This window comes from Rattus norvegicus, chromosome 7, assembly GCF_021556685.1.
Source record: "Rattus norvegicus strain SHRSP/BbbUtx chromosome 7, alternate assembly SHRSP_T2T, whole genome shotgun sequence".
In the NCBI taxonomy this organism is placed as follows: domain Eukaryota; kingdom Metazoa; phylum Chordata; class Mammalia; order Rodentia; family Muridae; genus Rattus; species Rattus norvegicus.
Window position 1 is genome coordinate 116769515 of NC_141540.1, and position 141426 is coordinate 116910940.

Here is a 141426-nt window from a genome sequence, read left to right on the forward strand (position 1 = left end):
CTAACCATCCCAGCACTCAGGAGGCACAGACAGGCAGATCTCTGAGAGTTCAAGGACAACCTGGTCTATAGAGTGACTTCCAGGACAGTGAGAGCTACACAAAGAAGCCAGGTCTCAGAAAAAAAGGTGGATGGGGTTTGGAGAACCCCATTTGGAGGCAGTCACTACTGAGCTCTCATATGTACCCAATAAAAAGGAAACTTGTTTCAAATTTGGCTCCAAATTGCCATAGTGGTCTTCTCACCACAGTACCTAACAGTGTAGCCAGTCTGAGGTTCAGCAGTCATGGGTAAGCGTCTTTGCCGGGGCCTTTTATATGAATAATGGGTTGGTGCTTCATGCTGGTTTGTGCCCAAACATAAGCACTAAATTCTTACCTTCACAACTATGTGGCTATTTTCATATACCTTTTTTTCTTGTTATTCTTGTGAGTTAGAGCTTGACAAAAGTCAGTCCATTTTGATTCTGAAAGCACTTGCTCTGTATCCCTATCCATCAGTGTGATGGGGCAAGACAGTCCTGAGGGCCCTCCATCTTGTACTCTTGCTAAGGACATTTCCAGCTTTGACTAGAATCTGATCTCCATGAGGGAGAATCCATTGAAAACCACCCCTCTCTATTCTAGGATGTCCTAGCTAACTGAGCTTTCATTAAAACTGCCTGTCTGTGTGAAACAAGCTCCCCACTGCCTACCTCCTGCCCCATGCTGGCTAACTAATCATCTTAGCTTCTGTTAAAATGGCCTGCTTTAAACTGCCGACTTCCTCAGAGCTTCTTGTGCCCGAGATGCCAGGATGTGGTTTCAGCCTTTACACTCTCTATTCTAGACACTGGGGGCCACAACTAGGTAACCACCACTTCGATGTAGTCCCAGATGTCTGGAATAAAGACTTGCAATTGGCTTTTCACTCGGTGTGAATGTGTGAGTGGCCATCTCTGGTGATCTCCCAGTAATATCTGTTACAGTGGCCTAGAAGACTACAGAAGCTTTGGACCTGCTGACATAAAAATTTAGCTCTCACCTCAAAGGGGATCGAAAGTAGTTCATTCTGAAGCCAAATATGAATGAGGGTGGTCTGGGGGAAAGCCTGAGTTTAAATTTGCTAAGTTATTTCTCTGATAGTAAAATGAGCCAATTCAAGTCAGATTTTTTTTAAAAAGTATATATATATATATATATATATATATATATATATATATATAATATTATTATATATTGACCCCCAACGACCAAGGCCAGAGATATCACTGGGAGGAAAGAAAGTCATAGAGAGAGAGAGAGAGAGAGAGAGAGAGAGAGAGAGAGAGAGGAGAGAGGAGAGAAGGAAGGGGAGCAGAGACCAAAATGTCTGGATTCTATAGGGAACAGCCTTTGGGGAAGGGCAACCAGCCTCTGGGCTAGAAAGTTCAGGGTTGAGGGCAGGGTAGGCCAGGTAAGGACTGAGGGATGCTGGGAGAATTTAGAGGCCAGGTCTGCTTTGGTATGTAAAAATATGCACCTCAGTTCCTTGTACCCTGGGTCTGAAAACAAACAACCCCAAGTTCCATGGATCAATACGATGAAGTTTTTATATTAAGGACAAAAGAAAAGCCCTAAATCGAGGTACTTCTCAACACGAGTTAAAACATCAGGTGAAGAGGTAACAGTGAATTCAGGACGCCTCTGCTATAGACTCCAGGTGGTGTCTGATGACTCCTGGTTGGAGGAAGCTGGGGTTTTATTAATGCATTCCTAAAGCTTCTGTTAGTCACAGGATGTTAGATTAGAGGAGCAGTGGCCATGGAATGACTGTTTAGGGTGGTAAAGATAAACAGCACTAACCTTGAGCCTGCAGCACTCTCACCTCTGCAGTCTCAGAAGTTCTGTTCTGTTACCAGCTTTGTAGATGATTCAGTGCAAGGTGCAGATCCTTTATTGAAACTTCCCTTCCAAGTCCTCACCCCCCCACTTCCTGGTACACATCTGGTTTGCCACCACTTAAGGCCTAGTAGAAAGAATATAATACCTGTGGCCTTGGTAAGAGATAGGACATTCTGGGTTGCTCCAAAGATTAGAACATTTTGTATCAGTGTCCTCCCTTCCGCCCTTGAAGAGAGTTACTCAGTTAATCACCTGGCCAAGAGACAGCCTTCATTCACTTAGACCTGTTAATCACCTGTCCAAGAGTCCACTGTTTCCCCCCAACCCAACCCCCCCCCCCACCGAGGGAAGGCTGATTCACCTAGAGTCATGCTACAATGGGATATGGTTCTGTTATAAAAAGGAACAGAGTACTGAATGGTGGGAACTGGGGGTGCGCCCTAGAATATGTGAAAGAAGCCAGGCACAGAAGGTGTGCACTGCTTGGCTCTGTTTACACAAAGTATTCAGAACAGATGAATTTATAAAGGTGGAGAGAAGATTGTCAGGGGTTGGGGGAGGGGGTGAAGAGTGGAGTGGCATTTCCTGTGGAGCAATGGAAAGGTGGGGTTACAGTCAGCACAGACACAGGAGGCTTTTTACCTGGGCACCGGAATTATGAACACATGTCCTGTTTGTACAGTAAGTGCCATTTCTTAAGAGCCATTTCTGCAGGCCAGGCTGGGCTCAGACTCATGCTCTTCCTGCTTGCATGACCCCAGTGCTGGGATTTCACGTTGTTGCACAACTACTACCTTAAGCTTAAGGTTTTTTCTCATGTCCAGGGACTCTGTTCCTTCTTGTAGTCTGGTTTAAGACACCATCACCAAATCTAGGTTGAAGGAGTTTTCCTGTTTGGTAACGACGACTGTAGTTTTGTTACTGAACGCAGTGGGTTTGTCCCAAAGAAACGGCTCAGGAAAGACAGGAAGAGAGGAAATGAGAGTCCCAACGCTCATCTTTCTAAACAAAGCAGGAGAGTAAGGGAGACTTTGCAGGCTGAGCTCCTATGTCAGGGCAGAAAAGGGCTCAGACTCAACCCCATTCATCTACAGAGAGGAGCTCCCTTAGAGGCAGAATTTAGCATGGCAGTCAGTAAGCTTAGGGTCTGGTGAGGAAGATAGGAGATTTGGGCTGGGTCTATGTGGCTTTCTTTGAAGGGCATTATCTGAAACAAACAAGCAACCTGAGGGAGGTGCAGCTTTCCTCCTTAAAAGCCAAAGAACTTGTTATTGAGTTACTGCTAAGCTCTTGGGGTGAAACTGTGGATGTACTTGGGTTTATTTTATTTTATTTCATTGGTATGATGTGTGAGGGAAGCATCACTCGATTCTGAATTTACCCAGCTACCCCAGCCCCAGCTGTGCAAACACTGTTCTCACCACAGACAGACAAGCCACGACCCTTACAAATCACCTGAGCATGTACAGGAGTATGAGCTTCGGGACTCTGCTCGCTCCCGTGCGGCTGTTTGTATTGTACTAGTTTTTGTTTTGTATTTTTGTTTCCCTTGAGACAGGATCTCAAGTAAATCAGGAACTTGCTAAGAACTTGAGGGTGCCCTGGAACTTCTGACCCTCCTGCCCCTGCCTTCAGACTCCTGGGATTACAGTCTTGTCCCACAAAATCCTGTGAATTTTGTGAATTTTAGTAGGAGCTGACCCTTGCCTTATTCCTTCCCTCCCTCTCTTCCCTGTCCTCCCTTCCTCCCTTCCTTCTCCTCTGTCTCTCCACCCTCCACCCTCCACCTCCACCCTCCACCCTCCACCCTCCACCCTCCACCCTCCACCCTCCACCCTCCACCCTCCACCCTCCACCTGACAATCTAAGTTGGAGCCCTGGGATTCACACAAGAGAAGGAGAATTCCTGTAAGTTGCCTTCTGACTTCCACACATGCACCTCTTACACGCACGTGTGCACATAAACATACAATTAATAAATAATAAATTATCAATTAATTAATAAATGAAATAAAAAAAACCCTCCTATTTTTAAGTCTAGAGTACCCTTCCATTTATTCAGGCCCACTTCATTTTTTTTCATGGCTTTTAATGTCCCTCTTGTGCCACTCTGTTTAAACTTATTCTGAGGTGTCCACTTCTTCTTTAGGTTACTTGTAAAAAGAAGTGTTCCCTTCACTTGGTCTTGCTCTTCATCAGTAATCTATAAATACCACACTGCCTTTGTGTGTTGACCTCATGTCCAGACTTTTGGCTGATTTTCCCCCCTTAGCTCTTCCTACTTTTTCCAGAACCTTACTGATGGTTCTGATTTTTCCAGGTAAACCCTTTAATAGAGGCTGTGGAGAGCAGGGCATGGAGAACACACACATGATCCCAGCATGGAAGGATCTCAAGTTCAAGGCCAGACTGGGTATAAGAGGGTTGGAGGCAAGAGCCAGGGAGCCTTGGGGGCAGAGTTAGTTCCTCTCGTTGACCAGCAGGTGGCGTTTCACCCCATGCGTTCAGTTGGTTGTCTCTGTACACCTCCATGCCCTGATCTCTTCTTATAGGAAATCATTCCAGTTGGGTAAGATCTGCTCTAATGGTCCCACTTTGTCTTAGGTGAACTTCATTAATAGCCCTGTGGCAATACGGCCGAGACATTAGGGACCCTAGGGACTCAGGACTTCAGCACATGAAGCTGCAAAATTTGAAGATTGAAAAGCTGCTTTGAATTTTCTTCCATTGCTTGTTCATGTTTGTGATGGTTTGTATGTGTGCAGTCCAGGGAGTGGCACTATTAGGAGTTTTGTCCTTGACTGAGGAGGTGTGTCACTGTGGGTGTGGGCTTTAAGACCCTCATCCTAGCTGCCTGGAAGTCAGTCTTCTCCTGTCTGCCTTTGGAATAACAGGTGGAACTTTAAACTCCTGGAGCCCCACGTCTGCTTGAATGCTACAACACTCCTGCCTTGATGATAATGGACTGAACCTCTGAACCTGTAAGCCAGCCCAAATAAATCTTGTCCTTCTAAGAGTTGCCTTGGTCATGGTGTTTGTTCACAGCAGTAAAACCCTAAGACATTGTTTCTGCTGTGTGGCCCAGAATGACCTTAAACTTATGTTTAGCTGTCTCAGCCTCCCGAGTGCTGGAATCACAGGCATACCCCACCTGGTTGAGCTATGTCATTTGAAATAAGGCTTCACGTTGGATAATATAACATATTGGTTTTTACTTTACAATGTAAGTAAACAGAACTGGCTGGATTCTGACAGTGTTTCCTTTCACCCAGAGATGGAGCCTTTATTGATCCACTTTGGTGGGGAAAGGCAAGACACTTGTTTTCTTTGTGAATAAAGAATCGGATAGTGAAGGAAAGGCAGTGTGGATGTTGGAAGTTGAGTAAGATGGGTACCAGGCAGACTAAGTAAGAAGATTCAGGTGAACACTGCAGCCTGGACCACCAGGGGGAGCCTCGGCCATGTGTAGTCCTGAATGAGTTATGGGGCAGGAAGCCTTTGAGGAGGGAATGCAGATTCCAGCAAGTGCTGCAGCTCCTCCCTCAAAAACCACAGTCTGGGCGCACTGGGCTGTTGCTGGGCACGGCCCCTGGCTGTGTGGGATCCAGGCACAATTGCCACTCCCAGGAGTCATGACCGGCCCGCTCCTGGTGCTCTGGGCATCTCTGGTGTCTGTGGAGCTCACCCGAGGCTTGATGGCCACTGTAGTGCCAGGTAAGGGCTGGACAGGGGTGGAGGAGGATGGGGAAGGGTGGGAGGGGCTTCTGGCCTGTGCTCCCCACCCACTGTCCCACGTTGTTGTCCACAGCACGAAATCTGAGCTGCTTCCAGTGCTTCAAGGTTCGCAGGGCCAGCCTGTGTCATCCCATGGAGTGCCAGCCTAGCGAAAAAGTCTGCGTGAGCAATGAGGTTCTTCTTTACACGAGTGAGTCTTTTCTCCGGCCTGGATATCTTCAGGCCGGTTGGCAAGGCAGGGTCCTGGTTCCACACTGCATCCTGTAGGTGCTGGACAATACGGGAAGGTGTTGTTTGAATGTGGCTGCTCTTTTTCTCGTCCAATTTCCGTGTCAATTCATATGTCACTGCCTCTAGAGCTCTCTCCTCAGGACAAAAGGTGTGATGTGACATAGAATTCCCAAATGATACAGGCAGGGAGGGATGGGTGTGGCAAGGCCACCCCCACATGTAGGGCATAACTCGGACTTGTAGAGGCAGTGGGACCTGAGGTAATATCAGCCTGAGGATACTGGAACAAAAGCCAACACTTTACTTGTCCCTTCTCCCTGGAAAGGAAAAAATATGAAAATGAGCACACCCATGGTGGAGGTAGTCACTTGGACCTGGATCTAGTTCCCTGGGGCCCTGCAGAGGCCTCAGAGTTACCTCCTCTCTGAGGTAAAAGTCCTGAGCCTTGTTACAGAGTAATTTTTAAACTTGAGGCATCTCCTGTTTCCTCAAGCCTATTGCTGAGAATAAAGGCTCGAGCTGGCCTAGGACAAACCCCTGGAAGGTGCAGTAGAGTTTGAGCCCCAGCAGGGCTGTCCTTCGCAGTAATATCCACAGGTACTTCAGGCTGCCTCTTAAGTGTTTCCTCCTTTTGTAGTTATGTTATGTCAGGTTAAAGCCACCATTTCCCAAGTGGAATTCTCCCAAGGAGAGCAGCTGGTTCTCACCAGTGGCAGTCCTGCCCTAGGGTCTCTTTTTCTTATTACTGAGAAGGGATTTGTTGTAGTTGAAGATTTGGAGACTTTCTGTAAGTTTTCTTAGCCTTTCACCTTTGTCCCTCCCCCCACCAACCCCAGATCAAAGATTTTAGTCAGTCGATCTTGAGCTGGGGAGTAACGACTGGTAGCCCTGTGCAGGGGTTGGGCTCTCAGGACTCCTTTGGGGCTAAGTGTTCTGGAAGATTCTGACACACTCACTAGGGGAGGACTGTTCTGGGCTTCCAAGGAGGCCACAAGCTCTGCTAGAACATCTTTAGCCATCCCAAGTTCTAGACCACCAAGTAATGTACTCTTTGGTAACCAGGTCTTTTCTGTTTTTGCCTACTCCACCTCCTGGGTCAGCAGGGGCTGTGCAGAGACCCCTCAGCTCTTTGCCAGGTTAGTGGTGACTCTGAGGAGCAGAGCTTCAGATACTCTGTGGGTCTGGGCTGTGAAAGGGCAGCAGCAGGGCCAGATCCAGCCATCCACACTGCATGCCCCCCTCCCATCCGCTCTAGCTTCAGGGTTCGAGGATCACACGCTGTCTCTGTTCTTCTGCAGGTACAAAGAGCAGGACTCAGATCAGCAAGCGCTGTGCCATCACTTGTCCCAACTCCAACGATCTCTTTGAGTGGTCAGTGAAAAATATTCAGGCCAGGATCACCAGACGATGCTGTTCGTGGGATCACTGCAACAGAGCACCTGACAGCTGGGAGGGGTTCAGAGCCTTACCAGGGAGGCTCCTGCTGCCAATGGGTCTGGGCCTCTTCTGCATCCTGTTGTGAGAAACATTGTCCTGGGATACCCTTCCCTGACACACACAGCCTCAAACCCCACCTTCATCCATTCCAGGACTTACAAGGCAAAGCACAGTCCCTGAGCTAGAAGGGAGGACACCATACCCTTTGCTTAGGACCCAGGAGCCTGCTCCTACCTAACATCCTGGCCCACAAAGAATAAAACCCTTCTGCTCCTCATGGAGATGGACAAGGAATTTTTCCAAAGCAGGCCACAGGCTTCTTCAAGAAAGCCCTGGACCTTTAGCACACGGTCAAGCACTATGAGAGGCAGATGGACTTGAAGAAGCCAGAGGTGCAGGACATTCTGACACTGCTCTTCCTGTGTCCCCTGTTCATGCACGGGAACTGGGACATCTCACTCCTCAGAGACAGTAAACTGCTGCTTCCCCACAGCCTGGCTCCTGATCCTTCAATGCCTCACTGCCCCAGGGACCCAGCTTTCAGTACAGCCTTCTATGGCTAGAGCAGCCAGGATCTGCAAGGAACCATCCAGACAGTTACACTCAACACAGAGCTGTCCCTGAAGCCTGAGGTCCAGCATAGGGAGAGAGGGTGAGCTTGCAATCCAAACTCAGATGTGGAGTCCAGGGAGGGCTGACTCACCACTGTATGAGGAAGGGGTGGGAACAGAATCTGGAGTGCCACAACACAGGAGAGAATGCCAAGGTGGTCTAAAAACACATCTGGTTGTGGCTTCACTGCAGAAAGTGAAGCCTGGTGGACATGACTAGTACCTGGCCTTGGAAGGGTTCCTGGGTAAGGGCAAAGGTAAGAAGCACAGAGAGCGGTGAGGAGACTGATTAAGGCTGGTCAGGCCGAGTGGGCTCTACTGGCCATGAAGTGCCTGCCCAAGAAAACAGGGAGGTTGCTGGGAGGCCCATGGTATGGGACAGATGTATTATTCTATCCCTGCTGTGACCACATGGCTAGTCAGCAACAACTTAAGGAAAAAGTATTTGGCCCATGGTTTGCCCCATCATGATAGGGAAGGCACTATGGAGCCCAGCCCCCTGCAGTGAGAGTGCAGGGTGTTGACTTTAGAATGGACTAGAAAGCTGAGAGGGGGAGTTGGGACCAGGGTCCAGGTGAAAACTTCAAGCCCGCACCCCCAACCTCCTGAAAGTTCCACAGCCTCCCAAAACACTCCTACCAGCTGGTGGAAAAGGTTTAAAACCTGACCCTGTAGGGGACATTTCTGATTCAGTCCCAGCCTTTGGGTGTGTGTGGGTTCTTAGTCCCAGATCCTTACATCTGACCACTCTGGTCCACACACACCTGCCTGCTTCCCTGACCCTGCTCTCCAGGTTCATGTACTACACTCTCAGCTGAGGTGGCTGGGGGTGGGGAGTACATTATAACCTCCACCCAGGACCCTGCAGTTTCTTCCTAACCAGTGATTGATATATCCCATAGCCCTTCAGTGGTCCGGCATCTGTGTTCCCAGGGTCCCCGACTAAAGCAAGACCTTCTCTGCAGTTCTGGGTTTTCACACAGAGTTTAGTCCCACTCACTCCCCACACTGACCACAGTAGTGCCAAATCCACTGCTTAGTGACCCAGGGGAGGGGTCATGGATGCTGGGAGTCTCTGGGTACCAGGCCTCGGATATCCTCCTTGGTTTATGCTAAGGAAGCAGGTACTAAGAGGACCATCTTGCCATGATAGCATGGGCTGGGTACCTCCTTGGAGCCAAATTGTCTTGAAAAATATTACATACAAGTGTCACCAGGGTCCGTTGCAGGCGAAGCGGGTATTTGAGATCAACAAGGCCTTTCTCAGCCTAGATGTGCTTGATCGAGGTTCTAAGGTGCCCAGCCAATCAATAGTCATCAATATTCAAACTGAGACAGATGCCTTGGAGTTCTTGGTCTCATACATCTATGTCTCACATAAGTGGGCGAAGAGAGAATGCAAAATTTACCAAGAAAAGAGCAAGTAAGACTCCCAGCATGGAGAGGAGCCAGGGAAGACACTGTGAGTAGCCTTGTGGAGAGGCTCTTTTCAAAATAAGAATTGTAGATAGAAGTAGGCAAAGATTAGGGTAGTTTTAGTGAAATGGATTAATTCTCCAGACACAGCCTAGGCCAAGACAATGCCTCCCCAGTGCAGCCAGGAGAGAATCTCGCACCATTTGCCCAACTTAGAATAATCGCATGGCAAACCCTCCTCCGGTCCATAGCTGACTCGCTTCTTTATCTACTCACTTCGATGCACGAGCTTGTCACAATAATCTTGACAGGTGCTGCCAGTCACAGCACTGCAGGTAATGCTGGTCCCCGACTTTGGCTTTTGTTTTCTCCTCCCTGGTAAATTATTCTCTCTATGTGCCATGATCAGATTGTAGTTTTACCATAGAACTTTTGCCTGTAGTGCCTATGGACAGCTGACTGCAATATCACTGGTGAGTTGATCCCTAGGGGAGCTCATCCACCCAACCTCCGTATCATTTACTCTACACCCTTTGGAGTTGTGCCTAAGTTCCTCTTCTGGACAGAGCCAGCAGCTACTTGGTGGTAGTAAAAATGGATTTGTAGTCATGTGCCACATGTTAGACAAGAGGTTAAACTAAAGGTCAAACAACCATGACCATACAAATGGCAGAGGAAGCCATACACAAAGCACCTAATAGCCTGAGTGTGGCAGGAAGCTTTCAAGGCTTTAACTCAAAACTCAGTTGCAAGCCTTTCATTTCAGCCACTCAGGAGGCAGAGGCCCATGGATAGGAAAAGTTCAGACAGCAGTGGCCACCACCAAACCAAACAACAAATGCCTAAGGTCTGAGGGAAGGGAACTCACATCTCCAAGTGGATGGGCTGAGGTCTGCCCACCCAGACTGCAGTCAACTCTGGGCTGCCTTCGCTCTTTTTCCTGTGAACCCGATTTGACTTCTTCATGGGTGGAAAGTGTCCTTGCATGCTGTCTACAGCTCCAGGTCTCCAGCCAAAAGGAGAGAGTTGAGATAACAGCAAAATGGCTGAAGCAATCAAGGGATGGGTCTTTGGGAAGCAATCCCATCACAGGGCTTCAGGCCAGCAGTGGGTCCAAACATTACCGAGGCTTAGGAAATTGAGTTGATCGGTGCCATCATCCATAGCAGGTGGATTAGTACCTGCAACACAGACCACAGTGTCTGCTGAAGCAAAGGCACTGGTCCATCACAGTCAAAAATGTTCAGCTTCACAGCACCAAATTCACTTCTTAGACTAAATAAAGACTGTGCAAACCTCAATAACAAGGACAAGAATGCTTGTCTTAGTCAGGGTTTCTACTCCTGCACAAAACATCATGACCAAGAAACAAGTTGGGGGGAAAGGGTTTATTCAGTTTCCACTTCCACATTTCTATTCATCACCAAAGGAAGTCAGGACTGGAACACAAGCAGGGCAGGAAGCAGGAGCTGAAGCAGAGGCCATGGAGGGATGTTACTCACTGGCTTGCTTCCCCTGGCTTGCTCAACTTGCTCTCTTATAGAACCCAAGACACCAGCCCAGGAATGGTACCACCCATGATGGGCCCTCCCACCCTTGATCACTAATTGAGAAAATGCCTTACAGCTGGATCTCATGGAGGCATTTCTTCAAGGGAGGCCCCTTTCTCCGTGATAACTCCAGCTTGGGTCAAGTTGACACACAAATCCAGCCAGTACAGTGCGCAATAGATGTGAGGTGGTTTGAGAGAGAGACATCCCCCATAGGCTCAGGAATTGTGAGCTTGGTTCCCGGTTGGCAGTGATGCCAGAGATGGAACACTTAGGCAGTGCAACCTTGCTGGAGGAAGTATGTCCTTTGGGGGACAGGTTTTCAGAGTTCATGGTCTAATTCCACTTCCAAACCATCCCTGCCCCTCCCTCTCCTCCTTCCCACCCCCTGCATTGTGTTTGCTATTGACTGTGTGACCGCTCTGCTCCCTGTTCCAGATGCCTGCTGCCATGGCTCTCCTGCCATTCTAGACTCTTCTTCTGGAATTGTTAACCCAAATAAAGTCTTTTTGCTGTAAGTTGCTTTTGCCCAGGATGGTTTATCACAGAAACAAAAAGAGACTGATAACATATGCCAGGGCTGAGATGACATGGAAGATGGGATGCTAAGAAAACATAGCATCTTCACACACACACACACACACACACACACACACATGTATATGGGAAATGTGTATATATATATATTTTTGTATACATATACACATACATATACTATATAGACACATATAGATACATATGCACACACATACACACATACACACACACACGCACACACATGTATATGGGAAATGTGTATATACATATATACATATACACATATATATATACTATATATAGACACATGTAGACACATTCGTGCACACACATATTTATATACATATATGTATATGGGAAGTGCATATATATATAAGTGTATATATACACATACACACATATATACACTACGTATAGACACATATAGACACATATGCACACACACACACACACACACACACATTTACATGATTTAGGTATGCATGGGAAATCGTAAAGCTTACCAAGGTAATAGGACATAAAATAATGTCTAGATGTAAGCAAATTATGTAAAGATACCACTGCCATTAAAGGAAAAAAGGGAAAAAAGGGTCCAACATCAGTTCGGAAGTGACAGCTGACTTGAACACAGACAGAAGAAACAGGGAAGACATGAGCAGCTTAACACCTGAAATCCTGATGAGTGTGTAGCAGGTCTGGGGGAGGTAGTGGAGAAATAGCATGGGCAGAAAGAAACATTAGAGGAAATGACAGCTGGGGGTGCGGGTGGAGGTGGGGGTAGCTCAGTGGTGGAATGGCTCACCCAGCCTGTGAGACTCTGAGGTGGATCCCTGACCCAAGGAAGAAAGACAGGCAAGAAAGTAGGAAATTTTTCTCATCTCAGAGAAAGGCATAAGTAAATGCTTGAGAGGTCCAGAATCCATGAACTCTAAACAGATTAAATCCACATGTGTTAAAGAAACACATACATGATGTACCACATATCATAGTCACAAGCTACAGGTTTTAATGGAGAGAAGTTGAGACATAAGGGAAGGTCATGGCCATGCTAGCCCTGGACAGAGCGGTGGTGGGAGTATGGGATGGCATTCAGAGGGCAGGCACAGAGACGAGACCTCACATTCCTAAAGGGTGGAGGTCATCGAAAAAGTCAAGTCTGAGGTCCTGCTCTGAATTTAAGAGGCATGGGTAGGACAAGCTAGTGAGGTGAAGCCTAGAGGAGGTGTGGGGAGCAGGTGTCAAAGAATGGGGAGAAGCCGAGAAGGTTCTGCAAACAAGGATTGGGGTTGTGTTAGGTTTTAATTTTGTGAGTTTGATAATTCCTCTGTAGTTATGTGAAATGTCAGTGTTTGGGAAATGAACATAAAGAGTACAGAATAATTCTTACACTTCTCTCGTTTTCTTTTGTTTTTTCAACTTTTTTGCTTTGTTTTTAGAGTCAGGGTCTCATATAGCCAAGGCTGGACTTGAACTTCTGATCCTCTGCCTCCGCCCAAATACAAGGGTTATGGGTGTGGGGACTAGGCATCGAGCTTTCTTGCAATTATTTTTTAAAAAAATAATAAATCTAAGGTTATTTCAAAATAAAAAATGAACCCCTTAACTGAATATTAACCTTTATAGTTCCCAATAAACATGCTGCTCAGGCTTCCAGATAGAAGTCAGATTTTTCTCAATCATCCCTTCAAGCTACTTTACAAATGTTCTCAAGGGAAATGTGTTGAATCTGAGAAACTGGAGCTGCATTTTTTTACTATTAATTTCCAATTTAAAGCTCTGGGGCGATAAGATCTGGACACTTTGAATGGAAGCAGTGAACTGGAAGGTCACCACTGAGCTTCCTCTTCACAGACCTGACTGAGCCACCCAGGGGCATTTGGTCACCTGCACTGTGAGGACCTGAGGGGCCCACCTGACCAGTTTGTGTTGTTGATAAAACAAACTGCCCTCAGGGTCCTCAGTACTTGATCCCACCCCCTCAGGGCTGGGCTGGGAACACTGCTCATCCCAGCCAAGCACATCCTTAGGTGTCGTTAAGAACCCAAGCTCAGGCTAAAGCTGAGTGGAAAAGCGGGCTGGTGCTAGTTCTAGGTGCTGTGTAACTCAGCTGTCCCTCCTGCCAGGCCCCAGGGGGTGCAGCTTAAGAAATCTGGGAAGGTGCCTCCTGGTACCTTCTTTTCTCTCCCAGGGCCCAGCCAGGTTGGGAAAGGGGTTGTGGTTGTCTTTTGGTACAGTGACTCAGGCAGAGAACAAGGATCCATTGAAAACACCCAAATGACCTGAGGCAGGGATGGGGTGGGGGATGTTCATGGGAGGAGCATCCCATGTTGCATCCAAGGAATATCCAAGGAGAAGAATGTTGGCTTCACCACATACCTCATAAAAGGGCCTGTGTGGTCCATTAGCCTTAGAGGGAGAGTAAAGGTACAGGCAGGTTAGGGTAGAGGGTTGTGCGAAACCAAAAGAGCTACATTGTTATTAAAGGAGCAACATTGTTATACATTGTTACTAAGTTTCTTGCCTTACAAGGTAAGTTTGTTTCCTTAACTTAATGAATTCTGCAGAGTATTTTAACCGATGTTGAACTTGTACCCTGTGAAGAATATCCACCCCCCAACAGCCCCCCACCCCATAGCCTTGTTAAACTCCCAAACGCTGTGATGTCGCCCCTTCCACCAGATATACTTTTGCACTTATCTAACCCACAGGCTGCCTTGAACCCTGAGTTGCCTTCTCTTCTGTCCAGATGCTAACAGCCAATTATCTTAACATCTGTTTTCTGTCAACCCTAACCCTTCATCAGTAAAAGGGATCTCAAGGCCTATGAAAGACCGCTCTCTGGAATACCCAGGAGGGGCAGCTGTCTGGCCAATCTAAATAAGGCTTGCTTAGTCAGACAATTGTACAAATGTTTGTTTCTCAGGTCAAACAGTTGGTTTCTTTAGAATGTGAGGCAAAGTCATTTCATAGAGGAACAGTTACTTTAAGAACCATCTAGGCAGACATTCATTGTTCAAGTACATTTGGTGGCATTGTCCCAAGGGGAGATAAGCTTGTAGCCTTAGTCCACAGGGATAGATGTCAGCTTCTGGACTAAGATGCTCAGGGCTCAGGGTAGAATGCCCATGGGAGAGCTGTGACTGCAGCCCGCCCTCCCAGACAATAGCCTTCAGTGCCACAGTTTGCCACACTAACTCTCATAGCCTGCAGACCCATCTTCAGAGCATAAACCACCCAAGCAACATCATCATTAGTGAACTCCCAGAGTGCCTTACCTAGGCAACTCTGGAGAGGGTAGGCTGGCTTTTGAGCCAGAGGCTCCTCTGAGCTCCTTCCTGGTATCCTGTCTCTTCTTGGATACAAGGACACCAGCTTGGGTAGACTTCCTCTTTGCACACCCAACTGTAGACCCACAAGTTCCTTTCTGCTACCTCTATCTGAGGCCTGGTTGTTTTCTTTTTCTTTTCTTACTTGTTTTCTGCCAACAAGTTCTTACCCTATAGCTTAAGTTGGCCTGGAAGTTGGAATACTTCTGCCTCAGCCTCTTGGGCATTGGGATTACACTCCTGTTTCCCCATGCCCAATTAGCAAACCCCAATTATTTAGACTGCTGCTTATAAGGACCACCCATGGGACAGAGAGGTCAGAACAGCAGTGATAGGCTTTTTAGGATGGAGTCAGCATGGGGGCTTTCCCGGATCCAGAGGGCTCAGATAAAAAGAGAATTCATGTTCATGGTCTTGGTTCTATGGAAGGAGTCCGGGTATCAATAACCTCCGAGCTGTTAATCCAGAGGTTGAGGGTTACTTAGGTCCTAAGGCTTCTGGCTACTGTTCAGGGTTGACACTCAGGTCTAGAGGGCCCATGCTGTGTTTGAAGGTTCCTCTCCCCTGGCTCTGATTCTTTCAAGACCAGCAGAGGCAGAGATGGCCTCTCTGTACCACCCACAGGTTCCAAGTCCACCTAGTTAGGCTGTGCCTCTAATTCATTAAGTCAGGGCCAGTAGGATGGCACCCACTTCCTGACTCCCCCAAAGCCTGTGGCACTGCCTGAGGCATTTCTGCATACTGGTGGCTAGGCTAGTTTAAAAACCATTTTGAAATGTGACTATCTAGTCCAAGCATGTGCCAACAGCCATGTGGATACCCCATATACAAATGGTGCTAAGTCTTTCTACACCGGAGGGTGCTGGCTCCTGCTGTGGACAAGACAGCAGCAGCCCCCTTGACTGCCACTGCCAGTGGGCCTGTTTCCCTGCAGTTTTCAAGGAAGGCTGGAGGACAGGAACCACATGGTTTCTTTTCCCATTCTGATGTGCCCCTGTCACCTTGCTTTGCCCAGCCACCCTCTCAGTGCCAGCATTCTCCTGTCTCTAGCAAGGATGTTGCTCTCACTGGCATTGGGATGACTGGGTGTGAAAGCTGGTGAGAGCCAGATTCATCCAGTTCATCCTTCTGTCCCCAGGACCTGCAGCAGCAAAGTCCTCAGGTGAGCTCTGACAGGCTCAGCCCTGGGGACTTGGACACACTGAGCTCCTGTCTCACCACAGTTGCCATTGTTCCTGAGGAACCACAGCCTCTTTTATTTACAAGACACACTCCTTGGAGTTCATGGTGGTGTTGAGATCCTTCCACAGTTCTGACCTCCCCTTATGCCACCAGCCAAGTGAGTTCCTTGTCTCACTGTGAACAAAATTCCTGGAAATATAGCACGCCTGCTTGACCACGGGCTAATAAAACTTCAGTGATTGTAGAGAGGTTGGAGTGTTGCAGGTCCAGGCCCAAATTACAAATTTTCTTGGGCTTTTGGGACCCCTTAATAGCCATTTATTATTGGCCTCTTGTATGTGACTTAGCTTCTTTATGACTATTAGGAAAATCATTTGGGATATACACAGATCAACTAAGAGACTAAACATGTCATCCAAGCCTGTTGGAGGCCAAAACCTGAGATTTATCACAGGTTTGCTTTGGTATGTCTGCTCAACGTGTCCACTGATGTATTTGAGGAGTTTTGGGGGGTGGAGTTTTTGGGGGTGGGGAGCACCACAGAAGAGAATGTTTTGACCCAAGGTTTCTCTGTGTAATCCTGGCTGTCCTGGAACTCACTCTGTAGACCAGGCTGGCCTCGAACTCTGAGATCTGCTTGCCTCTGCCTCCTGAGTGCTGGGATTAAAGATGTGTGTCACCACTGCCAGACTTTGAAGAGTCTTGATTTAAGATTCTCTTGATTTGGGGCTGGAGAGGTGGCTCAGCGGTTAAGAACACTCACTGCTCTTCCAGAGATCCTGAGTTCAATTCCCAGCAACCACATGGTGGCTTACAGCCACCCTTAATGGGATCTGTGGCCCTCTTCTGGCACACAGGTGTATATGCAGATAGAGCACTCATACACATAAAAGAAAGATTCTCTTGATTGGCTATTATAAAATCCCATGAAACTGTTACCACATTGACCATGGGTGGTGCTTAGGGTAACTGGCAACTGCTCCTTGGCCATGGTCACTCACATTTGATTCCAGAATAAGCTAGGTAAGAGCTGCCCTTTGGCACTGATATCCTGGAGAATGGAAATAAAGTGCAGACTAATTACAAAATAAACTGGCCCCTGTTTATAGTCCAAGGGTGTGCCAACAGTTCATGTGGTCACCTCTAACACAACACTGGATAGAGGAGATAGACTATGCCACCACTGACCCAACAGCTTGCACTAGATGCCTGTGAAGAACAGCTGCGTGGCCAGAGGGTGAGCAGACCCTGGGGCCAGGGTCTGGGCTCCTTCCTGTACTGTCTCTGTCTTGCCCTCACCAATAGTAGCACTTGTAAGGCTGAGGCTGTTTTGCTGCAATGATAAAAACAAAGTTTAATCTCAGACAGACTAAGCCCCAGCACCCATCCCTCAGTTTGTGAAATGGGCACATATTTGTGAAGAAGACTCTGTTAGCTCCTGTGGGTGCACACAAGCCAGGGAGGGACCAACCTGGGGCCAGGCACTGAGGCTGGGGAAGTCACTGCCCTCTGCAGACACACACAGGACCCAGAACTAGCCAGGCTTCTGGAGTGCTCACTCCCAGGACACCTGCAGAGTTTGAATGACTGGCCACCCTGCCCCACCCTGCAACTTCAGACCTATGGCCTCAATGTTGGCCTTCTTGTCTCCTTCCAGAAAGACTTGTTCCTTTTCAAAGCCCCGAGTCTCTAGACTATAGAGACCTGCTCCCTCTTGTGTCCAGGTCTGGAAAGAACGACGAATACCAACAGGACCTGTATCTATAACTATGCCAGAGACTCTCCCTTCTAGGTCATTAGCACTGAGGTCCTGTGCTGCTCCAAGAACCTGTGACACTGGGTCCCCAGCACCAGAGCATCTAGAACCCTGAGTTGACCTCAGCTTGGGTCTGGGCCTCCTTCATTAATGTCCCTTCCCCTCTCTGATTGAACTGGGTGGTGGGATCTGTCCTCTATGGGAAAGATCCCTGGTGAGAGGATGTCTGGTCCTTTTCATTGGTCCCATAGTCCTGAAAGTGTCTGGAGCCTTAAAGTGTGTTTTCTTCCCCTAGTTAGAAATTCTTCTTGTTGATTGGACACAAGCCAGGGTCATCTGGGAAACAGGCAACTTCTGTTGAGAAAATGCCTTCATTAGATTTGCCCATAAACAAGTATGTGAGGTATTTTCTTGTTTAATGGCTGACATGGGAGGACCCAGCCCACATGGGTGGTGCCACCCAAGGTGGGGGGTCCTTAGTAGTATAAGAAAATAGTCTGAGCAAGCCCTGAGGAGCAAGTCAGTAAGCAGCATTCGTCCATGGTCTCTGCTTCAGTTATTGCCTTCAGGTTCCTGCCTTGGCTTCCCCTGAGGACTGTAATCTGTAAGCCAAGTAAACCCTTTCCTCGCCAGGACGATTTCGGTCTTGGTGTTTTACCTCAGCAATAGAAAACTGACTAAGACACTCCCTGTGGAGGAGCCTTATCTAACAAAGCTGTCATCTTATCAACCAGGGGGGTCTCGGTGCCTGTCCATGGGACCAGGTTTTACACATGCACATGCATGTTCACACACACACACACACACACGCACACATGGCCCAGCTGAGGAAACATTGGTACAGCAGTCAGGAACCTGCCTCACAGTAAGCACTGTGTGCAATCTGAGGGTGAGTGCTCAGTTATTGGGCATCGAGGAGCCCTCTGTCCCAGGGACTGACACACTACACTGCATGGAAACCATGATAGTCCAGGAAGGGGATAGGGATGGGAGGCAGAGGCTTGGCTTCTTCAGAGCATGCCCAGATCATGGCAAGTTCATATAGACAAGTTTATATGCCCTGGCCCTAAGCAAGCTAACATTCCTGCCCAGAAGACAGTAGCTCTCATCTGAGGGGCTACCTGAGGCACCTCCGCCCCCTCAAACACCCTGTAGACATGTAAATCCTTACCGTGTGAGGAGATGGCTCAGCATCCCTAGATTGCATAAGAAAGACTGTACCCAAATTGCATGTGTGGCGGTGGCACCATCAGGACATCATTTCCCCAGGGTTGAAGCAGCAAGGGTAGCCTGAAGGAGCAATATGGGATCCCAGGGGAGAGAGGTTTCTCTCTAGGGTCAGCTGTGCCCTCTTGGACTCCTACTGAGAATGCCCAGAGGTTCATTCACATCCATCACAGGGCTCTGGAACTCCAACCCCCAGCTGGTCCAAGATTCAGATGCCTAGGCTGAGTCCATAGCAGTAGAAATGTCGGTCCCCACTTTCACTGCAGCTGGGGGTCCCCGAAGCAGTGTGCACGCTTCATGTTGCTGCCCACATTTCTACCGCACTGTGAGGCCCTTCTCCAATAACGCCTCACTGGTTTCCAGGTCACCCTGGGATCTGGATTCCTCCAACACTTCCCTGTGTCTGACCAGGCAGACAAAGAGCAGCTCTGCACTGAGTCTTTGCCTGAAACCCTACAACCCTTGATGATGTTGGTCAGCTCCCTGCCTCTTCCCAATTTGTAATGTGTTCCATGTTCCTCGAGGTGTCTTGTCTCAATTTCAGTAAGATGCACATATCAAAACACTCCCCCGGAGCCATTTTGAAGTGTCTAGTTCACTGGCATGAGCGCTCTGGCACTGCTGTGACACCATTGCTACTGACTGCCTCCAGGGCTCTCCCGCCCTTCTGAATGAAAACTGCTTCCCGCCCTTGGCAATCACATTCCAGGAATGTAGCTTCTCTAAGGCCCTCCTATGGCTGGCATCACACAGGGCTGTCATTTTGTGACTCACCATAACGTTTTCAAGGTCCCTCCCTTTCCATGTATCATATTTTCCTTCCTTCTTATGACTGGGTAGTATCCTGATCCATTTTGTGCTGCTATGACAGAGTACCTGAGGCTGAGGCTCTGAAAAGAAAAGAGGCTTTTTTTTCTTTTTTTTTAGCTTACAATTCTGCAGGTTCAGGAGTGAGATGGCTGTGTCTGCCAGACATTAACAGACTGGTTTCAGGAGAGGTAATCAAGAATCAATCCTCCAGAAAGACCTGCCTTCCTACCAGGCTTCATGACTTACTGGTCCCACTGCCTGGCAGCATCTAAAACCAAGCTTCTAGCATTCAGACCTTTGAAGGACAGCCTCACCAACCACAGCATAAGCGTGTACCTTATGCATACACATCCTATATATGCATTCCTCCAGTGATGGGCATTTGGCTTACCTCCACCTTTTGTTGTGGCCACTACATACAAAGGTATGTACTGACTGTATACACAGGCAAATGCCTAGCCAATGCCCTGCTTTCAATTCTTTCCGGGCATGGAAGCAGTTTGAATGATATAATAATTGTTAATTCCCCACCCCCTACGCAGCTGCCCCATTTTCCTTTCCCTCCAACAGCACAAAGCTTCCAATTTTTTCACCTCCTCACTTACACCATCAGTTTTCACAGTGGCTATTCTAATGGGTGTTATTTGAGAGTCACATTTTCCAATTATATTACTTTCTGCATCACTGGGAGCCAAGAGTCCCAATCAAGGCAGCTGAAGAGAGGAAAGGCCAGCTTTATTCACTTACAGGGGCTCAACCATCATGGTGGGAAAGGGCGTTGTGTAGTTGTGGTTGGTCAAGAAGCAAAGAAATGGGAACACACACTGCTAGTTTACCCCCTTTTCTCTTATTCCATCAGAGTCCGTATCCCATGAGACGATGTGTAGACTTAGATTTTTCAAAACCTACTTTAATAAGGCTTTTTAAATGCTTTAACCTCCCTTCTAGCCCACCACCCACCACAGGTAGTGGAGAGAAAAGGTTAACAGCAAAGGAGGATGAGGACCTGCTATTTCTTTGGGGCGATTCTAATCTGCCTTGTCAGGATATCAGCAATTCAGTTCAGGAGTCAGCAGCAGTAGCTTAAGCCACTCTCAAACACCACTCAGGAATCAGCAACTGTCGTTAGATACAACAGAAACCAAGAGGCTCAGCCAATCAGCCCAAGTCTGAGAAGCATCAAGAAGCTGCCCCAGTATCCAGAGATGTCCTTTGAAGTGTGTCCCTCTACAAAGTCACAACAAACGATGATCAGTGAAGAAGGCAAGGTGAGTCAATGCCACACTGTGTCACCCACTGTCTGTTGGGTTACACTTATACCTGTTCCCAACATCCCGTGTCCTCTCAAGCGTCTGCTCTAGCAAAACATCTCATGCCCTTTTCCAGGTAGCTTCCAGAAAAATACCACATGTCTGCTCTCAGCAAAACACAATGTGTCTGCCTTAACAAAACTTCCTCTGATAGGACAGTTTCCAGGTCATCACATGAAACAATTGAATCTCTAAAGAACCCAAGCATTTGCACTTCAATGGTGCCCCCCCCACACACACACACACACATTCAGGGCAGCTCTTGCAGACACATCCAGACATGTACCTTCTGGGCAACTTTAGATCCAGTCAAGCTGACAATGGAGATGAACCATCATGCTAACTACAAGCAATGCTAGGTGTCTTCTGTCTGCTTATTTGGTTACTCCTGCATGTTTCTTTGTTTCTTTATTGTTGAGGGATGGCAGCTCTTTACATTGTATCAGTACAAACCTCCATTCAGACACGTGGTTTAGAAGGATCCCTTCCATTCCTTACCTCTGGGTAAGCAGAGAAAGGAAGATGCTGATGCTGTACCGGGCTAGCACTGAGACAAATGACCTCAATCTTCAGGCATGCATCTGGGCCTCCTTACAGAAGATCAACCGACTAGGCTGCTGACTGCTGATGTTCCCTCATAAAGGGAGAAGGAAAGCCATCACCATGCTGGGTACAAACTCTCCACTGCTTTTACAGTCCTTGCTCACACTCTTGAACTAAGCCCAATAAATTCATTGGCTCTTCAGGGGAAGTTTGGTGGACTCAAACTTTGGTTTGTAACAGAGACCTTAGAAGGTGGGTGGTAGATATTTCTAAACTTTTCCTACCCCTGGGGCAAAAATTGTGGAGCCAGCAGGGAATGTTGTCTCTTTAAGATGCCTTTAAGTTAGTTATGTTTATTTTTTAGTATGTATGTATGTATATGCATATATGCATGTATGTGTATATATAGAGAGAAGAGAGAATTAGATCACACTATAAATGGTTATGAGCCACTGTATGGTTGCTAGGATTGAACTCAGGACCTCTGGAAGAGTAGACAGTATTCTTAACCAGTAAGCCATCTCTCCGGCCCCCAGCGATGTTAGTTTTTATATTAATGAGTTTATCAGGTTTCATCAACCTTTTATGAGAAGTACTCTGGGTCATTTGCTTTCTTAGTGTTCAGGATGCTTCAAACTATGTCATGAACTTCTGACCTTGAAAGAATTTTTATTTCTTTCATATATGAACTATGACCTTGAACTTCTGATCCTTCTGCCGCAAATTTCCAATTGCTGGAATTATGGGCATGTGGGTTCTGGAGATGGCGCTCAAGGCTTTGAACATGCTAGGTGAGACTTCCACTTGCCATCCACCTGCCCAACCCCTCCAAGTTTTAGTTAATGTTTTTCCCTCTTGAGCAGAGCAATAACTATTATATATAACTATCATACTCTTACATGATCTAATATTTTTAAAGGCTTGTTTTATTTTAATGACTGATCCACGTGAGGCCACAGCCTGCCCACTAAGTACAGACATGAAGGAAGCTTCACTTCTTGGTCTCTTCCTCCTCGGACAGAGTCTTGATGCTCTCCTCCTTGGCTTGGAGGCGCTCCTCCCGGCGCTTTCGTGCTTCCTTGGTCTTAGACCTGCGAGCCTCAGCCTGGTCAGCCAGGAGCTTCTTGCGGGCCTTGTCTGCCTTCAGTTTGTGGATGTACTCCATGAGAATCCCCGCTTGTTTTTGAACACATTCCCTTTGACCTTTAGGTACAGGCTATAATACATATGGCGGTCGATCTTCTTAGATTCCCGGTATCTCCTGAGAGGCCGGCACAGTATCCTGATCCTTCTCATCCAGGTCACCTTCTCCGGCATCCGAGAGTTGCAGTGCCCTTCCACTTCCCTATGTCCGTATGCCTGCCCTTCCGTCAGCCATGGTGTTCTAGTATCGAGCCCGGGAATGGACAGTCACAGGCTTCCGGATGATCAGGCCATCTTTGATCAGCTTCCTGGTCTGCTGACAGGAGTTCACATTGGCAACTTTGTAGGTTTCTTCGGGGTTCAACCAGACCTTCTTTCTACCACAGCAGAGGACACTAGAGGCAAGCCTCTTCTGTAGCCTGAGCATGCTCATGGCTGGAGACACAGCAGCGAAAGGAAAGAGCTCATGATCTAATATTCTATTTTCGCATTTAAGTTCCTGGCGTAACATGGTAGGTAGCATCTTTTCTTTGGTAGGGCTTTTTGTTTTTGTTTGTTTGTGTTTAGTTTTACTTAGTTTTATAAAGGATCTCTTAATCTAACTCTAGGCTCTTCCAGAAGTGAATCTATAGACCAGGCTGGACCAACTTAAGGGAAGGTCTTGCAGTCATTGGTTTTCCTGCTTGCTTGTGTTTTGAGACAGGAGTTCATGTAATCCACTCTGGCCTTTGACAGTCAATGCACCCAACACTGAGCCTTGAATCCCCAATCTTCTGACCTATCTCCCAAAAGCCGGAAAGAGTTACTACGCTAATTCTCACTTGTAAGAAGTTTTTGTATACGTTAATGTTATCCTGCCTATTTGTTTTTAATGTGCACGATAGCGCTACTGTTAATGTTTAGATGATTTTTATTTCTTTTGCATATGAGCATTCTTGTGGACGCAGATGCACACTGCGGCACACATGGGGAGGTCAGAGGAAAACTTCATGGACTCCATTCTCTTTCATTGTGTGGATCCAAGGACTGAACCCAGGTCATCAGGCTTGGCAGAAGCTGAGCCCTTTTGTTTAGTCTTTGATTTTACTAGATTAGCCTGGTATTCTCTATATACCCCAGGCTAGACTCAAGCTCATGGTGACCCTCCTGCCTCAGCCTCCCAAATGCTAAGATTACAGGGATGTACTAATCAACTGAGCTTGGTGTTAGCTCAGCGGTGCTTTTTCCTCAAGGGCCCCCAGGGATGTTTCTCTCCTAATCTATTGCCGGGGTGTCACTCACCCCTCCTCTTCTTCATTCACATACCTCTTGTGTTTCTGGATTAGGCCTCTCTTGGTCACCTGCTATCTTAAAAGTTGGTTTATCTGCAGCTGTTCTTGTGTGAGAGCCGCCCCTCTCATGCCCATGAGCCAGAGCAGGGCCAGTGTCCTGTGAACCAGAATGCGTCAGGGTCCCTAAAGAGGAGACAGCGTTGGGATGCAGCAGCGTTGGGATGCAGAGACTCAATTAATTGTTACCTGTGATAAATATCCTCCAACATCACTCACTGTCTCATTGTCTGAATTTCTATTTCCAGCCAATAGCCAGCAACAATGGGTCTCAGCATGCACCTCAGTGGCCAAGGTGACAGGGTCAAAGCCAGACTTAACTCTGGGTAATGGACTGAGTTCAGTCCTTCTTTTTTGTCCACACTACAGAGATTAGATCTAGGACCTCATGCATGCTAGTTAAGTGGCACCACTGAGTCACATCCCCCAATACTGAACTCAGTTGTTTGAGCCAGTGACCATTGTGACCACATCCCACATCAAGAGAAGCAGTGCACGAGTGTATACATACCCTCTTATACACCTTCACATACGTGTATATAAATATATACCACCATCGCATGCACACACTAGCACACACACGGAGGGGCAGAGGTTACTAGCTGACTGCTCTCCTTCCTCTCCTGTTGATCCTCTTGAAGAGAGGCTTAGAATGAAGGAGAAATCCTGGCAACCTGCCAGCCACAGCTCCTGCTGGTGCACTCTGGTGGGGAGAGGTCAGAGAGTCCTTATCCCAACAGGGTGGGCAGTCCATAAACAATGCTGACTTTACAAGGCGTGGCTTATCCTGTCAGGACCTCCTACATAATAATGGGAAATTAAAGAGAAAATCATCTCTCTGTGTCAGGGTGTTTTGTGGAAAGAGGGGCTGGGTCCAGGTTTCTGCATCTCACATGTGACCTTGGTAGTTCACAGGCTCATGCTGTGATTAGGGTTATTTTATTACCATCCAAGAGCCCTTTTCTTTCTGAGTCACATTTTAGTTTAGTTCAGAGTTAATACCACCACGTGTATACAAATGGTACAAAACACCACCGCATGTATACAAATGGTGTATAATAGCACCATGTGCATACAAACGGTGGGTAAAAAGTAGAGTGGCTTCTACAATATGAGGCAAACATCTGCTTATTATGTAGTTACACAGGTAGCTCGTTTCTCCCAATGGTAGGAACAATTAAGATTAACCACTCAAACCAGCCAAATAGTGCAGTAGATGAAGCCACCTCTGCCAAGCCTGACGACCTGGGTTCGATCCCTGGGACTCACAGGATGAAGGAAGAGAACTGGTCTCTGAATGCCCCTCCCTTACCTAGCACACCCGCAAAATTCACATAGTAAAGCTTATCTAGCCTTTAAAATTATTTATGTGTGCCTGCCTGTCTACCTACACACCACGTGTATCCAGGCGTCCTCAGAGACCAGAAGAGGCCATCGAAGTCCCTGAACATGTGGTTATAGGTGGCATTAAGCTGCCAGATGTGGGGTCTGGGAATTGAACTCAGGTCCTCTGCAAGAGCAGTCAGTGATCTTGACCTCTGAGCATCTCTCCAATCCCAAACAACGAGTATCCTAGGCTGGCCTTAGACTTGTGGTCCTCCTGGCGACACCTCTTCATATCCCGCTGACACACACCACCATGACTGGCAGCAACAACAGTAACAAATAATCTGCAAAATCGGGGGTTGGGGATTTAGCTCAGTGGTAGAGCGCTTGCCTAACAAGCGCAAGGCCCTGGGTTCGGTCCCCAGCTCCGGAAAAAAAAGAAAAAAAATAATCTGCAAAATCTCTGAAACAGAAAAACCATTGTAGTTTAGCACTTCAAGGGGAATGGGCTGTAAAAGAGGTTAACTGAAGGGTGTGTGTCTGTGCTCCACATGTATGCCGCCCCTGTGGATGGACTAGCACTGGAATTATGGAAGGTAGTGAGCTGCTGTGTGGGTTCTGGGACTAGAACTTAGGTCCTCTGGAAGAGCAGCCAGGGCTCTTAACCACTGAGCTACCTCTCCGGCCCTGGCCCTCGTTTTTTGTTTACTTGTTTTATTGTTTTGTTTTGTTTTTGATACAGGGTCTTGTCGTGTAGCCAAATTGGCCTCAGACCCCAAATCTTCCTGCTTCTGACTTCCATGTGTAGTCAGTAAAGATGCCCACCACCATGACAGCTGACCAAGTTGTTTAAACAATCCTGACTTTATAGAGGAAGAGACAAGTTCATTTGGAAGGTTTCATGGGTGTGGAGACCTCTGACTTTACACTTGTCCCATCAGCCAACACGGCCTATGTGGCCAGGTGGTGATGCTGGGACCCCATGCTCATTATTAAAGGTGTTTTTTTTCAAAGGGTGGGGCTGGAGAGATGGCTCAGTGGTTAAGAGCATGGGCTGCTCTTCCAGAGGTCCTGAGTTCAATTCCCAGTAACCACATGGTGGTTCACAACCAGACATGGGATCCAATGCCCTCTTCTGATGTGTCTGATGACAGCGACAGTGTACTCACTTACATAAAATAAATAATTTTTAAAAGGCCCCTGAAAAGCTATTCTAGTCTGAGACTTGACTCTGAGACTAGGGCAAGGTTACTTGAAATGCAGCTGTCACCAGGCAGCAGGACCACTCGTGTGTCTTTCCTGGGAGCCCTGTGATGGGGGTGGTATAATAGGGGAGAGTAGGAATGGATGTCCTGGGCCCTTTAGAGATCCAAGTCAGACAGGGCCCGAGAGGAACTGTGCCAACAGAAGGGATGCTTCAGGGCCCTGAGTTCTTTCGCTGAGATCCCCGAGGACTAGACTCTAACCCTCAGCCCTCCTTCCCTGATCTGAGGCTTCCCACAGACCAACGGAGGAGAAACTGTAGACCTGTCTTCCCAGTCAAGAGGGGCTTACCTGGATCGTTTCAGAATGGGGGGAATCACATCCCAGCAGCGCTCCTCACTGAGCACCTGGAGCCACTGCTCAGAGTGTTACGATGCTCTCTATCACTTCATTGTTTCTCAAGAGAAGTGCTGCTTCAGTACTGAAGAGTGTGTGAGGGGAGTGCCATGGTCTAGCTCTGGCTCAAGGATCAGCCTGTGCTAATGCCCATAGGTGATGGGGAACTTGCAGCCTGCTCCAGGGCAGATGGGATCCAACAAAAATGCCAAGAGCCATGCAGGTAACATGGATGGAGGGAACTCTAGCACAGCCTCACATAAGTGGACACAACTTAGTGGCGTGGTGGCCATAATGAGGCACCTGGAGTACACCCAGCACATTCACAGCAGCCATCAGACAGACATGGGAGATTGTAGGGGTGGAGCTTATGCAGATGAGTCTCCACTCCACCACCACCACCACCTCCCCTTTCTGGGACAGTGGTCTTATCTTTCCTAATGTTGTGCAGACACTGCTCACAGCCATGCAGTGGCTCAAGATCGAGTGCCATCCCTCATGTGAACATCAGAGGGTGCACTCCTCCAGCAGATGTCTCAGCAGGCTTAGGGGACCCCCCACCACCAGTAAAATAGGTCACCTTCAACCTCTTCCTCCAGGAGAGGGCTGCTGTCCTCCCTTCTCCCAGTTTACTGGACATTCTGGTTTTCTTAAAAGCCAATGATAAGGGTGGGATTAAGAAATTATTTATGTGTTTTGCCATGTGTGTTTCAGCACACACGTGTGGTCAATGTGACTCCCAGCTGGTTTCTAACAGTGCAAGTCTCAAAGCAAAAAAGGAAACCTGACTTTGCCACCTCAGCCAGCTGTGCAGAGCACGCTCTCCCAGGGGATGGGTAGGCGTGAGTGTCCAGGGCAGCCATAACATCACATGGGAGGTGCCTACACAGTGCCACCTGAAAGTCATCTGCACACCCAAGAAGCAACCCAGATACAACTGAACAAAAGCCCCTCAACACACTGGCTACCAGGAAGAGGGAGCCCAGGGAAAGCCAACCCTGCCAGAAAACAGCAACATCTTGGTGAGTGTCTCCAGGGAAACCAGTGTGGAAATTCAGTGCCAAGCAGCACCTGAAACAAACACGTGCAACAAAAATGAATGTCTAGAAATGGGCAGAATGCCTTGCCTTGTGGGGGCTTTAACCAGCATCCCTCTCCCTGGCTCTATCACTCAGCCATCCCACAGCTAGTTGAGGTCCTGTGGGTCAAGAAAATGACTAGGTCTAGCCCATTGCCAGGGTACCTTCCAAGCTTCCCCAGAGCCCACCCTCCCAGGAAGCTGACATCTACATCCAAGAACCTCTGTTGCCTACACGTCCCCTCCAATAGAGGCTTAGTGGCCTTGAACACAAGGGTCTAAGTGGCTCCACTGCCTCAGCCCCTCACCTAGTTTTGTTTCTGTTGCTGTGATAAAAACAAAACAACAGACAACAGAGCAATTTAAGGGAGAATGAGTTGCTGTGATAAAACACAGCAGAAGAAAGAGAAACTTAGGGATGAAAGAGTTTATTTTGGGTTTAGGGGTCCAGAAGAATAAGAACCCCAAAAGGCATGGGAGCAAGGAACCAGCATTCTGACAGAAGGAGGAAACATCCCACCTCCAAACACATGCAGAAAGCAGAGAGCAAACTGGAAGACAGGCAAGACTAAAACCTCTCAAAACCACCCACCCCCATGACACACCTCCTTCTGCCAGGCTGCACCTCCCCACGACCACCTCAAGTGTTCTGATACCTGAACCTGAAAGGGACAGCTCTCATTCAAACCATGACAAATAAATAATGGATACATAGATGACAGATGGTCAGTAGGTATGAAGATGGGTGGGTAGATGCCAGATAAAGATAGATAGATATTAGATAGATAGATAGATAGATAGATAGATAGATAGATAGATAGATATTAGATAGATAGATGGATAGATAGATAGATAGATAGATAGATAGATAGATGATAGGTAGATAGATAGATAGATATTAGATAGATAGATAGATAGATAGATAGATAGATAGATAGATAGATAATAGATGGATAGATAGGTAGATGGATAGATAGGTAGATAGATAATAGGTAGATACGGAGATAGGGAGATGATAGACAGGTAGATAGAGAGATAGATAGGGTGGTAGATGAGAGACAGGAGATAATTGATAGATGATACATAATATATACAGAGATAATGATATGTAATTGGCAGAAAGGTAGATAATTGCGATGTAATGACAGATGGTGATATCAATTAATTGATACTGAACAGATGCTAGATGGAAGAAAGAAACTTTATTCGGTCTAGTCAGGCATAGTAAGCTACATTTAATCTCAGTTACACTGGAGCTGAACAGCAAAACAAGAAGATCCCACCTCCAAAATGATTTAAAAGCTGGGGATGTGACTCGGTTGCTAGATTACTTCCTTACCATGCATGAAGTCCTGTGTTTAACCAGATGCAGTGATGTAGGTTTGTGATCCCAGCACTTGGGAGCTGAAGCAGAAGGATCAGGAGTTCATTCAGTCAACCCTCAGTTCTAGGGCAACTTAGTGGACAATTCAGCCTGCAATTCCTGCTACATTGTCTCAAGAATACTGTGAGTAGAAAACAGAACCAGACCCCCGTTTTGTCAAGTCCGCATAGATTTATTTCCCTACCACACACTTATAAAGCATTGTGGAGTAACTTCTGAGTGGCAGGCTTGTGAATCGTCTGAGCCTTGTGTCCCCATTTTTGTTTTGCTGACAGTTGTCTCTGCTGGGCACTGTCCTTTGCACCTGGTGTGTAGTATTCCACTGTGTGATGACATCACTATTAACACTTTTCTCCTATTGATGGGCCGTTTCTGGATATTTATTTTTCTTATGATCAGTGAAGTTACAAGCATCAAATACAAGTCTCTGGTATGTTTGGGACCCCTGGGACATTTTTATTGGATGATATGCTGGCATGGGATGTCTTGGTCGTGGGGGACATAACCACTTAGCTTTCCAGAAGGTACTGTGTGTCCCCCAGGTGGCTGTACAATTTGTCTCTGACCTGAAAAGTCGAGGCAGGGCTGCAAAGCAGGTCTTCAACACATGGCACTGTCAGCTCTCCCAGGTGTGTTAATCCAACAGGGACAGCTCATGTCTGCGGTTGTTTCCCTGGCAACTAGTGAAACTGGAGACCTCCGTACTGGAGACCTGTTCTGTGGCTTGCCCCTGTCTGCAAGCCTCTGCCATTTCCAACAGATCTCTGGTCCTCATCTTCCAGGGGCTTCCCTTATTTACCAATGTCAATCACTTACTCTGTTGCCAGTGTCTTTTCTCCAATTGGAATTCATCCTCTTGCTTTAAGATTTCCACAAGTGAAAGCTTTCAGCTTGTGATTGTCACTAGTAGCCTTTTGTTATAATTCGCTCTTTTTGTATCTTATTTTGGAAGTTCTCCCTGTGCACAGGTCATAGGAAAGCCCTTCTCCAGGCTTCCCTCTTGACATTTCCCTCCGTCCCTTGATCCTAGAGTGTGGTGAGGAAGGGATCCAATATCTGGTTCCCTGCTCCAGTTCACTCTAGAAGGGACTCTCATTTTTCCTTCCTGTCACATGGTGTGATGGTTTGTACATGCTTGGCCCAAGGAGTGACGCTATGTGGAGGTGTGACCTCGTTGGAGTAGGTGTGTCACTGTGGGTATGGGCTTAAGACCCTCATCCTAGCTGCCTGAAAGCCAGTCTTCTGTTTGTCTTCAGATGAAGATTTAGAACTCAGTTCCTCCTACACCATGTCTGCCTGGACACTGCCATGTTCCCGCCTTCTTGATAATGGACTGAACTTCTGAACCTATAAGTCAGCCCCAATTAAAGGTTGTCTTTTATAAGACTTGCTTTGGTCACAGTATCTGTTCACAGCAATAAACCCTAACTAAGACACATGGGCTCTGCATACTGCTAGGTCTGTCTCTGGGTTCCTGGTCCTGTTTTGAAGGACAGTTTTGTCACCTGTAACCATGTCTGCCTCTCACTGCCACTGTGACATCGTGAGGATTCTTGACACCCCACAAAATGTGCCCTGCCCCTATTCCTGTACTCTGCCAGTTCCCCCACTGTAAATGAGGGCAGTGGTGGCCTCCAAGATAGGGGATGAAAACCATAGAAAGTAACGACCCCAAGCATGCAGTGAGCCAGTATTCTTGCTCCCATAAGTGGCACCGCCTGCACTGGGGTTTTGACATGTTTGGATATACGTTAAATTCATTCAGTAAAATTTGGGCTTCGGCTCCCTGCAGGCCTAAAAACCTAGACTTTGTCTGTCCTCCAACAAGGTGCAATGAGCAGAGCTGGCAGGGCCCACATGTAGCCTGCATGGATGGAAAGGGAAAGTTTAAACAGTGCCACTTTCCAAGAAGCCTCAGTTGCAAAGGCACGGGTAACCATGGTGATTACCGGATCGCACACCCGCCTCAGACATATTCTGCAGACAGACTGAATCCCCCAGATTCTCTGGGTCAGCATCACAGTCAGTGCCACCTCAAGCTTCTGAGCTCCTATTACCCAGATGCGGTCATGTGTGGCCTGGGCACCGCAAGTCTAGAAAGAGACAGTCTGGGGAGGGTTTGAACAGGAACCTTCCAACCTCCCCCTGGTGGAAGCTTTACAGAAAGTGAGTGTTTGGGAGCAAGGTCAAAAGAAGAGGGTTGGCCCTGGGACTCTTAAACAAGCCACACTCCTTACTCCAGGCTATCTGTTCTTCAAAGCTCCTCACAGGAATCTCCTTCTGTGTCCAGCCCAGCCTGGGTGTCACTAGGCACTTGATTCCTGGCTTATGGTAAATGCAACGTTTTTTATCCCACTCCACTCCTTTCTGTTTTATTCATCATTCTTTCCAGTCATTCATTCAGTAAATTTGGAATACCAATGGTCTTCGGAGAGGCTGTCCTGTCAGGCCCACTTGTCTATACCCACCCATGTGGGGTTGGGGGGAGTAGCTCAGTAGCCTGAAGAGGATAGAGTAGGCCCAAGCCAGCCACACAGCCAGGCATCCCAGTCCTAATGAAAGGGAAAGAAAGCCCTGAGACCAGCCTTTGCCCTGCTCTAACCAACACCTCATTGCTGACTCCAAATGTCCCCAGAGACACCGTATATACCAGACACTTCACAAAGTTTCCCGGTACCCCTTGTCTGTGTTCACCCTGCAGAGCTGAGAGAAGGAGCTGCGTGCAGTTAGTGGGATGTGGGAAACTGGTGACAGAGATGGCGGTTTCACGGTAGCCTGGGAATTCAGGAAGTCCATACAGGAGAAGAACAGCAGAGATCCAACCCTTCCTCCAGAATGTTCCTCAAGGCCTCAAGGCACTGGTTAGCCTGGTCAGGACCAAGCTCTGCCTCAGCCCAAAGCTCACTTGGGAAGTTCTTCCCCAGGGATTCTGAGGCAGTCTGCATGCCTTGGGCAATCCCTGGCATTCACTTGCCCTTCTCTACCTTCATCTGCCTACATGTTTGAAGTCCTTCCCTTCAGATGTCCCTCCCAGATACTATCATCCTCCTAAATTTCCTACCAAAAAAAAAGGGTGGACACAGGGTCTTCCTGGCAAATGCCCAACTCAGTCAATGATCTGTTACCTCCCAAGGTGTCTCCCCTTAACTCAGACAGAGGGCTATTACAATCCAGAGAAAACACTTTACCACGCTCTTACAGCCCCACAGAACAATAGGAACTCTGCTTTCTTGGCCTGGCATGCTACCTCAGGGTCTATATACCTAATCATAGACCCATTGTCAAAGCTCTAAGGCCTTGTGGGACTAGGATGTAAACCACTACGTGGCTCTTTCCTTTGTCATCGCCTTCCAGACCCAATGACCCTCACTGAGGCCCCAGCTACAGCTCTTCCCAACCTTCAAAAGAATTACCTCCTGCACATAGCACATAAGGGATGGATGGCCCTAGGCTTCCTGGGGCAAATGCATGGTGGCACTTCAGACATGGTTGGTTTTCCTTTCTAAACAACTTGATAGCACCTGCTGAAGGCTGGCCTCGGTGCCTTGGGGCAGTGACCGCCTGCTATTGACCAGTAGCCTTAAAAGCTTGCATAAAAACAAAAGACTGACAGTCAAATTGATGCCTATCAGAACCTCACCAGCTCCTGCCTTACCCAAGTCCAGCTCTATTGGGAAATCAAAACATTAGATTTAGTCACAAATAAAATCCCCTAAATGTCACAACCCTCCTCTCTACAACAGGACACATTACACATCAGCGCTCATAAATTTTAGGGCACGCTTGGGCGGTTCACGTAGATTCAACAGACTCCAGATTCCCAAACTTGGAACAGCAAGTGGCCCAGGGTACAAAGAGTTCGCCCTGACCCTCAAACACATTTGCACAAAAAACAGAGCTTACTATTTTAACAAAGCGCCCCCATCCTGGGAAGACGTCAAAAACTTGGCATATACACAGACTCCAGGTATGCCTTTTGCACTGTGGTAATCGGAATGAGGAATGACCTCCATAGATTCAGGAGTTAACTTTTGGTCCGAAGTTGGTAGTGCTGGTAGGGGAGGTGGTGAAGCTTCCTGGAGGAAGTGCATCACTGAGGGCGGGCTTTGAGAGTTCATTGCCCTACACTGGTATCCAGTTGGCTCTCTGCTTCTGTGTCTTTGGTTAAAGATGTGGTCTCTTAACTTCCTGCTCTGTCTCCCTGCTGCCCTGCCTTCCCTGCTATTATGAATCCCCCCAGTGGAGCTGCAAACTGAGGTAAACTCTTTCTTCTAGAAGTTGCCTTCATCACACCCTGAACTTGTGGGTTGCAAGTGGAAAGAATAGAGGACTTTTGGCACCCCAGGGCCACTCATAACACTTCTCCCCATTAACAGCTGACAGAAGCTGCTGTATTAGCTATGCCTCTTCTTCTGACCAAATACCTGACAAGACCTGGCTTCAGAGGCGAGTGTTCGTTCTGGCTTGCACTTTGAAGGGATACATTCCATCATGGTAGGGAATGTATGGCAGCCAGAGTGTGAGACTAATGGTCTACAAAAAAGGAGTGGACAGGAAGAGGGACTAAGCTATAAAGCTTCGAGTCCAGTGACCCACTTCCTCCAGCAAGGCTCTACCTCCTAAAGGTCCCAAAACCTTCTGAGACAGTACCACCAACTGGGGGACCAAGTGTTCAGATACAGGGGTGTATGGGGGACACTTCATATTCAAATCATACAACTGCCTAACTCCTGACCCAGACTGTAGTTATCTACTGAAAGAGTCACCAAAAGACCAAGTATTAGAGATACTGGGGAACAATGAGACAATCAGAAAGCCCTCCCCTACTCTCCAGCCCCAGAAGCCCTGGTTAGTCCCCAATCATTTGATGGAAGGAGAACGCATAACAGAAGATGGAGCTGATACATAGAGACCACAGTTTTGCTTATCTGGCAGGTTTGTCCTTCCTGCTAGTCACAAAAGGAAAATCCACACCAGATTGCAGGATTCTTCACACATAAAATAAGCCGCCACAAAGTCTCCTGCCTTCCTTCTCCACTGCCCAAATCTGGGAGTTAGAGTAGAAATCCTCAACAACAAGAACAACAACAACAGCAACAGCAACAGCAGCAACAGCAACAGCAACGACAACGACAGCAACGACAACGACAGCAACAACAGCAGCAACAACAACAGCAGCAGCAACAACAACAGCAACAACAGCAGCAACAATAACAGCAGCAACAACAACAGCAGCAACAACAACAACAGCAACAGCAACAGCAGCAACAACAACAACAGCAGTAACAACAACAACAACAATAACAGCAGCAACAACAACAGCAACAACAACAGCAACAACAGCAGCAACAGCAGCAACAGCAGCAACAGCAGCAACAGCAGCAACAACAATAACAGCAACAACAACAACAGCAGTAACAACAACAACAACAATAACAGCAGCAACAACAACAGCAGCAACAACAGCAGCAACAGCAGCAACAACAACAGCAACAGCAACAACAACAGCAACAGCAACAACAATAACAGTAGCAACAACAGCAACAGCAACAACAACAGCAACAAAAACAACCACCACCACCATATTCTCACTCCTGCCTCATACAGGGAGAGTTTCAACATTATGCCTCTGAGGGCTCGTTCATAAATAGAAATTCCTTCTTGTTATTGACTCCAGGATTCTCAGACATCCTTTCTTTGGGCTTTTCTTGCTCTGCTCCACAGAACTGATGTCCACTGCAGCTGGTGGAATCGTTTTATCTGCTCTGACAATTTTAACCAAGTCCACCCTCTGGCTTGACCCTTTCCTTTTCCACGGTCTCCTGGAATTCTCTCTCCTTTGTTACCCTAACCTGCTCCGCCCCTTCCATAAAACCACTCAAAACTACATCCAAGTACCAAGTAAATGATAGCTTCACAGGTTGTTGGAACAGAGTCTTGCATCCCTTACTGAAGGCTCCTATTATCTAGGGCATTTCATTTAACACACACAACAACCCTTTCCTGGTTAATCTGCTGGACTGGATTGCCACCAGTCCATCTTCCCCATCCAAGACTGGGGAGACAGAAGCAGGTGTATCTCTGCAATTTTGAGATCAGCTTGGTGTACTTAGCAAGTTCCTGAAAAGCTAGGGCTATATAGTGCATCATTGGTTAGAATTTTTAAATTAATTAATTTAATTTAATTAACGAACAATTTTAAAAACTAAAAAAAAAAATTACAGAAAACAGCTGCCACAAACACATACAACACATAGTGTGCCTTCTGGAGTGACAGAGTAAGAAGCTTCCATTTTTATATTCCCTAGTTGTAAGGAGGGCTTAGCAATAGGGAAAGATCAATTCTGTGTTACACAGAATCAAACAGCCATCTTTCTCTGTTTACCAATTAATCAGCAGACATGGCCACCTTCCCAATTGGACTTTTCTTTTCTTTTTCCTTTCTTTTCTTTCTCTCTTCCTTCCTTTCTTTCTTTTTCCCTTTCCTTTTAGGAAATGTGTTTCGTCCCTCACAAAAAGCCACAACAGTCACTTCTTTTTGATACTGAACAATCTGCTTAGAGAAGAGAGGTAAGGTCAGGTTAGTTGGACAAGTACCAAGACCACATCAGAATTTTCAGAATCCATCTTTAGTTCTCAAAATTCTCTTGTTAATTTCAACATCTCCCTTTAACTTAGAATTGTTATTATTGCTGTTAGTAATTTGTGAATTACCAGTTTTCTCATCTTTTCTTCTTTAGATGTATTTAAAATCCAGCTAAGGCAGGCTGCCCGTTTATGATCTATAATCCTATTATCTAGGGCATTTCATTTAACACACACAACAATTTAGAGGTATTAAATGCTCCCCATAGGGAGAAGCACAAAGTCAAGTTATCTTTAGTTAGATTCCCCTCTTTTTCTTTTGAAACCCATGCAATTTGAATTAGCAGTTTTCAAGCATAAAACCCAGCTGGAATACCAAATAATGCTCTTTTGTCCAAAGGTTCCCTGTCCTTTAAATTAGATATCAGAGGAGCAACCAGAGACCAGGCTGACTGCTAACAAATTAACAAACCAAAATGCCTTTTGGGGGTCTGACAACAACAAACCAAATCCTGGGGAGCCAAGATGCCCCTAAACCGAAGGGACAAATGGAACACCTTAAAACAAATGCTTTGGAAAGCAAACCCCGAAAAGTATCCAATAAGCAGGATCCTAACAATCAGTTTCCAGAAATAATGCATTGACCTTCCCCCAAACCAAGCGAGTTAGGAGCCCCAGAAAGAACTCAGCAGCGTCCATCTGAAGAGGTCATGCTGGATGGTAGACACTAAGGCTCCTCGCTGGTACCTGGTGCAGATTCGGGTGACAAATGGGTTGTGCTTGGGGCCTTAAGTTTGAGAACCATGACAGCCAATGCAAAAACACAGCTCTCATCTGAAAAAAAAATGATAGTTTATTCTGGCGCCAAGAACACGAATGTCCATGGTTTAGGAACACAGATTCAGGTTTCTCCATGCTCCATGAAGTTTTATAGTAACTGAGGTGGTTTGAATATGCTTGGCCCCTGGGAAGTGGCGCTAATTAGGATATGTGGTCTTGAAGAGGAAGTGTGTTAGTGTTGGGGAGAGAGACCCTCCTGCTGGCTGCCTGCAGATGGAGATGTACGACTCTCAGCTCCTTATCCAGCACCATGTCTACCTACAGGCTGCCATGTTCCCCTCCATGATGATAAGGGACTGAACCTCTGAAACGATAAGCCAGCCCAAATTAAATGCTGTCTTTTTTATCAGTTGCCTTGGTCACGGTGTCTCTTCATAGCAATGGAAACCCTAACAAAGACAGTAACAGATCAAAGAAAGCTATAAATCAAAATACTTTTAAATATATTGGTCAAGGGGCTGGGGCGATGGGTCAGTAGTTAAAGTGCTTGCCACTCACGTCATAGTCACCAGGATTGTAGTTTCCATTCCCAGAACCCAGGTAATCATCTGGTGAGTGTATCAGCCAGCCCTCCTGTAACTCCAGTGCTGTGAAAGTAGAGATGGATTCCCCAGAGCAAGCTGCCTAGATGGCCGAGCCGTACAAGTGAACTTTGGGGTTCAGCAAGAGACCTTACCTCAGTGAATAGGTGGAGGGTCACCAGGAAATACTCTGACCCTCAGCTTTGGCCTCCACAAGCTGATACATATGCACATAGAGACCCACACCCATGTGCACATGCATGTGAACATTCATACTTACATGTACACATACACCACAGATACATGAGAAGGGAAAAAATAAACATTTGGAGACAGTGGTAGTCACACCGTAGCAAAGCGAAGTAGGGAGTTCTCTAATGGATTCTCGGATGCTCTCTGGTGATCGGCTTAGCTTTTGGATTGGTCAAAGCTAGTAGCTTGCTAAGAATACATTGTAAAGGCTGGTGGTTTTGTTTTTTTAGTATTGTCACAAAGCTGTTAGGTTAGACAGAGGAATGAGCAATGAATGACTTTCAAAGAGACTAAAAATAGCCTAAGATCATTTGGCTCTGGTCTGCAGCACTTTGACTCTCCATAATCATCAAGTTCCATCTTCCAGCCTTGTAGAATCTGAAACAAAGGTGTGCCTCCCACCTGAGAACTTCCGCTGTAAATGAAGACCCACATACCCTAGCTACCCATATACCCTGAATGCACACGCCCATGCACACAAGAATTCATGAGAGAACCCACCCTTCTATCTTGTCTGCTTCTCCATCCTAGAAGTAGAGCCTAGCACTCAGCACCCAACAAGTAATAAAATGGTTAATAAACAGCACATCTCCCAGTGTTTCCCATCTCTTCTGATGTACCCACCCTGCTTATTATGAGGTATGGCTGGTACAGAGTCCTGGAGGGAATTGAGTGGGAAACCTCCCTTCAGCCCATAGTTTCTAGTGCTTTCCAGCTGCTGCTCCTGGACCAGCATTCTGCCAGCCTGAAACAGAAGCAGCAGAGCCAACGGCTAGACTCAGCCTTAATTCCACATTCACAAAAGCCCATCACCCAGATGTCCCACCTCACAGCTCAGGACCAGACTGGGAGGGTGCAACTCTCAGAGAGGGAGCAGAAATCTGCATGGAAGCAGTCTAGCATTTCCTGCAACTCAGGAAGACGTCTATCTCAACACCTACTCTCTCTCTCTCTCTCTCTCTCTCTCTCTCTCTCTCTCTCTCTCTCTCCTCTTTGTTTCCTTAAGATTTCTTTTATGTGTGTTCATATCTTACTTGCATGTATGCATGGGTGCCTGGTGCCCACAGAGGTGAGGAGAGGAGTTTGGAACTGAACTTATCAATGGTTTTGAGCCACTATGTGGGTGCTGGGAACTGAACTCAGGTTCTCTGCAACCGAAGTCCTTAACGGATGAGCCACCTGCCTAGCCTCACGCTTCTGTTTTTAAGGGAAGCTGAGTATTGAACCCCAGGACTATATATGTTGGACAAGTGCTCTACCATCGATCCATGTCTTATCCTTGATAGCCTATCTCTTTCAAATCTACTCCTCATATATGGGGTGGGAGCAATAAGGTGAACTGAGCACAGAAGATGGATGTGTGCTCAGCTCCATGTAAGGGACTCCCTGTACCCACGGGGAAAGGAGAGAGCTGGGAGGGCACAGGGTACCCACTGCTGCTGACAGACAGCTGCCCATGGTGTTAGAGGACTCCATTGGTTTCCAAGCAGAGCATGGAAGGAAGGGGACGCTTGTGGCCCCGGCTGCCACAGTGCTAAACTTGCCTCTGATGAAGATGTCAGGGCACCGTGGGCGAATCTGTGACACAAACATGCGGACTAAACACTGCCTGTTTAAATGTGGTGGCGTTTGAAAATATGTCACCAGGGCCTAGGTGGCTTGCCATCAGGAAACCTGACAACGCAACTCATTACATTATCTGCTCATTAAGCTGGGGACATACATGGTTGTGTCAACAGATGGGAAAGAGCCTCTCATAAATTCATCAGCCATCCTTTACTTGTAAAATCTAATTGAAATATGAATGAATAATGTGAGCAAAGGTGAGTATAGTTCCTAAGGTAGTGGAAAGGCCTTCTGGGAAGAGACTTCAGGGCCTCTGTCACTACTCAGCCACCCTTTGCAAAGGCTCTGTGCCAGGAACATAGAAACTGAACAAAAGAGCAGGAAAACTGGAGTCAAGGTTGGGCGTCGTCATTCGGAGATCACGTGGTTCGACCCCTCAGTGAGGCCAGAAATGAATTTAGAAACAGGGAGGGGGTTTCCTCTCCTGCTAATGGTAGTGTGGTTTGCATCTGTTTCACTGCTGTAAGCTCTTCTGTGTATCAGGCCAGCTTCAGTGCCGTGGATACCACCTTCCCACTGCAGAGTTTTAAAACCACACCTCTTGGCTCCAACTCCCGTGGGCAGCTCAGAGGCTGTGAGCAGGTTTGACTTTGGGAGAGGTGACTCGGGTCTGCTATCCCAGGGTTAGGGCTGCATAGCTGGTACAGCAAGTATCCCTGCTGGACTCCACCTTCAACTCACCAGCCCCGTCCTATTAAGCCCTCTCTGCCTGAGCATCAGGCATACGCTGGGGTCTGCATTAGAGCATGCTGACAGTGTGTGTGCAGGGACACCACTCAGCTAAACGAGAAATATGGCGGTGGGATTCCTGCTGTTTTATTTCCAGACCTAGCTATTCACCAAGGCAGACTACACCAAGGTTGTCTTCCCAGGGTGGTGGCTAGAGGGTAGGGAGAGCAGACCATCATGTCTGTCACTTAGGTATCTGTGGAAACCTGTAGGAGCCCAATGGTCATCAGCCAAAAGAATCTTCATCCTTGTTGTATCTGTCAACTCCTCCAACCTGCCCTTCTGGGGCTGCCTGAGGGCCACCATCATAGCATCACCTCCCTCTGATCTGGGACCTTGGGATGTACCATTAACAGGAATGTCCCTGCTCAGTGTACCCCCTCCACTTGGCTACATGCTCCCTATTTTGAAATTTCTAAGCAACTCCTCTTAGAGGAGCAAAGGGAAGTTAGGTTTCTGGAGGCACAAAAGCTGGGGGACTCAGGGCCTATCCCTGATTGGTCAGTAGATCTCATTTGCTCGCTCCTACCGAATGAACCAACCACCCACGGGGGGAAAAACCCAGAAAGCCAAAAACATCAGCCTCTCACATAAATATAACAAACTGGATTTCAAAGGAAAGGGCCTATCGTTATACTACCACAGAAGCTATGGAGAGCCCATCAATTCACACCTAGGGAGGCAAGCAGCCCATGTGGAGAAAGCTACATAGTCCTTTGGAGGCCCTGATAGGTCTGAATGAGGATTGCACCTGCACTCCAGTTTCAGACCCCAGAGAGCAAACTCTAAAACAGATTCTAACAGGAGACTCTGGATATGGGAGACTTCACCTATATTAGAATCAAGGGCAGAAGTGGCAATGTTTCCAGAGGAATAACAAAGGTCATTTGCCTCAGGAGCCATTAAAATGTTTCCCCCAACTGAAAAGGCATGGCCAAGACCAGTGCCAGAACCAGAGACATGGTAACTCTTGGGCATCCTGTCTAGGTAAAAAATGCATCGTGTTGTAAAGGTCATGGTTTAAGTCAGTGTGGAGATTGGGTTGTTTCATAAATGACACTGAAAGACAGTGGCCGCTTAGAACAACCCTCTCCCTCCTGCTACAGTGAAGCTCGGGTGGATGATGTCTGGGTGCAGCTACCAAGCCTGTCAACATTGAAGAACACACAGCACAGATTCACAAGAAGACAGAGGAGCTTCTGAGGCAGGAAGCCCCAGGCTGTACAAGAATTTGATAGACCTCAATGCCTCCAGCCTCAGTATAGCACACATGTGGTACCACAGAGCAAGACAAGGAAGTGGCCACCTAACTGCCAGACCTACATAGAGTCATGGATGCTAGGAAGAGGCCAATGCTGGCACGGAAGGTCAGCAGGAAGAAACCGGGACTCCTCAAGGGACATGGACTAAGGGCCTCAAGGACATTCAGCCATTGCCGACATATTGTCAGATGGGATGTCGGCAAGGTTCTATCCTTTATCCAGAAACCCCTGACAGTACACAGCTAAACAAGACAGATTCATCACCTTGTTAGAGAACCTAAAGCCTCCTGAAATTTCCTCTCTGCTTGCCTCCCCATTCCTCAAACCAACCCTTCATAGCTGATCACCTCAGCCCCTCACTGGAGGACAAGGATAGACCCTCCAAAGCCAGTGACAGAAATCTGAAGACAACTCTGAGTCTAAGGGCTGGCTAAATAAACCAGAGCCGCCCATCCCCAGGACAAGTTGGAACTTGAAAACCCACAGGACACCAAGTCTAACTCCCTGGAAGGAGGTTGCTAAGTGGATTCCTAGCAAAAAGGGCCAGGAGGGGAGATGAGATGGCTCAGTCCATAAAGGCCCTGTCAACCAATCCCGATGCTGAATTTCATCCTCAGAGCCCACATGATGGAAGGAGAAAGAACTAACTCCCCCCATGTCCTCTGTCCTTCATGTGTGTGCCATGACACACATTCACAATACAGCAAATAAAAACTATAATTAAAAAAAGAAAGCACGGCAAGGGACACGGAAGCACTTATGTCCAGAAAGCCTGTACCTGTCACCAACGAGGAAGGCACCCCAATACCATACCAAAGCTGGCCATGGACCTCTCCTTGAGATTAGAACATTGGTAACTCAAATAAGGTTGCTGAGGGGGCCCAGCCTTCTATGCCTGTTACCCCTCCCTCCGAATCCCCTCAAGGGTACGTCAAGAGAGTTCCTCTTCTCTTCATGTATTTCTTCAGTGAGGCCAGAGAATCTTGCTCCTGTTCGTTTTTTAAACACCGTTAAGACAACACATTTGGCGCATACAGTCTCCTCATCTCCTGTGGGCGGCTTGGCTTTCCAGAAGCTCCTCGGACTTCTCCCAGGCATCCACTACTCCCAGCCTTCCTGTTCCCTCCACATACATCTTTGCCCTGCACCAACTGTGCTCCGTGTCCCTAGTCACCAGGCACAAGGAGTGCTTTAGAAGGAGGGACGGGGCAGAAGGGTCAATTGAGGCAAAGTGCAAATGCAAAAGGAACCAAGCATCTAGGGACAAGTCCTTGGCTGTGTCCAACAGATTGCAGACATCAGCAACTAGTGGTGACAGGGACTGCCCCTTCCCAGTCACCCGCCTGAGCCTTACTCCAGTCACTCAAGCACAGTTCCCAGGAATAATGTCAAGGCTAGATCCTACAGGAACTAGTTCTCTTTCTGGGGGGTCCAGGAACCATCGGTGACCATGGGTTTGGGTCAGCCACAGGTGACATGGGGGAAGCACTGGCCAAAATTCAGGCCCCAGAGAATGCCTGGGGTTTTCCTGGAGCATCACGGGGTGAGCATCTGGCAAGCAGCGAAGCAGGGTGGACTCAGGGATGAAACTGAGGACCACCAGCTGGGATGGAAAGACCAGTATAGCTCACCTCCCCATACAAGTCTTCCCCATCTCTCCCACCTTTGCCACTTTGCATGGGAAACAGCATCTTCAGGCCTTAGGACTCCATCCACGCTGAACCCCAACTCATAGTGGGGCAGACGGTGCAGATATCCAGTGAAGGAACAGAGTCCAGGAAATGAGACCTCGACTTCCACCTTAAGCAACCCCAGGACCCTTAGCCACCCATAGAGAGCTGAGCAGGAGCAGCGGTGTCCGCCGTTGGGCCAATGTGCGTCCTAGGAAGGGTGGGAATGTGCATCTGGACCCTGGACACATCACGCTGGCGCTGGGGACACTGGTGAGAATGTTTTGGTGCCTGTGTGTGCAGGCACCTGTGACTGTGAACAGAAGAGCAGACACTGACTGTGTTCTGCGGGGAGGCGCATACCCAGACTGGCCATGTGCATTGGGGAATGCATCGAGGAGCAATCTTACACTGGTGGTGAGCTTGAAAACTTCTCACGACTCCCCCCCCCCCCTCCGCCAGCCCCACATTGTCATCCTGTCCATCTCAACTCTCACCCCACCTTCCTTAACTGTCCCCTCCCAAGCTCCCAGCCCCAAGCAACCCCAATCAGAGCATCTTCAGGTGTCTTACCATACACTCCCACAACCCTGAACCCCTGACCACACCCCTATCTGTCAGATCTCTCAGTGCCTAGATTGGCCATTGCTCTCTACCAAGACCATGCCCCACCTCCAACACCCAGGCTCAGACCCGGGCACAAGACTCAGAAGTGACTTTATTTCTCTGTAGTTAATGCCCCTCAGGCCAGGCTGTTGGGCTGTCCCTGGCTTGACCTCCCTCCCCTCAGGAACCTGGAGAGTCCCAGAGTCCCTCGCCCTCCCCCTCCCCCCCACCCCAGCTTCCTGCCAGGATGTCTGGACTCCTGGAGATATCCAGCGGCCTGGGATATGGACCTGGTGGAGAAACGGAGAAGGTTCACTCACATCTAGGGAGGTTGAGAGCCTCAGACCTTGATGCCAAGCCCTTGCTGTCTCTGCCCCAGCCAGGCTAGGCTGGGAAGGGACAGCAACAGGCTCAGGGGACAAGCTCCAAAGCCCAGCAGGAGGGAGGGAGGGGTCTTAGGGCCCAGCCCAGAGGAGAGCAGGCCCCAGGCTGAGCAGGAGCCCCCCAGCCAGGGCCCAGGGGCTGCGTCCCGCTGCTGATGCCCCGTTGCACAAATCTTTCTCGCAGCAGTCCACGTCGACTTTTAAGATCCCAGAGTTAATGAACCCCATCAGATAGTCTGAGAAAAAGTGGCGCTTAACGAAGTCGCAGGAGGAAGCACACATCTTGTTCACAGAATGATCCTTCCTGCCTGGGGGAAAGAAGGAAAGCACAGGGGCTAAGGTCCACTTCCACCTGAGCTCTGTCCCTTCCCTAGAACCCAGGACCCTCCAGATCAATTTGAGCCTTGGAGCCAGGAAGGAAGAAGCCATTGTTGTCTTGCCTCAAAGTCATGCTCTTGTCCCAGGTAAGAGGAACTCAGAGGACACTTCTGACCTCTCCCCTAGATCTAGCTTTCAGTAGCCCCGCCCCCTCACCAGACTTACTGCTGCTGGGGTCCGTGATCCGCACGCTGGCACAAACGGTATCAGTGGGCTGGCACTGCTTCGGGGCGCAATGGCTGGAATTGGCCAGGGTGCAGTCCTGGCACCACAGGCCATGGGCTAGGCAGGGCACGGAAAGAGGGATGACCAGGGGGAACCCAGTTCTGGACAGCGAGACCCTACACCCCTTCTTCCCCAATCTGCTGCAGTCATCGTGGCAGAACCATGCCCATAGAAGAGTTCCGCTCCCACAAGACTCGATTGAGCCTCCAGGTTGACCCTGACGCTGTACCTACACATCCTGCCTCCCCCACCCCCGTCCTCTTACTCCTGAATACAGCACCCCCAAAGATAGGTAGGTTTCAACACAGGAAAGGTTCACCGACTTAATAGGAAGCTCGGTGGATCTCTGAGATTGAGGGACATCTGCGCAGTACTAGAAGCAAGGTGGAAAGGCACTGGATGCCCTCGGGTGTGTAGAGAGCCCCGGATGGCTGGATCTGACATATAAAAGTGGTGCTCCCCGCGACATGACCCCTCCCCGCAGGCCCCCGACTCACCGGGCGAGGGGCAGAGAAGCAAGGCCAGCAGCGCCAGGCCGAGGCTCTTCATGGCTGCAGGCAGCATGCTCCGATAGGGCCTGAGAGAGGCGCGGGGGCTGCAGGCGGGGGTCCTCTGGGGCGCAGGCCTGGAGGGAAATAGCCTCGGTCAGAGGATCCAACCCCAAGGACCCTTCCTTTTCTGGCCTGAGGATATAACCACCCCCCAGGAATCAAAAGCGCGCGGGGTGTCTGGGGGGGGTGGGAGGTCCAGGAGCTCGCAATGCCCCACCCCCAACCCATCACCGGGAGCATCCACCATCATTGCCTCCCCTCCAGGGAGGAGAGGTCTGCCCTCTCCCGTGAGGTGGCCAGGTCCCCGCAGCCTTCGCCCTGCACCTGCGTGGGGAGGGTGTCGTCTCTCCCCAAGGAGCAGTAGGTGCGTCCGGACAGGAAAAGCGGGAGGAGGGAGCGCACCTTACCTGCCGACGGGGGAGGGGTGCGCGCCGCGTCCCCGTCCTCGTCCCCACCCCTGGGCTGGGGGGCCGGGAACCCCGCGCCGAGTCCCCTCCCCTGGTCCCCGCGCGCGCGCCTCGGCGCTCACCGCGAATCGGGGCGTGGAGTGCGGGCCTCGGGGTGGGGGGCGCACTCACATCCCTGGGGTGTCCGCACTCGGGGCTCAGCGGCGGGCGCGGCGCGGGGAGCGATGCCCTTCGGTCTCCCTGCGGACCGGAACCGGGGCGCAGCTTCGTCTTTCGGGGAACGCAGCCGCAGACGCGGACCCCGCGCGAGGGGCGGGGCGGAGCCGGGGCGGGGGCCGCGCGCGGCGGGGAGACGCGCGGGGCGGGGGGCGCCCAGGGCTGGAGGCCACGCAGCAGGTCGCCCTACCCGGCCTTGGCGCCCTTCGTCCGCGCGCAACTCCCCTTCTAGGTCTCCCGCTCCCGCTGCAGCAGCCCCCCACCCTTGTCCACCTCCCTACCCGGCGTGGGAGGATCCTCCCCCTCTGCTTGGCCGAGGTCCCTTAGCAGATTCTCGGAAGAGCTTTGGCTGCTAAAGGAAGCAAAATGCACAAAGACACAGCGAAAGAGGGAAGTGGAGGGGTAGGGGCCGTGGGGTTCAGACGTCCAGCCTTGGGGCTCCTCCCTCCCCAACCTCCACCTCGCGTCCTGTAGTTTCAGCCAATTCTACTCCTAAGAGTGCCCATGACGACGCCCACCGGCAACTCAGCCCTAGGGACTTTTGTCACCAACCACACCCACACACAGAGATGACAATCCTGGTCCGGGGTATAGGATGATTGGCCAGGTTCACACCTTGCACTCCCGCTCCCGCCTGTCCTTTCGTCCCTCCTGAGCTCTGGGTAAGCCACAGCTACCTTCCCTCTTTTTTCACACAGGAGGAAAGGGGTTTCAGGTTCAGAGCCCCCAGGCCCTGGGAAAAGCAGTGAGCAGACCTTGATTCTGCCCGCTCGCCCCACCCCCACCTCAGAACCTCACACCAGACAAATGACTGTCACTAATACCAGGTCTTTGCTACATGTGACAACATCGGCTGTCAATCTGACCGCACAGTCTCTTCTCCTTGATGTAAAGAGCACATGATAGGTGCACATGATAGTTTCATATCGCCTTGGTATCTCAGTGTTCAGTTACAGGTAAAGAGAACACACACAGAGCCTCCTGCCCATTTTACACCAGTCACCAGGTGATCAAACAGCATGAACACTTGAGTAATTCACAAGTGCTGAGGAAGAGAGGAACTAGACACTTTGAAGAAGGGATCTAGATGAAGAGAGTGCAGAGGGTAAGAATTAGTTCATACACAATTCTCTGCCAAATAAGTCAATGCCGTTGTGGAGCCCAGACCCAGCCTGCCAACAGCAGGGTGAGAGCAGCAGTGCCTGAGCCTAGGAGTCTTGCAGGGCAGAGGCCTGGTGAGGCTTCTAGGCAAGTGTTTTCTGTGGAAACGGAGGGGAGTGGATGGTCCATGAACCCTGTTCATCATGACCGCAGACTAAAAAAGCCAGTGGCCTGCCTAGATTTACCTTCACATTAACAAACCAAAGACTCACACAGGGATAAGTGCCAACAACAAACTTAAACCCTAGAAGTTGATGTGCTTATCAAGACATACAGAAGAAGGAACCCGTAACCCCAAACTGAACCACGAGTTTATCTCAAAGAAACTTCACTTACATGACAAAGGACCAATGGGGGCCTTGAAAGAAACTAAGCCATCACTGAAAAATAATGCGGGTGGGGGTGGGGGCAACAAAGACCCTACATGTCACATCCTTTTATTTATATGAAATGCTCAAAATGTAAGAATCCAACAAAGACAGAAAGATTAGCCAAGTATGAAGGACAGAGGGGGATGACTGACTTGGGACATGACTAATAAGGGAAGTGATAAAAGTTTCATTTTGTAGTAATGAAATGCCCTAAAATTAGATTCTGGTGATGGGTACACTAAAAGTCACTGAAATGTATTCAATAAAGAATGAATTTTACGGTATGTGATGTGTTTTATCCTAATAAAGATGATTTTTTTTAAAAAAAAAACACCTCAGCACGGAGTTAGCCAGCAAATTAGACACAGACAAAGAAGGAATTTATGAGCTGGAAGACAAATCTGAAGAAATCATCCAGAAAGGCTGAGGAGATAGCTCAGTGGTAGGACCCCTGTCCAGAAATGATCAGGGACGTAACACCCAATAAGTTTAGAAGCATAAAGAAATACAAAAGATTGTGTGCAGAGAGCTAAGAAAAATCTAATTGAAATCCCAATGACGGTGTTTAGAGACATTTTATTTAAAAGAAGTCAGAACTGGTGAAAGGTAAGTGTTGGTAGAGATTCTGATGTATAATAAACAAACTAACAAATGACAATTTACCTAAGCACAACACAGCAAAAAATGAAGCCCACCAAAGACAGGAAAATCTAGAAAATGATGAAGATAATTCTACAGAATCTGGAGGCAGAGCAACCAAAACCAAGGAGGGTGAATTAGTATCTTTACGGTGTTTGGGGAAAATAACCTAACTCTTATGCACTGTTTTCTAAAAATTAAGTCTAAAACAAATTTTCGGATAACCGTAAGTCTAGAAAATGACTTAGTGTCAAAAAAACACACAGCCTGACTCAAAATCAACAAAGGATCAAACTAAATGTGTCTCCAAAAAAAGGCATGCAGGTAGTTACCGGTTTGCAGAAGAATACTAAATATCACTGGTTACCAAGGAAATGCTACTTCAGACCATAATGAAATGTAATGTGACAGCAATTAGGATGATGATTCCAAAAAAAGATGGAGTACCACAATGCTAGCCAGGACGTTAAGGAAGGGAATGTGTGCATGATCTCATTTGAGGAGCAGAGAAAAAATGAAATAATCAAGCCCAGGAGCTGGGCTCCAAGAGACAAAATTTCCCTTAGACAGGAGGGTAAGTTATTAAGATCTGTTACACAGCCCAGGGCCATGGTTAATACAATGTATTTTTTTAATTACTAAGATAAAGTATTTTAAATGTCTTCATTGAAAACCTAAGAGGTTGAAAAGCTGATTGACTTCATTTAATTATTCTACAATGTGTTGTGTATCTAAAGGCTCCCTTGTACCCCTAAGACACACACAACTGTAATTAATCAACTGAACTGTTTCTTTTGGTTTTGTTTTCTTATGACAGGGTCATGCTGGGTAGCCCAAGCTGACCACTAACTCACCACCCTTCTGCCTCAGCCTCTGTAGTGCTGAGGATCCAGTGTTTACCACTCCGCTTGCTATGTTTGGTTATAAAGATTACCACCCAAGTGCCAGTGGCCATTGGGGTCTTTCCGGAAACTTTAGGAGTTAGGGATGGAGAAATGAGGACCGGTGACAGATCCTGTGGAGTTGCCCCTGTCCCTTCCTGTCCCTGTGCTTCCTGCCTGTCAAGAAGCTAGAACAACCTCTACCAAACGCTCCTTCCCTGATGTTCTACCCAAAGCCTGGTGCCAAGCAACATGGACAGACACCTCAGAGACAGTGAACCATAGTCTATCTTCCCTTCTTTAAGCTGTTTATGGAGATATTTTATGTCAGAGCAACAAGAAAGCTAGTATACTGACTCAAAGTTTTTGATTGCTTATTCTGTATTTGTTTGGAGGGGACTTTGGGTGTTGTTTTTAAAGATAGGGTCTCATGTAACTCAGTCTGGCCTTGAACTTGCAATATAGCCCAGACTGGCCTTAAATTTCTGATCTCCCTCTCTGCCCTCCAAATGCTAAGATTATAAGCAGGCCACACCACAGCTAGAATGCTGTCTTACAGCTTGAATAAATACATGTTTTCAGATAAGATTCAGAGAGTTTTAGCACTAGCCACTCTTCCGTAGATAAACGTTTAAAGAATATGCTTTAAGAAGGGAGAGGAGGATGAAGGGAGGCCAATATACAAAAGTGAACAGAGAACTGGCTTACAAGAAGGGAAATCTAAGTCATCCTGTGCCAATAAAGGCACCTGCAAGTGGCTTCTAGACAGCTGGAGCCCTGGACAGCAGCACATGCCAATCAGGAGGGTGCTCTAGGGTAAGGGATCCAAGACCCTGCATTGGTAAGAAGCAGCTAAGTGAGTGATAAACTTTAGACTCCTTTAGATGCTCAGGATGCAGAGGAAGGTTTCCAGGGCAACCACTAGCAGCTCTCAATGAAGGGACCACATGTGGGGCAGGCAACATGTGCAAAGACTGGAAGTGGAAAGATACCAAGGATTCAGGGCAGAAAGGAAGGCAGGGTGGGGTGGGCTGGGGTGGGGTAGGGTGGGGTGGGGTGGGGTGGGCAGACAGAGAGCCTAGGACTCAATCTACAGGGAGGTGAGATAGGGACAGACCAAATATCAGAACCCTTGTGGTTTGGGGGTCACAGCGTAGGGCATGGGGGTCACAGTGTAAGGCATGGACTGTGTACCACCTTAGCTATGAGAAAATCCCTGTAGGAGAGTGTGTAACTAATGTTATGTGACATTTGGCTGGCCCATGGTACTCAGATGGTAGGCCAAACATCATTCTGGATGTGTCTGTGAGGGTGTTTGTGGATAAGATTAACATTTAGCCAGCAAAAAAGAGAAAGAGCATTTTCTTTCTCTTTTTTTCCCATTATTCCTAGGGTCTCGCTATGTAGCCCAGGTTAGTCTCAAGTCTATGTAGCCCAGATGAGTGCCACTGGACTCAGCCAGATTAACATTTATTACACTTTATTTATTTATTATTGGTGGGGGGGGTATTGTGGTCTTCTCTTCTCCCTGGGGTTGCTGGCCACCAGCCCACGTGAACAAAGGGAACATAGTCTAAGATCAGGGTTCCGACAGCCCACAAGTGTGACAGAAATGACTACCAAGATCAGTTTCAGAGAGGCAGCTCAACTGTAATTGGGATTAATCAAGGGCTATATAGTATTGGAGGAAAGAGATAGCTCTTTCTAGGCAGGTGGATTTCTAGGCAGGTGAGTAGTATCATTGGCTACAGCTTAGGGTACTAGATAATGCCTCATCTGCATGGAGAGGCATTCCAGAAATTCCAGGGGCTGGCTGGACAGGTTCTTATCAGGAGAAAGGAAGCTGAGCCCAAAATCTTACCGAGGCTACATAACTTTCCACAGGTAGAAGGTGGGGGATTTCAGACTCCCCAGACAAGGCCAGAGAGGGAGAAGCCCTCCTGGTAAAGGGAGTCCTTCATTTTGTGCTGAGCTCAAGAGAAACACAATGGGAGATTGTTTCCTTAATTAGCAGGGTTTCTCCACAGGGTACCATGACTGTGGTATGTTGTGTGACATTATGACAGGAGAGATATAAATATCTACTTGCCCCAGACAGAGAGCCCACAAAAGACCAAAGTAAGGACCACCAAAGTCTGACTTGCCGAACAAATGGGTTTTACTCATTTTAGGGTTACTTAGAGAAATATGGACACCCCTTACAGTATAGAAATGGCTCAAGGACAGCTATTTCACCAAAAGCCCATCCTAACATAGGCTATGAACTCAAGAAAGCTGGAAACCAAGAACACACTGCAAAGCCTGCAGGCACATCCACAGGTTGCAGAGTGTCTCTTCCAGGCAGCTCAGTGGGTTTCTGTCTCTTCAGGTGGCTTGGTTGGTGGGTCTCAGTAGTCCTCGCTGCTTATATCCACTTGCTATATAAGGGTTCTAGTGAGTTTTGGTTGGTTTCAGGGACTTCCTGAAGCCTTTGTGTAACCAGACTTTGACTACTTTTTGGGTTCCTTTCTGTATCACCCTTCTCTACCCCTGTTCCACCCTTCCAACCCCTAACACTAGGTAGGCGTGAAAGAAAGCTAGAGGAGAAAGTAGAATCGATATCATCAGACTACTTTCTGCTGAATAGATGTATCAAGTTCCTTGTGGCAAGTTTGATCTTTGCCATTAGGATATCTCTTCTTCTTCTTCTTCTTCTTCTTCTTCTTCTTCTTCTTCTTCTTCTTCTTCTTCTTCTTCTTCTTCTTCTTCTTCTTCCTCTTCCTCTTCCTCTTCCTCTTCTTCTTCTCCTCCTCCTCCTTCTCCTCCTCCTCCTTCTTCTCCTCCTCCTCTTCCTTTTCCTTCTCCTCCTCCTCCTCTTTTTCCTCCTCTTCCTCCTCTTCTTCCTCCTCTTCCTCCTCTTCCTTTTTCTCCTCCTCCTTCTCTCTTTGTGCACTTGACAAACTGCAACAAACTACAACAGCAGCAACCAGCAACCAGCAACCAGCAACCAGCAACCAGCAACCAGCAACCAGCAACCAGCAACCAGCAGCATTAGCAGAAAGCGTAGCAGCAGCTACAGTCCCTCTCTGGGTTCTAGCTTCCAAGAGTCTCCAGAATTCCAAACATCATATACTTGCAGAAACTATCTACAGTTGGCCAACTCACACCCTTACTGGAGCATGAGGCAAATCATAGTCAGCTGCTGTGGACAATCTAAAGCAGCTCCATACCCCACACCAGGGATTAAAACAAAAGCATATTCCTACAACCTCTTTCTCCCTCTCCCTGTTTCCTTCTTGCTCTCTCAACTGTGTGTGTGTGTGTGTGTGTGTGTGTGTGTGTGTGTGTGTGTGTGTGTGTGTGAAGAAACCAAAATCCTCTCTACACCTTTGTGTTGGTTATTTCCTGAACTTGAAGAGCTTCCCTACAGGAAAGACTATTTAACCTCCCTTTACAATATCCTAAGTTCTGTGTCTTAACCAGCTTTCCTCTATGGTAGAGGTTTATCTAGGAGAAAATTGCTACACAACAGGGCAGAGGTCATAAGATAACTTATAGGAGTCAGTTCTCTCCTTCCATCATGTGGGTCCTAGAGTTCAACTTTAGCCTTAGCAGCAAGAACCTTTACTCACTGGCCCATCTCACTAGCCCACAGACTAACATTTAAATGGTTACGTCTTGACTAAGTACAGTGTGGGTGGGACACATCTAATCATCTAAAGGTCTAAATAGAAGGGAAGCCTGAGGCTGCCTGAGCAAGAGGGAATCCTGCCAGTCTGGGCTCTGGGCATGGTTTCCTGTGGGCTCTTAACTATTGGCCCACCTGCAGGGGTTAGAGCTGTCAGTCCCACAATCAAGTGAACCCCTTCCTTAAAATAACTCTGCGTATTTGTACACCCATTTGCTCTCTGGAGACTCCTGTGTAGTGCAGGACACTAGTGATGGAGACTCACCAGAGTTCTCTGTGGTCTGTTCTGGTCTTCCCTGGTCACAAAAGGCAATGGGCAGGGGTGGGGTTGCTGAGGATGAGATATGGTAGCCCTCAGCAGGTGTGGTCTCACCCTCACCACCTTCCACCATCCGATTCTCATGCTAAGCCAGCACGAGGCTTCCCTGTGGCAGCCATAGAAGACTGGTGTCATGTCTATGAGGACTCCTGTGCTGGGGAAGAAGACAGACTGGGGTAGTTAAGCCAACAGGGAGGTGGCTCTTTGCTGTGGTGTGCATGGCAGAAAAGAGCACCTGGGAGGCGGATAAGAGTGTGGGCAGGATCTCCCTAATGCGAAAGACATGGAAGACATGGGGAGGAGCAGGGGCTCAGGCTGTATAGTGCAGAAAACCACAGGGGCCATAGGATGGGCTGAGGCAGGGCAGCATCCAGTCATGGCCATCCTTAACCAGACGTGGCTCCTCTATCTCTTATTTTATGCTACCCCTCATGAGGCAGAGGGAGAGGACTGTTAAAAGACTGGCTTCTCCCTCCTTTATCAGTTGACCCTGGACTTCCACACAGGCAATGGTGTGGCTGAGAGGGGTCCGTGGTGGTATGGGGACTTTCCTCACCACAGCCAGGCCACTCCCAGGATGGAAGCCTCTGTCAAGTTTCTGTTCAGTACCTGTGAGCCCAAGGTGAGTTGGGCCCCCAAATCTTAATCTCTAGGGGAGTGGTGAAGTGGGCTTGCACGTTAACCTCCCCAGACACCACCCGCAGACATTCTCAACCTGTGATCTCCCTCAGCCCTCTCTCAGCCCAAGCAAAATGAATTTGCTTTATTAAAATATAGAGACAAAGACAGCACCTTCAAGAGTGAGTCACAAAGACTGTGGCTTTGGCCCTAATCCTGATGTAGTCGCCTGCCACATCAGTGAGTTTGGGAGTGGACCTTGCCTGGCCAAGCCTTCAGATGGGTCAGAAGCCCTAGCCTGATTTGAGATCACAGTCCAGAGCCCCCTACAAAGCACCTGGATTCCTGCCTCAGGCACCAGAGAAAGCAAATTTGCTGTTTTAAGCCCCTACATTTGAAGGCAATCTGCCTGCCACACCGGAAAACACAGGTGGGTAAGGGCTAGCTTATGCAAGAGCTGAGGTGGGGGCAGCGCACAGGAGGAGGCTAGGATGGAGAAAGAATCATGCTTAAGGAGGGGAAGGCTGGCCCCTTGGGAGCACGGAAAATGGAGAGCGGGAGACCTGCTCTCCCCAGGCTGGACTTGGTTGCCAGGGAGACGAGATTCCCAACCTGGTTTCCAGGCTACTCTGACTTCCTCCTGATGCTTGCGGACTGTTGGTTTTCCCTACCAGGATTTTTGCAGGCAAGAACAATGGTAGCCATGATTAGCAGAAGAAAGGACTTTTAAAAATGAAATGCCAAGATGTGACCCAGCCCCCCTCTAGCCTGGGCAGCCCACCCCCTCAGGGAGTGGCTTTGACTGACCTAGCTTGGCTCATACTGCTGTTTCTAGGGCCATAGGGGTGGCAAGGACAGTGAGTGGGTCTTGACCCTGCCTGGGACACTCTGTGAAAGACCATGCAAAGGACTGTGTGTTCATGGCCCAGGGTTTGTTTTTACCTATTTATTTTTGCTATGTGTCTGCAGTTGTCTGTGAATATGTTCATGCTGGGATGCATGTGTGTGTGTACATGTTTGTGGAGGTCAGCAGTCAACCTGGGTATAGCTAATCAGAAACTGTCCATCTTGAGCTGGGCATGGAAGATAATCTCAGCACTCAGGAGGCAGAGGCAGGCAGATCTCTGTGAGGTCCAGGCCAGCTGAATCTGCATAGTGAGTTCCAAGCCAGCCAAAGCGGGGGCAACTGAGTGAGAGACAGACAGACAGACAGACAGACAGACAGACAGAGAGAGGGAGGGAGAGAGAGAGGAGAGAGACAGACAGACAGACAGAGGAGAGAGAGGAGAGAGAGAGAGAGAGAGAGAGAGAGAGAGAGAGAGAAAGAGAGAGAACTGATTTTTTTTTATCACTTTGCAATCCTGGTCCTTTATTTCCTTTTTGTACATTATAACGTGAATCCAAATGGAATGGGCTCCAGCAGCTCAGGCTCTCTTCTGTTAGTCCCCACAGTGGCTTCTCTGTGCTCAGGCTGGTGCTCCAGCGGAACCCAGGTGCCCTTCTCTTTGGCTTCCTCTTTCTTCTGATCATTCTCCTTCACCCGCTTCAGGAAGCTGTCTCTGCTCTTCGAGTGCTTGATGTGCTCAATCCGCACATTGATCCTCTTGGCTAGAATCTTGCCCTTAACTTGCTTGTTTACAATGATGCCTGAGGCATGCTGGGTGACATTGTAGACTCTTCCGGTTTTGCCGTGGTAACATGTATGGGGCGTTCCTTTTTGGACAGTGCCCATTCCCTTGATGTCTACAACATCACCCTTCTTGTAGATTTGCATGTGTGTGGCCAAAGGACCAACTCCATGTTTCCTAAAGGCCTAGAGAACATAGACCGAGTGTCTCTCCTCTCTCCTTTTGTGATCATCATTTTGGCGACTTACTAGAAGATGGCTGCCATGGCTGAAAAGCAAGGGCACTAATTTTTAAGACAAAGTCTCCCTCTCTGGAGTTCACCAAATAGGTTGGTAGCCAGTTGGCCTCAGGGATCCTTGTCTCTGCTTCCCCTGTGCTGGAATTGCAAGTGTGCCCACAGAGGTTAGAAGAGGACGTCAGATTCCCTGAGACTGGAGCTATAGATGATTGTGAGGCACCATGTGGGTGCTGAGAATCAAACCCTAGTTCCCTTCAAAATTAACAAGTGCTCTCGACAGTTCAGTTATCTCAACGAACTTCAGACCCCCGGACCTCTCTTTTATACAAAGAACTGGTAAATTGGAGTTGCCGCTCAGCACTCGTGTCAGAACCAGGGACAGCGCCAGGGTTGGTCTGTAGGTCAATAGACCTTCAGAGAGCCACATTCCGAGGCCACTGTCTTTTTCTATTTTATTGTTTCTCTGAAGTTCTACCAACTTGACACACAGCTGGGGGAGGGATAATTTTGTTTGCTTCGTATTTTTGCTACTGTTGTTTTGAGATGTGTGTGTGTGTGTGTGTGTGTGTGTGTGTGTGTGTGTGTGTGTACGTGTATACCCGTGTGCACATGCAAGCTGAAACAAGGTCTTGTGTGATAAGACAAGGTCTCTTGTAGCTCAGGCTAACTCAGAACTCCAGATTCCCTTGTCATCGCCTCCCAAGAACTCAGATTGTGACACGCATCACTCTGCCCAGCTCAAGGGTTTTTTTAGCCTACCATGTTTAGGGTGTGTGTAAAAATGTCCATATAATTACAAAGCCGGAAGTCCAGGGCAAGGTGCATCGGCAGGACCACAGCCCATGTCTCCTCCCCTACTGCTCCGTCCTTGTCTCCTCTTCTAGGGTCCCCCTCCCCTGGGATACGTGTCCTGTCTTTTTTATGCCAGCATGAGGATCAGTGGCTTGTGTTGGCATTCTCTTCCTTGCACCAAGTGTAGCTACCAGCAGCACACTGGCATTTCTATGTGCCAGCACCTCCTGAGGAAAAACATATATGCTCTTTTCTTGGGCCATGTGAACCTGGGGGAGGGGTCGTGGACCAGTGCATCCAGACAGCCATGGAGCAGTGGCCCATGGGAAGTTCCCTACCTTAGCTGGTGTGTGCATGTGCAACCTTTAGAGTGGGTGCCTGAAGCGGACAGGAAGGTGTTCCATCAGCAGGTATCTGTGCCACTGACAGGACTCTCTCCCTCATAGGCTGTGAGTCACTCAAAGTGCATTTGCTGATCGCCCAGAGCTGTCAGGAGGAGATGTCCATATGGTACAAGTTAGTGATGTTTCCTGAATGGGAAGATACTGAGTTTTATGGAGTTAGGAGACACATGCATGGTGCTTTCTAGTAACTGTCCATTCATGATGATGATGATGATGACGACGATGATGATGATGATTATTATTATTATTATCATTACTATTATTATCATCACCATTATTAGAAACTTGTTTTCTGTCTGTCCTTCCACACCTCAAGGCAAAAGACCCCTTTGTGCTGCAAGTGTGGGTTTTTTGCAAGGGAGGTGGGAAGTGCTGTCAGGAAGGCTCCACCCCCTTGGTGGCTTTGTGCTTTTGCTGATACTCTAGAACAGGTGGTCTGCTCCTTTGCTGTGAGCAAGGCTGGCTGGCTCGCTGCCAGAGGCTGCCCTGGGGCTCACAAGTTCCTGTGTCTCCTCTTGCTCATTTCTCCCCCGCTCCTCGGGAGCCTGGGGGTGGAAGCCTGGGCGGCCTTGGCCGAGAGCTACCTACACTTTCTTCCCAGGCTGCCTCATCCCGTCACTCCTGCCCCTTCCTTGGGACTTTACACTTATGTTTGTGGGCCCCTCCAGCCTTTCCAGCCAGTCCCACACATCTGAGTGCTTGGTACTGCCGTAAAAGACCAGGAACTCAGTGTCAGGAAAACACTATCAGAAACACAGATAGACATGCTATGTCACAGACCCTTTGGCTGCCACCCCTGCAGTCTCTCCCTCTGCAGAGTGGATAAGCTAGTGTGAGTGACCTTACAGCTCTCAGGGTTCGCCTCCTCCCCACTCCTCAGAATCAAGACAGCCTTGAGTGATAGCTTACTCTTCTATCATTGCCTTCCCAGCTTCAGCACACAGGCTGGGTCATGTGGGATGGAGCACCCTTCCCCTGGAAATCCATAAAAGGAAGAAACCCCCTTTTGTTTCTTGGATCTGAAGGAAGCTGAGGGAACTGGAGGATTTGTCTGCCCCTTCAGGGCTTGTCATGCCGCCTAATATTTAACACTAACTCTCCTCACATACTGGGAACGGAAGGGAGCTAGGGCTCTTTGTTGGAAAGTCCTGCTGTTGAGGTCGAAGTCTGACATTACCAGAAAGCCCATGAGCTCGATTCAAAATAGCAGACTTCCTTTGTCAGCTTCCCCTTCTTACCCTGGAGGATTGCAGACCCACACTTTATACCTGCTGAATGACACGTAGCCCAGGTTAGATTACAGATTCAGCTTCCTTTCTCCCCATAAGAAGAACCTGAAACGCTAACTCCTGAGATTCCTGGAATGCCTCCTCATGCTACTGAGATATCTCAGAACCTTAGTCTTTAGTCAATGACCTTTGCCCCCTTCCCCAAAACTATATAAGCCTTGATTCACCCCAAGTAAAGTTGATCTGTCTCTCAAAAGTGTCCTGGTGTGTCACTGTTACTAATCATACTCACAGACCTCCTGAAGCACTGCTCATCGACTCTGCTCCCTTTGTCTCTCTGGGCTGGTGACCAATGACCTCAGGGGAGAAGGGAAACCCACAGCTCTTCCCTTCAGGACCACTGTCATGCTCTTTTTGTCTTTCCTTCCGGAGCTCCTTCTTGGGCCTATGGGCTCATTGCCCTCCTTCAGGCTGTGGTGATCTTTATTGAACTCCTCAGAATGGAGTTCATCTTCACTTCCTTTCTATGAACCTTATCTGACCGTGTCTGTGTCAGAATGCAGTGACTAACAACAAACGCCTAAGTTATATCGGTATTTTTAGTCATTTATTTGTTTGTTCATTTATTGTGCGTGTGCTTTTGTGCCCAGGCCTGCATGGGTGTGCGCATACACGCTCAGAGAGAGAGAGAGAGCACAAGTGCATATCTGCATACATGTGTCTGCATGAGTTTATGTGTACACATGTGGCTGGCTGCAGGAGCCCTCATAGGCCAGAAGTGGACATCAGATCCCCTGGAACTAAAGTTACACAGGATTGTGACCTGACTGATATGGGTGCTGGGAACCAGGTCTTAGGCTGAGTCATGCTTTGTGGACTCCAACTTACCAAGTAGGCCTGATTCCCCTTGGTAGCCGGTTGACGCACTAACGCAGGTTCTTTTGGTCCGGTTGTAATTGCTAATAATTGTCAGGCCACACGTTCCACTTCACGCAATGTATATACCTCCGTACGTGTGTGAATGACAGTTACACAACGGCCATCGAGGATTAATGAGGCTGTAAAAGAGTTCGGTGCGTTCTAAAGAGGCCCAACACGAAGCTAGCAGAGGTGGGCAGAGAGTGGGTGAAGACTAGATGCGAAGGGGAGATGCTCTGTAGGAATTGGATAACAAACCGTGCTGGAGGCCCCAAAGCCAAGCTTTAGGGTCAGAGTTGGTCTCTCATGGAAAAGCACAGACTAATTAAAAAAAAAACCCACTGCTTACACCATATGGAGTAGCTCAGGACAAGGCTCAGCCTGGACTCCACACTCGGGGTCCAAGAGAAATTACCTAGACATAATGCCACCAGGGGAGATGCCATCCTGGGCATCAAGATGCCTCCAATAAGAAGGTGGGGGATGCTGAACAGACAGGGATGCTCTAGGAGAGCCCTAGCAGGCGTTGAAGGGTCTATGCAAGCTTTCATGTAGCTATACCAAGGGCTGGCAGTACCTTATCCTCCACTGGCCACACACTCTGAGACCCTGTGTCTCCTTATGCTGGGGCTTGACATAGGCTGGCCGGTAGAGGAGGGCATCAAGTGGTCCCCAGGGAATAGTAGGTGTTCCTACTGAGCTGACGCCCAAGCAGACCAAAGCCTAAAGTACTTCCGAGCAGCACCTGTGGGCTGTCCCTTGAGGGTCTAGACTCAGAGAGCAAAGCTTAGGCCACCTTCAAGCCTTAGGGAGCTCCCAACAGTTTCCCAAACAATGGGACCAGATCAACATACTGAAGGAAAACACCCTTCTGCCCTCAACCCCAGCCTGCACCATGTCCCCCTTATCTCTTTGTGTCTGTAAAATGGCAGCCATTTTTATGCCAGAGCAAGCCCTGTTCCCTGCACCAGGGGAGGAAGAAACTGCCTAGGCCTCAACTCTCCAGCACAGTCAGACCCCAAGGCTGAGGGTCCCTGTCTTGGAGCCACAGATTGAGGGCAGGGCTCCCTTCCCTAGGCTCCAAGGAAGAGGAAGACGTCGGGGCCTAGATCGGGGAGTGACATGTGAGGGAGACACACTTGCCTGTGCTGGAAGTGCCAAGTGTATCCATCCCCAGCTACCTCCTGCAGGTTCCCTTTCTCTACTCAGGCAGCTGTACCAGCTCCACCATCACGACATCCAGCTCGACTGCAGCCCTTCCCCAGGCAGAGGATCTAGTACCTGGAATCTGAGGAGACAAGTAGGCAGAACCACTTGTCATCCCTAGAATTTGGGCTCATGTTCAGTGCATCCTCGGAACTTGAAAAGCCTCCTGATGCCTCACACCACCCTAGCCTTCCAGAGATGAACAAGAACCCTGGGGATTTCCTGAGGTTAAGTTTGCCACCTAGCACAAAAGGAACTGATTGAAATCTGGGCATAATTACTGAGCAATAACCCTATCTAATGAATAGCAAACTCTGTGACCTTCCTGGTGACCTATGGAGCCCCTGCACTGGCAGAGAGCGGGTTCTGTCTGGGATCATCACCAGGTACCTTTCTGACCTCAGCTGGGGATCCAGTGGGTTCCTGATTCTATTGACCTCCTGAAATATGAGGATCTCTCAAGAAGGGTCCTCTGGAATCTTTGGAAAGTATGTGCCCCTCCCCCCAGAACACACACAAAGATGCATCTCTATCCTTGGCAGCCCCCCAAAAAACCAAAAACCTCTGTTCCAGATGGACCCAACATGACCAGACGTGGAGCAGAGAAATGGGAAGATGCCAGGTCTCTGGTGTCCAGATGATCAACATGCCAAGTCTCTTCCAAGTCCTGAGCTCCTAGGTCTCCAACCAGGGGATCTGCCTATAACAAGAAAGCAGCCTCCGGCTCTCCACACACACAGCCGCCTCCCACTCTGTTAAATTCTGCAGCTGTCTTCATCTCTGTCTTTCCTCCTGCTTTGGATGGCATCGCTCTTTAATTTCCCAAACGCACAGCTAATGAATGTCAGCCTTCTTTTCTAATATGATCTGAAAAGCAAGCAAAGCCCCAGAGGGGCCCAAGAGAAGAGGAAACTCACAGAGCTGCTTGTCTGCAGCTTAGTGTAGGTCTACGCCCGACACTGGACAAAGGCTGACATCTATCAAGACTGGGCAATTCTCTGAACAATGGGAAGCTCCATGCCTGTACTCCTGGCCCAACCAGGTAGACAACACTCAGGAGAGTGGCCACATTGTGAAGACTCCTGTTGGTCTTTAACTTGCCTTGTTAATTAGCGTCCTTGTCTGTCTGATACCATTAGTCTGGGCTGCCATTGCTAACATGTCCACCTTATAGGTATTGCTGGTGTTGGTATTCTGCTTCACTATGGAGCTAACCCTGACACACAGCTACCAAAATGTAGCTACACTCGTTCTTGATTACACATAGCTAAGCCCTTTCAGGGATGGTCTCCTTCCTGAACTAGGTGGCAACATTTTAGAAGGCAACCTTACTCAGTGTGTTACAATCAGCTGCATTAGAATCCAGGGGTGCCTCGCAATTACTCCTCAAGGTAAGGAGCTTCTGTAGACCCAGCAACACTGGCCAGAGCCCCCTGCTTCCTGTTTTGTCAGCTTTAGTTGTCTATCTCACAGTCAGCTACAAGCTTCTCCATTCCCGACATCGCCATTTTAACTCTAACATTGCATTTCCTAACCTTTGTTCTTACTGTGAGTGTTGAACGGAGGCAGTCACAGAATTGTATTCTGAAAGCCATATCCTGAAGTCCTGATTCCCCGAGGCTCAGTGCAGCTGTGTTTGGAGACAGAACTTTAAAGACGTGGTTTAGATCTCAATCCAATAAGAAGAGATCAGAACGGATGGACAGACACACAGCCAGACACACTCAGGGGATGTGGTGAGAACATAGGAAAAAGATCACATCTACACACAAGGAGAGAGGAAGCAACCTGGCTAACACCTTTATTTTAGACTCCCTACTCTGGAATTCAGAATAAATCACCAGTCACTTCAGCTGCCCAATCCTTGGCACACACAACAATGACCCAGAAGAGTAATATGTTGTGGGTGGTACCCAAAACAGACTCATCACAGGTGCCAGGGGAGAAGGGGCCCCATGACCCATAGTTGCAGCCTCCCTTGTGCCAGGAGTGTCAATACACCTGTGCTGCAGACTTGAAGGCGGCGGCCATGACAGAGAGCAGGGTGGCAGCATACTTCGTCTGAGGATCCAGGAGCAGCGAGCGCCTGAGTCTGTAAGGATCATTCCTGGCTGCCCATCATCCTGCCTTCCCTGGAGAAACCACAGCTGCTTGCTAGCCTTCCTGTAAACTCGGTTTCTGCTCTGGTGAGCTGAGGACCATCCCTGCTGTGGGTAGCTAGGAGCCCTGGCAGACAGACAAGGCACCATGACGGGGAAGGAAGGGATGCCAGCCAGGCTGGTGATTTGGGCTGACTGAGCTGACAACAGACAAAGCACAGCCAGCAGAGACGGAGGAGCCCGTGACAGCCCACATTTCACATGGAACTAAAAATGAATCATACAAAAAGGTTTTTGGATCACCTGGCAAAAAGTGACCCAGAAGGCACGGTCTTGGGGGTTAGAGCAAGGCACTAAAGGAACAGAAGAAGGATGCTCAGGCACTTTCCCCAACCTACCTAAAGGATCTAGGTTTTGCTTTATGGCTATGGCTAGGCACAAGAGTCCTGGCTAAGTCCACCTGCAAGGGCATAGGTCTGTAGCAAGTCGTTTCATCCTCAGGGAATGTTAGCAAACAGACCAGGTCCCAGCAGGCCAGCAGGTGGCAGGGCAGTTTTCTGAGTGCTCTTTCTCTGAGTGAGTCTGTCTCTGTGCCCAGAAGATTCTCCTCCCAGAGATATTAATGGTCAGAAGCATCCAAGAATAACCCTGACCTTCCCTGCCGCTAGGTGCCTCCAACTAACTGTGGACGTATTCAAGCTGGAAGTCAAGTTACCCAGGAAAGATTCACAGATGCAGTCTTACATTAGTAAAACTCCAGCGAGTGCATGGAAACAGGAAAGGCTCCATCTGAGGTTGCACAGCATGTGCTTGCTGCTTTGGAGTCTCTCTGCAGAGCCCCTGTGTTCAAAAGGCCAGCTCCAGCTGCTGGCCAGACAGTAAAGATCTGCTCCATCGATAGAAACCTAAAGCTGACAGTGGGCACAAGCAGCTGAGAGCCCGAAAGGTTCAACTGATAAGGAACCGCTAAAATAGAGAACACCTGACCAAGGTCTACAGTTAGGGGCAAGGCCCAGCCATGTCCCCTCCAGCAGACCAATACATGGATTTGGCAGGAAGGACACAAGAAATAAACAAAACACACAAGTCTCTGGATCGTCTTGAAAGTCACCAGAACCACACCACCACCACCACCCCAAGTATATAAGACAGAAACAGCTGCTGGGAAAAGGAGAGTCTCCTACCAGCCGAGCTGGCTGCTGGTCAGGCTAAGAGCTCAAAGGTTACAGCTTCAAGACTGGAGAGATGGCTCAGCGGTTAAGAGCACTGACTGCTCTTCCAGAGGTCCTGAGTTCAATTCCCAGCAACCACATAGTGGCTCATAACCCTCTGTAATGGGATCCAGTGCCCTCTTCTGGTGTGTCTGAAGGCAGCCACAGTGTACTCATTTACATAAAATTAAAATTAAAAAAAAGCGTTCGTGAGTGGGTCTTGGTGAGACTTACCTGTCTCTGAGTTACTTATGGTCCCGTGAGTAAACCCCCTAAACTCACTGTTTCACTCAGGTACATTGGGTGGAATCATTTCTGTGGCCCGTCAGGAGTGCTCTAGCTAAGGTGATATTTATTCATATCTTTTCAAGAAAAAAAAATGGGCAAGCCTGGCCGTGCTTGCTGTTAGCAGCCTTGCTTGGAGCCTGTTGCCATCTGTCAGAGAAGTCAAGCAGTGTGGACAAAAAGGTGCCTACATCTCTCATGGAGTTTGGGACAGAGTCCAGGCTCTCACTGCCTGACTCTATGCTTTCTGATTGGCCACGGCATCCGTGTGTAGGTGAAATGGATGGGGATGGGGGTAGGGGTGACAGAGTGGTGGCCTAATTCTGCTCTCTAGCTCCTTTAGCTACGTGCCATGCTCTTGGGATTAATAAATACTTCACACTTTCCAGGACCCCTCACAAGTACTTTGGTCCTCCAGGTTAAGGGTAGATGGGACATGACCCCAACCAGTTTGCATTCCCAAGGTCTCGACAGTCAGCACCATGGCCAGAGGCACAAGCGCTAGGCTACTTCCCTCCAAGCTCAAGGTGAGTGGGGTGTGGTGTATACCTTTAATTTAATCACAGCACTCAGGAGGAAGAGGCAGGTGGGCCTCTATGAGTTCAAGGCCAGCCTGGTCTACAAGGTGAGTTCCAAGAAAGTCAGGCCTATGTAGAGACCCTGCCTCAAAAAAAAAACAATAAAAAACAAACAAACAAAAAACAAACAAAAAGAAACAGGAAAGAGAGGGAGGAGAGGGAGAGAGGGAAGGAGGAAAGGGAGGGGAAGGGAGGAGAGGGAGAGAGGGAAGGAGGAAAGGGAGGGGAGGGAAAGAGAGAAGGAGGGAGGGGAAGAGGGAGGAGGAGAGGGAGGGGAAAAGGGAAGGGGAGAAGGAAGGGGAGAGGGGGGAGGGACAGAGGGAGGGAAGGGGAGAGGGGGAGAGGGAGGGAAGGAGGGAAGGAGGGAAGCACAGTGACTGTCAGAAGTTAGTGATGATTTCAACTTGAACTCTGGACCGGCAGCTAGGCATCTGGAAACTGAGTTCTCTGCAGCAGGAAGGAGCAGTCACATCAGCCCGCTCCTGTCAGCTCTGCATCCCACTGTAGACTGAAGGCCCTTGACAGATTCCTGAGGCCCTGCTCAACTGATCCACTGGAAGGTTCTGAGAGTGCTGCAGATGCCAAGCACCAGCCTCACTCTCCCAAGCAGCATGGAAGGAAACCCAGCATCTAGGAGCCACCACCTCAGGGGCACCAGTGCTCCCGTTTGTAATCTCTCCAGTGTCCAAACCTCGTCCTTCTTATTGTACAGGACTGCTATGGGCCTGTGCTGGCTAGTCTACGTCAGACTGACACACAGACTGGAGTTATCTGAAAGGAAGAAGCCTCAATTGATGCCCCCATAAGATCCGGTTGTAGGCAAACCTGGAAGGCATTTTCTTAATTAGTGACTAATGAGAGAGGGCCCAGTCCATTGTGGGTATCTCCACCCCTTGGATAGTGGGTTCTTTCAAAAAAAAAAAAAAAAAGGCTGAGCAAGGCAAGGGAAGCAAGCCAGTAAGCAGCACTCCCTCCATGGCTTCTGCATCAGCTCTGGTCTCCAGGATCCTGCCCTCTTTGAGTTCCTGTCCTGACTTCCTTCAGTGATGAACAATGCTGTGGAAATGTAAGTTGAATAAACTCTTTTCCTCCTGTTTGCTTTATGGTCATGATTTCATTGCAGCAATAGAAACCCTATCTAAGACAGGTTCTGTGGTGGTTTGTATCCGACTGGCTCAGGGAGTGGCAAAATTAGGAGATGTGAGCTTGTCGGACTAGGTGTGGCTTTGTTGAAGGAAAGGTGTCATGGCTGAGCTTTGAGACCCTCCTCTTAGCCACATGGGAGCCAATCTTCTCCTGTCTGCCTTTGGAACAAGATATAGAACTCTCAGCTCCTCCAGCACCATCACGCCTGCCTGGATGCTGCCATGCTTCCTGCCATGATGATAACAGACTGAACTTCAGAACCTGTAAACCAGTCCCAATTAAATGGTGTCCTTATAAGAGTTGCCTTGGTCATGGTGTCTCCTTACAGCAATGGAAGCACTCAGACGGCCCAACCCTTCCATAATGTAACATTGCCCTCAAATACCACCTCTAAAGTTTATTCTGTGGGCGAGAGTGAGATCAGGAGGCACAGCACTTGCTGGAGACACAGTCCCCTCAGTAATTACCACTGAATTGGCCCCTGGATTGGGCATCTTGTTGAACCTGTTCTCCAACTGTGAAGTTGAATCAAACTGAATGTGGCTTTAAGATGTCCCCAAGACCCAAGTCCTTGAGTTGCATTGACTCAGAGACCAACTGAAGCCAAACTCAAGAGCAGGCTTTTCTAAACTGGCAGGCAGCTGGGCTTCAGTACCTCTCACCAGGGACACCACCCCAGGCCTTACTAGTCAAGTCCAGGGCCCACTCCCATTGTAAGGACCACCCAGTTCTAAATCATTGTGTGTGCCTGTAGCTATTAAATTTAACCTGCCCAAAGGTTTTCCTTTTAGAGCTAGGTACATCCTGTTGCAAGGAATAATCATTCTTACAAAACAATTCACTTAAAGATCATGGCTTGCAGCAGCATACAAAACCCACCAGGCCAGACACTGAGGCCGCTACCAGACAGGGATGGGCCCTGGCCAAGATAACTTGCTGTTGTGCAGAGAAGAATCCAGCATGGTCTAGTTAGACACCTAGTACACGAGGAAGGACAGGAAGCTATCAGTGACTGCTACTTCTCTGGGGGAGATGGGAGCAAAAGCTGGGGCCCACCTCATAGCCCACGCCCCAAGGTCATCTTCAGACAGCCTGTCTTCTTGTTTCTCCTCCTAAGATGTACGTTAGGGATTTGGAACCTCAGTATACAGCAGTCAGGGTCTGAAAGGTAGACCCCTGGGTTCTTAGAGCTTCAGCTGAAGCTGAGGCAGTGGCAGGGGGAGTGGCGTATGCAGAAGCACGGGGATCTCTGTCCCAGCTGGGGACATCATGAACCAAGTTGCCTATCTCTGCCTCATTCTGGGCCCTAGTCTGGGGGCCCTGCATGCTGTCCTGACAACCCACTGAGGCCTTTTGGAAGCTCAAGGTGGCAAGATGAGGTACAGACACACCCCTGCTGCTGACCCACTCAGTTCTCTGTGGGATGGCTTCCATGATCTCGGGAGTCATCCAGCGTTGTCCTAGTCTCCAGCTTGAGGTCTGAGCAGGACCTCCTCCCTCCCTTCTCACAGTGGATCCCAAAGGAGGGACAGGGATAATCCACCAAGGTCTCTCCCTAGCTCAGCAGAACCTGCCCTCCTCAAGGTGATCAGAGTTGCCAACAGTAGAGGGCTTGGGTAGGAGGTGCTGGACCCCAATAGGAGCCCCTAACTCCTTCTAGTGGGAATGTGGCCCAAAGCACCTTACCTGAGATTTCATAATGACATCCAGCAGGGTCCATGTGAGATGTCCCACAGCTCTGCCTCCTGCCTACTGCAAGATGCAGACTCTGCCAAGGGGCCCTGTGTGCCTGCCGCTGGCTGCTTCAGCTGTTTCCATGTCTGTTGTCCCAATCCCCAATTGGGAGGACCAAAGCCTCCCACAAGTAAGATACCCCCACCACAGATCTACGTCCCAGCTCAGGGCTCTATCCCCCTTCACAGATAATTTCATCTTCCTGGGCCTGTGGGAAAGGCCACACCTTTGCAGGCCTCCACTGTCCCATCCTTGGAGGACAGGTATATACCTGGGAGGGAAATGCAGACCTTGGACCGTGAGAGAAGACATCGGACGGCCCAGGAATGTGGTGCCTCCTGTGAGGTCACAGAACAAAACTTCAGCTTTCCTTTGAAGCAGGAAGCAGGCTCACTATCCACTTCCGACTTTTCCCATTGGGGATGTGAAGAACGTCTTTGTCCTCCCCTTCCATTGTAGAATACCCGGTGTGATTATTTTTAAAATCTGGGGAGGGAGAAGGCTGCTTGACGCCATAAATGACAGTGTGACCTTTGCCTCTATATTTTCTGGGGGTGGGAATGTGTGCCGGGCGTCCACACAATGGTGGAGGACATTAGATCTGGGCCTTGACTGGTCTTCTCAGAGAAAGGACTGAGCTCTCTGCCAGCAGATGCATGGCAGAGCCTCCAGCTCGTGGGAGCCACGTGGAGGCTAGAAGACCAAGGACACATGGTAAGGCTTAAGCAGCCTCTGCCGCCCCCGACAGGGCCCAAGGAAAGGAGAGTTTCCAGATTGATATGTGTGGCTGAGGGGGGATGGTCTTTGGATATGGGGCAGCTGGGAGTAAGTGATCAATAAAGGGGCTTCTGAGGCCGTGGTGGGTTTCCCTAATGGACTCATAAGAAAGAAGAGGTGAGCCCGGACCCACCTACCATGACTGCCTCTAAGGAGTCACACCTACCCACCTAATCCCAGGGGGAAGAGGGTGTGTATTCTGCTTCAAGAAGGGAACTCAGACAGAACAGGAGGAGGGAGGGTCAGCAGCACAGAGTGGAGAGAACACAGCAGGTGATTAACATGGAAGCTACAGAATTATACTCTGGGGTATAATCTGCCCCAAAGGCCTAATCTCCAGACACCAGACACAAACCCCAAATTCTGCCTCTATGAACTGTTGCAGCTCCAATGTCCCTGTCTCCCAAATGTCCCCCTGGTTCTCTCAGTAGTACCCTTGGGGGACAGCACAACTCTCAATATGACACTCTTGTGTCCCTGGAGGTCAAGATGGGACCATATAAACCGAGATAGTAGCCTGCAGCCCTCAGTACTGCCCCTGCCTACCCAACCTCACCAATCACCTCATTAGCCGCCTCTCTAGAGGGGACATGAGTAGCCAAGAATTCCCTATCCACAGCCAGCACTGAGGTCTGAGCCTAAGACTGCTGCTTCTAAAAAGACCAAAGTGGGGAAGGGCCCAGAGTCCAGCAGCATCCTTGGAGCCCAAGGAGTCAGCTGTAAAAGCAAGGCCAGAACCCACAAGCAGAAAGGTCTGTGGGCCGGAAGCCAGGTGACTGACTGTTCAGAGAGGAAGTCGCAGCTAGAAGGGAGACACAACCCAGGAGCAAAGGCCCAGGACCCAGGTTCTAAGATGGCTTGGGCGTCTCAGAGCCACTAGACTGAAATCTTGGGCTCTCGGCAGACATGTTCTCACTCTGAAGGAGCTATTGGCTCCCTTGGATCTGCTCAAGAGGCCATGTAGTACAAGGTGACAGTGGGGTGGGGATCCATGTGTACTAAACAATGTGATTCCCACCCATCCACAGGCCAGAGTGGAGGGGAGTAAGTCTCTGCCACCAAGGTTTTAGGTAGGCAACCTTATCTCCACCAAGGGTCATCAACCTTGGCTTAGCTGGACCAGATTCCAGAAGGCTTTTCCTGTAGGACTGGGAACAACATGTGCTGGGTCTGGGAGGGGTGTATGCAGCACTGGGGACAATGTGCACCTCCCACTGAAGCCAAGGTGGCCATACCACTGCCACCTACACTTCATGAACATTGCTCTCAAGCTCAGGCCTGACAGAGGAAGAGCTGGGCTCTCGGGAAGACTGTTTGACAGAGCCTAGGCCCATGGGAGGAAGGTGTAGTAGTGAGCTTACTTCTCCCTCAGGGCCCAGGCCCTCACCAGGTCAGAGGCTCCCTCAGAGGAAGCAGGTGGCAGCTAGAGGTAAGCACACAGCCTGCAGAGGACAGGGCCAGAAGAAAGACCCAACCTCACCAATCACCTCATTAGCCACCTCACTAGAGGGGATATGAGTAGGGGACAAAAGAGATGATGCTAACTTGGGAAGAAACCGTGTCTATGAGAACTTAGGGATTGGAGTGGAAGGCAGCAGGAGGCTGGGAAAGTTCCCAAGTGCTAGGAAGGAAGACAGCTCAAGCAGAGTCAAGGAGGCCCAGCATCCTCATGGCTCAGGCATCAGCCCAGAAAGGGACCACCTATGCCATGGCATCAGCCCAGAAAGGAACCACCTATGCTATGCATGCGCGCACGCGCGCGCGCGCGCGCGCGCACACACACACACACACACACACACACACACACACACACACACACACACAAGACAGGCAGACTTCCCAGGACTTGCCAGTGACTCTGACTCCTGTCCTGAGTCCTGCGCTTCTCTCCATAGTTCATGGACTCTCTCCATACTTCAGGCGAGGGAACATGACTCTTCAGTACCTAGCTTGTCCATCTGCAAAGTTCCCCAAAGCTTGAAGGTCTGCTATACCCTGGGAGAGACCCAAGGAGTCCAAGGGCTCACACAGTATACACTGGCAGAGACAGTGACTGGGGTTTGCCAGACAGAAGTCAGTCCCAGAAGGCTCTCTGCCTCTAAGTCAACACCCACCTAGGTGTAGAGGCCCAGGGACGAGGAGACCTACATTCTGTAGGTTTATCAAGGGCAGGAGTACCCCGGAAAGGTCAGAGGCTTCAATATCAGGAGGCAGACATCCAGGAAAGTGTGAGCAGTAGGGAGGCCTCTGGGGAGGTAACTCATAAAGAGACTGAAGGGAAAGGGGGTTACGAAGGGAGCAACCTAAGGAAGAGGAGGCCAGGTCAGCGGGAGCCTGATTGAGCAAAATCACAGACAAGAGGTGAAGAGAATGGTTCTTGAATCCACAGCTGGATAGACCATGCTCTTTTCTAAATACCTTGCAGAATGACTCCACTTGGGTGGAAGGTGCCTGGCCTGTGAACCTCAAATAGAGTCCTGAGCCCTTATGGTTGTACAGCCAGGGTCCCTAGAGGTTTGAGATAGATGCTGATGCAGCCTAGAACCAGGCGCACATCCAGCATGACAATGCTGAGGCCTGGAGGGATACGGAGCCAGGACAAGACCAGGTGGCTCCTGAGACCAGCACTCATCTTTTGTAGTCCCCACGCTCTCAGAAATGGCTCAGGTGAACAAGACACCCAAGGCCAAGATAATGACTTCCCCTTCCTCTCTATCCTTGGAGGCTCTGGAGGGAAGTGATGTTCCTGGCCTGGTGCCTGTAGCTGGAGACCAATGTGAGGCCCATTGTTTGAGATTAGAGCTGGTGGGGGCCACAGGAAGCCCCTAGTAATGTCCTATGTCCCACTTACCACAGACTCAGAACCCCGAGTGAGGACTGCACCAGTGGACAGAACAGCCTGAGTCAGGATGAAAGCTCTCAGGGCTGTCCTCCTGATCTTGCTACTCAGTGGACAGCCAGGTGCGGGACACCTCAGGAAGGGATGGCCTTACCCACGAGTACCTCCAGGAAGCCCTTGTCCTAGGGACAAGGAATAGGCATGCGGAGTAAGATGGAAGGCCTGGGACTTTTCTCCTCTGCCAGCCGCAGGCTTGACTGCTTCGGCACTGCAGGGGTGGGGGGTGGGGGGAATTCGGTCTCCTACAAAATGGAAAGCGTAGGGCATGTTAGGGGTCAGGACTTGTGCTCAACCCTGAGTGTGACCTCTGCATCTAAGTGGCTAAAGCTTACCGATGTCCTTGTGCCACCAGGGAGCAGCTGGGCACAAGAAGCTGGCGATGTGGACCTGGAGCTAGAGCGCTACAGCTACGATGATGACGGTGATGACGATGATGACGATGATGAAGAAGAGGAAGAGGAGGAGACCAACATGATCCCTGGCAGCAGGGACAGAGGTATCCTAACCCTGCCGGCCGAGGGCCCAGATTCCTCCCACACTTACCTCCCATCCCTGAGGGTAAAGCAAAGCAAGCTGCTAGCTTCCAAGCCAGGAGCCCAGCATGCTCACACAGGCTCTCCCCTCAGGCTGTAACCTTCTCCACCCTCAACTGACATCCAGGTCTGCTCCTCTTGGCCCCACCCCAACCCCTATGTCCCTTAATCCTGGGCCTCACCTTGCCTGAACCCCATGTTTTGTCCTTCCTCTTTTTTTTTTAAGTTTTTTTTATTTATTATATATAAGTACACTGTAGCTGTCTTCAGACACACCAGAAGAGGGCATCAGATCTCATTACAGATGGTTGTGAGCCACCATATGGTTGCTGGGAATTGAACTCAGGACCTCTGGAAGAGCAGTCAGTGCTCTTAACCACTGAACCATCTCTCCAGCCCTTGTCCTTCCTCTTAATGGCTCCAGGCACAGACCCCTCTGGGAGGGCTAAAACTGGCGGTGGGGACAGGGGAACTTGGGCGTGGCCCTGGAGTCTCACTCTCAACCTGAGCTGCCCTGCTGCTCACAGCACCGCCTCTACAGTGCTACTTCTGCCAAGTGCTTCACAGCGGGGAGAGCTGCAACGAGACACAGAGCTGCTCCAGCAGCAAGCCCTTCTGTATCACAGTCATCTCCCATGGCAAAACTGGTGAGCATCTGGGGAAGCACACCCAGGGTCGGGGGGGCCGGGGGGGGGGACAGAGAAAAAACCCACACCAAAGCGCATGCTCCGCCCTTACCACCTGTTTCCCACACCCCCCAGACACAGGTGTCCTGACGACCTACTCCATGTGGTGTACTGATACCTGCCAGCCCATCGTGAAGACAGTGGACAGCACCCAAATGACCCAGACCTGTTGCCAGTCCACACTCTGCAATATTCCACCCTGGCAGAGCCCCCAAATCCACAACCCTCTGGGTGGCCGGGCAGACAGCCCCTTGAAGGGTGGGACCAGACATCCTCAAGGTGACAGGTTTAGCCACCCCCAGGTTGTCAAGGTTACTCATCCTCAGAGTGATGGGGCTCACTTGTCTAAGGGTGGCAAGGCTAACCAGCCCCAGGGAAATGGGGCCGGATTCCCTGCAGGCTGGAGCAAATTTGGTAACGTAGTTCTCCTGCTCACCTTCCTCACCAGTCTGTGGGCATCAGGGGCCTAAAGACTCGTCCTCCCCCAACCAGGACCCTTCAGCCTTTCCTCCCTGACAACCAGCTTCAGAGAATAAACTTGAATGTCTTTTGCCATCTAGCCAGTTGCTACTCCTTCGGCCATTCCCTGCCCTCAGTTTCACCCTCAGGCCTCCTTGCCTTCTTCTCTTCTCAGCCCGTGGGTGGGTAACATGTCAGCCTCAGATCTGGCTGTCTGTTGCCTGTGCTGTGGGGACGTTCAGCCTACAGGGGCCCCATCTGCTCAGCTACGCAGAAAAAATAACAAGCCTCAAAGGCTCATTCTCATCTTGAATTTGCCAGCACGAAATTCTCCCCGCTAGAGCCACCATCTAGAGAAAATCAGCCCTTACGTGTGGGGTGCAGGGTGAGCCTCCAGAGACCTGAAGGGAGGAGGTGTTGGAAGGAAACCAAGAGTGTTGCAGGGCTGAAATACAATGGCTGCAGCTAAGGGAGGGAGGGAGGCAGAGAGGGTAAGGAAGGCCTGGCTGCTCAGTAGGGGATTCTTCAGCTGTGGCCTGGCACAGAAATCCATCCTCTTCTGGGTTCTAGAACCTCTCTTCTAGCGTAGGCCTCCAAGAGGATGCTGGGAGCACAAGATGGACCACACATCTGGGAAATGTCACAGAGCCCCAAGAACTCCTTAGGCAGAGAAATAGATGGGACTCCCATCCCTGCCTGGGGGCATGGGTACCTTCTCTGGTGAGGAGAGGCCCCTAGGAGGTAGCATCTCCTTGAGTCATCAGGGAACCTGGCTTCTTGGCAGGAGGGCCCATCTTTGACTGAGTACAGCTCCTTTGGCTGAGCTCTTGGCTTCCGTGACTGCATCAAGCTAGACCTCCACCAGCAGCTGGTGCCAGAGCAGATCTCTGGGGTAGGAAAAAGACCATGCCCGGACCACTGCTCCACTGCTGACTTGGATAGAACTCAGTTTCCCCCACTTGTGCAACAAGCAGACGGCTTGAGGGACTCCCAGGTCCACAGTAGCTCAGCGTTGCAAAACTAGAAGTCTAGAGTCCTTGCCTAAAAGCTGAGTTTGTTTGTTGGCATGCAATAAGAAATCCCTATTCTAGCTTATCTCTCCTGTTCCTGTTAATAAAGCATCTGTGCCAAGCCAGGCTGTACAAGGCCAGAGCTCTTGAGTGGAGGAGGCACCTCTTCCTCTGTCCCCTTTCTCCTTCCTGCTGACTGGAACTCAGCAGCCCTTTCTACCACAAGGAAGCACCATGCAGTGGCAAGGGGACATGGGAGAAGGTTCTGGAACACCAGTAAACAAGGCATTGCACCGTGTACCTCAGGAGGGGAAGTAAACTCCCTTGTTGAAAACTGTCTTCATCTTTCTGTTGCTCATATTTTCACACATGTTTGCACACATGGGCTTACACACATGCTTTGTTACACACAGAGACACAGCCCTGAATGGTTCACAGCTGAGAAGTCAGATTGCCAGAGTTAAAATCTTCAATCTAGTCTATCAAGTCCAAGACCCCAGGGATCCCCATGCAGCACATCATCACCTTTGTGACAGGGGACTGCAGTGTGGACTCACTGAGGTGTCCCAAGCCTGACTATCCATAAAACACTTAGGACTCATGCTTCCTCCAACCCACTGGTGTGTGTTTATTGCAAATGTCCCACCTGTGCTAGTTCCAGTCCTCCCCAGACTCAAAGAACCCTCCGTAACCACCCCCAACTTAGAAACACTAGACACATTGTTTCAGTCTGAAGTCACTGCTATAGGCCTCTCCTGCCTCACTATCCTCTTCCACCGTCTCTGTGCTCCCTTCTCTGGAAGCAGGAAACAGCTGAAGGCAAGCAGGGGACTGTGCAGGTGGCACTGAGTGTATCCAGTGGCTTCAGAAGGAGCAAGGAAGAACTTGGGAACAGAGAAGTTCATCTGTCAGCCCCCATCCCTACCACAGGCAGCCCTCCTGCTGGCCTCCAATGTATACACACACACACACACACACACCCCACAAACACCCCTTAAAACTTCCAGCTTTCCCCACAGTGCTACACACTCATGCTTAAGCCTTTGACACCAGCCCATGGTGGACATTTAAGATCTAAGCCACACTTTTGAGACTAGCACACAGGAACAAAGCAGGTCCGGGCCACACCCTCCTCCAATTCTGAAGCATAAGCTTGGATTTATGGGGAAGTTATGGGTCTGTGACCTACAGCAACACACTTGGGAAACTGACCCAGAAGTCCCTCCCCTGCCTGGCTGGAGGATTGGGCACAGCCCCTCCCTCATATCCTGTTGTTCTTCCTTGGAATGACATCCTGCCCTGGGCTCTGAGATACATAGGGTCTAGGATTTCTTGACTGTGACTGGCACCTCTGACCTACCTAGGAACTGTGGGAACCCAGTAGGTGTCTGCACTATTTGGCTCCTCTAGCATGTGGGATAGCAGCTATAGCCTCTTGTGGACATCATCTTACCCAATGACAATTTGTGACATTCTTTAAATAGCAAATATCCAGGGGAAAGAGTCTTGGGTTTGTAGCCACAATCACATGACCTTGAACAAGATCCCCGTGTCTGATATTCCTGTATCCTTTGTCGGAGAGTCCTGAACACATCCATCTTCACCAGCACACCTCTGCCTTAGAGCTCCACTGGCTCATGGCAATGCTGTGTGTGTGTGTGTGTGTGTGTGTGTGTGTGTGTGTGTGTGTGTGTGTGTGTGCCTGTGTGTGTGTGCCTGTGTGTGTGTGTGCCTGTGTGTGTGCCTGTGTGTGTGTATGTGTGTGTGCCTGTGTGTGTATGTGTGTGTGCATGTGTGTATGTGTGTGTATGTGTGTGTGCATGTGTGTGTATGTGTGTGTGCCTGTGTGTGTATGTGTGTGCGCCTGTGTGTGTGTGTGTGTGTGTGTGCCTATGTGCCTCTGTGTGTGCATGTGTGTATGTGTGCCTGTGTGTGTGTGTATGTGTGCATGTGTGTGTGCCTCTGTGTGTGCCTGTGTGTGTGCCTGTGTGTGTGCCTGTGTGTGTATGTGTGTATGTGTGCTTGCGTACACACATACACATGCAAATGTCCCTCTTACTTACTTTTCAATAGCTGTGAGAAGACACCACAGCCAAAGTAACTTACAAAAGAAAGAGTTTATTGTGGCTTAGGGTTCTAAAGGAGGAGCCCATGGCGGGGAGCATGGCAGCAGGCAGGGAAGCCCGGCACTGAAGCAGTAGCTGAGAGCTTACATCTGATCTGCAAGCAGGACACAGAAGGAGTGTCTATGATACTGGGAATGGTGTGGGCTTTTGAAACCTCAAAGTCAGTGACACACCTTCTCCAACAAGACCCCACCTCCCGAGCCTTCCCCCACCTCCCGAGCCTTCCCCCACCTCCCGAGCCTTCCCAACAGTTCCACCAACCGGGGCCAAGTATTCAACTCTATGAGCCTAGTAGGCTACTCTGCTTTTTAACACTCTCTCACTGCAGCTGCCTCCCATCGGCCATGGTACACAGACACAGATACAGACACACACAGATGCACACACAGACACACACACACAGACACAGTCACACACATACACAGGCACACACAGACACAGACACCCACACACACACAGACACAGACGCAGACACACACACACACACACACACACACACACACACACACACACACACACACACACACACACACACCAACAATAAGTAGAACTCAGCCCAGAACCCACTTGGGGATGTCTTCTCCCACTTAGGTTAGCTCCACACCCACTCTGAGGGGTGGGGCCAAGGTTGCCCTGGGAACAAACAAAATATCCATCCAGGAGATAAAAGGTTTCTTCCTCACTGTGCCCTTCCCTCTTTTGAGAAAGAGTCTGAACAAACAAAATATCCATCCAGGAGTTAAAAGGTTTCTTCCTCACTGTGCCCTTCCCTCTTTTGAGAAAGATTCTCTCTGCATAGCACTGGCTCTCCTGAAACTCACTAAGTAGACCAGGCTGGCCTTAAATTCTCAGAGTTTAGTCTGCCTCTGCCTCTGCCTCTGCCCCTCCTGCCCCTTCCTGCCCCTCCTGCCCCTCCTGCCCCTCCTGCCCCTCCGCCTCCGCCTCTGCCTCTTGAGTGCTGGGGTTAAATTAAAGCCACATGCCCAGCTGTGCCTTCTCTTAATCCTGTGCAAAGTGTAAAGACAATAGATCCTTTTTTCCACCAAAGAGTTAATGAAGAGGAAGCTCCATTTTTTTAAATTATAAAGAAGCCACTCAGGTTCAGCCATCTTGTTCTAAGTCAGCCAACGGAGTAAGAGTATAAGGCCAATCTCTTCTGACCGCTCAGAGTGAAGCCTGGGACCATTTTGCATTAGAAAGAATCCCAGAGGTAACTCGGCTGGATGTGCTTGCCTGCTTGATTTGACACGATTACACATCCTTTGCAGAACTATAACATTTTAATGTTGTTATTACTATATGTGTATGGAAGTCTTGCCCACATATTCATCCATGCACCACATGAGTGCCTGGTGCCCTAAGAGGCCAGAAACTATACACCTGGGGTTACGGAAGGTTAGGAGGCACTGTCTGATGCTGGGAATCAAACCTAGGTCCTCTGGAAGAGGGCTCTTCATGGCTGACCCATCCTTCCAGGCCTCAGAAGTGAAACTTGTTGCCAGCTGTATACTTGAGATCATGTGGTCATTTTCATGGGACCTCAGACACATTGCTAACAAGTTTTCAGATTCCCCAGTGATGTCTTTGCCTGTGTGAGCAAATTAGCAGGCCAATATCATTTTGTCAAACTATCTTTCTTTTAAAAGATTTATTTATTTAACATATGTGAGTACACTGTTCTCTTTGGACATACCAGAAGCGGGCATTGGATCGGATCCCATTACAGATGGTTGTGAGCCACCATATGGTTGCTGGGAATTGAACTCAGGACTGCTGAACCATCTCTCCAGCCCTTATCAAACTACCTTAGCCTTTGCTCCCGTAGCCCTCTGAGCCTGGAAGGCCAGGGTTCAGATGCATCTCCAGAGAACCCTGAAATGAGCCAGATGATAGCTCTCTCAGCAAAACCCGAATCCTCACTTCCTCAGAGCAACACCAGCAGGCCCCAGCCCTTGAGGCACCACGTTCAGCTCTTTGTAGCACTAAACCAGGAGCCCCTTCAGTGAAGGGCCCTCCTGCAACCTTCCCTCGGGGCTCTCTTCTCTCCCAGCGTCTAAGTTTCCCCGCCTGGCTGACAGTCACAGCTTTAGGGTGATGAGACCTCTACCCCGGGTGAAGGAAGACGGTGACAGCTGCCTCCCTATTTGCCCGAGAAGCAGAACATCTGCCAGACCCCATCATACTCTGAGTCCACTGTGGGCCCTTCCAGGGTGCTGTGTTCCTGGGAAGGCTTGGAGCACTCAGCATAAGGACTCTGCTGTCGGGGTTGGGGATTTAGCTCAGTGGTAGAGCGCTTGCCTAGCAAGCACAAGGCCCTGGGTTCGGTCTCCAGCTCCGGAAAAAAAGTAAAGGAAAAAAAAGGGGGGGCGGGTTCTGCTGTCCTGAGCTGAGGGCTTGGCTCCCTTAGCTTGAGCCCAGAACATTGATTTGCTTCCAGGTGCCAGGAACAGAAAAGGTAACCAGCTGCAGTTTGTTTGCTTGTTTGTTTGTTTGTTTGTTTGTTTGTTTGTTTGTTTGTGGATGCTTTTACCAGTTGGTTGCAATGAGTTTTCTCTCTACTGCTAACTTGGGAGGAGGAGATGGGCACCAGAGTGAGACTCCATCTCAAACAAACAATAAACAAAATGGAAGTTTTGTCATGCTTCCAAAACAAGCATTCTGGGTATCTGATAGCTGACACTGTGGTGTGGCAACCTCAGAGTGGGGTTATCGCTATGCCTGGGTCCCGATCTCTTCTCCTTCAGGCATATTGGATCAAAGCCAGCTCTAATGACCAGGTCTTATCTTAATTGCCTCTGCAAATACCCTTTCTCCAAACACAACCTCGCTATGGGATGGGATGGTGACAGGTAGGAATTAAGTGTGGCTGTCTAGGCTGCTGTTCAGAACATGAGAGAACTCCTGGTCTGTCAGCAGCAGGGAGACCAGGGAGACAAAGGGATTGTCAGATAGAGGAACTGCCTTCTGGGAACTCTTGGAGACTGTGGCCACAAATCACACGCAGTCATCACATACATGCCCCAGCACTTGTACACATGTCCAGCTGGGCGACCATAAGGATGGTTGGTGGTCTGGGAGGGAATCTAGCACCTCGACGGGCTGGCCCGGAAACAGGCATCCAGGCTGGAAAAGGGAACACGGTTGGCCTAAGAGGCTAGGTGGGACTAATGTGAGCTACCTTGAGATCAAGGCTCCATTCTCACATGACACTTGAAATCTCATCCCAGGTTACCTAGGCTGAGAGATGTATGTCACTTGGCTGGCAGACCTCAGTCTGCTGGAGATGTTGTGTAACGAGAGGATATTTGTTTCCTGGACAGTGGTACCCAGGTGAAGCAAGCCCAAGGCTGCCTCTAGGTGGTCCTGGGAATGCACTGAAGCCCAAGACCCCTCGTTCTTTCCTTATGTGGGCCCATGGTGACCTGCCACCTGGAGTGAGGGGGAGGATATCCTTGGCTAGATATAGGCCTAGATCCGCCCTGTATTACACAACCTTCTTGGGGTCCGCTGACAGATCCGGAGGGTCTCCCCTCCATCCAGAGCCTGTGGATGACCCCCTAGATTGTGCTGCGTGTTTATGCCCTGTCCTGTGACTCTCCACATAAAAGAAACAACTGTTTGTTCCAAAGAGGGAGGGAGCCAACGGACTAAAGTAAGATCCCACCAAGTTTAGCTTGGAAAAAATGTATAAATGAGTCTGCTGGGGTTACACACAGGGTGACTCACAGGCAGCTGCAGGACTAAAACGTCCCAATCCCTAATTTTTTAACCCCTTACATACTTTTGCATTTCTGAGAGGACAAGCTTGGGCAGAGGGATGGCAGCTGGGCTCTCTGGATAGGTATCTTGTGAGCTTCTCTTAATAGCCCAGTGTTGTAGACCTAGACGTCTCCCCTACAGTTGGACTTTCTTTCTTGTTCTAGTTTGCTTTCTGTTGTCTGATAAAACACCATAACCAAGACCAGCCCAGTGAAGAAAGGGTTTATTTGGCTTGCATGACCCTGTCACAGTCCGTCATGAAGGGAATTTATGGCTCGAGCTCAAGACAGGAACCAGGAGCCAGGAACTGAGGATATGGGGAATGTCTGTTCGCCATAGCTTTCTCAGCCTGCTTTCTTACACAAACCAGGACCGTCTGCCCAAGGGTGGTGCTGCTGGCAGTAAGCTGGGTCCCACAGCATCCATCATTAATCACAAAAATGCCCCCCAGAGACTCCCCTGGAGGTCAATCTGGTGGGGGCATCTTCTCAATCAAGCTTCTCTGTTGTTGAAAGACTCCAGTTTGTGTGAGGTTGACAAAAACTAACTAGCATATAAAATTTTGGTCCAAGATCCCCTCTAGGTCACCACAGCTGTTCAACTTCCGCCATAGTAAAGGTCATAGCGAGCTCAAAAGAAATAGCTATCAGGGGTTGGGGATTTAGCTCAGTGGTAGAGCGCTTGCCTAGCAAGCACAAGGCCCTGGGTTCAGTCCCCAGCTCCGAAAAAAAATCAAAAAAAGAAAGAAAGAAAGAAATAGCTATGTTCTATTCTTCCTCCGACTCTTGCAGTGTTTCTCTGTGGCCCTGCGCCATACTCTCTGTACCTTAAGTGTGTTTTCTTTAGGAGAGGTATTCCATTCACGGATGGCCATTGTCTGCCACAGCGCTACTGTAGATAACAGCAACCAACCCTCCTTAGAATAATGGCGTAATCCAAGCCAGTGAGCAAAGTCTCACAGACAAGCTAGTCCTAGTGATGTCTTAGTTTTGTTTCCTGTCACTGTGAAAACTCTGATGAAAGCAGCTTAAGGGAGAAAGGGTTTGCTTTGGCTCAAAGTCCAAGGTCCAGACCAACATGGCAGGTAAATCAAGGCAGGAGGAGCTCGAAGCATTCGGTCACAATAACATCCACCATCAAGAGGCAGAGAGAGTGCAAGGTTGCTAAGTGCTCAGCTCATAGGCTCCACTCCGTGCAGTTCAGGAAGCCCTGCCGAGGGGACAGCGCTACCCACAGGAAAGATGTAATCATCCAAAATAATCAAAGTGTGTTCCCCATGTACATGGCCAGAGGATTGTCACCCAGGTCATTCTAGAGCCTTTCAGGTTGACAACCGACACTATCGGGTCTATAATCCCAATGAAGGCTGAAGGCTGAAGCAGGAAGATAAGTTCAAGGCCAGCCTTGAACCAAAGAGACCCTGTCTCAAAATTAAAAATCAAAAGGAGGACTGAGCTGACTCAGCAGACAAAGTGCTTTCGTGTATTCACAAAGCCGAATTCCAGTTCGAGTCCCCCACAAAAGATGGATGTCGCAGCATGCCTATAACCCCAGCTCTGAGGAAGCTGACACAGGAGGTTCTCTCAGGCTTATTTGACTGGATTGATAGGCTCCATGCTCAATGTGAGACCATACTCAAGAAATAAGGTGGAGCTGGGCACGGTAGCACACAACTCCAGCCCCAGCACTCAGAAGGCAGAGGCAGAGGCAGGCAGATCTTGGAGTTTTCAGGCCAGCCTGGTCTACAGCATAAATTCCATGGCAGCCCAGGGCTACACAGAGAAAGCTTGTCTCAAATAAAATAAAATAAAACAAAATAGAATAGAATGTAAGGTGGAGGGGCCTATGAGACGGCTCGACAGTTAAGAGCACTTGCTACTCTTGAGAAGAACCATGTTCGGTTCCCAGGACCCACAGAGTAGCTCAGAGACCCTCTGTGACTCCAGGTCCAGGGGATCCAACATTCCCTTCTTACTGCTAAGGGCATCATGCATGCATGTGGTACACAGACATATGCCAGGAAAAACACCCAAATACATAAAATAAGAATAAATAAACCTTTCTAAAAATAAACAAGGTGGAAAGCAGTAGAGGAAGGCACCTACATTAACCTCTGGACTTCACACTCAGGAATACACACACACACACACACACACACACACACTCTCTCACACACTCACACTCACACTCACACTCACAAGTAGAAAGAGCTCAATTACAGAGTACTTACCTAGCATGTATAAGGTCCTAGGTTTAATCCCTAGCTGTTATTTTTAAAGTCACAGACATCCAAATGGCCTGTGTCCTTTTTATCTTGTCTCAGTGGACAATAGCCAGAGACTCCTCTGACCTGAGCCTGCCAGTGAAAACTTTTTTCAGTGCCCATATTACTTACTGGAAGAAACCACTGCTTTTCGAGGGGTTCTAAGAAGTCAGTCCAGTTTGTGGGGGCAGAGGAAATGTCATCAGTCCAGGGTATGCATGCTTAACTTGAGACTCTGAGTTGTCCACAGAACCAGCAGTGTGACCACTTAGGAATCTCTGCAGTAACTTCCACAACCATAAAAGGAATTTCTCCAGGACGGTCTGATAGCTGCAGTAGTCTATGAGTGTTAGCACACATGTTTGTTTGTTTGTTTGTTTGTTTGTTTGTTTGTTTGTTTGTTGGAGCTGGGGACCGAACCCAGGGCCTTGTGCTTGCTAGGCAAGCGCTCTGCCACTGAGCTAAATCCCCAACCCCAGCACACATGTTTAGAAGGTAATTTGATAGGCTTATCCCATTTGCTAACCAACAATAGCGAGAGTCTTCATGCTGGGGCCTCTGGCTTCCCTAGTAACAGGTTTTGTCCTGGCTGACAGCATCAAACATACTGTGGAGTGAGCCTTAAAATCAGTCTGAAATCAGTTGTTTGCACCTTTAACAGTCCCACCACTTCATAGCAGTGAACGCATTTTCCTGCAATGCCACTATTGCAAGCAGATTGGGTTCACAACCATGCTGGACTTTCAGGGCCAGATCTCCCAGCAACCCTCATAGCACTTTCTGACACTAGGAAAGAAAGCCAATAGGGAAGAAGCTTTCAGATTGATCATAGTTAACTTCCCTAGGTCCTGCATCCAGAACGTGTGGTGTCTCCAGTGACAGCAACTTCCCGTCTAGTTCTATTGTACAGCCAGACATAGCAGCAATGGCCCATATGGTCTGGGAGAGTCCAAGAACCTTGTGATGGTCTGTACATGCTCGGCCCAGGGAGTGACACTGTTAGAAAGTGTGACCCTGTTGGAGGGGGTGTGGCCTTGTTGGAATAGGTGTGTCACTGTGGATGTGGGCTTAAGACCCTCATCCTAGCTGCCTGGAAGCCAGTATTCTTCTAGCAGTATTCTTCTATTCTTTAGATGAAGATGTAGAACTCTCAATTTCTCCTGCACCCTGCCTGCCTGATGTTGCCATGTTCCTGCCTTGATGATAATGAACTGAATCTCTGAACCTGTAAGCCAGCCCCAATTAAATGTTGTCCTTATAAGAGCTGCCTTGCTGGAAAACAACTTTCCAAGCAAATGGTCAGAAGAAGCAAGCTGGAGTAGCCATTCTAATATCAAATAAAATCAATTTTCAATTAAAAGTCATCAAAAAAGATAAGGAAGGACACTTCATATTCATCAAAGGAAAAATCCACCAAGATGAACTCTCAATCCTCATCTTCGGTTGGTTTATATACAAGTGTGCAATTTCTAGGCTTGAAAGTAAAATGATGCTATCTGGTGCTGGATAGAGGAGCCTTATTTTTTATTATGGCAGCTTGCTATTTTTGTAACATGGTGATTTGGTTGAACACAATAAAGTACAGTAGTAACTGATCTCCCCTTCTTCCTGGATGAGTGAGGAGATGATTAAATGTTGATGTCAGCATCCTTGAGCATATTCAGATGAGCTTCTGCTTCTGTTGAAAAGGATGCTGTGTTTGATTGTGGTCCGAAGCTTTGAAGCACTACTTGGCATCTCCTTCCTTGGAGGTCTCACTGTTTAAACATAACAGATTTGATAGCTTGTTGGTAAGGTGAGGTCCAGCTTGTCTCCACTAGGTCATCTTCATGTGAATCCGGTGGTTATACGGTTTTGTTCTAGGGATATTTCATTTTTTTAATAACGGTTTTAGCTGACATTCATGGAGAGAATGAATCCTTAGAACTGTGCCACAAGTGAAAGGAAATCCTGTCTAGAGTATGTTTCTTTACAAAGCTGTGTCACACCATCCTTTGGGCCCTCTGCTGGAAAAGTAGAATCAAGTCTCAAATAATGCCTTTTAAATTGTATCCTCTAGTATTATAGATGTAGGACAGTACTGTATCATACCTCTGTGGATGTAAAATAGCTTGTACCTGCTTTATGATACGTAGTAGTGACCGTGCTTTATCAGAGCTGTTTTTAATGATGTTGCTCAGAATGTTTTCTTTCCAGATGATGATTGAGAAGCTAATTTAAAAAAAAAATGGTGCCAGGTACCACAAGAGTAACAGAACTGTGCTGTTTTCTCGGGTTTTGTTTTTTTACTTTTTTTTTTTTTAATGGAGTGTGCTGGATGTCGCTACAGTTTTGTTCAGATGACTGCAGAACCTGGAAAAGCTGTTGCTGCTGTTGATGCATAACACACTGCTATTATTGGTCTTTTTATATAAATATAAATATATATACAGATATATAATTTGAATTTTTTGAAACTTTAGCTGTGCTGTCAACTTTGGAAAAAAGTATCCCCGTTTACTGTGTTGAGTTGGCACTGTACAGAAATTAACAGCCATATTGGTCTAGAAATGTTGAACTTAAGTTTTTTCCATTTGTACAGTGGTAACACACTGTATTAAATATGTAAGGTCTTATCTACGTGGGTTTGATTACAAAAACTAATAAAGTATTCTCTAAATTAAAAAAAGAAAAAGAAAATAACCCAGAAAAAAAAATAAGAGCTGCCTTGGTCATGGTGCCTGTTCACAGCAGTAAAACCCTAAGACAAGCCTCCCAGGCCAATAACTCACAGTGAGGTAATCAACCCTACCAGTGGGATTTGTATTCAATAACTTTCTTGATTATGGAGATATTTCTCCCCAGACCTCTGGGGTACATTCTACATTTAATCTTTAACTACAGTTACAACCATCTGTTATTTCAAACACCCAGCCTCTGCAGTGTTAGAGGACAGGTAGATGCACCACTGGACTTTCTCAGCATTCGTGACTGCTGGTTTTCCAGAATGTTCATAATTAACACTGAGTTGAGTGAGACGTTTGGTGACATCACCAGTCTGTTTACATGTCGATGTTTGTAAGACGCCTATGGCAATATGCAGATGAGAGGATATTTGCTTGCCCTACCTATAGGCATAAACCCCATGATGTCTACTTGCCAGACCCATAGTGAACAGGTAGATTGTGTATGTCTCATCATAGCATATATTTGCCAAGGTCCTAATTGGAAGCTGACCCCAGGTGTCAAAACAGCATGCAGAATATACAAGTGTTTCTTGGCGATGTTGGCTCTTTTCCAGGACTATGTTGGCTCTCTGGTAATCAGACTTTATATGAACCCAGCAAATAGCGTCTTGTAGCACTTGAAGCAGATGGCCTGTATTTTGTATTTTGGGAAAGATATCTGATCCCTAGTTTCCAGGGAGGCTCAACAGGCGGTGTGCTGTCATGTGAAGAACAGCTAGGGACTCTGGTTTCTGCTGAGCTCTGTTACATCCCTTGCATGTCTGTTGTCCTCACCATGGCCAACCCAGAGCCTGCCCATTCTCCCTTTCCCACTGACCATTGAATACAGCCAACTGTCAGCAGAGGATGCCACCGGTCAAGCCTCAGAGCTGGCACTGTTCACATTAATCTTTTTTTATTGGATAGTTTATGTATTTACATTTCAAATGTTATCCACTTTTCTGGTCCCCCCTCTCCCATTTACCCTCCCCCTACTTCTATGAGGATGCTCCCCCTCCCACCCACCCACTCCCACCTCAACACCCTGGCATTCCCCTACACTGGGGAAAGGAGTCTTCACAGGACCAAGGGCTTCTCTTCCTATTGATGCCAGACAATGCCATCCTCTGCTACTTACACGGCTGGAGCCATGGGTCCCTCCAGGTGTACTCTTTGGTTGATGGTTTAAGTCAGGTGGATCACCTCTCCCCTCTATTCTCCCCAGCCACATGGTGAAAACATTTCTTCACATGGCTGCAAACACCCACCCCTGTCTGGTGACCTTGTCTCTACGATGGATGTGTCAAGCAAGCATCTACAGGAATGAGAACTGTTGTCAGCACCTTGCCAGGCAAGGATGTTGGTTCAAATACTGGGCAGGACTCAGTAGCTTGAAAAGACACTGAACCCAGTGCGTCCTGGAGGGCATTGGTGAGAGCACGCACGATCCACACCATATTACTGTAAATGTGTGCCACCCTTGCAGAATGAAATTCTGCGCCAGACCAGGAAGAAGTCTGCCCCTTCAGAAGGCATCCTTCACCCCAGCCTTTGAGCAGAGAAGCTGCTTTCACTGTCACTGAGATGGGACCAGTGATGGGTTCCATCTGCCACAATGCTTTATACACAGCTAGCGAATCGCTGTTCTAGCACTATGTACCAAGATCCCGTCTTTCCATGACCGAGACCATAGCTCCATCGGGACTATACTGCTCGAGCCATTTCTTACGTAGCCCCTGATCATCGCCCTCTGAGATTCTGGTAACTTCTAGCATGAAGGAACACTGGAGGGAGGAAGGAAGCAAACAACTGTTTAGTTTGTCCTGAAAAAAAAAATCCTCAAGCATTACCGATTCTTTCTGTCCCGGTCTCATGTGAGACCCTTCTGTCAAGTTAGACAAAGGATGAGCAATTCAGGCAAGGAGAAACATGAAAGTGTTCCAATGTTCCAGAAGCCCCGGGAACACCTGCAGCTATTCCATACCTGCGAGTGCAGGCTGTTCTCGGATGTTCTGAATAACCGTGTTAAGTATCACCCATATCTTATTCTACCATAAGCCATCCCCAGATCTCACAGCTGCACCTGGCCCTTGCACCTGGAGTGGATTGGTTTCCCATCCTTGACCCTAAATTTGAATGTTCTTATGATTTCCAGGTGCTTTTCTAAATCTAGAAGATACTCAGATTCACATCCTTTCGTCTGGGTAGTGAAATCTTCTTTTAAAGATTTTTAAAATATCTAGTCTTGGGCTGGAGAGATGACTCAGCAGTTAAGAGCACTGGCTGCTCTTCCAGAGGTCCTGAGTCCAATTTCCAACATCCACACGGTGGCTCACAACCATCTGTAATGGGATCCGATGCCCTCTTCTGGTGTGTCTGAAGACACCGACAGTGTATACTCATATACATAAAATAAAAATAATTCTTTTAAAAATGCCTGTTCTTAATTTTGTGTGCACGGATGTCTTGTCTGTAAGTACATCTGTGCACCACTTACATAGCTGGTGCCCACAGATGCCAGAAGAGGAGGTCAGATCCCCTAGAGCTGGAGTTGCAGGAGGTTGTGGGGTATTGAAAATTGAACACAAGTCCTCTGAGAGAACAACCGAGGCTCTTAACCATTGAGGCCTCTCTACAGGGCCCTGTCTGGCTTTGTCACTGTTAGAAGGACTTTGGACTGAGCAAATAGTCGCCTTTTCTAATTCCTTAACGGTAACTGTGACCCAGCCCCACCCCCACCCCACACACACCCACTCACTGCCCCTTGTCTTTACACTATCATGAGACGCTCTCCCGCACTGTTGTGTGACTCTTACTGGGAAAGTGTGAAGACACATCTCCAGACCGGACACAAATGATAAGCCAAAGAGAGACGCCCTCCACATCTAATTGAGTGAACCGGGTGAGTCGTTCTGGGTTACCTACAGAAGCATGGGTCACTCAAAGGTAAGAATCCCACCTCCAAACACAGGAGACAACTCACAAATACCGCACCCTTAGAGCCTCCCTGCATAACTTGCAGGGAGCTGGGCCTTGAGGGAAGTCTCCTCTCACCTTTTGTAACCTTGAGCAGGAGCCTTATAAATCTTGCACATTTTGCTTACTACCTGAGTCTTAAGGGCCTTCCTTTGGGGGGATGGGGGTGAGAAATGTTCCAGTTCAGACAAAGTAGCTACACGCAGCAAATGGGGGTATGCAGGGTATACCCCAGAAACATGCCAACTCCTAGCCTATTTTCTTGCTAAGGAGAAATCTAAAAGTGTACTCTGAGGGTTAAGTGCCTAACCTTGGGACGAGCTTAGTGGTTTTCATGTGTACTGTCCTTCCATGTCTAACCACTGCCTCTCAGTGTTTGGGGAGAGGCTCCCATGAATCAAAGTGCACTCAGGTCTAGCTTCCATCAGAGCTCAAAACATATTAGGGGACCCATAAACCCAGGAGTCAGCATGGAGCCTCCAGTCACCCTGAATGGCCTCACTAATAGGAACTCTTAGTCACCCCCTCAGAGCCCTAGGGTGGCTCCCACCCGAGATCTTTCTACAGCAGAGAGTCTGGTGGGACCTGTCAGCCATGACCACGTTTGCTTTGTAAAGTTCCTTCATTTTGGCTAAGCAGCAGCAATTCCTGAGGGTTGCATAAGGGTTTTGGTTCCCAGTGACTTGTTTTCTTGACTCTTGGCACTCCCCAGCCTATCTGTCCAGGTAACAGGCCTAAGAGAGGCTTATTACTCACCTGATCTTCTTCTACCCACGATTTGCCTTATTTCCTTCGTTACCCCTAGCAACAGCCAACAGTGGGCCTAAAAGGAACATTTTCACTTCTCTTCCTCCTTTTCTGCTCTGTATTTATCCCAGCCTGGAAGCAGATGTTGGCTTCCTGGAATTAGAGATCTGCCCTCCACAGGTCTCTTTCCAACTGTGCTATTGCAGAATCAGCCAACACCACGTGGGTCCTGTCTTGGCGGCAAGCATCTTTACTTACTGGGCCATCCTCCTGGGCATAGATGATTTTCTTAACATTTCTGGAATAGTTGACTTTCTTGAGAGCATTTTCCTGCCCAGGTGAGTGACACAGCCATTTAGATTAACCCTGAAGGGAGGTGACAATGGCTTTTACAACAAGCCCCCCCCCCACACTATGCTCTTTGGAGCAGTACAAAATGTCACGTCTCCACCCAAGGCAGAAGAAATGATTCAGATCCTTTATTCTTTTGACCAAAACAACACAGGTAATGTATAAAAGAATGAAATAAAAATAAGTAAATAATTCAATAAAAATAGCCACTCTTGAGAATAGGGAGATAGTCTAAGGGTTAAAGCTTTTGCTATGCAAACATGAGGTTCTGAACTCAAATCCCCAGAACACAAGAAAAAGCTGAGCATGGTTATATATGAGCCCAGAGCTGGGGAGGTGGAGGGGATGAGGACAGGAGGATCATTGGGGTTTCCTGCCTGCCCAGCTCCAGAGTCAGTGAGAGACCCTGTTTCAAGGGAATATGGTGGAGCATGACAGAACAGGACACCTGATAGTGTCTTCCTCTGGCTTGTACTTGGGCACAGGGCACACACACGTGTACACAAGCATGCTCATATAACACACACACACACACACACACACCTTTTTTATTTTAATTACTTATTCATTTTAGGTATATAAGTACACTGCTGCTGTCTTCAGACACACCAGTTGGCTGTGAGCCACCACATGCTTTCTGGGAATTGAACCCGGGACCTCTGGAAAAGCAGTCAGTGCTCTTAACCACTGAGCCATCTCTCCAACCCACAACCCCCCCCCCAACACACACACACACACAAACACGCAAATTTTTTTTTTAAGTTAGAAAATAAAACTAGGGCTGGAAAGGTAGTTAGTAAGTAAAGCTTTTATTGCACGGGCCTGAGGATTTAAGCTGTGGCCCTCAGTACATGGAAGAGCCCGATGTGGTAGCTCATGTCTATAATCCCAGTGTTCTTCTACGGCAAGACGGGAGGAGGAGACAGAAGCTCATGGGTCAGCTAGCCTCACATGTGTAGCAACAAACAGCCAGGAAAGCCTGCCTCACATGAGATAGAAGGTACGGACTGGGTACCTCCATGGGTATCCCATGGTACACATGCGTCTGTACTCACACGAACATAAAGATTGGGAGCAGAAAGATTTAAAGAGGATGCCAATAGTGTGAGGGAACAGCTCCCTCGAACCTGACCTTTGACCACCCTGTACATACACTCTAGTTGAGGAACCAGCAAGCAGAGAAAACCCAACTGTTATGAGGGCTTCAGCTTAGCTTGGTCTTCACTGCTGAGTTAGTCAACTCCATCCATCCATTTGCCTAAGTGGACACAGGTCTGCCCATTGCCTCTACTGCCGCTACAGCTGTGGGTCTCACCTCACTTCCTTAGCTCCCTCACACAGTGCAGCTCAGCTGAGCTCTAACTCTGGGACCTGCCTCTGCCAGTGTCCCTAGCAGCAGCTCTCCAACAGGGCTTGTTAATCACCCCATCAGGGACACCGCCCGACCCTGTCAGCTCCCTGCCTCTGACTCTACGATGACCTCCCTGAATTCCGCAGTGACCTTCTTATCTTGCAGCCATTCCATATGTAACCTACCTACGGCTAGACAATGGACTTGAGAGATAATAGGTGACAGAGATGGCCACAGTTCCAGATATACCTACTATGTGTCACTTGAGGTATTACCAGAGTGCTAACACTAGCAGTCACAATAGGAATAAAAGAAGCCATGCTTGTCTCGGTCACAAGCAGAGTAAATCAGGATCACTTAACCAAAACCAGTCAAAGAAGCCAATGTAGCTTGCAAATTTGTTATTCAATAAATTCTGGTATTGTAAAAAAACACAAATGTATTTATCTGTTTCTGACATTGTGTGTTCACAACAAATACCCACTTGTAGGGTCACTTGCTCCTGTTCTTGGCTGGTCCTGGACAAGAGTTCCAGTTTCACTGACACAGACAGAGTCCAAGGACTTGATTCCTCTGGGCTCTCTGGAAACTTCCTGCCTCCCAGGACAGATAGCAGCTGTTTATAGTGGTCTTACTGTTTCTTGCTGGGTTGTAAAACCCTGGTATTAGGGGGTGGTGGGGAGCAGATGCTATCCTCAAGGCAGGAAATCCTGAGGAAGGAGACTCATTACCACTACCCTCCCAAGGACCTTGTGGTTTATAGGAGCCGAGCCAGTGACGCAGGAACAAGCCAATGACACTAACACGGGAACAATCCATTGCCACTGGGGAGGTCCTTCACTACCCAGTTCTCAGGATCCAGGTTCCCATGTGAACAGCTGGCCACTGCCGGCCATGTGAACACAGACACATCTCAGTTTTCTATCACTGACGATAGCACCTCCTCAGGCTGACCCTAGACCGTGCGCACCAAAGACTTCTGCCCACCAGACAAAGGGGGAAGGCTCAGAGCCTGTGTCCGGACACTGGAGCTTCTTAGCAGAAGTCACTTCATTGTCTTCTTAGAGAAAAACCTGAACCACCTGAGCAAGCCCAGGCCATGGTTTCAGCAGTTGAGTCCCACCGACAAGAGAATGTAATTCTCCAGAGGGGAGCCACTCCAAAACAGAATCTCTTCCACAAATGAAAGCAGCTGTGGGTAGGGACAAGCCGTAACATGCCTGAGAGCCAAAATACAAGGATGTACCCACATCCAGTACGACCCACCTCATTAGCGGATATGTAAGAGACGTGTCACTGGGGACTATATGAAAGACGGCAGGAAGCACACAGACCACTAGCCTTCTGGGAAAAGCAAACAAGGAGATGCCTACCTCCCTACACCAAACACTGGTAAGGCAGAAAGCCCCATGCTGCTGATAGGAATTAATGAGAAATGGCACAGGCTCTCTGGAAAGCAGCTTGTCTGATTCTTGCAAAAGGCAACATGCAGTTTGGGACCTAGCAACTGCATTCCTGGGCATGGTCCCAGGGAAATAAAATAGCACGGGAGAAGGAGGGGGGTGCTTCACAACAACCTTGTAAACACATCCTTCGGTGGACAAAGGATCCCAAAGCTGTGATGCATACAGCGAGGAAGCAGCTGTTCAGGAGGCTGAATGAACCACCATTCAATACATCGCCACTCTTGTGAATCTAGACAGCGACGCCCGAATGATAATCGGCAAGCTCCGCCAAGCCGCACACTGGACAATTACTTTTATCTAGCATGTTGGCATTGAGTCCAAAAGGATGAGGTGGAGACAACAGCTCAGTGGTTTGCAAGAGGTTTGATGCCAGCTTCTGCAGCACAGGAGGCACAAGCATTGTGTACTAGTCATGCAAAATGGCGCCCCCAGGGAGACTTAACCAAGCACACTGCAGCTCTCAGCTATCAGTTTCTCATAACTGCATTCTCCAAGCGCTGCGGGCCACACCTATAATCCCAGGACTCAAAAGATGCAGAAGCAGGAGATTGCTAATTCTAAGCTAGTCTGGACAAGATATAATAGTGGAGAATATACCCAAAAAGTCGGAACTACGCAAAAAGTGACTAGATTTATATATCTGTAAAGGCCCATGTTAGCACAGATGACAAGCCCGACGACTAAGAAAAGACACGAAGCCAGTATGCTGGAGCCCTGAGAAGAAGAGGCGCACGCCGAAAGAAAGGCGCCGCCCGCAGCCCAAAAGTTTGCACAGGCACAGAAGCCTCCATACATCCTGGCAAGCTAAGCTCAAGGCCAGAGCCGCTGCGGCAGCCGCAGCCGCAGCATTACGAGGGCAGTGTCTCCTGGAGCCGACCCGTAGGGGCGGGGAGAGGTAGGCGGGTCTACGGCCGCAGATCACAGAGAGGCCCGGCGACCTCTCCTAGAGCGGCTCCAGAAGGGCGTGACTAAACAGGCGGGGCTACGGAGCATGCGTTGGTACCACCGAGAGCCTGGCGAGGGCCCTAGAGCGGCACTGGAGAAGGCTTAGAGCGGTGGGCGGGGCTTGGAGCGCGCGGCAGCACCACCGAGAGGCTGGGGAAGGTAGAGCGGCACCAGAGGGGCGGGCGCCTTTAGGCGCGGGAGTGGCGGGCTCAAGTGGGCATTGTTAACGGTCGCCCGCTCGCCGGTCACCCGTGCCTCCCGCCACCTTCTGCCGGCGTCTGCGCTCGGCACCCATCAGGTACTTTCTGCGTGTGTACTCGGTATCCCCGACCGGGCGAAGGCCGGCTTCTGAGTCTTTTCTCTGTGGACTACCTCAGCGGTGTTGCGGAGGTCCTGGAGGCGGGGAAGGTGGGCCGGGCTACCTAGCGAACCCCCTTGTTGCTGAATGCGTTGAGCTCCTTGTCCTGCCCGGTCCAGCAGCACTTTGATGAACCTGGGTCCTTGGGTCAGCTGAATTCCACTAAGTTGCCTGAAGCACTCCCAGCTACTCCTGTGCACAGGCCTGTGAAGGGAGGGAGCAATATAATAGTCGCAGTGGTCTTCTCTGGTTTTAATGACTATTTCAGTTTTCAATGAGGATGATCCTTGGTGAGCAACACAGACACCTGGGTCCCGCTTGTCATTCCTCTCATCAGAGTGATGGTGTTTGAATTGGTACTGAGCATTGCTATAGACGGCGACTCTCAGGTGTCCTGAGCTGTCCCACAATCCACAATCACTTTGAGATGCTGACACAGTGCGAACAGATGCCTAGGCGAAAGTTGCCTGGATCTTGGACTCTGAACCCAGATATGAATTTTATCTGCTGGGTTATTAGATAAGTGGGTATTTGTCTAATGCTTAGAACAAAATACAGTGTGTTTCCCAAAGCGACAGTTTTGTTTTGGGAAAAGTGTAGGCACTCTAGATGGAACTGCCAGCATAGCCTGTCCCTTGGGGTAGAGGGAGGGAATGGTGCAGGTTTACAGATGAAGAGGGGTCACATAGAGAGAGGCTCTTCAGTACAAGAGGCAGCCTTTGGGCATGTGATGGGGTTTGCTGACTGCTGGGGATTATGAGGACAGCCCAGAGTTTTCCAGGCTCAGAACCAGGCTGTGTGTGATAGTTACTTCCTGCCCCAGGGTATTTGCACAGTCCCGATGTGGGCAGGTAGAGAGGATAAGGAAGAAAAAGAAGGCTCTATTTGGGGAGGTGGGAAATGGCCATTGGTCCCTGGTGGATATGGCTTTCTCTGGGATGAGTGAAAACCTTATCTTCAGGCCAAGGAGCGTCAGTGGCTGAGTGAGAGAGTCACTCAAAAAGATGTGCACGCTGTGGACAACAGTCTCTGCACTCAGCTTCTAGGCCTGGGACTAGAGCTCTGGGGAGTCCACTTTAGTCTGAAAAGCTCGTCACGTGAGCAGCTGGGAAGACAGTGGAGGGTGGAACTGCAGCACTGGGAGCTGCCTTTGACCTTTTGTTCATGCTTTTGCCTCCAGAAGCAAGAAGACCATGGTTCTGTCTGCTCGATGTAGCTTCATAAGCAGGATGTGGTGAGCTGTCTCTGACAGAGTGAAGTCCCAGAGACGAAGCCAGGCAGACACTGGCTGGGAACCCTCAGCCTTCCCTGGCCGGCCTCTCGGGGGTTTCCTGCTTCCTGAGAGCAGCAATGGAAAAGCCTGTGACTAGGAAAAAGAAGAACCAGGCCCCAAAGGAGGAGGCAGGTGTGCAAAAGGCCACTGTCAAAGGAGAGAAAACACCAAAGGGGAAAAAGCCAACCAAGAAGCCACGAAAGCCCCGCAGACCCCGAAAAGAGCCTGTCCTGAGTCCCGAAGATGAAGCACATATCTTTGATGCCTTCGATGCCTCATTTAAAGATGACTTTGAGGGTGTCCCCGTGTTTGTTCCTTTTCAGAGGAAGAAGCCCTATGAGTGCAGTGAGTGTGGACGGATCTTTAAACACAAGACAGACCACATTCGCCACCAGAGAGTTCACACTGGAGAGAAGCCCTTTAAGTGTGACCAGTGTGGGAAGACCTTCAGGCACAGCTCAGATGTCACCAAACATCAAAGAATTCACACCGGCGAGAAGCCCTTTAAGTGTGGGGAGTGTGGGAAAGCCTTCAACTGTGGCTCCAACCTTCTGAAACACCAGAAAACGCACACTGGAGAGAAACCTTATGGCTGTGAGGAGTGTGGAAAATCCTTCGCCTACAGCTCCTGCCTCATCCGGCATCGGAAGCGTCACCCGAGGAAGAAGCACTGAGCAGGGCGGCCTACAACTGTGGATCCTGGTCAGACACCTAATGACGGTCAGAGTTCTTATGCAGTGTGCTGTTGATGGCCCATCTGGCCACCCGTCTCTGTCATTGAAAGGAAAATCTACCCAACAGACATGAGAGCCCACAGAGACTTTCTGCCCTGCGAGTCTACACTTAGTGGTGACACGGTGCTCCCCAGGGCTTCCTGAAGCTCCAGCCATTTCCCAGACTACTTTATTCTACTCAGGGCCATCTTTGGAACAGCTTTGGGTCACCCCTGTTGACAAGGGCCACTGCCTTCCTCTGCTGCTTCTGTCTGTGCCAACCATATGCTTTTGTCTCTTCTTTTGAAGGCTTCTGGCTCTGCATGTCCAGCCCCATGCAGTCTACTAGGAGCAAGGAACCCTGAGGTGGATGACAGGCAGCACTCTGACCAACTCTGAGGACCAGTCCCCTTGGACAGCACCAAGTCCTGCTCATCTCTGTGCAGCTGACTTTGGTGATCCTAATTTTTTCCCTCTGGCTGAAACAACAGTCTTTGAGCTCAACCCCTGGGCCTAGAACTGGGCTGCAGTGTGTTCCCCTGTCCCGGCCACATCTTAGACAAGTCTCCTGGATCCACCCAAAGTCTCAGCAGACCCTTGCACCCTGGCATAGTGGCAGAGTTTTTAGATTAGGTCTTGTAACTCCAGGGTGCCATCAGCAGCTTCTATCCACTGTACCTTCAAAAACAACTGTGGCCTGCCCCTCAGCAGCCCACCATTCAGGTCAATTCCACTTCCTGCTGGTCAGCAAGGCAAGACCATGTGAGTGTGTCGACCCTCTGTCCCAAGTGCTCTGTGAGGTCTGTGTTCTAAAGATGGCAAGTGACTGCTGACCAGGAGGGTAAGTTGGGGGAAAGGTGGCAGTGATTTGGACACAAAATAATGAATAATGGCTTTAGTCTTTGGGGGCTCTTTCCTGAAGAAAGGATCCTCAGCCAGAACTAGAGAAGGACTTGTCAACAGATACAGAAACTGTGAGAGGGCACTGCCCAAGTGATGCGGGTGTTCTCTGGTAGGAATGTTTGACTAGGTGAGGTAGTTAATCTGCCAGGTCAACCTGACTGGATATACAGTCACCTAGGAGATACATCAGGTGTGTCTGTGACAGTGTTGCCAGGGAGATTTAGCCGAAGAGGGAAGACCTCCCTAAATGTTGGTAGCACTAACACACAGGCTTGGGTCCTAGACTAAATTCAAAAGGAGAAAGCTGGGCCATCAAGATGGCTTCACAGGTAAAGTCTCCTGCTTCTCACAGAAGCCTGGTAATTTGAGTTCAGTCCTGGAACCCATGCAAAAACTGGCAATGGAGACCCAACTCTCTAGAGCTGTCCTCTGACCTACCCCCAACCCCCATGCAGACAGACAGCAGCACTAGAGACATAACAGGTTTAAAATGAAAACCTTGAGCATTCACCTGTCTGCTTCCCATTACAGTAATGCAAACAATTGTGTCATACCCCCCACCATGGTGGTCTGTACCCCTTCAAACCAGGAGCCAAGGATACCCTCAAGTGGCTTTTTATCAGACAGTTGCCACAGTGAGATAAATGACAACTATATGCGGCTAGCCATCCTCTTTCTAGAAGCCAAAACGACACTGTGTCTCTGGTGCTTCCCGTGGCTCTATTCTGGCCAGGTCTGCTGATGCACTGTCAGAAATGCAAGCGGGGCTGCTGTTGGACCAGGCTGCTTGAACTGCCCCTCCTATGGGCAGAACCTTCCAGGTAGAGGTTTTCCCACACTGCACTCTCCTTAAGCAAGCATCCCCAGGAGTATTTACCAGTCTTGATCCCCATGGGAGAGGAAGGCTTAATCTAATATGAAAATCTAATAAAGTGAAATTGTGAAAAAATAGGTATCAGCTGATGTAGGCGCTACATAGCCTACTTGGGCAGCATGGTCCTGGATTAAAGGAGTTGCCCACACTTGGGGACATTTGAAACCTTAAGTGCTCCTGGGTGGCAAGGCAGCATCCTGGTCCCAGCCCTTAGCCCTGTCCTTAAGGATGAGTGCTAAGGTTTTACACAGTCACAGTTCCCTCAGTATTGAGGGGAAACCGAAGATAGTCTGTGTTCATACACACCCAGAGGGCCACTCGGCAGGGTGGCCCAGTGTCATTCCGTGTGATTGTTCTTGTCTTTGCAGCCACACAGCACTCACCTGTTCACATATTGCATAGCCCTTACAGACAGCACAGGATGAATGGGTGTGGCCACGTGCTAACCAAACTTGGCAGAAAGAGGTGCTGCTGTGACTTGTTTGCCAGCCACTTGTTTTGTTATTTTGTTGAGATGGGGTCTCACTCTAGCCCAAGTGTCTTGGATCTCACTGTGTAGCCTGAATTGGCGTCACTCACAGTCCTGCCTAAGCCTGGAATACTGGAGTCATAGGCATGAACCATCAAACATGGCTAAAATACATGCAGAGTGCTCCCTTGGGGTCTGATTCTCACTTGTTCGTTTAAGACATTGTCTTGATGCGTAGTTCAGGCTGATGAGAACTAACTAAACTAACTATATAGCCTAGACTGGACTTGAACTCACCATGATCCTCGGCTTTAGCTGCTAGAGTGCTGGGCACGCACCACAACACATGATTTCTGACCCCTGTTCTTAATGAGGAATATAAGAGAGTTAGCTCCAGGCTTGGTGTTTTGAGCCCTCTGCAGGCTTAGATCAGGTCAGAAAGCTGGCTTAAGGACGTCTGGATCCCCGGGTGCAGGAACTAGACTGGAACAGTTTGATGTTCCAGGAAAGTAACAATGTGGACACAGACTTTACAAGAACTGAGATTAGTCAAACACAACCCATTGTCTTCATTCAATTTGTGCAGTGCTCTGATAGCTCTTGTCATTGGCAGTGAGAAGTGTCGCTTTGCGTGAATGCATAAAGAGCCCTTAAGAAAAACAGAGCTGACCCCGGCTCAGCCACTTCCTAACTGAGCCATGTGGACTCTTTCTAGATTAAATTCCAAATAATTTATTCTTTGATGTCTTGTCCACATTTTAGGATGTATAGGACAGGCTCAGACAGTATCATTCAGTCAAATACTGGCCCCAGGTTGGCCCTGAGAGACCCTGCAGCAATGTCTGGATGGCAATGTTCTTATCTCCCTCTCCGCCCTCCTCCCCAGGTTTGTTCATGGTTGCTGTTTTGTTTTTGTGGTCTTGGGGATGGAACCCAGGTATTTGTGAGTGCTAGGCTGGTGCTCTGCCACTCTGCTACACCCCAGCCCAGGGTTCTTTGAAAAGAGAATCAAATCACTTGCTTTTTGTTTTGTTTTCTGAAGGCTAGGCTGGCCTCCACTCACCAAGACCCACCTGCCTCTGCTTCCTAGGCACTAGGATTAAAGGCCTACAGCACCACACATAGCCAGAGAACCATGTTTAAAGCCAATGTCTTAGTCCATGAGGAGAAAGGAGGTGGTGAGAGCATGAGTCTGTCAGCAGCAGCCTCCTCCTTGCCTGGATCTGGCAGTGCTGGGTGTACTGCTGAACCTTGTGTCTCAGTGTCCTGTCATCCAGTGGGCATGACAGTGTCCAACTCTGAAGAATCAGCTAGAATTCAGTGAGTTGGTGTGTGAAAGTTGAGGTGTGGCCAGGAGCGGTGGTGCACATCTTTAATCTCAGCACTCTAGAGGCAGAGGCAAGCAGATCTCTGAGTACAAGGCCAGCCTGGTCTACATAGCCAGTTCCAGGACAGAGTAGTGAGACCCCTGTCTCAAAAAAGGAAAGCCAGGTATGGCACTGGCTTGTGCCCGCAGTTTTAGTGATGCAAAGTTCTTGCGTGTTAGCATGCTTTTATATTGTTTTGTGATTTTCCTTATTTTTATATGTCTGTCTGTTTGCCATGTACACGCGATGTCCTCAGAAGCCAGAAGATGCTATTGGATCCTCTGGAAGAGGAGTTACAGTTAGTCATTAGTCACCTTTGGAGATACTGGGAACCAAATCCTGGACCTCTGGAGGAGCAGCAAGTGCTTAATGAGAGCAGATACTCATTCATACATGTGGAAGGCCAGCCTGCAAGCTAGCAGCCCTGGATACTCCTTACCCACAGGGGACAGCTGAACTCAACAAAGTCAGCATGGAAAAGAGTGGAGGGTTTTTGCTTTTTTGTTTTTTTTTACCAATTGCAATTCATGATTATGGGAAACGTCATCCAACCAAACCAGCAGGAGGAAGTCTTGGGTCAGCCCCAGCAGAAGTAGGAACATGTCAGACTGCTGCTTATGTTGTCCTCTGAGTGTGTGCTGCTGGGTCTCAGCACATAGCTGGAGCACCATATCCCTCAGCACCCTTCAAAGTTCTTTGGGTAGCCAAGAGAACCAGTTTGCACTTAACCCACCTCTCCCTTTGCTGTCTCCTAGAGAGTGAGGGAGGAACCGCCTCTTATCATTTACCCAGACTGTTCTTTGTTTTGTCTAGGCTGCCTGAGCAGATCTCTCCAAGAAGCTCAGAGAACTCAAGAGAGTCAGTGTCTACCTCTACCACAGAGCACAGCAGAGACCCACTGGGTCATGCTCCAGGGAGGCTGTCATCATAGAATCCATTGGCAACAAGAAAGCTGTGAGTGGGTGAGCTCAGGGAGGCTTTTTGGACTCCATGTGGTGACTACAGGTCACTTTCGCTTGTTCCCACCCTGAAGTTAAGATGGCCACAGCATTCACGAGCAACTGAATGTCTGAGTTCTGCTCACTGAAGTCTACTGAGGAATCCCCAGCACCAACTCTGTACTTCAGTGAGAGACATTGTGAATAACCACCTGGGAACAAACAAAATGTTCAGAACCTTCTAGATGTCTTGAGATGGGTCCTGGGGCAACTAAGAACACTCCAGCAAAGTCCTGGGATTCTAATTACAGAAATGCATTCAACTGCAGCCAGAGATGTCCTACAAGTCCAAGGCACTCCGTTCCTCAGCACCTCAGCTGCCGTGTCAGGCGGGCCTTGTCCTGCAGAAGAGCTCTGACCAGCATGGCCGCTGCTGAGCCTTACTTAGAGCAGAGAGCACCACTAGGGCCTGACAACAAGCGAGTGAGTGAGAGCTCTGAGCTGGATTGTATCCATTCCTTCTGCTTCCTCCCAGCCAAGAGAAAAGGCGGAAGCCACCTCGAGAAGAGTCAGAAGTAGCCCTGGGCTGGGTCCAGGACTCTTCTGTTTGGGGAGACCAGTGGGTTAGACTTGACTAGCTGCCGCCTTCTGTTCTTGGAAGTCTGCAGCTCCAGAGCACGAATGTGCTCCTTTCCTCCTGACCTTGGATCCATCATCAAGACAATGATTTCCTGAGCCAATAAGTTGGGACATCAAGATGCCCTGAAAAGGAAGGCAGAACAAGGGCCCTAGGAAGAAAGGCCATGTACCCTGACTCAAGGGAAAGATGCTCTGTGGCTCTTAGGGAAGACTCAGGGGAATGGGTTCACCTCTGGGGTGGACCCCAGGTATAGTGCAAACAAGGAGACTGGCCTGTGTGCCACATTTATCTTTAGACCAAGAGATGGTGCCCACCTTCAGCCTACCCTTTCCAGTGCCGAGTGGGTGTTGGATGTGGGTGTCCTGTGGAGTCGGATGTTTGTTTTCTCCTGGTTCCTTCTCAAGGAAGACATGTGGATTGACCTCCTGACTCAAATCCTGTAGGGCTGATGTTTTCATGTGGCAGCTCCCAGCCAGCACCTAGGTGAGGCTGTTTCCCTGCGTCTGGGCCTGCAGCCATTTGACTTTGGACCTGCACAGGGTTCCTGGCACCTGCGTGCTGGTGGCACCCAGCTGATCTGTCCACACCTCACCTCGGCCACATCATGATCTGGTGTGTGTCCTAATGCCTCATCTCTATACTGCAGTGAGTGGTGCCATCCTCCTACAGCCACAGCCGTGGCCTGGTGTGTTGTAGCAGACGCTGTCCCCAGTCTGGTGTTTCTGTTTGACATTTGTTAATGCTTGCGTCCATGTAGTACCCTGGTGCTGTGTCAGTGTTGTGCACATTGGACCAGACATTCTGCTTTGTTGTGCACTTGGTGACTTCCTTCATACGTGACTCCTCTGCTCCATGGACAGCGGCACTGATGCTCCATGTTGCCTTCCAGTTGCTGCCATGGTGCTGTGAGCAGATGCTGTTGGTGCTGCTACTGGACATCTATTTTCTCATAAAAGTAAATGTGTTTCCAACTTGCTTACTGTGCTCTGTTGGGTTCCCTACAGTGTGAGCAAAAGTCCTCAAGGAAGCCACCAGCTTTCTTCACTGCGGACAACTACAAGACCAGGGTCCCAGCTCTCACTGTTTCTTGGGAGTGTCTAGATGCTTCCAGTGACCAAGCTCATGAGAGTACAATGTGTAATTCAAAAAGGTCACCGCTGCTGTCCATGGGTGAGGGTGGAGGCTGTACAAAAAAGGCAAGACATTGTCCTGCCTTTCTGACCCCAGATATTGGGAGGCCAGGTTATGGTTTCGTTAGTTCAGTACCTGTAGTGGGGACCCTGAAGGAAACCTGAGAAATGTCTGTTCATTTTTCATTTAGGGCAGTTCTCAAGAAGGTGTGATTCTGCAAGGGACACTTAACAGTGCCTGGGGACAGTTTATTTGAAGGGTCTGGTGAGAAGAGGCAAGGATTTAGCCAAACCTCACAGTGCACAGGTCAACCCCAGCCTGGCAACAGGGAGCACTGGTGCCATGTTACTCAGGAAACCAGGACTGAGTTAGGCTGTGCAGGCAGCAGAAGCAGCTCTGGCCCTGACCTTTCCTGACCCACTCTCCCACAGCCTCAGGACGAACCTTAACATGAAGTAAAAGGGTCGCTTGGGCTTGAAAACCCTAGAGAAGCTGGGATAAAAATTATGTGCCACCCAAAAATGGGGTGGAGCTGGAGGTGTAATGGAGTGACAAAACACACACTTAGCACCCCGGAGATCCCCTGTTAAAGGGAGGTGGGGGAGGTCTGGAGAGATGGCTCAGTGATTAAAAGCACTGGTTGCTCTTCCAGAGGATCCATGTTTGAGGCTCAGCACCCACGTGGCAGCTCACAACCATCTGTAACTCCAGCTCCTGGGGAATCTGCCTCCTTGAGCTGCTCTCCACAGGTCCAGGCATGTAAGCAGCACACAGACATAGTAGGCAAAAAGTAAAAAGTAGATCCCTCTCATTGAGGAGTGTCAGTGTATCCGGGACCCTTGGAATGACACCCACATTCTGGAGAGTGGCATTACTTAGGGCTATTCTATCTGACCCTTGCTCATCTTGCTCCATTTCCCCCTTGCTTACCACATCCCACCCTGCCTGTTCTCTCGGGTCCAAACTACTGCTAGCACTTCCACCTCAAGACCTTTGCACACACTATTTCTTTTGAATATCACCTCTCCCTCCTTTGATAGCACCTCCTCAGGTTATCTCGGACATCAAGCCTCCACTCTCCAGGTCACTATGTGTGGAATACCACTGGGGCATGAGTGTAAGCCAATAGAAAGTCTTTAGTAGCCAGCCAGCCAGCAACTATATGTGTACAGGATCCCATTGTAGCCTCAAGCCTTTCTCTGGGTGAGCTGTTAAGCACAGGAACCATATCTTGGATTGACATACCTCAGTTAACAAGAACAGTTAGCCAGAAGCAGAACTACAGAAGCCAAAAAGCAAGGTTAGGACATTTAGAGATTGTACCAGAACTATGGACTTTGCTGAACTAGGTCTTGGGATTTGTTTTGTTTTTGTATGGTTGATTTGGTTTGGCTTGGGTTTTTTGTTTGTTTTGTTTTTTGTCCAGTGGTGACGTCTATGTGCTGAGTTTGATGACCTGAATGGTACTTTCATCATGGAGTCAGTACAGATAGTGCTAAGGACCATTAATTTTACCAAATTGTTGCATAATTGTCCATATAGTTTAAGATGCAGGGCCCCACCATTAATAGAATTAAAATAAGAAAGGCCCAGGCAGTGCTAATAGTGTGAGGGCTGAAGAAACTCCATTCTAGCTAGGTATCCATCTTGGTACTCAACAGTCCCTGGAATATAAGTTCACAGTAACCCTGACTCAGTCACTCCCCCACAGAAATGTACAGCCATGACCGACTACTTGTTATGACTTTTTTTGGTTTCTGTAACCTGCTTATGCAGATATTCAAGGCCTATTTTGAGGTCGCCCTGACTGCCTAACCGTGGCAGAGCAGCACAGCTCCTGGCTTGCTGGTGCAGACACTCAATGTGGTTTTGCCGTTACAAATCCTTCCCTCACCCCTTTGCACAGCAGTCTCTAGTTTGGCTCAGAGATTGTTGTCCTTCTAGTGGTTTCAATAAATCTAACTAATTATAATCCAGATTGAGTCTGTGGTCTTTTCCTGAGGTGTCTTGAGCTCCCTAGCATTTAGGGGCTCGTCCAGGATCCCTGGGAGATCCCGGACTCAGCATCAGGAATCTTGGGATAGTCCCTAAGGGGGGAAAAGTCCAAGGATTCCTAGGGGAATCCCAGACTGATCACCACAATTTTGTAAATACCCAGCACTCAGAGGCAAGTGGATCTCTAAATTCCACGTCAGCCTGGTCTACAGAGGAAGTTCCAGGATAGCCAGAGCTACACAGAAAAGCTCCCTCTCTGGAGCATGGGGGGAAGGTAAAATTCACCAGCCAATGCACATTTGAAACCCAGGTCAATTGGTGGTTGTTCTGTAAGTCCCGACATCTGGGGAGACATAGGGGAGATCGGGTGAGATCATAGACTTTGCAGGGACAAAGCAGGAGACAAAGCAGGGGGACACCCTGGATGGGTGAAGGTGGCCACCAAATGTCTATTTGTGTGGTCTCCTCTGACTGTGGACATTCTGTCTTTTTAAGTTGTTTGCTTTTGTCTGATGGATTTGTTTATAAGTGCTAGAATGTGCTTCTAAGTTTTGTTTCCGACATGAGAGCTAGACCACCACCACCACCACCCCTTGCTTGCTGTGTCTGTCCCTCTCAGTGACCTTGCTGTTTAAGTCTCACGGGTTTCTCCCAGACGGTTATCTCTGAACTTTCTTTATTCTGCGCATGCTCTCTTCACTAGACTCCATCTTGTGGGGACCTGGGTGTCCTTGGGGACATAGATAACATGGAAGTGCCCATTTGCTCTCCTACTTTACTAAGCCGGGCTCCGGGGCTGAGTTATGTCCCCCTGCCTGACCCAAGCGCACTTGTTTCCCCAGAACCTCTGTCTCAGGTCACACGGGCCCCTGCCTCTGTCAGGCAGGAAAGGGAAAACCAAACGCCCAGGAAGAGACACCGGTGCTTTAAAACAGCTGAAAAGTGGGCTGTCCAATAGGAGCCCCAGTGCTTACCTCTTCTCCTTCCTCGGTTTTCCTTAGCTCTCTCAGACTTTTGCCAAAACACAAACTTATCTCAAGACTTGTGGGACTATTATATAGACTTTCTGTGCCTTAAGAGCTGTAAGCTTGTTGGATATGGCTAAAACTCCGTAAACACAAAAGCACCCTGAGGCCAACACTTTCTGAGTTCCCACAGGTGTCTTGTTTTTATAGTTTTCTGTTTAATGGCCTCTAGGTTACAGGCACTTAACATTCATTATCCCCCAACTTGATGACCTTATAAAGGAAAAAAAATGCTTATAAAGCTTTTCATGTTGTCTACCTCCATCCACAGACACACCAACTGGTGATAAAGTAAATGAAACCCTATGTTTAAAATCTCTCACCTTTAATCCCAGCGCTCAGGAGGCAGAGACAGGTGGATCTCTGTGAGTGTGAGGCCAGCCTGGTCTACACAGTGAGTTCCAGGACAGCCAGGTCTACACAGAGAAACCATGTTTTGAAAAACCAAAAAATAAATAAAAATAAAATCTCTCACTACTAACTCCGGATAGGCCTGCTTAAAATAACCAGAACTGGGCTCATTAAAAGTTAATATTCCTTCAAAAAGGAGGAGATAGACAAGGTCATTGGACCTTCGAGACAGTATCCAGTCACTCCTCCCAGTTTGTTGTACAAACTTAGGACCTAACTGCATGAGGCCTCAAGGCTTTCTGGAAAAACTAGTGTGTGCAGGCTAAAAACTATATACTGGATAAAGGCTGTGCCCATTGTCTGACACCCCTTAGAAAGAAATTCTTACAACAAATGGTATTCTGTCTCCCTTAAACTTTTTAATTGAAGATTTATATGAAAATTCAAATGGTCAAATATCACACATGTCTAGCTCTGACTTCTTCGCCCTTTTTTAGTTCTTGTTAGGAAAAATCAAATGTTCCTGCACTCAAGGCCATGGATATTCAGAGTTCTTGCTACAATGTAAACTTTGCTTCTCTCAGGGTCTGTAAGACTATTGTGTGTCAGGGCAGCAGGGAGGGATATGACAACGGTTGGGGGTGCTGTAAATTCCAAGCAAAAAAGTTCTGTAATGATCAAGATGTACAAATTCCTAGAGTTATAAATCTACTCAGGTTAACGGAAATGACTTTAGAAAGTTTGCCTAACCACTTATGTCTTTCTTAACTGTGTTCAATACTGACTTTAAAATAACGTGTTTGATAGCTAAGGTATGTTTGATAATAAGGTTTATTAACTCCTTATGCCTATTCAGGCCAGCGGAAACTGACTTAAAGATGTAGGTCTAGCCTTTTCTTTGTCTTTGCTGACTTTGTTAAGCATTAGCTGTTTGGATCAATTAAGTCATAATAAAAACTTTGATATAAAAATATAATGAAAGTAAGGCTCCCAATCTCTCTGTGGAAAACAGAACTGTGTCTAGCTGTGGTGTGGCTCAATCCCTCTGGCTGGAATACAGACACGCTTAGTACAAACCTCTAATCCCAAACATTGAAGGTAAAGTCAGTTTGCAGAAGGGAGCACCCATATTGGAAAGTGATGCCTAACTGAGCAGCAGACAAAGTGACTGCCACTTTGTGTCAGAGAAGGAATTGAAAGAACCCTCAGGAAGAGAAGAAAGAGAACTATGTAAAGGGGAGTGCGAAGGGTGGTTTTACAGGGACAGGTTGCAGCGAGAACAAGCTAGACACAGGTGAAGACAGGAGCCAGAGAGTGAGGAGCGAGAAAATTAGACATTGCCAAACGTAGTAGGAAGTCAAGCAGAACAATTTGTGAGGGAGGGCGGCGATGGGAGTCAGCTTGAAGAGGAGTTTGAGCTAGCCAGAGCTCAGAAAGAACAAAAAAGATAATCTTATTCAGTAGTAAATCTCAGAGGCTGAACACATTCTAGGCCTAGATAAGATTGTACAGAGGCTAGAAGCTTCCAGGACTAAGCCTAGGGTGAAACCAGGTACTGGGGAGCTGCAGTGGTTACTCTAACTAAAGTGATTGTAGCCCACATACCTGGCTTCATCTTTCAGGGACAATCGTGGATGAGCACCCATGGGTCATTATCAGGCAAGATGGTAGCAGGACTTATGACATTGGGTTTCTCAAACCAGACTTGATGGTCCAGGGTAGGACCTGGTCACGCAGCCAGTGTTTTGGTGTTCCTCAGAGGGCACTCAACAATGTGGAATGCTAGATCCTATCCCTGAGTTAACTCGTTTGATTAGACTAGCAGTAGCTGCCACAGCTCTTAGACGGGTGGGCAATCCTGCAGTTACAGGGTCCAATCCTTTGGACAGGTATGTCACAGGGCATGTCCATGGCCCCAAATTTAGGGTTTAAAAACCCCTTTGTAATGTTTGTCACTGTTAGCTTTGAGGTCATATATGCTCAAGCTACGCCCAGTGGGATAGACAGTCTCTTGCTGTGGATCAAGATGTAGAACTCTCCACTCCTCCAGCACCATGTCTGCCTGCATGCTGCCGTGCTTCCCAGCATGATAATGGACTGAACCTCTGAACCTTAAGCCAGCTCCAATTAAATGTTTTTCCTTTATAAGAGTTGCCTTGGTCACGGTGTCTCTTCACAGCAATAAAACCCTAAGGCGCGGATGAAAAGGATTTTTTAGCATCTGGAAGTACTAGGGCTGGAACCAGAGCTGCCATTAAAGCCTCAAATACTTGTGTTTGGTCTCAGTCCAGATTAGGGCCTCAGTGCCCCCCTACTTTTGTGCTGTATACACAGGCCTTGCTATTCCCACAAACTCTGGTATCCAGAGGAAACAATACCTAGTCACATCAAGGAACCCAAGAAACTACATTTACTCTTTGGAGTTGGGATGTGAAGGAGCATCCTCCTCTGAGACAGGCTCCTTTTGCCTCCCCACAGCTGGTAGTCGAGATACGTAGCCTCTGATGCACAAAGTTGGGCTTTCTTAGCTGACATTCTGCAGCCCAGCTTTGTAACTCTTGCAGCAGTCCCTCAGTGGCCCCTCTATAATTTATTTTAGTTTTAGAGGCTAGGAGGGGGTATGGTAGGAAAACACAAGAATATATAGTGTAAGAGTATGGACACCCATCCCAGGACACCTATGATGGCCAGCACATAGTGTCTCATCAAACAGGATTGGAGAATTTTAATTCTTCAGGCAGCCTGGTCCATGTAAGTTGCCTGCTGTAACCTCCATCTGGCTCTGTTCATGTAAAAGCAAAGATGGGTGGTCTCACCTCTGCCCTTGGGAGGCTGAAGAACACAGTTTTCAGGTGCAAGGCAGAGCACACCTGTGTCTCTGGAAGAATCAGACTCATGAGAACCATAGATCCCGGGTTTCTTCACAGGCAGGAGAGGTGTGTTCCAGGAGGACTGGCAGGGCACCAGGATGCTGGTCTCTCTGAACCGGGCAGAGTGGACCGCAATTTCCCTTTGTGTTTCCAGGCCCCTCGGGTATTGTTTAACCTGGATGCGGTGGCTGAACTGGTTAGGAGCTTGGTGTTGGGCCGGTCCTGGTGTGCTGGTTTCTACCTATACTTCTGGGAATCTTTGTTGTCAGTCTGAGAGACAGTGCCACTGTATACTTTGATTGGAGGCAGGACTTTCAGCTAGAAATTTTTTCTTCTGACAGTGCAGGACACCAAAGTTTTGCAGGGCATGTGTAAGTCCAACTGTGTCTCATCATCAGAGGTGACGGTGCCTTTCAGTTTATGCAAAGGTCTTGACTCTCAATTGGTTCACTGTTGTTAAACACCTTTTGAGCTACCTGCAGCAACTGGAATCTATTTATACCTTTCAATTTTTTAGCTTTTATATTAATAAGGAAATCTTTTTAGCAACTGTCTTTACTCCTTCTAAAAAAAAGACCTAGCAAAAATTATTTAAAATCTCTGTTTTAGTTAGGGTTTTATTGCTATGAAGAAACACCATGACCGAGGCAACTCTTATAAAGGACAACACTTAATTGAGGCTGGCTCATAGACTCAGAGTTCAGTCCATCATCATCATGGTGGGAAACATGGTGGAGTACAGGAAGACGCGGTGCTGGAGAAGGAGCCGAGAGTTCTACATCTTGATCCATAGGCAGCGGGAAGTGAACATCTGAGACCTCAAAGCCTACCTTCTAGCAACACACCCCAACAAAGTCACACCTATTCCATCGGGGCCACACCTCCTAAAAGTGCCACTCTCTGTGGGCCTGTGGGAGCCAGTTTTATTCAAATCATCACCGTCTCCTTGATCAGTGCTGGACAGAAGAGAAAAATTCATTCTGTTGGGGGCTGTATTGTCCAGCAATGAGCCTCCTGACCAGCATGGGGGTGGTTTTTCTCCATTTTTTTTCAAAGAATGGAGACTTGGTTGAAAAGGAGACATAAATCATGAAAGAAAGGATCAGAGCTCCCTCTTTTCTTCTTCCCTTGTCCTACTAGAAGCAAAGCAGGCTGGGAAGCAGAAGGAATGAGCATCAGGGAACTATCCTCCTCCACCCCCTCACTCCCACTCCCCCCCCACCCCTGTGCATTCTGTTTGAATGGCAGGGGGTCCTAGATGAGAGTCCTGACCTCTCCCCACCTCCACCCAGGGAGCATGAGCAGGACAGACAAAGGTTTTTTGGTTTCTCTGGGCAACCTGGCAGGGCCAAAAGGATTTGAGTCTCCAACAAAAGGCAGCTCTTAAACTGGGGGTGGGGTGAGTGTCTCACAGCCACTGGTCAATACTGGGAAACAAAGCTGACAGAAACACATTTCAAGACAGACAGAGACACATACATACAGAGAGACACACAATAAAGACAATAGGGTGGCCTCCACACATTCCATACACTTGAACAGACAGGAGGAATCCAGTGACATCTCACACGGATCCTGGACACGGCCACATCCAACCTTTCCCATGTGTCCAAACAGAAGACAGACTTACCTCCTTACATGACAGACCAGAGACTCTCTCATTTGTTTCCTTTTGGGGAGCAGGTGTCAGAGCTCTCCCAAGGCAGCAACTGACCAGAAAGAGCTCTGGGGACCTAGAACATCTCAGGTTATGCTCCTCCTAGGAACTCCTTGACTACTGCATTCTCCTCTGCTGAGAGCATTTGAGGACCGGCCCCTGCCCTCATCCCTGAGTCTCAGGGTCTGATCTCTGAGGAATCTCTGTGAAACTTCCAGAAATGCTGTGGGTTATCCAGCAAAGAAGACTGCTCAGACATGGGCTTAAGTCAACAAAGCTTTTATTAGCTGGCCAGAGACCGCACTGCATGTTCAGATCCCAGTGTGACACTGAGCTTTTTTTCAGGGAGAGTTTTTAAGCACAAAAACCATATCCTGACTTGGGCATACTTCAGTTAACAAGAACGGTTAACCAGAAGCACAACTACAGAAGCCAAAAAGCAAGGATAATACATTTTGGGGTTTCCCGTTAGTATGGACTTTGATGAATTAGGCCTTTTTTTTTTGTTTGGCAGGTGGGTGATGTCTGTGCGCTGATTTTTATGGCCTGAATGGTACTGCCACCACGGAGTTAATTGTTCTAAGGTCTGGGGCCTACTGAGATCTGGGAGCCTGTGTGTGAGAAGGGCTCTCAGAACCTCATATAAGTGATTCTGGGCTTAACTAGCTGGAGAAGCTTCAGAGGTTTTGAGTGAGATGGAGCCCCCTGCACTCCTGAACACACCCTTAGAGTGCCAGCTCTAATCAATCAGGTTGGACACCTTGTGCTGAGTGTGCCCTAATTCTCTAATCTAACAGACCCAGCAGAGGTCTTTTCTACTACTTTGCATTTAAGAATGCAAAGGCCAGGGTGTCCAGGCCCACTAGGCTGAAACATCTCCTTCGTGCAGTGCAGACTTGATTGGGGGAAGCTACTCAGTTAATATTTCTCCCTGGAAAATCTCTCTCTCTCTCTCTCTCTCTCTCTCTCTCTCTCTCTCTCTCTCTCTCTCTCTGTGTGTGTGTGTGTGTGTGTGTGTGTGTGTGTGTGTGTGTGTGTGTGTGTGTGTGTGTGTGTGTGTGTTGGGGACGGTCCTCACACTCCAACCATAGGGATCACAAGCACCTAATATGATGTCCATAGAAACTCCATTTTGTGCTGGAAACCCAATTTGGAACCTAATATCTGTTTGTCTCAAGCTCCTGGAAGATAAGGTCTCCTCAACCCTGACACTCCCCTTCCCCCAAGAAATGCACAGCCATGACCACCTGCTTGTTATGATATGACTAACTGCTGGTTTGGTCTTGCTTATGCAGATATTCAAGGACTATTTTGAGATCACCTTCATCGTGTACTCTTGGCAGAACAAAGCAGATCTTGTGGTTTTCGCCCTTAAAGCCCCTTCTTCCCGCACCCACTTCTGGGCAGCACGTCTCTGATTGGGTTAGAGACTGGCCCTGCTAGCAGCCTTAAATTTTTGCTTAATTATAATCTGAATTAAGTCTAAGGGTTCTTTTCCATTAGTCTCCATAACAACTGGCAGTGGCTCAGTCACTACCAACAGCACCCTCCAGCATCCTGAGGTTGGTGCTGGTTACGAAAATGTTTGCAGCAAGAATTTTTAACAACCTCATGCGAGGACGCACTCCTGACAAAGTCTGCAAGACTGGGTAAGGTTAGCTGCAGCCTGTGGCATATGTGGTCCTGGTTGGGGCCAATTCCAATGATGCGGCTATGACATCCTTTGAGGCCCAACACCCGGACTCTCATACTTCTGCCTTGCGTGGAAATGAGGACCTTTGCCCGGCTTTTCGGCTAATTTGAAAAGTGATTGTCCAGACCGGACTGTGTTAGGCCGTTGGGCGGACACCCTCTGCAGGGAAGCTTCTAGGCTTAAAGACTTTGAGCATCTAGAGGCCACCGAGGCGTGGTCCTCCGGGGTCCAGAGCGTCCCGGAATCGGGGGCGGGCCTCCCAGAGGCGGAGCATTTCCGGCCGGCGCGCGCGGGCGGCCTCCTCCCTTTCGCAAGGTGAGTGGTCGCCCCTCCCAGTGGTTCCAATCGGGACCCTTCGTTTCATGCGCGTGGGTGCCTATCTCTTTCTCCCGCAGTGACTTCGGTCACCCCCGGCCCGGGTCCTCTGAGTGGTTTCAACCTAGGAGACCCTGTAGGGCGGCCGTACAGTGTCCGCCCCGCGCCAGCCCCCAGCGTCTCCGCCTCCCGGCGGGTGCTGCTGCATCTCACCCCGTGTCATCCTCTCTCCCACTCGTCACTTTGTGGAAGAAAACTGGGCTCTCTCTTTGGGCTTCATCCGTTTATGGCAAACCAAGTTAAGGAAAAATGCCGCCCCCTTTTTATTTTTCTCAAGTCTCGTGTAATTCAGGCTGACGTCGAATTTGCTATGTAAGCAATGATGCCCTTGAATTTATTATTCTGCAGCCTTCACATCCCAAGTGTTGGGATTAGAGGTACGCTCCACTGCACCCAGTTTTTGTGGTGTTGGGGATTGGGTCACGGCGTGAGGCAAGCAAACCAACCAATTGAGCCCCATCCCCGGCCTGGAAATATGCCTTTGATAAATACAAACATTCCCAGCCTGTGAATGTGCCTTTGACACACACACACACACACACACACACACACACACACACACTCACTACCCCTGTGGGTGGTGCTGTGGGAAATCTGTGCTTGGGGGTAGCAGTCTCAGACTCTTCAGGATCTGAGGAAAAGTTTCCCCTCTGGAAATGTTTTCCTTCTGGTTTTCATGAAGTAACCCTGTTAAAAAATTAGATTTAGAATTCTGATGCCTCACACTTTCTGGAGCCAGAGCCCCAATTGTGGTGCAGGAGTATTTGCTGTTAGAGTGTGCATCTTTGCAGGCTAGATCGGGGAAAACATTTAGGATACTGTACTGAGAAGCCCAGGATGGGGCTCAGTTGGTTGAATTGCTTGCTTCGCATTGGGGCCACTCTGCCTTGCTGGAGATGCTGCCAGTTCTCATGAGGGTTTTACACTGAATAAGCACTCAGGCCCTTGCACCATGGGCCCTGCAGCTCCTCCAGAGTTCTCCTGGCTTTTTTTTTTTTTTTTTTATGTGGGAGGGCAACCCTCACTTGCTAAGAAGAGAAGCTAAGGACCACCTAGGAGCTGACGTGGTGCTCTTCAACAATCTATTCCCACCATCTACCATGGTTTTCATTTTCCTCAGGTCCCAAGGTGCCTCCTTGAGCAGGACTCAGGAAGATGGCCGCACTAGAGGGTGTAGAGGAGGCCCCTCCTGTCTTATCACTCAACAGTCTCTCATCACCAGGGACACCTGGAGACCAGCACCATGTGGCACTCCATGGACACCCTCACCACGGTATTTGCCCCAGACTGCTATGCCCCTCTGCCCCACTTCTACCTCATAAGACTGCTCTGACCTGTGTTTTGGCCAGCTGAGGAAGGGAGTGCGCACTTACGAAGCTCATTCAGTGCTGGGGCATCTGGGACGAGCCCTGAGGGAGTGGTGGAAAATAGCAGTGGTAGAGGCCACCCTCTGACCCCAGGGAATAGCCCCCTGGGTATGTTTCTTCCTCAGTATTAAAGGAAAAATGGCCTCAGAAGGGGCCCTGTTTTAGGAAGAGAAGATCCCCCTCTGACAGCACATCCTAGGCCAGGAAGAGAGGCAGCATTCTTCCTGGTTAATTCGGGTGCCGGCCTAGACTAATTATGGCTGATACGGTGAAGCGAGCTTTTATGGGAGGCAGCTGTGCTCTGTGTCAGGCTCCCTTAGGTGATGCCCAAGCTTATAGACGGACATTCACGGATGAGGACAGACATCACACTTCCCTGGGGAACCACGGGGTCAACCCCAGACCAGGTAGGAACCCTAAGCCCTGTCCTGTTTGCTGCCTGGCTCCAGGACCCTTCTGCCTATTCCTAGAACAATTCTTAGGCAGGGCCTTAGCTTTAGGCTGTCCCTGGTGGGCCTGTGAACACGTAAGCAAAGTGGGTCCTAGACTAAGGTAGACTTGGTAGCGGGGACTTTACCACGTCATAGTGGAGCTCGGGAAGGCACTGATCTGGAGGGAGACGAGGGAATGGCCATCACCCCTTGTATAGATAAACAGGTGACAGGTGGTCTCTGTGCCTGCTTCCTAGCCACCAGCAAGGTCAGGGCCGCCTCTCAGAGACCAAGCTATTCTACGTTTGAAGGCCCATGGGTTGCATTTTTGTCTTCTTTTGGTTGTTTTTTTTTTGGGGGGGGGGGTATAGGATCTCAGTGTTGTCTCCCTGCCTTAGCCCCCAAGTCTCTGGGATTACCCTGTGTCACATCATTTGGGCTTGTTCCACACATTCCTCACCAGAGGAGACCCCAATGTTCTGAAACCTGCCTGCAGTTCTGCCAGGACTTCTTGGAACCTCGGGCTCCCAAAGAGGCCCATCCAGAATATCTAAGTCCCAGCAGCTTGCAAAGTGACCTTTTACACGGTCATTTCAGGGTCCTTTGGGAATGGCAGGAGGTGAGAAAAAGCATAAGGGAGCAGCACACAAGGGTCCCTGTACCAGAAGTCTGTAGGAGAGGCTCCAAGCCCCACCCTGGCTAACCTAGAAGCAGGAGGCCTGCCTAGGCGGTACGGGATAAAGCGATCCTTCTAGGGTCTCTCTAACCTTGCAGACACAGATCAGGAGCCAGGGCTGGCTTGTGATGCTAAGAAATGAGAAGATGGGACCATGGGGTAGCTGCAGGGCTGAGTGCAGAGAGCAAGGATGGGTGGAAAGGAATAAGACCAGAGTCAGCCAAGGCATCAGCCAGCATGGGGCAGAAATAAGAGCTGCCTGGGCAGCCCAGCTTGTACTTGCCTGCAGAACTAAGGGAGAATGAGTCCCCAAAGCTGGAACCTCAGGAGGGTTGCTTGATGGGCTAGCCAAGGCAATGGCACCTCATCCATCTCAGCGTCTCTTTGGGAGCATAAGGGATGCTGGGTAGGTGGGGAATTTCTGTGTGTCGGGGTCTTGGCCCCTTGGAGTCTTGCATTCAGGAAGGAGGGAAGGGCCAGATGCTGCCCTCTGGAGAGTAGGGTATGAGCCTCAATCCCCTGCCTCCAGGCTCTCCCTGTTCCAGCCCTGAGGTGCCTTCCCAGACAGCAGACCCAGACCTCCGAGTCGTAGAGGAAGTGGAGAGCACCAGAGATACCTGGCTTGGTGAGTGAGCAGCCCAGGTCTCAGGCAGCCTTGGGAGCCCCTGACCGATGCAACACATTGCATGTGCTAAGGGCCAGGCCATCCTGCCTGGGTCTCGGCTTGAACCTAGTTACCTGTTTTTGTCTACTGCAGAGGCTGGGTCCGGGGGGGGGCGGGGGGGAAGGGTTGGCTGGTCCCTATCTATGGACACCTGTAGATCAGGCCCAGCACCCTCCAGATCTGATCTCTTTGGCCGGGCAGTCTTTGCCACCTGATTTTTGTGGGGTTAGATGAGTATCTTCGCAGCTGTCTCAGACAGAAGGACCACTTTTGGGAGTTCTCAAAGTTCCAGGTCCTTGCTAGCTCTTAATAACAACCTGTACTTCCTTTTCCCAGCTAAGAGAGGCATCACAGGACTAGTTAATCACCTGTGAGACTCCTACACAAGCTCAGGGCCTCCAACAGATGGGGCCTGGCTGCTCCTGACGCTGTCTTTCTAAGTCTTCTGGCACACCTGTCTCCCCACCTTACACACACACTCCCCAACCCAGCCTCTGCCCCTCCTCTGATTAGTCCCCATTCAGGCTTTCCCTGGGCTCAGCTCCTAGAACGCCACAGTAGGGGGAGACTGGGAGCTGTCTGCCATTTCTCCTTTCAGACTCTGAGTGCAAGCCTGAGAAGACTCAAGCCTCTCTCAACTCCCAAAGTCTTGGAGATGGGCTGGCCTCATGTGGAAGGGCACTGAGGGGCATGTCTAAGTGTGCGGACAGCATTGACCAGGAATGTAGCTTGGAGCAGCCAGCAGGCCTGCCTCCAGGAACCAAGCCCTGCTCTCAGAAAAGGGACACTTGGCACATGGTACTCTTGCCCCAGGGAGCCCCAGGGACAGAGGGTAGCGCCAAGAAGACTGCTGAGGTGGGCAGTAGTTTGGGTCGAGACTGCCGGCAGCCGGGCCCACGGGGCACCAAGGCACACCGCTGTGAGGTCTGTGGTAAGAGCTTCAAGTACAAATCTTTGCTGCTGAAGCACCAGCGCATCCACACAGGAGAGAAGCCTTACGCCTGTCATGAGTGCGGCAAACACTTCGGGAGCTGGTGGGGCTTCATGCAGCACCACCGCATCCACACAGGCGAGAAGCCCTATGAGTGCGGCCATTGCGGCCAGGCCTTCAGCCACAGCTCACACTTCACACAGCACTTGCGCATCCACAACGGCGAGAAGCCCTACAAGTGTGGCGAATGTGGCCATGCCTTCAGCCAGAGCTCCAACCTGGTGCGCCACCAGCGGCTGCACACCGGGGAAAAGCCGTATGTCTGCAGCCAGTGTGGCAAGGCCTTCATCTGGAGCTCTGTGCTCATCGAACACCAGCGCATTCACACAGGCGAGAAGCCCTACAAGTGTGAAGACTGCGGCAAGGCCTTCCGAGGACGGTCGCATTTCTTCCGGCACTTACGGACCCACACGGGCGAGAAGCCCTTCTCCTGTGGCTCCTGTGGCAAAGCGTTTGGCCAGAGCTCTCAGCTCATCCAGCACCAGAGAGTGCACTACCACGAGTAGCCACACCCCAGTGAAGTCTGGGTAAACCTGCTCTACTGAGTGGGATAGGGATGCTTACAGGTACACAGCAGGACATGCCCTGTGTCCAGGTGTGATGGCTAAGGAAACTCCATTTCATGGTAGGTATTCAACTTGGAACCTACTCCTGACACTAGCCATTTCTGACTCCAGTTCCTGGAAGATCCCAGTGAACCTGACTCAGTAACTCCTACCCAAAAATGTACAGCCATGACCATCTACCTGTTATGACATGTCTGCCTGCTTTTTTGGCTTCTGTAACCTGCTTTTGCAGACATTCAAGGACTATTTTGAGGTCTTAGTAAGCAGAGCAGCACAGCTCCTGGCTTGCTGGTGCAGACACTCAATGTGGGTTTTGCCATTACAAAACCTACCCTCACCCCTTTGCACAGCAGTCTCTAGTTTGGCTCAGAGACTGTTGTCCTGCTATTGGTCTCAATAAATTTATAACTAATTATAATCCAGATTGAGTCTGTGGTCTTTTCCTGGGATTCTTGAACTCTGTAACATTTGAGGGCTGGTCTGGGTTCCTGGGAGACCCCATACACAGTGTTGAGTTTCAGGATAGGTCCTAAGCTGGGTAAGGCCTGAGAAAGCATGGCATCAAGGCTACCAGAAATTACAAGAGTTACCATTAGGTGACAGGCCCTAGATGGGGCGAGTACATTGTGGACTTGGAGACCAGGGAACCCCAGATTGACCGTTGCAGATTTGTAAGTAAAATTGCTGGGCAATGCATATTTGATATTTAGGTGTTCTGTTCTATGGACTGTGTAGATGTTTTGTTTGGTGGGTCTGTGTTTTCTAGTATGCTTCTGAGTTACTGCAGCATGGGAAACCAAACCTTACCGATGCTGTCCCTCCCACAGGTTCTCGGTTCTCTCTCTCAGCTGTTTCCCAGCCCCCTTCAGGAGCTTGCTCGTCTCTCTTGTTCACCTCCTCCTGCAGCTACTCTGCCTATAACCATGGCCAACTACTTGTCCTAGGAGCTGCCTGCTCTGTCTGTTCTGTCTCTCACTGGCTCGCTGGAGCCTGCTGTTTTAAGTTCCACAGGTACATCAGATGCCTCTTGTTTTCGATCCTTTTTCTCTAGCTCTGCTTCTGAAGGATATCTTTTTCCTGCTTGTTTTCTCTTAGATGGAGCTCTGGCTTCTGCCACCCCCCTACCCCCACTAAACTCTACCCCACGCCCATGCCCAGCACAACCCTTACAGGAACCATAAGCCGTCTATTAAACCAGCTGCTCACTGTGCCTATGGCCCACACCCAGAATGTCTTATTTCTAAGCCTTCTTTGTTCTCTGCTTGCTCTGGTCACTGGCTTTGGTTTTGCAGGGATTCAGGGGTCTTTTGGGTATGGGTAATATTGAAATATTCTATGCTGTCCTACTTTATAAAAAGCTGGGTTTATGGCCCCCTCTCATGACCCAAACATGCTTGTTTAAAAGTTTTTCCCAGAATATCTGTCTCAGGTCACACAGGCCCCTGCCTCTGTCAGGCAGGAAAGGGAAAACCAAATGCCCAGGAAGAGACACAGGTGCTTTAAAACAGCTGAAAAGTGGGCTGTCCAATAGGAGCCCCAGTGCTTACCTCTTCTCCTTCCTCGGTTTTCCTTAACTCTCTCAGACTTTTGCCAAAACACAAACTTATCTCAAGACTTGTGGGACTATTATATAGACTTTCTGTGCCTTAAGAGCTGTAAGCTTATTGGATATGGCTAAAACTCCATAAACACAAAAGCAACCTGAGGCCAACACTTTCTGAGTTCCCACAGGTGTCTTGTTTTTATAGTTTCTGTTTAATGGCCTCTAGGTTACAGACACTTACATTCATTATCCCCCAACTTGATGACCTTATAAAGGAAAAAAAATGCTTATAAAGCTTTTCATGTTGTCTACCTCCATCCACAGACACACCAACTGGTGATAAAGTAAAATAAAAACTTTGTCTAAAATCTCTCACTAATCACTCCAGATATAATTGCTTAAAATAATCAGAGCTGGGCTTGTTAACAGTTAATATTCTGTGGCTGGAGAGATGGCTCAGCGGTTGAGAGCACTGGCTGTTCTTCAGAGAACCTGAGTTCAATTCCCAGTCCCCACATGGCAGCTCAGACCTGTCTGTAACTTCAGTTCCATGGGATCTGACACCCTCAGCTGACAGGCTTAAGTGTAGTCAAAACACCAATACACATAAGCTGAAAATAAGTCTGTGTTACAAAGTTAATATTCCTTAACCAGGAGGAGATTAATACTATTCAACCAGGTGGCGATAGACCAGGTCATCGTATCTGCACTCGAGTGTCCAGTCACTCCTCCCAGAGAGTTGTGTGCAATCAGCCCTTAAATTGCATGAGGCCTCAAGGTTTGTTGGGAAAACTAGGGCGTGCAGGCTAAAAACTAAAAATAGAGAGAGAGCCCATCTACGCAGCAATGGGAAAGCTCTTCAGATATTGGCTGGATAAAGGCTTCAAATATTGTCTAACCGCCCTTTAGGAAAATTTTCTTACAACAAATGGTATATTTATTTGTTACTGTATGTCTTATGTTACTCAAATTTTTTTAATGAAAATTATATAACAATTAGGGTGGCTAAATGTAATTACAGATTTCTAGCTCTGACTTCTTCCCCTTTTCTTAGTTCTTGATACCAAAAAGGGGAAAGTTCCTGCATTCATGGTGATGGCTATTTGGAGCTCTTAGTAAACTGTAAACTTGGTTTCTCTCAGGATCTGTAGGACCCTTGGAGGGGGGCATGTAAAATTCCAAGCAAAAAATTACTTAATGATTAAGACTTTCAACTTTTTAAGGTTTTAAACGTCTACTCAGGTTAAGAGAAACTTAGAGATACATGTCTAGCCTCCTGGTCTTTAGTAACTTTGTTAAGCTAATATTTGGATAAATTGAGTCATATCAAAAACTATGATATACAAAGATAAAAGAAAGACAGAATTGAAAGTTATTCGAACAGGAAAAAGAAAAAAGAAGGCATGGAAGAGAATGGTTACAAAAGTCTGCTTTGTTGGTGATGGTTTTACAAGAAAACCACCTAAATATGAAAGGTTCATTAGGCCAATGGGTCTACGTTTCAAAAAAGCCCATGTCACACACCCTGAGCTGAAAGCTACCTTTTGCCTGCCTATACTCGGTGTGAAAAAGAACCCCTCCTCCCCGTTATATACAACCCTGGGTGTGATCACCAAAGGGACAGTCATTGAAGTGAATGTAAGCGAGCTGGGCCTTGTGACACAAGGAGGCAAGGTCATTTGGGGAAAGTATGCTCAAGTTACCAACAATCCTGAAAATGATGGGTGCATAAATGCAGTCTTGCTGGTTTGACAGTGACATCATACAAGTCACTCCACTCACTACGGAAGACTACAGTGTCAGGAAAACACCATCGCTGTGATCCTTCTGAACTACCAATCAGCCTTACCCCATGTGCAGTCATCAGGAAGTATTTATTAAACTGTAAAGGAAAATAAAACACTGCCCAATTTATAAAAAAAAAAAAAAAAAGAAAGACAGGAAGGAAGGAAGGAAGGGAGGGAGGGAGAGAAAGAAAAGCAAGGCTCCCAATCTCTCTGTAGATTGTATTTATGGTTTAAAGTTTTTATTTTAAAGCATTTTCAGTTAAATCTCTAATTCAAAAATTTTAAGGCTACAAGGATAAAACTATAAAATCTTGTAAAAGGCTGTTCAATTACTGTAAACTATTATAGATAATTAAGACATGCAAGTTAACAGTCAGTTGCCTCATAAATGATCAAGTTCTTTAATGTGCTCGGAACTATCTTTGTAGTCATGCTAAATGCAAGTGTAATTCCCTTACAGAGACAACTTTTATTCAGCCTTCTGTATGTTTTCAAGGTTAAGCCTAAAGTAACTAAAAGCTAAGTAAAGTTTGTTTAAAATCCGATACACCAAATAGGCTAGATGCTGGGCCTCAAATTCCTAAGATCTGCTAAAGACGTCATTTAAAATGTTTAATAAGAAGAAACTTCCCATAATTGAAAAAAAAATGTCAGCTCCTAAAAACAGCCCTAAGGTCCCCTCCAAAGACTATGATGGGGCACAGAGGAGTCTGCCTGGATTATGTGACGCTAACCACCCTGCTAATACTTGCTCCATGCCTTGCCTACCTCCGGGCCCCTGCCGGAACTGTGAGCAAGCAGGACACTGGAGAACTGACGCCCCTCTTTGCCTTGCCAAGGTAGGCCAATCTCTCATGCTCCTCCTCCACTGGAATGCATCTCAACCTTCTGAGCCTGGCCGCTGAAGGCTGATGCTGCCCAATGCGGAACCAGAGTTAATGCTGCCCTGTGCAATGGCCAAAGACATCTGCCTCTGTTTGAAACCTGTCTCTGACCTCTGCCGGAAATGAAACCATGGACATCACCATGGAGGAGCCCAGGGTAACCATCCAGGTTGTGGGTAAGTCTGTCATTTTAACTGATAGAGAGGCCATTTGGATTATACATCCTGCTCAAATTTAGCCTTATCAGATCTCTAATGATGGTGATGGCTAACTGTAGCTTTATCAGTTTGACAATAGCAAATACCCAGATCATACCCCTGCCCCGAGAGAGATAGACAGGCAGGCAGGCAGGCAGACAGATACACACACACACACACACACACACACACACACACACACACACACACACACACAGTTGCAACTGCCTAGTTCATGTAAAAATTAGGCCTTGCTTTTTTCTAGAACTTACTAAGTCTCCTGTTAAAACAAAGGCAAACTTCACACTCACAAAACAGGTTTCAATGTAACTTTTACTGTTCCTTTTTTCTTTTCATCTTCTCCAGACAGAGTTTCTCTGTGCAGCCCTGGCTGCCCTGGAACTCACTCTGCACACCAGGCTGGCCTTGAACTCAAAGATCCCCCTGCCTCTGAAGCTGTGTGCCAGTACCACCCAGCAAAACTTGCTTTTTCAATGACCGCTCTCAGCAACCAACCACCTATGATTCATGGTACATAACTGAATTAAACATTATTGGGGGGGCTGGAGAGATGGCTCAGTGGTTAAGAGCACTCACTGCTCTTCCAGAGGTCATGAGTTCAATTCCCAGCAACCACATGGTGGCTCACAGCCATCTGTAACGGAATCTGATGCCCTTTTCTGGTGTGTCTGAAGACAGCTATAGTGTACTCAAATAAATAAAAATAAATAAACTTTTAAAAAATTATTTGGAATTTATAAAAGTTTAGAGGATCTAGGGAAATTCAGGGTATATACATGCAATTTGTAAAGATCTAAAGATGCGAACGCTTGAATCAATTGTGTGGCTCTAAGAAATTAACTTCGAATATATAACAAAGTTTGTAAAATTTCAGACTTCTTTCCTTCTTGCTATGTTGTTGCTACTCTAAGACGTCAGAAGTAGTTTGAACATTAACCATGGGGTTCTGATAAGCTATTAATCTAGCTCTGGGAAGCACTGATAACCGTGACACAGTGTTTCTCATTGTACTGAAAACAGCACTGACCATACAATACGTCCTCAGCCAGAGCCTGAGGAAAGAGTGTTCATGCTTTTAACCCAGAATGAGTTTTTGGGTCCACAAGCTTTTGCAATGGCTCAGAGGCGTGGGTCGACTCCAGCTGTTTGCAGACACTGGATTTCAGTGCAGATCACAAAAAGCGGTGATGCTAACATATCTAAAACTTAATCTGTTTGTTAACTTTAAAACATTTCGGGGTTGGGGATTTAGCTCAGTGGTAGAGCGCTTGCCTAGCAAGCACAAGGCCCTGGGTTCGGTCCCCAGCTCCGAAAAAAAAGAAAAGAAGAAGAAGAAAAAAAAAATTTCATGTGAGCTTCGGGGAGCTGCGACTTGGATCCACCTGCCGGACAGACTCCAGATAAGTACTCCTGCCAGTCACTAGCCTAAGCTTCCCCACCTAAAGTCCCTATCTGTCCCAGCAGATTCCCAATCAACTGTAGACTGCAAACGGCTCCACAGTGACTGAAGCCCCTATACTTGTTGAAATCTGATGTTCACCAGATGCTTCTAACAAAATTTCCTACCAGCTTTAGGCCAGCATTCCAGACCTGCTCCTAAACTACCTGCACTCTGCTAGCTCCACCGTCCAGCAAAACCTGGACAGCAAACCAGAGGTACCAACCCCTCCCAGCCTTTGACCAACTTTGTAGCCTTCCTGCGCCCTGACAGCGAAGTCCCAGTGTTTAGCTGACCCGCAGTTACAAAAGAGAGTACTTTGTCCCTTATCATTAACTGAAGGCTGGAATGTTAGGTCCAAAGGAAACCAGTTCCTCTCCACCCAAAGGAGGCCACTTCCCCTCTCTGGCAAAATGGACAAATGCCTATCTATGATGCCTGTTAGCATAGCAAAGCTCATGCTGTCCCCTAGGACCCTCCAGTATTACAAACATTGATTAAAATTAGAGAGTTACAAAAAGGGTTACCCATCTGGGTGTGGTGGTGAAGGCCTTTAATCCCAGCACTTGGGAGGCAGAGGCAGGCAAATCTCCGAGTCTGAGGCCAGCCTGGTCTACACACTGATTTTCTTTTTTTTCTCTCTTTCTTTCTTTCTTTCTTTCTTTCTTTCTTTTTTTTTTTTTTTTTTTTTTTTTTTTTGGAGCTGGGGACTGAACTCAGGGCCTTGCGCTTGCTAGGCAAGTGCTCTACCACTGAGCTAAATCCCCAACCCCTTACACACTGATTTTCAAGACAGCCAGGGTTACACAGAGAAACCCCATCTCAAAAAACCAAGGCAAACCAAACCACCACTAAAACACAGAAGAGTCACTTCAGACACAGGCTGGGATCTAACAGAATGGCTTGCTTCATGGTTACCAGGTTTTACCTTGATGTTTGTTTTCTGTCTCTTTGCTTTACACATCCTAATTCTCATTTGTAGATATCGATGTCAAACACTATCAAAACCAGGAAAGTGTCGATTCCCCACCTCATCCTAATAGAGCCGTTAGGGAATATGATGGGAAAAAACCCTCCATTTTACACTAGGCATCCATCTTGGTGCCCACTAGCCGTTTGTCCCTGACTAGTCCCTGAAAGGTAAGTTCCCAGTCACCCTGCCTCAGTGACCCCTGCCGTGACCATCTACCTGTCATGACATGACTGCCTGCTTTTTTGGCTACTATAAGCTGCTTATGCAGACATTCAAGGACTAGTTTGAGGCCAGTCACCCTGACTACCTAACCTTGGCAAAGCCGCACAGCTCCTGGCTGGTGCAGACACTCAGGTCTTCTTGTGGGTTTTGCCATTACAAATTCTTCCCTCAACCCCTTCACACAGCAGTCTCTAGTTTGGCTCAGACATTGTTTTGCCAGCAGCTTCAATAAACTTAACTATACATCGAATTAAAGTCTTTTCTTAAGGGTCCTGAACTCCATAACACAAGCTCCTGGCCTGAGTGTTCCTGAGGCTGGGCCCTGAACCTGAGGAGTAGCCAGGTCGCCTACAGCTAGAATACCATGAAATGGAGACCCTGGGGGGTGGTGAGTGCCTGGAACAAATGGGGACAGGGTCAGCTTGGCCATAGGTGGCCACATTTTCCAAGGTATGCCTGAAGGCCAGGTGGACTGTCCTCCATCCTGTCGTGGGAGCCTGCCGCCATGGTGTCCCCTCACATAACTAGTTCTGGTGCTTTCTAACCATAGCATGTTCTCCCCTACCAGCCCTCACTGAAGAGGCTGAAATCTAATCTGGTTCTAGATTTGCAACACTCAACCAACCTTCAAAGTTGTAGCCAGTAAGCAGCCAGGTATGATTTCCACATAGGTAAGCCTTCTTCCTTCTAGTTGGTTAGACTGGCCTTGGCCAGTGTTGAAACCTCCTGACTGGAGCGGAGGGGTCCTGGCAGCACCTCCAGGCCATGGTAGGCTCAATGGTATAAATTCTCCTTGACAGCAGGCATGGCCACTGACCACTGAGAACAGGGGTGGAACTGGGCCAGAGTGCAGGGCAGGGCTGCAAGGCTTCTGGAAAGCAATGGACAGCCTCGGGAGCTGGGGTGGTTAGCAGCTGCAAGGTAGGCGCAGTCTTTGCTGACCAAGCCAGCTCAGTCAGTCAACAGGGTCTGAGGAGGGAGGGAGGAAGAATTAAAGAAAGGAAAGACAACGACAACAGTATTACATGACTCCACCCAGTGCTGAAGCTGGAGCGAGTTTATTTCCCCCAGTCTGCCTTTATAGTATTCTAGGTACATGCAAAGAATAGGGTCTGTTCTTAGATCAAAGCCAAAGTCATCAAGGAACCAACAAGGCAATAAACAAAGTCCTGTGGCCACTGTGTCGGGGGGTTATCAGGATGACCAAGATACACAGATTAAAATACATCCCTCCGCAGTATTTACCTTGAGACTTGTCCTAGCCCAATGGAAATATTCTTACCTGAGCCTACTCCCTTGTCCTCCTAGCCCAATATAAATGTTCTTACCACACTCACAGAGCTCTGCTTGCCTCTGCCTCCTGAGTGCTGGGATTAAAGGACATGCCCAGCTGTTCTCCATTTTCTTTGAGTTACTCATTCACCCACTGGTTCTTCCAGGCGGCTCCCAGATCCCTTCTTCCCCTGCCTCTAGTGCCACAGTTACCCATGCTCACCCATGCCTGATGTTTACGTAGGGACTAGGAATCGACCTACGTCCTCATGCTTGGTGAAAGGGATTCCCAACCTTATCACCCCTTCCTGATTATTGTTAGTATTTCTGCTGTTGTAGAGGCAGGGTCTCCTGTAGCCTGGGGTGGCCTAAAGGCCTCTCCTTTCCTCCTAAAGACTTTAAACTTTCTTCAGTTATTTTCATTATAATGAAGAGTATTTTGCCTACGTGTATCTATGTGTAGCACATTGTGCCTGGTGCACAAGAGGAGGGCATCAGATCCCATGAAACTGGATGGGATGTTGTAGACGTTTGTAAGCCGCTATGTGTGTGCTGGGAACTGAGCTCAGGTCCTCTACCAAGTAACAAGTAAGCCATCTCTCCTACTCCATCCTTTGATGTGTTGTGACAGTCTCATGCTGTAGCCCAGGCTGACCTTGAACTTAAGGTCCTCCGATCTCAGCCTCTTGAGTGTGGGAACCACGGGTGTGCACTGGAGTGCCAGCTCTGCTCATCTTCCCCTTAGGTGACTCGGGTGTGAGGGAGCATAGAAGAGTGAACAGGAGCTGGACAGGCCAACAGTCCGTGCCTGTGGTTTTGTTTTTACTGCCAGGCGACCCTATTCGCATGCATATCTACACAGCCTGGCATCATGGGACGATTTCTAGTGTGAACACTGCCTTTTTAGTGCAGGTTCTAAGCAGCCAGGCTTCTCCATGTACAGCCTGAGCTACTGGGCAGATGGCTCGGAGTTCTGCACTGACATGGCAGACTTCTGAAGCAGGGCAATCTCAGGGAGAAGCTGACTAAGGCCACCACAAGGGCCTCCCTGGGAACCTGAGCTTCTTGACGTTTGTGAACTTGAGGAGGCTCAAGAGAAGCCCTCAGAAGACGAGGAGACAATGTTCATTTGTGAGACAGTGCAGGACCCAGGGGCCACAGAATGCTGAGCCCAGGTTAGAGGTGGCTCTGAACTCAGTCCCCGTGGCAGATCAGCAAGGCCTATGGGAAGGGTGGCTTCATCAAACACCAGCACATGCACACAGTCAAGAAGCCATATGGGCACACCCAGTGCAATAAAGTCTTTAGCCAGCAGTCAGATGCCATTAAACACCAGGCCTGGATAGCTACAGGACATTCATCTACAGCGCCATTGTGGTCCACCACCAGCACATTGATCACATCCAGAGCCTGTACAAGTACCAGCCAGGTGCACACCGGAAGTGGCCTTCTACCTTGAGGATTATGGCTGTGCCTTGAGATGCAGCTCCTTCCTCAGCAGCTACACTGAGAGAAGCCCTACAAGTGCAGTCAGTCTGGCTGACCCTTCTGCACACGGTCCACTTTCTTCCAGCCTCAGCAAGGCCACACAGGCAAGAGAGAAACCGATCTGCTGCTCTGAGTGTGGCAGGGCCCTCTGCTGGTGCATTCATCCCTGCCAGCACCACTGGCTGCACAGTGCAGACCGAACTCTCTGGTGGTAGAGGGAAGCAGGCATGTGCAGGCGGTGGTGCCCAGCAGTGCTCTCACCTTGCAGTTGTGTGCTCTCATGTCACATAGAGAAGGACTAAGAGGAAGGGATAAATGGTCTGCCTCTGGAATCCTTAGGTGTCTGTCCTCGCTCTAGACTGTTGGAGGAGAGCAGAGACTGGACAAGAACATAGTAAGTGCCTACGACTTATGGTCTTACATAAGTGCAGCCTGCTATGGTCTTAGTCTGTTTCCTCTGTCATTAAAAGGCAGGAATAATCTCAGATATGCCAGGACAGCAACACACAAGGCACACAGAAAGACTCTCCACGAAGTGTCCGTGTGTGTCCGTGTGTGTCCGTGTGTGTCCGTGTGTGTGTGTGTGTGTGTGTGTGTGTGTGTGTGTGTGTGTGTCTAAGCCAAATTTTTTTCCTCCTGGGGTTTTAGGTGTTTTGGGAGGCTTCACATGGGTCCTCTTCCCCTCATTTTGGATTAGATAAAGAAAGGAGAGTTGAAAGGCCCACTGCTTCAGGCAAAAATGTCCCGTACCAGCTTGAACACGTCGGACCAGCCTGGACTGGTCAGTCAGGAGTCCTGCTGGTGGGAGAGAAAGCCTTCGTCTCGGGTCAGGAAGACAAAGAAGACGTTTGCCATCTTTACTATCCAGGGCCCCTTTCCCTGGTGATCTGTCAGGGATCTGTCTAGTCACTAGTCCCTCATTAGGACAAGACTGCATAGACAGAAACTGCTGGTTTCCCCAAGAAAAGGAGACCAGGGGGGGCTGCTGTGGCCTCTTCTCTGGCCAGTGAGCACCTTCAAGTATCTGTGTGAAGCAAGGCCGGTTCAGCTGTCTAAAGACTTCCTATTCATGGCTAATATAAGTCCATCAAAGAAAGAAAATTGTTTATAAACTTTGTCTTAGGGTTTTACTGTTGTGGACAGACACCATGACCAAGGCATCTCTTCTAAGGACAACGTTTAATTGGGGCTGGCTTAGAGGTTCAGTTCATTATCATCAAGGCTGGAGCATGGCAGCATCCAGGCAGGCACAGTGCAGAAGCCTAATTCCAGGGAACAAAGATCTTAAAACGATGCACATAGTGACACCTAATAGTGCCACTCCCTGGGCCAAGCTTATACAAACTTGAAGGAAACAAAACCAGAGTTCATAAACTCACTAGCGGGGCCAGTTTGGATGGTTCAAGCATGCACTCTGGTTACAGGAAGCTGGGGCAGAATGATCACTTAAGCCCAGGAGTTTGAAGTGAGCCTGAGTAGCAGAGAAACAGCTCTCAAAAAACAGGTGTGCGGCTGAAAGGAGCCATGCTGCTAAACACAGCATCTTATTCACTTTCTTCATTGAGCCCACTCTAGATTCCTTCCTTCCTCCCTCCCTTCCTTCCTTCCTTCTTTGAAGCCAAGTTCTCATTACGCTGTCTCTGGCCTCAGGCAATTCTCTACCTCAGCCTCAGGGGCAGCCCACAGGCAGGGGCCGCCACACCCATCAAAGAACAACTAAAACACAAGCGCTCTTGAGAATGGGAGGATAGCCCAAACTAAAATCAAAACGGGGGAAATTCTGTTACCAGACAGAGTGTGTGCAGCTCACCGCAGGATTTGCTCATTGTGTGCTGGGCCTTCTGTGAGGCCAAGCCTACATTGCTTTGGCTTCCTCCCCCAGCCCTGAGCCTGCACTGATGCCATTACCGACTACATCCAATGGTTCCTTTTTTCTTGCTGTCCAAGCACAGTAAGGCCCTAGCATGGTTGAGGGGGCTGGGCGAGGGATGTGGGCAGGCCACAGAGCAACTGTGGAAGAGCTGGATCCTGCCGACTGAGTCCTGTAACTGTGGCTGCTACTAGCACATACCAGCCATTGTGAGAGCATCCTAGGCACGGAGGGTCACCAGCAACCACACTTTACTGGAGTCCTCTGGGTTGGTCATGGGGCTTTCGTGGGAAGTCGGAACTTCACTTAAATTCATGCAGTCGGGTACAGAACCCCAGGGAGGACACTGGAGCAAAGAAGCAAAGAGCTGCAGGCTCACCAAGGCAACGGTGCCCAAAAAGACAATGGCCCCAGAGGACACAGAAACTCAAGGAGTGGGACAAGACCTGGAAGAACAGAAGGCTGCTAAGACAGAAAGACACGATTGAAAGCTAGAGATGGCTGGAGGTATGTCCCATGGTAACATGTGTGCTTGCCAGGTTTGAGTCCTGAATGCCATCTTAAGTTTGGCTGAGGCAGGAACTGAAAATTACCACTGGGAACTGTGATAAGGTACCCCTGTAACCTTGTGGAGAGCTAAGGTATATGGTGATGGGTCCCATGGGCCTCCCACCTCCAGGTACCCTCTCTCTCTTCTGCTCTCTCCTTGAACAGAAGCCCCCACCCTGGGGGCTGGAAGCAGCTGGTGGGAGATTCAGTGATGCTTCGTGTGCTTCCAAGGTCAGTGTGGTGGGGGCCTTTGTTCTAGGACAACGACAAACGCCTTCCCCCAGCATTTTATTATAGAAAACCACAATATTGCTTCACAGTAAGAAAGTTCCAGTGGCAAAGAGGCTACTTAAAATTCAAAGTCTTCACCTGCCTGGTTGAAGGCCCAAGCAAACCTCTCTCTCTGGGTCTTGTTGTAGATCTTCTCTACGGGCACACCAAATCTCTTACACCTGTAGGTAACAACAGATGCTCTGACTCCTGCCCTAGAGGCCAAGGTGTGGAAAGAGGTGGTGGCCTCGCACGTCAGGGTGACCAAGATACCCTGTGCCATCCAGACCTGCTCTCCAGGCACCACGACCAAATGTATCCCCTCCCCAGGTTATCAAGACATCCCTGGTATGGCCTAGATAGCCACTGATACCCCCAATCCCCAGTGTGCAGACCACACACTTCTATGATTTAGTGCCCACAGGATACTGACAGTCCCAGCCACCCCAAAGCTCAGAGGACAGAGGTCTAAAGACCAGAGGACTCAGACTCAGGAATGAGTCATCAGGGACATCCAGTTAGGTGGTCCCTGTCACAAGAAGTGGTGTCTAGCACAGGGCCAGGTACAGGACGGGCACCTATGGGACTGTACTTGGGCCCCCTAGAGCCCTCGGGTCACACACAGGCACAGTGGCCTCAGGCCTACACACCATGCAATGCTGATCCGGGGGTCCAGGTAGTTGAGCTTGGCGGTGCCCAGGGCCACTTGCTTATTCTCCTCCTTGTCTGTGGCCTTCGTGCACAGTCGAGCCAGCTGCTCCTCCAGCTTCAGCAGCCGCTGCTGCTTCTGAAGGAAACTGTTGGAAGAGGGATGCCTATGCCTGATCTGAGAGCAGGCCCTGGTCGCCACTCCTCTGCCCCACCTTCACCTCCCTCCTGCCAATGGCCTCGTTAGCCTTCTCTAGGCGTAAAGGGAGAAGTCCAGAGGGCGTCAGTGCCAAGGCCAATCCACACCATACCCAGGGAGGCTGCTGGCTCCACAGATGGAGGGAGCGGCAGGCAAGGCTAGGAACAGGCGACAGGAACTAGACTCTGTGACTAGAGAAGATGTTCAGCCCTTGTTTCTGTCTTCTTAAAGAAATAAATGGGGCTGGAGAGCTGGCTCAGCAGCTAAAAGCACTGGCTGCTCTTCCAGACAACCTGAGTTCAATCTCTAGCACCCACATGGCAATTCAGAACTGTGTAACTCCAGTCCCAGGGGATTCCATGCTCTCCTTTGACCTCCTCGGCCACCAGGCACTCACATGGTGCACAGACATACAAGCAGGTAAAACATAGACATAAAATGATAAACAAATAAATAAATAAAGACTTATTAAAGAAAATAAAATTTTAAAAAAGGTCCCCCTTACACCCTTCTTTTTTTTTTAAGATTTATTTATTTATTATATAAGTACACTGTCGCTGTCTTCAGACACACCAGAAGAGAGCATCAGATCTCATTACAGATGGTTATAAGCCACCATGTGGTTGCTGGGATTTGAACTCAGGACCTCTGGAAGAGCAGTCAGTGCTCTTAACCACTGAGCCATCTCTCCAGCCCTACCTAGACAGATTTCTTATTTCGGAGCTGAGGACGGAACCCAGGGCCTTGCGCTTGCTAGGCAAGTGCTCTACCACTGAGCTAAATCCCCAACCCCCGCTTACACTTCTTACCAGCCCATGGCAACCTGCTAATGATCCTGCCTCTGATCCCAACCCTAGGAACCGGTGCATCAAACACAACTGTGGAAGAATGGACATGCGTAGGAATGTGCTACACAAGACTGGAACACTCTGCACTTGCAGCAGGAGCCATGGCAACCACCTGCTCAGTGACAGCCACTCTCCAGCAGCCACCAAGTCACTGTCAAGAGCACAAGCAGAAAGGCCAGGAGGCCAAGTGTAACCTGTGGGCCACCATATGCAGGGAAGGAGGCAGGAAGACTCATGCCCTGCAGAACATTTCTGGTGACACATGGGACATTTCGTGGCAGCTGTGCTGTGACAGCTGCACGCCTCACTGAATGCCCTCTGGTCGGACATCTGCAGCAAGCCACTGTGAAAAGACAGAGCTCTGCACCTCAGGAAGCTTGTCGCAAGGAGAAAACTTCAGCCCTTAAGAACCACAGTCATGTGATCAGGAGTGCTCAAGGACAGTCCAGAAGCACAAAGGAGTGGGGGGTGCCATGGATATCTGGACACAAAGTCTTATCACTGACTGTACCCCCAGAAGAACAGAACCCACTGACTCGAGAAGGACACACAGATAGATGTCAAGCAGAGTCCAAACTGATCACTAAAAACTTCTCCCAAAGCAAAGGCCTCATAAGGGCACCGCCGGAGCAGCCCACCAAACGCCTACAGAACCACCACCAGGCCTCCAAGAGAGGAGGGAAACATGCCCCCCCCCCATTTTATGAAGCCAGCACTACTTGGATCGAACCAGAACAAAGACATCCTTCTGGAAACAGAAGAGAAGCTGCAACGGAACAGAAGCCAGATTCCACCCACATGAGATAAAGAGCAGAGATCACAGCCGCGGGAATGGTGCCGTGCATGGGTCTAAATGGACAAACCCCACCATCATCTCAGAAAGAACACTGGCCAATCCCCAGCACCCATCACGGTCGCACGTGTGCACACACACAACTCTGCAAATCCCGAGAGAAGCTATGAAAGCACACAGTGGCCATCATGCTGATGACGGAAACTGAAAGCTTTGCCTCTCAGGGTGGATGCAAGACAGTGACCACTGCCGGCTGTTAACTCTGCTCTGCGAGGTCTAGCCAAGTCAGGGAAAGGAAGCATGAGGCCTCCATGCCAGACAGGAATAACTGAGCAACTCTGCGTGCATGGGCGGTGACTAACCACTGCACACACTCCGGCCAAAGCAACCACTCACAAGAGCAGGGAACGAGGCAAACCGACCCCCAGCTGCTTCTGTAAGTGAGGGTGGTCACTCAGGGTGGTGAAAGTCACCACAGCTAGGCGTGGCTAGCTACCCCCAGGACAGCCCATTGGACAGGCTATTCTCTGGGAGGTGCCTGGAATTAGTCTCTCCCGAGGGTTCCTGCTATTCTTGCTCCTTAGGCTCAGCTCATTGCACAGACAGACAGCACAGTTCATGCCGAGCCTGGCTTTCCTTCCTAAAGTCTGGGCCTTGGCTTGTAGTGGGGGCTCAGAAACTTTCCAGACACAGGTGTCTCGCATATGCGGTCCCTCGAGTGTCACCCATTTGTGGTGCCAAGAATAAAGGGAATGAATCAACAAGGAGCCCGAGTAGTCAGACATTTTTCTGCCCCTGTGAAATTTTCCCCTCGCTGATCCCACCTCCTTTGCTGCATGCTTAGCTCCAGCATAGGCTGCACCCTCGGCCATCAACCCAGATGTGCCCCTGGGAAAATGACAGTGGTGACTCTGAAACACGATGGAAGTCCTACAGAAAAAGAAAGGACAGAGCATGGTGGCCCACGCTCCTCTGTGCCCCTGGAGCCTGGGTTCCAAGCATGAACACAGGGGAAAGGGGGCTACAGACAAGAGGAGCACGGGCTGCTCTTCCAGAAGCTCAGACTCTTCCCAGAGCACGTGAGGCAGCTCACGATCAGTCCCAGAGGAGCTAATGCCCCCTCTGGTCTCCTTGGGCATTCTGTGCACAGACATACATACATGAAGCAAAACTTCCATACACATAAAAATAAATACATAACTAAAAAAAAGTGTCAAGATCACCTGGGTTGGGGGGACCGGGTATGATGGCACATACCTTTCACCCCAGCACTCAGAAGGCAGAGGCAATCAGATCTCTGTGAGTTCAAAGCTGGCCTGGACCGCATAGCAAGTTCCAGGTCAGCCAGGGCTATACAGTTAGACTTTGTCTCAATATTCCCCAGCCCCCAACAAAACAAAACAAGTAAAAGGAGGGGTGAAAGACCCTACGTCTAGGCACACGAGTGAAACTGGTGCACGGCTGAACACTTGGTCTTCACAGTCATGAATACAGAGGGCTCAGCACCATAAAAGGTGCACAGATGGGTGGCGGGGGGCGGTGTTAAAGGCCATAGCTGCTTCTGTAGCGGGTGAGAGCATTGGAGTCCTGAGTGGTAAGGTCTGAAAGCCTTCCTAAGTGGCCTGACCATGGTTTTGCCTCCCGGAAGCTTTGGGAGGAGACAGACCAGGGGAGGATCCACCCAGGGCTCTGAAGGAGAGCTGGGTTGCTAGTGAGCTCTGGGGCTGGGCCCCCTGGCAACCAAAGGCTGGGGACTCTGGACTGATAGCCCTTTTCTGAGCAGGTCAAGTCTGACTCTAACACGTTGCGGTGCAAAAGGCCACCTCTCTGGGATCCTGAATTCACAGATCTCCGGATTGGTCCTGGTCCTGACCTCAACCTGGCACTGCCTACCCTGGCAGCTCTACCAACTTTGGGTACCCTTCTGGAGTCCTAAGCTGAGATGCTATGCTGCCTGCCGGCTGGGAGCCTAACGCTAGCCACCATGGGAAATCGGGAGTGGCAGCCTGTGTCCGTTCCTGGCACATGGGTCCTATAACTGCTGCCTCAGCACAAGGCACACCAGATGGGACTCAGCCCTGGAGGACTCAATGCTGATGTCAGCCCCCTGCAGGAGCAGTTTGCAGCCTGTGACAAAGAGCCTGATTACATCCTGCCTTCCCCTGGGGAGGCAGTGTGGTTGTCAGACACGATTTGCTCCAAATGGGACTGGCCATGGAGTGATCAGGAGTAACTCCCTGGCAGGGCAGCCCTCTTACACTTGGTTTCACCCAGGACACAGCCTGCCTGGGAGTTTAAGGTCCCATCTGTGAAAATGTTCCTGTCCAGATGTGGCCTCTGGATGGGAAACTGAGTATCTGCGGGGATGTGTTCACTGAATGTAAATGTGAATCCAGTATGGGGGTGGGGGATAGCAGTGTGGGGGCGACAGCTGTGAAATGTGGAAGGGACAGCACCAAGTGACAACCTCAAGGTACCATGGCAGCCTCAGAGAGGGGCTCCCACAGATGCTGGCCTCCACCCAGGTGCTCTGCCCACTCCGCTCCGCTGTGGTCAATCTCAGTCATGAGCACAGTGCACACTGAGCCTGCGGCCTGTTATCACAGGACCCAAGGTGGACCGGGGAACTCCTAACAGAACTAGCCATGAGTAATCCAAATATGAGCTAAGAAGCCTATTTACACCTGCATGAAAACACGATCCTTCGCTTTTCCTCGAAAAAATAGAAATGTTCGCTGAGAGGTTAAGGAAGACTCAGTTTAAATTACATGGATTTTTCTTTTAAACATAGACTCTCATGTAACCCAGGACGGCCCTGAGTTTGCTATATAGCTGAAATGATCCAGACTCCTGCCACTCCTGCTCCTCTACCCCCAGGGCTAGGATTAGAGGTGCTTAGATTGTGTTGCGATTCGGTACTTCGAATCAAACAAGCCAGCAAGCCCAACACCACCCCTAAGTGCGTGGGTAGGGGTGTGGATTTCAAGTGTCACCATGTAGCCAAAACAATCTTTAAGAGAAAGACAGAGTTAGGAGCTCGATGGTACATGCCTGTAATCCCAGTCCTCGGGAGGCTAAGGCAGGACTATGAGTTCAAGACCAGCCTAGGCACACTATGAGACTTTGTCTCAAACAGAAAAAGAAAAAAGTTGGAGGTCTCATCCCCACACTCAGCCAGCAGGATGGACTGGGGCTGACACAGGACCCAGATCAACAGACCAAACCAAAACCCATAAATGAACCCCACACCTGCAAACAACCAATTTCCAACACGGGTGCCGACTGCATTTGGTAAGGACAGAAAGGGGTTTTTTTTTTAGCACACAGTGCCAGAGAGTCTGGTAGGCACAAGAGTGAGGCTGGACCCTCAGACCCCAGACAAAAGTGAATTCAAGATGAACCGAGAACTAGTGTGGAGCCAAAGAAAGTGTTAGGCACAACACAGACAGAAGTGACAGAAGAGAAACAAGACCCAGTGGGCTCACCGGGCCAGGCAGCCGCGCCCACAAGCCCAGCACAGCTGCAGAGAAGCCTGAGGAGACATGAGGCAGGCCGAGGCTGAGGCTGGGGGATGGGAGGGGATGCTGCAGGATACAGGATCTCTCTATGAAACAGCCCACATATCTCTCAGAACCGTGTATTTGTTTTCTTTTCTTGTTTGCTTGGTTTTGATCGTTTTCTGAGACAGGGTCCCTCTATGTAGCCTGGGCTGGCTTGGAACCTACTATATAGACTACACTGGATTTGAACTCATAGAGATCTGCCTGTTTCTGCCTCCCTGAATACTTAAAGGGTGTCACTGTGCCCAGCAGAACTGGGCGCTTTGAAAGGGTAAAATGTGTGCCGTGAAAATTAGTTCAACCAACGGCTCAAAACGAAACCCAGAAAGAGCCATAGGAGCCTGGGAGCACTGCATCAGAGGCCACGGCTGCGCCTCGCATGGCTGCGCCTCGCACGGCTGCGCCTCGCATGGCTCTGTCATCATATTACTTCAGTGTATGAATAGTGAAGCTCTCAAAGATCACAACATTAGCTAAGGAGAATCTTAAGGCCAAGGCTGACCACACCCAGACGGACCCAGGCTGGGCCCCAGGCGTTCAGGGCAGCAGCCCCACACATACCTTTTGGACTTGCTGTCCCCTCTCATTCTAAGGTCGGTCTCTGCCTTCTGCAGCTCCACCTGTGCCTCAGCCACCTGTGCCTTCTTTGTCTCAATCTGTGAAGAAACAAACGCTTGCATGGCTGTTTCCATCCCCGCCCAGACTTGTCCTGAGGACTTCTGTCCGAAGCTGTTGGCCCAACATTCTCTTTTTTTTTGGGGGGGGGGGGGTGGTTAGCAGACTCCAGAGCCTCACAAATGCTAGGTGAACTATTCCACCCGTGTCCTGGCCTTATATTCTGAAACAACTCAGGTGACAGAGCAGTCTGGAAGAAGGCCCCATGAAATCTCATGGGGCTGACCAGGAACAGTTTCGAGCCATTGGTTGAGCTAATTTTCACAGAGTGAGAACAAGAGACATCTAGGGCCCAATGGTGCCACCCGCACCAGCCACAAACTGATCCAGCATCCCCACTGCTCCTTCGTAAACTAGAACACTGGCTGTGTCCTAGCAGGGAAATGAGAGGCAGTCAAGCTGGTTCCTCCCATGGCTGCCCAGGACATAGCCCCGTGTGATTCTAAGTCCCCAGCCTCAGCCTCCTAGAGCACTATACCCAGTCTGCATCCCTGCCCTCCATGAAATGCCCCAGAAGAGAGGGCAGCAGCCAGTAGGTGTCACTCACCGCAGGTAACATCCCACCTTTTTCTGCAGTGTCTGCATGGACTCCTCGAAGGTCTTAGGAATTGCTCTCTGATGGTTACAGAGGACCGCCACAGCCCGGTTTGCCCGGTTGTAAGCTAAGACTTTGCAGGTTAGGCTGTCTTCAGCTGAGCAAAGACAATGACAGCTGTCACTCTGCTGCCACCTGCTCTGAGCCTCCCTTTCTCCCTCCCATTCTTTGGTGACACTGGCAATGGAGATCAGGGCCTGGACATGCTAGGCAAGTGTTGTCGCTGGGCCACAGCCTTGGCCGTAAAAGGATTCTTTCTGAGCATGTTATAAATGTCCCTCCTATGACACAAAATCCCAAGGAAGAAGTCAATGACCTAAGATGTCTCACAAGCCAGGGCCAACTGGGTTTAGCCATAGTAAATGGTGGCACTGAGTCCTCACCATCCTGTGGGAGGCTTGACTACGTCCTATTGGGGCAGAGTCAGGGGCCCCAGAGCCATCCTAGGCCCAGCCATTTCCTTCTGGGATAGGATAATCTGGAAGCCCCAGAGCCCAAGGAAAGGCAAGGCAGTGCTGACTGAGCTCATGAAGTCCAGGATCCTCACAAGAACCCATGATTAACAACCCTGAGGCCCCGTATACCACAGCTTTACGGAGCAAGGCTCTCACCAGCTCACCCTGAGAGACTGAGGCTCAGTTTCAGGTTCCAGAGTCACCCATCTGCATGGTCACTGCTCTCAGACTAGCTCCCACCTAAAGACTTCTAAGGCCAGTTAGCCATTCTTACAAGATTTACAAAACCACACCTGGAAACAGGACCCTGCGGTTCTTTTCTTTTTTTTTTTTTTTTTTTTTTTTTTTGTTCTTTTTTTCGGAGCTGGGGACCGAACCCAGGGCCTTGCGCTTCCTAGGCAAGCGCTCTACCACTGAGCTAAATCCCCAACCCCCTGCGGTTCTTTTCTTAAAGGCTGGGCCTGAAGGATAGTCTACTAGCTGCCCCAGCTTCTGCCTTCCTATGGTAAGTTCCTCTAAAAAGGGCTCCCTCCCTGCAGGCCTGCCCTGATGCATGAGACGTCTTCAGAGCCACACAGCTCACTGGCCCCAGGTCAGCCGTATTGGCTGTATGAATTAAGTAGGGGAAAAGCCCGAAATCAACACTTAATGACGAGTCTTCACCCTGCCCCGACCAGAATTCCTGAGCCCATGTGTCACAATGTCTCCTTGAGAAAACCCTACTTAGGCAGCAGTGTGGCATAAGTGGTGGGCACTGGCCTTCATGCCTTTCTGCGCTGGGAGAAGTGAAGGAGCAGACGTTGGGCAGGTTCTGCCACCGCTGAGCATCTGAAGACAGTGGAGGGAGACAAAGGTCCTTGCATGGAAGTAAAGGAGAGGGTTTGGGGGTACAAAGAGGTCATGAGTGGTGGGGTGCAGAGGTCTGTTAGGAACCTCCAAAGTAACTGAGGAAGAGAGGCAAGGCCCTACCTAGAGGAGGAAGGGTAAAGACAGACTGCAGACCAGGGACAGCAGCTAGAAGGGGTGGAGCAGGAAACAGGGCACCTCCCAGCTGGGGGCCTGTGAGGTCACTCCCACTCTGGGATTGACCTTAAGCATTCTTCTACCAATAGGCAGCTGTGTCCAGTCTTACCTCAGCTCATGCCTAGGGCAAGCCAAGGTGCACCAGGGTCAAAGACCTACTCACCACGGGTCAGCACCCGCAGCTGCTCCTGCAGAGTGATGGAGGCATTGTAGGTCCGGAACACCTTGGCTGTCAGCCCCTCCATCAAGTCCTGCAAGTGCTTGTTCAGGCTGGAAGTCTGGGTACAGAGAGGAGAAAGGAGTCATGGAGACGCCAGTTTCACAGGGTAGCCTTGGCTTCTGGGGGAGAGGGTAAGGAAGGCTGCTTTAGCTGCTGGGTCAGAACAGAGAACACACTGGGGACCAAGACAAGCTAGACTTGAATCCCTACTCCTTTCCAGGACCCCTAGCACCCATGAGTGGTAGTCTGAATAGAAATGGACTGTAAAGGCCTTTAGCCAGTGGTGCGATTAGGAGGTGTGGCCTTGGTGGAGGAAGTGAGTCACTAGAGGGTGGGCTTTGAGGTCTGGAAGCTTGAGTCTAGGTTCAGTGGTTCACTGTTTACTTCCCGCTGGCCGTGAACCCAGATACAGAACATTCTGTTCCTTCTCCAGCACCATGTCTGCCTGCACGCTGCCATACTTCCTACCAGGACGATAATGAACTAAACAAACCTCTAAACTATAAGCCAGACACAGTTAAGTGTCGTCCTTTATAAGAGTAGCTGCGGTCATTGTGTCTCTTCACAGCATAGAAGCTCTAAGACACCATCACAGCTTTGAAAGTAGACCATGCTTACAGTCAGTGCATCGAAGAGGTCGTCCCTAGGGTCCTTGTCTTCCATGAAGTGCTGAAGGTTCTGGAACACCTGAAGAGGAGACGAGCATAACTCACAGCCACACTGAGACTCCTGGAAGGATGTCTCACGAGGACAGGAAAGACCACATCGTGCACATCAATAGGGACAGAGGGGTGCATACACCAAGTCCTGGAAAGAGGTGATACCAGGTCTACCCACTGGAACCTCATGCCTCCCAACACTGTCCTGCACGTGGTCACTCACTGCTAACATCCACTCGTGTGGTTAAAGCTGGAGCTGGCCATCTGTGCCTCTACAGAGCCACTCAGTGACCTTAGCAGGCAGCTGACCCCTAGCTCCCTCTTCTACCAGCAGCACTGACTTCTACCCAGATGACCCAGGGGGCTGTACTTGTGATCAAATCAGACGCACCTAGCATCACAGAGCCTCAGGAGACCAATCTCTCTCCTCTGCTCACTTTCAGGAGAAGCCTGGAAGTTCTTCCTGGTCAGGCCAACTTCCAGAGGTGGCCCAGACTGCACTGGCCTCTCCTTGGTTTTAGCTTGCCCATCCTGCCAAGGTGGGATCAAGTCCCCTTTGGAACCTTATAATGTGACCTTCTGTAGAAACAGGGCAGCCACAGGTGGAGCTGTCAGGATGGGGTCACACAGAGCACAGAGGCCCATCAGGATGGCACTGTGTAAGACGATGGGGCGGGGGCAGCTGTGTTCAGCAGAGGCAGAGCATAACCAGCAGCTGCATCAAGTCTCGTGGGGCAGAAGCCAGGCCAGCAGGGAAGAGGCAAAGCCAAGTCAGGCACACAACAGTGGAAGCAGGGACAGGCAAGAAACAGATTCTTCCCATGCTCCCAAAGAATCAGCACCCAAACCTTGGACTTCATATCTCCTAATCCAAACATTTATAATAGGTGTGTGTTTGTGTGTGAGTGTGTGTGAGTGAGTGTGTGTGTGTGAGAGTGTGTGAGTATGTGCAAGTGTGTGTGTGAGTGTGTCTGTGTGTGTGAGTGTGTGTGAGTGTGTGTGTCTGTGTGTGTGAGTGAGTGTGTGTGTGAGTGTGTGTGTATGTGAGTGTGTATATGTATGTGTGTGAGTGTGTGTGTGAGAGTGTGTGTATGTGTGTGTGAGTGTGCGTATGCGTGTGTGAGTGTGTGTGTGAGAGTGTGTGTGAGTGTGTGTGAGTATGTGCGAGTGTGTGTGTCTGTGTGTGTGAGTGTGTGTGAGTGTGTGTGTATGTGAGTGTGTGTATGTGTGTGAGTGTGTGTGAGAGAGTGTGTGTATGCGTGTGTGAGTGTGTGTGTGAGAGAGTGTGTGTGTGGTGTGTTTGTGTGTGTGTGAGTGAATGTGTGTGATTGTGTGTGTGAGTGAGTGTGTGTGAGTGTGTGTGTGAGTGTGTATGTGTGTGTGAGTGTGCGTATGCGTGTGAGTGTGTGTGTGAGTGTGTGTGTCTGTGTGTGTCTGTGTGTGTGAGTGTGTGTGTGTGAGTGTGTGAGAGTGTGTGTGTGTATGTGAGTGTGTGTATGTGTGTGAGTGTGTGTGTGAGAGAGTGTGCGTATGCGTGTGTGAGTGTGTATGTGTGAGTGTGTGTGTGTGAGTGTGAGTGTGTGAGTGAGAGAGAGTGTGAGTGTGTGTGTGTGTGTGTGTGTGTGTGTGTGTGCGGTCACTGAGGGAACTCACAAGCTTCTCCACCGTCACGTGATTCTTATAACGGATGGAATCCTTCCCCAAGAAGTCCAGCTCTACCACATGCTCCTGGCCATCTGCGGGCGTGTGCAGTCGGACGTGCTCCACTCGGAGCGAACAGCAGCCCACGGTGTCGGCCGTCTCACCCTCTTCCTTCTCATTTCCTGTTCGCAGTGCCAGCTAGACCAGGATAGACACAGGTCAAGGCTGGGGTCTGTGGCAGTGGAACACACTCACAGCACTCATGTATACAGTGACACACACACAGGAATGACCTCTCTCCCTACACACACACATACACACACACACACACACACACAGGAATGAACTCTCTCCCTACACACATGCACATGCACGTGCACGTGAGCGCGCGTGCACACACACACATATACATGCACACGTGTGCACACACACACACAATCAGACAAAGCACACATACACCTATTTGATAGGGGCTCCAGCCCCAGGGAGAAGCCACCATTGTCCTGGCTGCCCACCCTCGAGGTCTCCATACCATGATATACCTTATCAATAAAATAAAGGGCTACAGCCAGCTGCCTTTTCTTCATTTCTGGTGACTTCCAGTCAGCCTGATACTGAGCACGGATCTTGTCCACAACCCCCTTCAAACGTCGTGCTACCTCATACTTCTGCCAATCCATCTCTCCCTAAGCAAAGACAATACATGTTCCTATTGAGTATGGAGCAGGTGACTGGACATGTCCCCACCTCAGGCATCCCCAGGAAGGTTTAACTGGAGAGGGTCAGGGCAGCAGAGCCTGGCCTCAGAGAAAATGTGAAGTGACTGTCTTAGTCAGGGTCTACTGCTGCGACACCATGACTGAGGCAACTCTTACAAGAACAGCGTTTAATTGGGGCTGGCTTGTAGATTCAGAGGTTCAGTTCATTATCATCAAAGTGGGAACATGGCAGCATCCAGGCAGACATGGTGCAGGAGGAGCTGAGAGTTCTACATCTTCATCTGAAGGCTGCTAGAAGACTGGCTTCCAGGCAGCTAGGATGAGGGTCTTAAAGCCCACATCCAGCGACACACCTACTCCAACAGGGCCACACCTCCTGATAGTGCCACTCCCTGGGCCAAGCATATACAAACCATCACATGACTACGAGCCCCACTCAGATTCATATTAGACTGCAGCCACTGGGCCCAGTTGCTCTCAGCTTTGACGGCTCTAAAAGCTGAACTGAAGGGCTGAGGAGTCTCCCACACCTGCCACTCTGGAATAGCACAGAGGGGAGGGCCTGACCCATGTGCTCTGGGGCTCATGGCTTCCCAGGAAGGCCATGCTCTCACCTTCGGCTTGGAGCTGGGGTTCAGTATGATGTACTTGAAGGAGTTCTGGATGTTCTCCACCCAGGCAGCCAGCCACATGACTGTGTTATCCGAGCGGACCTCTTTCCACTGATGACCAGCCGGGGGCTCTGGGATCTTGGAATCTCTGCGGTAATACAGGGGTAGCTATAATTTCGAGTCTCTGGCCCTCAAATATAAGCGACTCTGGGTAACTTCCCTTCGTGTGGCCTGCGGTCACACTACTGTGCAGATATGGCCTCGGAGTTGGCTCTAAGCTCCCTAGACCAAGACAGCCAACGTGCACACTCACAGCACTGACAGAACTGATGCATAGAGAGTGGCCCATACACGGGCATGGACAGAGTGGCCACTCAGCACACTCTATGCAGAGAGCTCTGAAGCCTCAACTACACACCAGGTGGCTACTGCACAGATGTCACCCAGGGTCACTGAAGCTGGGAGGTTACACATGACAGACAATGGGTAACTGCAACACAGCACCAGCAGCATACAGCAAGCCCGCATGCAACATGCCAGCCATTTGGAAAGCCAAATGCTAAAATGTAGGGGACCCTCCTGGTAGGGGAACCTCAGCCCAGCTGAGAAGGCAAGAGGTTTTACTGATGGAGACACCAGCCCAGCTGACCCAGAGCTGTGACAAGACCCAGGACACAGACCTAATGTCTTCGGTCACCCACCCAGTGAAGGGTCCCACCCCAAAAGAGCTAAGGACAAAAGTCACTTCATTAGGCAGCCTGGGCTAGACCCAGCCAGAGTCCAATGCTTACCCAGGAGAGCCTAGCAGGCTGACCCCCACATACCTGCTACAGTTAATGACCACATCCTCTGGCATGACCCTCCTCTTCAACATCCCCATCTTGGGATGGTCGCCTCGGCCGCGGAACAAGCCGGGTGGTTCCGTCTTGAAATTGCCTATTTTCTCTCTGTGGCCATCTAAAATACAGTAGCCAAACTCCTGCTGAAGCTTCTCTGCCTCTTCTTTTAGTTTCTGAGTCAAAACAATATGTGGGCATTAGGAGAGAAGAAGCTAAAATGAACCCAGTCCCTGCACTGACCGGAGGTCCCTTCTGCTGCTACTGCTGCTGCTGCTGAAGGCC

General features: G+C 49.1%; 6 protein-coding genes and 2 pseudogenes across 26 annotated transcripts in view; 4 read left to right on the forward strand and 4 right to left on the reverse strand.

Annotated features, from left to right (window-relative positions):
- Positions 1 to 2410: 2410 nt before the first annotated feature.
- On the forward strand, positions 2411 to 11357 carry Ly6l (lymphocyte antigen 6 family member L). 4 transcript variants are annotated; one of them, XM_087559103.1, is made up of 5 exons: positions 2411 to 2542; positions 4756 to 4842; positions 5417 to 5575; positions 5670 to 5786; positions 7126 to 7756. In XM_087559103.1, the coding sequence occupies exons 3-5, from the start codon at positions 5494 to 5496 to the stop codon at positions 7347 to 7349; spliced, it is 423 nt and encodes a 140-aa protein (XP_087415229.1). In that variant the 5' UTR covers positions 2411 to 2542; positions 4756 to 4842; positions 5417 to 5493; the 3' UTR covers positions 7350 to 7756.
- An 11166-nt stretch (positions 11358 to 22523) lies between these two features.
- Positions 22524 to 23223, reverse strand: LOC148004854 (large ribosomal subunit protein eL19 pseudogene; annotated as a pseudogene).
- A 20350-nt stretch (positions 23224 to 43573) lies between these two features.
- Positions 43574 to 67065, reverse strand: Ly6h (lymphocyte antigen 6 family member H). Of its 7 annotated transcripts, none has more exons than XM_087556511.1 (5): positions 45923 to 46168; positions 45597 to 45665; positions 44965 to 45092; positions 44408 to 44524; positions 43575 to 44172 (listed from the first exon to the last, which is right to left on the reverse strand). In XM_087556511.1, coding segments are annotated over exons 2-5 (483 nt in total). In that variant the 5' UTR covers positions 45599 to 45665; positions 45923 to 46168; the 3' UTR covers positions 43575 to 43936.
- Positions 54601 to 61214, reverse strand: LOC148004855 (large ribosomal subunit protein eL21 pseudogene; annotated as a pseudogene).
- Positions 67066 to 70413: 3348 nt separating the features above from the next.
- Positions 70414 to 73461, forward strand: Gpihbp1 (glycosylphosphatidylinositol anchored high density lipoprotein binding protein 1). The gene is given in 4 exon segments (NM_001130547.1): positions 70414 to 70503; positions 70794 to 70937; positions 71502 to 71621; positions 71736 to 73461. Coding segments are annotated over 4 exon segments (711 nt in total). The 5' UTR covers positions 70414 to 70451; the 3' UTR covers positions 72131 to 73461.
- Positions 73462 to 91979: 18518 nt separating this feature from the next.
- Positions 91980 to 102462, forward strand: Zfp41 (zinc finger protein 41). 3 transcript variants are annotated; one of them, XM_087555277.1, is made up of 3 exons: positions 91980 to 92116; positions 93357 to 95003; positions 97171 to 100324. In XM_087555277.1, exon 2 carries the CDS (start codon positions 93527 to 93529, stop codon positions 94121 to 94123), a length of 597 nt encoding a protein of 198 aa, XP_087411403.1. In that variant the 5' UTR covers positions 91980 to 92116; positions 93357 to 93526; the 3' UTR covers positions 94124 to 95003; positions 97171 to 100324.
- A 7874-nt stretch (positions 102463 to 110336) lies between these two features.
- Positions 110337 to 115563, forward strand: Gli4 (GLI family zinc finger 4). Of its 7 annotated transcripts, XM_087558680.1 has the most exons (6): positions 110337 to 110390; positions 110728 to 110827; positions 111571 to 111723; positions 112128 to 112224; positions 113454 to 113549; positions 114187 to 115563. In XM_087558680.1, the coding sequence occupies exons 3-6, from the start codon at positions 111694 to 111696 to the stop codon at positions 115083 to 115085; spliced, it is 1122 nt and encodes a 373-aa protein (XP_087414806.1). In that variant the 5' UTR covers positions 110337 to 110390; positions 110728 to 110827; positions 111571 to 111693; the 3' UTR covers positions 115086 to 115563.
- A 12097-nt stretch (positions 115564 to 127660) lies between these two features.
- Top1mt (DNA topoisomerase I mitochondrial) overlaps positions 127661 to 141426 on the reverse strand; it is a 25465-nt gene continuing 11699 nt past the window's right edge. For 3 of the 4 annotated variants that reach the window (XM_087556518.1, XM_087556519.1, XM_087556517.1), the window contains exons 5-14: positions 141130 to 141317; positions 140309 to 140453; positions 139518 to 139661; positions 138988 to 139173; positions 137294 to 137362; positions 136619 to 136733; positions 134947 to 135074; positions 134269 to 134363; positions 128310 to 128456; positions 127661 to 127841 (exon numbers count right to left, since the gene is read on the reverse strand). In XM_087556518.1, coding sequence (XP_087412644.1) covers positions 127739 to 127841; positions 128310 to 128456; positions 134269 to 134363; positions 134947 to 135074; positions 136619 to 136733; positions 137294 to 137362; positions 138988 to 139173; positions 139518 to 139661; positions 140309 to 140453; positions 141130 to 141317 — 1320 coding nt within the window. In that variant the 3' untranslated portion in view covers positions 127661 to 127738. 4 annotated transcript variants of the gene reach the window in all.

What these genes read in the sequence shown, in the direction of transcription:
- Ly6l (XM_087559104.1), top strand. Translation starts at nt 5,344, where the DNA reads ATGGGGCAGGAAGCCTTTGAGGAGGGAATGCAGATTCCAGCAAGTGCT. An exon ending in GATGGCCACTGTAGTGCCAG is followed by an intron (nt 5,576 to 5,669) that starts GTAAGGGCTGGA and finishes TGTTGTCCACAG; the next exon opens with CACGAAATCTGAGCTGCTTC. An exon ending in TGAGGTTCTTCTTTACACGA is followed by an intron (nt 5,787 to 7,125) that starts GTGAGTCTTTTC and finishes GTTCTTCTGCAG; the next exon opens with GTACAAAGAGCAGGACTCAG.
- Ly6h (XM_087556511.1), bottom strand. An exon ending in GCTTCTCTGCCCCTCGCCCG is followed by an intron (nt 44,525 to 44,964) that starts GTGAGTCGGGGG and finishes TGCCCTGCCTAG; the next exon opens with CCCATGGCCTGTGGTGCCAG. An exon ending in GATCACGGACCCCAGCAGCA is followed by an intron (nt 44,173 to 44,407) that starts GTAAGTCTGGTG and finishes TCTTTCCCCCAG; the next exon opens with GCAGGAAGGATCATTCTGTG.
- Zfp41 (XM_087555277.1), top strand. Translation starts at nt 93,527, where the DNA reads ATGGAAAAGCCTGTGACTAGGAAAAAGAAGAACCAGGCCCCAAAGGAG.
- Gli4 (XM_087558680.1), top strand. Translation starts at nt 111,694, where the DNA reads ATGTGGCACTCCATGGACACCCTCACCACG. An exon ending in CCATGGACACCCTCACCACG is followed by an intron (nt 111,724 to 112,127) that starts GTATTTGCCCCA and finishes GCTCTGTGTCAG; the next exon opens with GCTCCCTTAGGTGATGCCCA. An exon ending in CACCAGAGATACCTGGCTTG is followed by an intron (nt 113,550 to 114,186) that starts GTGAGTGAGCAG and finishes TTCTCCTTTCAG; the next exon opens with ACTCTGAGTGCAAGCCTGAG.